Here is a 144179-nt window from a genome sequence, read left to right as displayed (position 1 = left end):
ATTATTTATTTATTTATTAAATATATATTTATTTAAAGAAATAAAAGGCAACCAAATCAGCAAGGAAGAAGTCAAACTTTCACTATTTGCAGATAACGTGATACCCTGTATAGACAACCTAAAAGATTCCACCAAAAAAAAAAATGTTAAAACTGATACACAAATTCAGTAAAGCTGTAGGATACAAAATCAACATTAAAAAATCTGATTCATTTCTATGCAATAATAATGAAGCAGCAGGAAGAGAAATAAAGGAATCAATCCTATTTACAATTACACCAAAAACCATAAGATAGCTAGGAATAAGCCTAGCTAAAGAGGTAGAAGAACTATACTCTGAAAACTATAAAATGTTGATGAAAGAAATTGAAGAAACAAAGAAATAGAAAAACATTCCATGCCCATGGGATGGAAGAACAAATATTGTTAAAATGTCTATACCACCCAAAGCAATCTATGTGTTTAATGCAATCCCTATTAAAATACCACCGGTATTTTTCATAGAGCTAGAACAAACAGTCCTAAAATTTGCATGGAATCACAAAAGACTCTGAGTAGCCAGAGGCTTCTGGAAAAAGCAAAGCATGCTGGAGACCTCACAATTCTGGACTTCAAGTTATATTACAAAGCTGTAGCGATCAAGACACTATGGTACTGGCACAAAAATAGACACATAGATCAATGGAGCAGAATAGAAACCCAGAAATGAACCCACAACTGTATTGTCAGTTAATCATTGACAAAGCAGGAAAGAATATCTACTGGGAAAAAGATAGTCTCTTCAACAAATGGTACTGGGAAAACTAGACAGCAACATGGAAAAGAATGAAACTAGACCACTTTCTCACACCACACACAAAAATAAATTCAAAATGGATTTAAAAAAAAACTAAATGTCAAACAGGAAACCATCAAAATCCTAGAGGAGAACAATGGGAGTAACCTCTTTAACCTTGGCTATAGCAAATTCTTACTAGATATGTCTCCTGAGGCAGGGGAAACAAAAGCAAAAATGAACTACTGGAATTTCATCAAAATGAAAACCTTCTGCACAATGAAGGAAATAATCAACACAACTAAAATGCAACCTGTATAATGGGAGAAGATATTTCCAAAGATATATCTCATAAAGGGTTAGTACCCAAGTTCTGTAAAGAACTTATGAAACTGAACACCCTCCAAAAATAATAATAATAATCCAATTAAAAAATTGGCAGAAGACATGAATAGACATTCTCCCAAAGGACACATACACAAGGCCAACAGACACATGAAAAGATGCTCAACATCACTCATCATCAGGGAAATACATATCAAAACTACAATGAGATATTACCTCACCCCTTTCGGAATGGCTATAATTAACAACACAGAAAATGACAAGTGTTGATGAGAATGCAGAGAATACTCTTACACTGTTGGTGAGAATGCAAATTGGTCCAGCCACTCTGGAAAACGGTAGGAAGTTTCTTCAAAAAGTTTTAGAACTACCCTATGATCCATCAATTGCACTACTAGATATTTAACCAAAGGTACAAAAATACTGATATGAAGGGATACATGCACCTCATTGTTTATAGCAGCATTATCTACAATAGCCAAATTATGGAAAGAGCCCAAATGATGTCCATAGACTAATGAATAAATAAAGAAGATGTGATATATATTATATATATGATATATATATATATATATATATATGGAATACTACTCAGCCATAAAAAAGAATAAAATCTGCCATTGGCAAAAACCCAGATATAGCTAGAAAGTATTATGCTAAGTGAGGTAAGTCAGTCAAAGACAAATACCATATGATTTCACTCATATGTAGAATTTAAGAAACAAAACAGATGAACATATGGGGAAGAGAAGAGAGACAAAGCAGGAAACAGACTCTAACAACAGAGAACAAACTGAGGGTTACTGATGGGAGGTGGGTAGGAGGAATAGGTTAAATGGGTGACAGGCATTAAGGAGGGCACTTGCTGTGATGAGTACTGGGTATTGTATGTAAGTGATGAGTCACTAAATTCTACATCTAAAACTAATATTAAACTGTATGTTAACTGACTGGAATTTAAATAAAAAATGTTAAAAATAAAAAGCATTTAGAGGCCCCCCCCAAGAAAACCTAAAATTATTCCTAGTATCTCCTGAAGCTAGAATTTTCAACATGACCCAGAAGTTATATTAAAAAGTATTTTATATATTTCTAGGTATATTTTTTATTATTTTTTTCATTTTATTGCTTTGGGACAAAAATGTGTCCTGTATGATTTATACATTTACTAAGAAATGTATTTGTGACCTAAAATACCGTTGATTCTTCTAAATGTTCAAAGGTTCTGTTAAAGAGAGTAGATAAAAACTCTTTTTGAGTTGCAGTTTAATTTTTTTTAATGTTTTTATTTATTTTTGAGACAGATGGAGACAGAGCATGAGCAAGAAAGGGGCAGAGAGAGAGGAAGACACAGAATCTGAAACAGGCTCCAGGCTCTGAGCTGTCAGCACAGAGCCCGATGTGGGGCTCGAACTCACAGACTGTGAGATCATGACCTGAGCTGAAGTCGGACATTTAACTGACTGAGCCACCCAGGCGCCCAGATAAAAGCTTTTTAAGAAGCAAAGCTTATCATATCCATACATACAAGTACGTATTTAATTGTAAAATTGATGTGGTTTATTGTATTAATCATATATGCGTTTTCAGAAATATGATATACGAAATGTCCTTTAATATTTTCCCCATTCAGACCAACTAGAAATGATACATAATACCAAGCAAACCCCTGTATATTAATAGCCTAGCCTTCCAGAAAGTAAGGAAAATTCTTCATAAGAGCAACAGAGGTAGAATGTAGGCTGCAAGAATCAGAGTGGTAGCCAAAGCTGAAGCTTCTTGACTGTTTTTTTAAGAGACTTTAGGGGACAGGAAATAGGCCTTGTGCCTGCCCAAGGGAGGTGGAACTGAGAATTCACCCCCCATGCTTGTTAAGAGTTGTAACATTCCCACTGCACATAGAAGTTAAAGGTATGGCGGTAATAATACCAAGGACAGGAAAAAGGAAGTGAAAGCAGTGTTGCGAGATTGGTACGTTCCATATGAAGAGGTGAAGGCAGGCTCTGATAACTTAAAGATACATGGTAAGCCTAGATCAGCCACTAAAAGATAAAGCTAAGCAGGGAAACAAATGGAATTCTAAAAAATACTCATCTGTTCCAAAAAGAAGGCAGGAAAAAAGAATACGCCAAATAGAAAACAAAGAGCAAGATGATAGATTTGAAGTTCACCAAACTGATAATGACACTATATGTGATGTAGGTGGACCTAGAAGACTGAGGGAAACAGACCCAGGCCAAGATTTCATTTATTACTTTCCCCATATGCCTGCACTTGAATGGGGAGATGGGGAGGCTGGGGCAGGGATGACATTATTTTGGGTCCCTGGATATCAGCGTCAACTTGGATCTTATACCCAACAGTTTACAAATGATCTGGGGATTTCCCCTTCCCCAATCTACATTTATCAAAATAAATGGTCATAGTTCTCTTTGTTAAAGGACTAGAGGAATCACGATTTTTTACACCCGTGGAGTTGCAGAGTCCTTCCCCAGGGGAACCAGGCTTCTTTCTCAATTATTGAGTTCAGGGTCTGAAAACTAGCTCTGGTCTAGCCACTAGACAAAGGTTCGTGATTTTCCATTGGGGCACCAGCCTTATCCTCTGCTCGCGCATTCTGTCTTTTTTTTTTTTCTTTACTCCATTCATTAGTTCGAACAGCTTTTGGTGGAGTCTTTAGGATTCTCTTTTTCTTTTTCTTTTTTTTTTTTTTTTTTTGGTTTAAGTATAATTGATAATGTTAGATTAGTTTCCGGTATATAACACAGTGATTGAGCAATTCTATATATTTTGCAGTGCTCACCATGCTATATGTAGTTACCATCGGTCACCATACAAAGTTATTACAATATTATTGACAGTCTGCTCTATGCTGTACTTTTTCTTTCCTATGACTTGTAAGTTTGTACCTCTTAATCCTCTTCATCTATTTTGTCCAACCCCCATTTCCATCCCCCCTGGTAATCACCAGTTTGCTCTCTGTATTTCTGAGTCTGTTTCTGTTTTCTGTTTGCTCCTTTGTTTTGGAAATGAGTGAAATCTTATGGTATTTGTCTTTCTCTGTCTGACTTATTTCACTTAGCATAATACCCTCAGGTACACCCATATTGGTGTGAATGGCAAGATTTCATTCGTTTTTATGGCTGAGTGATAGTTCATAGATTTTTATTATAAAATACCATGTCATCTGCAAACAGAGTCAATTTTACTTCTTCTTTTCTGATTAGGATGGCTTTTTATTTTTCTTGCTTTGGTAAGGATCTCTGCTACTGTGTTGAACAAAAGTGGCAAGAATGGACATTCTTGTCCTGTTCCTGATCTTGGAAGAAACCGTTTTAGCTTTTCACCACTGAATATATTAGCTGTGGTCTTGTCTTACATGGCTTTTATTATGTTGAGGTCCGTTCCCTCTATACTCACTTTAAGAGTTTTAGTCATAAATGAATGTTGAATTTTGCCAAACGCTTTTTCTGCATCTATCAAGACGATCACTCAATTTTTATCCTTCATTTTATTTATGTGGCATATCATGTTGATTGATTTGTGGGTGTTGAACTATCCCCACATTGAAGGGATAAATCCCACTTTATCATGGTGTGTGATTCTTTCGATGTATTGTTACATTTGGTTTGCTAATATTTTATTGAGGAATTTTGCATGTGTGTTCATCAGGGATGTTGGCAGGTAATTTTTTTTTTCTTATAGTGTCCTTGTCTGATTTTGGTATCAGGATAAGGCTGGCCTCATAAAATGAGTTTGGAAGTATTCCATCCTCTTCAATTTTTTGAAATAGTTTGAGAAAGATTGGTGTTAATTCTTTTTTTGATGTTTGGTGCAATTCACCAGTGAATCTATCTGGTCTTAGACTTTTGTCTGTTGGGAGATTTTTATTACTGATGTAATCTCTTTCCTAGTAATTAATCTGTTCAGATTTTCTTTTCTTCATTATTCAGTCTTCATTCTTTATTTCTTTTGAATACCTATATTACAAAATACCTTTCCTGACTACTGTTATGGGCACTGTGATGCGTCACTCAGATCCCCTTCAATGAAGGACTCGATGTCCCTGATGCTGATGCCAGTCACAGTGGAAAATAGTCTTCAGCTGCCTACACTCTCAGGCATCATCTCAGCTGCAGAGACACCCTCAACTAAGGTCAGACACCCTTCTCAGAATGGTCCACATCCAATGACTGCTTAATGCAGGAATATAAAATGCTAACATTTCAACTCAGCTCAGGACAACTCTGTAGGACCATTTGGGTTCCAGAGATCTCAAGTGATCAGCCCAGATTGGTGTTGGGTCTGCAACACAGCTAGGTCTTCCTGTAGCAGCCCAGTGCTCCTTCCTTGCCCTCCCTTCCACAGGTGATGATTCCAAATACAGTTCTAATTAACATCTGGAACCCTAAGCTCTGTCTCAGAGCCTGCTTCCCAAAGAAGCCAACCTGCAATGATTGGTACCAGGAATAGTCTGTGAAAACAGGATATTAGATGGGGTTTTGGAGCTAGGTGTTGTACCTGCCAGCAATGAAGACCACATCACTGGTAGTAACTAGAGTGTAGGTATTCCCCAGAACAATTGTTAAAACTTTCACTGATGATAAACTGGAATGATGTCAGTAGAAGTGAATGCACTAGCTGGTGTTGTGAATCACGCATTTGAGAAATATGGTGGACAGAATAACTACAAAAGTAATGAAAGTGGATGGGGTTAAACTATTAAATGCTAGAAAAGATAACAAAAAACTCAGAGTGGTTAGTAGCCAAATTGAAAGTGAAGTCTGAAATCCAGATGGCTTCCATTATAGTTTCTCAAGTATTGAGAGGGCAGTAAAAGCTGAGGATCATGCCCAGGAATAAATTTTCAGTGTAAATGAACTCTAAAGAAAGTCGAACACTTAGATCAATGGAACAGAATAGAGAACCCAGAAATGGACCCACAAACGTGTGGCCACCTAATCCTTGACAAAGCAGGAAAGAATATTCAATGGAATAAAGACAGTCTCTTCAGCAAGTGGTGCTAGGAAAACTGGACAGCGACATGCAGAAGAATGAACCTGGACCACTTTCTTACACCATACACAAAAATAAACTCAAAATGGATGAAAGACCTCAATGTAAGACAGGAAGCCATCAAAATCCTCAAGAAGAAAGCAGCCAAAATCTCTTTGATTTTGGCCTCAGCAACTTCTTACTCAACACATCTCTGGAGTCAAGGGAAACAAAAGCAAAAATGAACTATTGGGACCTCATCAAAATAAAAAGCTTCTGCACAACAAAGGAAACAATCAGCAAAACTAAAAAGCAACTGACGGAATGGGAGAAGATATTTGCAAATGACATATCAGATAAAGGGTTAGTATCCAAAATCTATAAAGAACTTCTCAAACTCAACACCCAAAAAACAAATAATCCAGTGAAGAAATGGGCAAAAGGCATGAATAGACACTTCTCCAAAGAAGACATCCAAATGGCCAACCGACACATGAAAAAATGCTCCGCATCACTCATCATCAGGGAAATAGAAATCAAAACCACAGTGAGATACCACCTTACTCCAGTCAGGATGGCTAACATTAACAACTCAGGCAACAGCAGTTGTTCGCGAGGGTGCAGAGAAAGAGGATCTCTTTTGCACTGCTGGTGGGAAGGCAAACTGGTGCAGCCACTCTGGAAAACAGTATGGAGGTTCCTCAAAAAATTAAAAATAGAACTACCCTATGACCCAGCAATTGCACTACTTGGTATCTATCCAAGGGATACAGGGATGCTGTTTCAGAGGGGCACATGCACCCCAGTGTTTACAGCAGCACTATCAACAATAGCCAAAGTATGGAAAGAGCCCAAATGTCCATTGATGGTTGAATGGATAAAGAAGATGCGGTACATATATACAATGGAGTATTATTCAGCAACCAAAAAGAATGAAATCTTGCCAATCACAACTATGTGGATGGAACTAGAGGGTATTATGCTAAGTGAAATTAGTCAGAGAAAGACAAATATCATATGATTCACTCATATGAGGACTTTAAGAGACAAAACAGATGAACATAAGGGAAGGGAAGCAAAAATAATTTAAAAAATGGGGGGACAAAAACATAAGATACTCTTAAGTATAGAGAACAAACAGAGGGTTGCTTGAGGGATGGGGGGGGGATGGGCTAATTGGGTAAGGGGAATTAAGGAATCTACTCCTGAAATCATTGTTGCACTATATGCCAACTAATTTGGATGTAAATTTTAAAAATAAATAAAATCTTTACAAAAAATTGAACTCAAAACTGAGGTAGGTTAAGATCAGGGTCTGATTGAGAAACAATGTGTCCTGACACATGAGAAGGATACATCTGACTTAATGGTCCCAAAATCTTGAATCCCAAGATTCCCCTAAACCTTCTGAATCTGCACAAGTATTCAATCCTGATTAAAAGCTAGAATGCTCCATAATATTTAAAGACCTCTCCTTTCCAAGGCAACATGTGCCCTTCTCAAGATCTGCCCCATCTCTTCTCTCGGTGTCTAGGCCTGTAATTAGAATTATGTCACAGTACAACTCGGTCAGGAACATGCTGGGCCTGATAAGAGAAGAAAAAGACTCTACTTTGAAAGACCTACAAGATCAGCCTCTATATTCTAGAAAGAACCAGAAGATTCTCATGGGATTGGATTCTAAGGGAGTATGATGAAAGGGGATAAATGCATATTCCAAAGATGCAGGATTTACTGTCCTGACAAGGACCCCAGAAGATGGTACAACTTACTCCCAGAAACATGGAAAAAGCAATAGACCACACAAAAGAAAATTGAAATGCCAGAATTGCCATAGAAGATTGTAGAAAAAGGTATCCAGAAGCTCACAGAAGTGTTCATGCTAGAGTGAATATATCATATAAGGCCAGAAAACCTATCAAATTATAATGTTCAATTGGAAATCCTTGAAGAGACACCCTTTCCAGGCCATCAGAAATACACTGGTGAGAAATCACCAGTGTCAAGAAAAGCTTCAGTAGTACATCTCCTATGTAGTCTGAGACTGACAGTAAGAGAGTCCTTTAAAGAACTAGTGTCCCTGATAACTATGGTGTTGATAGACACCCATACACTTTAGAGTCTAGGTGAATGCACATAATCGTAGGAAACCAGGTGAATGGAATTATAATGGGTAGCAAAGTTGGAAGGACATATAGGTGGGCTTGATCCAGAGAGAGTTATGGGGATGGTTTAATAGAACATGCTCTCTAAGGAGCAAAAGAGATGGACAGCTAACAGGGTTACTACTCAATTTGTACCATCGAAAAGAAAGAAAGGATTGATATTGAAGACAGTTGCCCCAATTTTTTTAAGTGATACTGTTACACCAGCTTTCAAACCTGAATCAGGTGTTAGACATGGAATTCATTGCCTTAAGAAGAGACTGGGTTCCCAGGGAAAAGGATCTTGTAACAATAAAGCAAGTGTACAAAGTCCCATGATTTTCCTTAGTGCTTCCCCAACAGAACCTACAGGTATTTACTCATGTAACTGTGCACTGGGGAAAGGGAACTATCCAAACATTTCTAGAACTCTGTTAAACATGGAGTCCAAGTTGACAGTGACACCCAGAGGCCCAAATCAATATCATGGCCCCCTATTATTTCATGGGCATATGGGAACAAGACAGTAAAGAAGTCCTGGACAATATGTGGTCCACAATGGGTTCACTGGTGGTCACTTCCTTGAATTCTGAAGGTAAAATTGCGATTGACATTACTTACAGATTAGCACAATCCCCACATTAGATTCTTGGCCTATGGGGTAAGATCTATCATAGTGATAAAGACCAAGTGAAATTCTCTGAATCTGCCCCCCATTCAAGTTAAGCTAGCAAAAAAAATTTTTAAGTCATATCAGTCATGGGTGTAGGGCAGAAATGTGTGCCACTTCAAAAGATTCAGGATGAGGGAGTGATGGATGCCATTATTTAATTCACCAGTCTGGCCCCTGAAAAAAATTAGATAGATCTTATAGAAAAACAGAAGACTACCACAGACTCAAACAAGTACTAGATTTAATTGCAGCTATGTTGCTGGGTGTGGGCGTCATTGCTAGAGAAGATTAAGTTTTTCCTATTCCTATGGAGGATCAGAATCTGTTCACATTCCCATGAAACAGACTACAGTATGTACTACAAATTTTCCCAAGTCCTCTAAGTCTCCCACCTTCTTTTAAAATATTGTCTGAAAAATATGTGGACATCCTTCTGAACATCACATCGATTCACTGTATTGAATGTTGTCATGCAAAACACCAAGTGGCTGGCAGGCTGGAGACCTCCGTAAGACACATATACTCCAGGGATGAGAGAGAAATCCTCAGGGCCCTGCCACATAAATGATTAGGGGTTCAGTTGTCAGGGGCACCCCAGAATATCCCATCCATAATAAAGGACAATTTATTACACCTTGTAGCTTTTACCAAGTAGAAGGAAGCACATGCCTAATAGAAATCTTTGCACAGTAAAAGCAGCATATTCCATACTGGTATATGCTCCAACCCATCCATTGGGCAGCAAAAAGCTATCAATCAGGAAAGAGCTCTATAGCAGATCCGGAGTGTGGTATAAACATCCTTGCTCTTTGGTTTGGACAACCCATTAGACTCTATGGTATTAAAAGCATCAGTATTGGGGAAAATTGCCACGTGAGAATCACAATGCAGAGTCTTAGAGTTCTGGAGAAAGACCATTCCACCTTCAGATATGCTACTGGGACTTGGTAAAGACAGAACATCCAACTGATAAGGCAACAAGATCATTTGGCCACAACTGCCCATCTTGAGATTTTTGTTAGGTGCAACACATTTTAGTGTTAGACAGGCCCACAATAATCCATCATAGGTAGCAATAGTACATCTGGGATCAAACCAGAGCAGGACCAGAGAGTACAAATAAGCTCCATGAGCAGATAACCCAGATCTCCAGTTCATCACCATAGTTATACTAGTACCTGTGTCTAAGTCACACTAAAAAATTCCTTATGTCCAGGTGACAGGGGAGGAAAAAGCTCAAGCTTGACTCATGGATTGGTCTTCTTGGAATGTGTGTGTGCAGGCCGAAAATGGATGGCAGTATAATTCCACTCAAGTACAGCCTTGAAAAATAGGAGAGAAGAAAATATCCTTTGTGGCCAAAGATTTGACCTTGTGCATGCTTAGCCATTTTATGTAGGAAGAGATATTGCTTACGGTTAAAGTATACACAGACAGATTCTTGAGAAATGAAAATGGCTTGGTCAGCTGATCGGGGACGTGTTAAGAGGAAGAAAGACTAGAAGATTAAATACATTGAGGTCTGGCATAAAGGCATGAGAATGGGCATGTGAAAACGAGCATGAAGTATGAAGACACTCATGTTACTGTCCATCAGAGAGCATCCACTAAACAATCAAGTAAACAAAATGATTCAACCAGATGACATCAGCCATCTCCAACATCAGCTGTCCCACTGCTGGCACAACAAACACATGGCCATAATGACAGGAATTGAGGACTTTTGTGTAGTAAACACGGACCCCACTTACCAAATGTACCACATGCCAGCAAAAAACAAAAAAAACAAAAACTAAATCTGAGTCCCTGATATGGTACCATTTCTTGGCCATTCACTGGCAAGATGACCACAGTAGACCTTTTCAACCCTGGAAGAGATAGGAATTTATTTTAGTAGAAATAGATACGGCCAGTACCAAGCTTTATGCTATCCAAGTTCTGCAGCTCCTTTGATGAATAGCCCTCTGATTTCCTTAAGCAAACCCAGAAATTCCTCAACTGGGTTGTGTAAAAGCCATCAGGAAGAGGCACCCACGGACAAAATTGGAGGCAATGGAATAAATAATGGGAGTAATATAATTCCATTTTGGTTTAAATAATTATAAAAGTAAACAAAAGGGAGTGTTTTGGGTGGCTCAGCCAGTTAAGCATCTGACTCTTGATTTCAGTTCAGACCACGATCTCATGGTTTGTGGGATTGAGCCCTGTGTTGTCAGCGCAGAACCTGCTTGGGATTCTCTCTCTCTTACTCTCTGCCCCTTCCACACCCTCAAAATAAATCAATAAACTTTAAAATTAAATAAAATAAATACTGCATAACAAATTAACTAGAAAATTAATTGATTAAAATAGTACTTGATAAGATATGAGACATTTGCATAGTCTAAGATATTAGACATCCCCCTAAAAAACACTTATTAATGACAAAAGAGGAAAAAATAACTTTATGGTAGAGAAGGCTGGATGTCACTCTTTTGATCACTTGAGTGACCAAAGTGAACATCATGAGTAATGGGACAAATTGAAATCACATGCCACTTGACAGGATACAATGAAGAGAACATCACTACCAAAGATGTATAAGCTGAATCCCATCATGAGGAAATATTAAACACACTCAAATTGACTGCTATTTCACAAAATAAGTATCCCATAATTCTGAAAGTGTCAAAGCCATTGTTATGAACTGAGTTGTGTCCCTCACGATTCACATGGATTTTGAATTGAAGCCCTAACCTGAGATGTGACTATACTTAGAGATAGAGTCTTTAAGGAGGTAATTAGGGTTTATGAGGTCATAAGAGTGGTATCCTAATCTGATAGTACTGTTGTCTTTATAAGAAAAGGAAGAGAGAGAGGGAGAGAGAAGGAGTGAAATAGAGAGAGACAGAAAGAGAGAGAACAAGAGATTTCTTGGTGTCCATGCAAAGAGGAAAAGCCATATAAGGACACAATGAGAAAATGGCTGTCTATAACCCTAGAAGTCTTATCAAAAACCAACACTGACATCACCTTGATCTTGAACTTCCAGTCTCCAGAGCTGTGAGAAAACAAATGGCTGCCATTTAAGCCACTCTATGGTATTTTGTATGGCAACCCTAATAGACTAATACAGCACTAAAGTCAAGAAAATTAAGGAACAGGCTTTGATTTTCTAATCTGTACACATGAATCTTTCTTAAGCAAAAGAAGTTTTAAAATTATACCTGCTATATAATTGTCTCAAATGTCTTTATGAATTTTGTAAAGAACATGTAGTTGACTCTTCAAATCCAATTCTACCTTTCTGCCATTATGTAGCAACAATTGAGTGCCTGAGCTCCACAAATGATTTCTGATTAGTATTAAACAATCATTGCAATCACAAAACACTTCTTACAGAGTGGTTTCTAACTTCAAGCTTAAACCAATCACAGCATAGCAATCCCCGGCAACAGAGCTGGATTTCTAAACTATTGGCCAAATTGAGGAAGAACATTCTTTCAAAGGTTGATGAAGAGACGTTCTTTTTATCCCACTAAACATGAATGAGGAAGTAGCCATCATTCTAAAACTCCAAGAGGAATCAGTCTGAAAAGGAAGCTTCTACTCTGTATACCAGAGCGGAGCAATAGTAAGAATACAAATCCTTGAAGACATTGTTGAATTGCTGGATCAACCAGCCTTGACCTTCATTCTACTTCTGGACTTCCTTATGTGAACCGTTTTCATTAATGACTTAAGTCAATTTGACTTGAGTCTTCTATGTCGCAGATGAAAGCATCCTAATTGAAGCAGTAAGCAAGTAATTATCTTTTCAGTAAGTACATAATTAATAGCTACTATGACCCAGGCACCCTCTCATAAGCAGTGAATAAAGCAGAAACCATTGCTTTTTCCTCACAGAGCTTATTCTAGCCACTTATGTTTATTTTGATTCTCCATCCTCTCTGTCTACTTTATCTATCATCACTTTACACATTGCTCTAATCTTCCATATGCATGCTGGAAGACTTATTTCAGTTTGTCTGCTTGAGTACTTAACTGATCTTGTACACCACGAATTATGCTCTTTATCACTCTATGAGAGAAGTTTCCTTTTCTACGGTTTTTAGTTTCTTCACAATTTTCTCGCCATGTGAATCAATTTTGTGTCATCAATCTCCACTTTCTTCCTCATCCATCAAAATTTTATCTCCTATTTTTTATCTTTATGGGTTTTTTGTAATAAAGGGAATTTCTTTTTTATACTACTGATGATGCAAACAATATCTTAACAATGTCTTAAGTTGACTTCCTACAGTGGTTTTCACTGGAAGCATATTGTCTTCCTTGTAACTTCACCTGTTCTCCCTAACTTTCAACAGCAACAAAAAATTAAACGCTCCATTTAACAAAAAATTGAATTCTTTATATAAACTTCATTTGTTATATATATGTTGTATACAATATGAATATATTTTTCCACTTTGCATAAAATTTCTGCAAAAAAAAGATAAGCACCAATTTTTTTTCAACGACTAAAAGTATGCTTTCTATTATCAAGGAAAACAGTCTCAAAGAAGATTAAAAAGTCCAGCCTGGTTAAAAAATCATTATGTACTTCCCTGGCATACAGAAAAAAGGACAAATGTAAACTCTTATGATCTTTTGAAAAATGGTAAGTACCTGCAAACAAACTCTGAAAGAGCATAATGGCAGATAGGAATAGAATATCAACAAAACACACCCAGAATATGCCTTTATTTGGTTTTGTTCCAAGAAAAGTGATATTCCCTACTCCCCACCACTCTAGCTAGAAGAGGAACCAGATCTGAAAATCAGATAATCTGACTTCCTAATTTAATCCCTAATGAAGACAGAATTATAATATGGTAAGACAATTCATGGAGAGCAGAGGATACCTATCATCTATTAATACAATTTAATTGAAATAACATTTGTACTATTCTGTACATGCCTTTGTCTCTAAACTTCTTCACTTGCTGTACTACAGTGACTATAGTCGTAGTTAAAAGTTAATCTTCTCAATCCCCATTTTGTAATGAAAAAGAACATATAATTTAGAGGGCCCTCGCTTAGTCTGGGATTTAACACTTACTTTCAGTGTAACTTTTTAAAATGTATCTGAATTGCAAATTGTGAAATAAAATGGATTGTTACAGAGTTATATAATAAAAATCAGAGAATAAATTTGAAAATATGTATTTAAACCATAGAAATATGTTCATAAATAAGAAATACATATTTAAACTTCCACTAAAGGAAAATAATTTTAAGAACACCTGTTAGCTTATTAATAAAACTAATTGTGTTAACTGTTTGATAATTGCATCATCTCACATATAGCCCCCAACTTGGGTTTTCCCTCCCGAATGGATTATATTTTGTCTACTTTGAACTGAGTTTTCTGTCTGCTGACCTACTCATCTAGTGGATAGAAACGACTGTAAATATGTTTGCTTCCTTTGTTGATATTTATGTTGCCTACATTTTTAGTATTGCAAAGGAACTATCATTTTCAATTGCTTCTTCTCAGATCATCTCTATCAACAACTGCGGGACTAATTATTTTAGAAGCACCAGCCGTTTCTGAAATCACTGAGGAGAATTACAGAAGCTCTGTTGGTGAGTTCCCACTTCTTACGCCCACCTTCTGTGATCATGCCGTGACTTTGACAATCCCCCTTGAGGGACTAGTTTTGTCAGCCTACAGAGTTAATCAAAACGCAGAACTAGGAAAGGGGTAGAGCCCAGTATCTTCCACTAATTGTCATCTTTATTCCGGTACCTACTGGGTTACTCATTCCCAAGTGACCCTGCACAACTTGTTGCAACCTGAGAGGATCCCCACAGTGGTGTTACTTCTGGGAACACTTGAGTTAAAAGCGATCTCTTCACAGAGCTGTGACCAAGGTAATATTTAATAGCATCCATAAAAGAAAAAACATAAATAAGTATTGTCTTGCTCTTCTCGGTATTAAAAAAACACACACGGGGCGCCTGGGTGGCTCAGTCGGTTGAGGGACCGACTTCGGTTCAGGTCATGATCTCGCGGTTCGCGGGTTCGAGCCCCGCATCGAGCTCTGTGCGGACAGCTCAGACCCTGGAACCTGCTTCTGATTCTGTGTCTCCCTCTCTCTCTGCCCCTCCCCCACTCAGGCTCTGTCTCATTCTGTCTCAGAAAGAAATAAACATTAAAAAAATTTTTTTAATATAAAAAATTTAAAAAATGCAACATTTTTATAAATACAAAGGAGTGTTTTGAAAATCATAAAATGAAAATGAGAATTTGTGATGATTTAAAATATTAAAGCATATACTTGTCCTGTAGATATCAGAATATATTGCTAACTGCCACAAATATTTTTGATTATGAATTGCTTTGTAAATAAAACAGCACACAAGTGCTCCCACAATTTCTGAAAGCATAATACACATTAGAGGAATACGGGCAATTTTATTCCACATGATCCTAATATAAAACCTTTTTAAAAAGAAAACCTTAAACCTAAGTTTCTTGGTGCCAAAGCAATGACAGAATCATCTAGAAAAGATGAGATGCTGGCTGATAGGTGCAACTATTCCAAAATGTTCTGTTTTGTTTTCCTTTTGCAATATTCAAACTATAATACAATGGCACCACCTATTGATGGAATGGCAGAATTTAAATCCTAAATTTCCAAACAACACAGGATCAGATATTCATGGGAATTATAAACCAAGGTATAGAACATAGGTCATTAACCACTGATAAGATGACATATATCAGCAATATCACTTGCTTTTTTTTTTTACTTTCTGGCATTCTTTGGAATGGCACAGCAGTTTTTGAAGGGCTAATCCTCGCTGAAACATAAGAAAATATATCATTAATATTAGTTTTCTTACCTATATTTAAAAGTAAATCTTAGAAGAAAAATATTGTAAGAATGATTTATTTCATCTAACACATCGTCACATTGAGTTGAATATTAGGAATCTTCGGAATACATTTTGGAGAATCTAGACTTTGTTTCCTGGAAAGATGTTGGATTGAATAATATCTAGTAAACACATTCAAAAATAAACTTTGTAATATGGGAAACATACTCTCAGGTGCATACCGATACTTGCAAGAAGGTAAGAGATATCCCCAAAGACTGAACCTGAAGAAGACCCCCAAAAGAAAAGCCATAAGCCAGTGAACTAAATATCCCCCAGCTGTCCTAGAGGAATGTGTATCTGTTTTGGAGGAGTGGGGATTGCTTTCGAAGTTCTTGGTTTTGGAGCGCCTGAGTGGCTCAGTTGGTTGAGTGTCTGACTTTGGCCCAGGTCATGATCTTAGTTCATGAGTTCGAGCCCCACATCGGGCTCTCTGCTGACAGCTCAGAGCCTGGAGCCTGCTTGGGATTCTGTGTCTCCCTCTCTCCTCTCTCTCAAAAATAAACATTGAAAGAAAATTAAGAAAAGACTTTCAAAGTTCTTGGGTTTTAAGGCATCAAATCAAAAGACAATAACTTAAACTTCTGTGATAATGTTAGATGCAACTGAATCTTTCAAATGTCACTGTAAGTAAAAGGGCAGAATAGGAAAAAAAATACACCCACCAACTCAGGAAAAAACTAAGTTTGTGTTGACATGAAATCTAGATGGATCAATAAAAAGTTGGACTTGAGAATTTCTGATATTGGAGTTTTCCTCTGACAGGATGAAGTTCTTATTTCTACTATCTATACGATCGAGGAAAGTTTCAGCTGAGAAAGCAAGATAAAATTTGTCTATGGCTGCATTACTGTACAATATCACTGGAATATCTGTATGAATCAAATTCAAACCTTCTTTGAAGGACAAATACTCTAGACTATACAGCCATATAAGGTTCTCACAAATAAAGCTTCACGGAAATATGCTTACAGTCCAAAATCATAAAAGAACAAGGAAACATGTCATCATAAGAGAGTCAGAAAACACGATTCTAAAAGTTCTAGCAAGTTAGCCAGTGAAAAATAATCAGACATCTTGATTTGTATAAATTGAAAACAGACCTTTATATTTAAAAGTAAATAAGTTGGTTAAAAGCTGGTAAGACAAAGCTAAACAGAATTATTAGAAGACTGAATTTCACATATAAAATGTTGCAGAGAATGACAAATGAAAAATATGGAAGACAAGTTGAGACATAGAACCATAGAAATGGTTAAACCTAATGTGTACTTCTTCAGATTTCCAGAGATGGACAATAAATAAGCGGAATGACTGAGAGAAAATACTAGAAGTTAAATGGCTGCCATATTTTCCAGGTTGATGAAAAACATAAATCTTCAGTTTGAAAATGTACAACAAACACCAAGAAGGGTAGATAGAAAAGAACCATGCCTACGTAACGCAATGAAGCACAGAAAGCCAAGGGTGAAGTACCCTCATGTGCAAACAGAGAGACAAGACAGGTTTTCTAAAAGCAATGACAATTACGTCAACTACGGACATCCCCAAAGAAACAATAAGCAGCAGACAATGGTAGAATGTTATCTTTAAGGAATGGGAGAAAATAGCTCTCACATTTTTCATGTATTTTATTTTTTTATTTTTTATGCAAGTAGGGCTGGCACACCATGTTACATTAGTTTCGGTTGTACAACAGAGTGATTCAACAAGTCGATATACTATGCTGTGCTCACGACCACTGTAGCTACCAACGCAATTACAATATCATTGACTATATTCCCTATGCTGTACCTTTTATCCCCTCCATTTATTCATTCCATAACTAGAACTCTGTATCTCCCACTCCCCTTCACCCATTCTACCCATCCCTTTACCCCTCTTCATCTCTAGCAACCTTGAAATTATTCACCATATTTACGAGTCTGTTTCTACTTTCTGTTTGTTTGTTTTGTTTTTTGGATTCCCCACATAAATAAAGTCATATGGTATTTGTCTTTCTCTGTCTGGCTTATTTCACTTAACCTAACATCCTCTAGATCCCCCATGTTATTTCACATGGCAAGATCTCATCCTTTTTTATGGCTGAGTAATATTCTATTGTATGTATACACCATTTCTTTTTTATCCATTCATCTGTAGATGGACACTTGGGTTGCTTTTATATCTTGGCTATTGTAAATAATGCTGCAATAAACAAAAAGGCACATATATCTTTTCAATTTAGTGTATTCATTTTCCTCAGGTGAACATCCAGTAGTGGAATGACTGGATCATAAAGTAATTCTAGTTTTAATTTTTTGAGGAAGCTCGATATTGTTTTCCACAGTGGCTGTTCCAATTTACATTCCCACCGACAGTGCACAAGAGTTCCTTTTTTCCCACATCCTCACCAACGCTTGTTTTTTCTTGTCTCTTTGATTCTAGCCATTCTGACACGCATAAGGTGACAGCTCATTATGGTTTTGATCTGCATTTTCCTGATGATTTGTGATGTTCAGCAGCTTTTCACGTGTCTGCTTGTCATTCGTATGTCTCCTTTGGGAAAATATGTCTCAGGTCCTCTGTCCGTTTTTTAATTGGATTATTTGTTTCTCAGGTGTTGGATTGTATGAGGTCTTTACATATTTTGGATGTTAATCCCTTCCCAAATATATAATTTGCAAATATCTTCTCCCATGTGGTAGGTTGCCTTTCTGTTTTGTTGGTGGTTTCCTTTACTGTGCAAAAGGTTTTGTTTGGTGTCCTCCCAATAATTTACTTTTGCTCTTGCTTTCTTGCCTGAGGAGTTATCTCTGGGAAGATGTTGCCAAAGCTCATGTCAAAGACGTGACTAGCCATGTTTTCTTTTAGAAGCTTTTTTTAAATTATTATTTTTAGTTAACATACAGTGCGATATTGGTTTCAGGAGCAGAATTCAGTGATTCATCTCTTGCATACAACACCCAGTGCTCATCACAACAAGTGCCGTCCTTAATACCTATCACCTACTTCACCCATACCCCCACCTCCCTTCTGTAAACCATCAGTTTGTTCTCTATAGTTAAGAGTCTGTTTCTTGACTATCTCTCTTTTTTCCCTTTGTTCATTTGTTTTGTTTCCTAAATTCCAGATATGAGTGAAACCATATGGTATTTATCTTTCTCTGATTGACTGATAAGAATACTCTCTAGCTCCACATCACTGCAAAAGGCAAGATTTCATTCTCTTTTATGGCTGAATAATATTTCATTGTGTATATGTCTATGTGAATACATACATACATATATGTATATATGTACATACATATATACATATACATACATAAATATATATATGAGTGTCTATCATTCATCAGTCAATGGACATTTGGGATCTTTCCATTTTGTTTATTTTTTCAAAGAGCCACTCTTGATTTTATTGATTTTTTTTTATTGTTGTTTTAGTCTCTGTGTCATTTATTTCTGCTCTGATCTTAATTATTTCCTTCCTTCTTCTAACCTTGGGCTTTGTTTGTTCTTCTTTTTCTAATGCTGTTCAGGTTAAAGTATTTATTTGATATTTTTCTTCTTTTTTGAAGTAGACCTATTTACCGCTATAGATTTCTCCCTTAGAATGGCTTTCTCTGTGTACTAAAGATTATGGACTGTTGTGTTTTCATTTTTATTTGTCTCCATGTATTTTTTAAATTTTGTCTTTGTTTATTGCCCTCTTGAATGTTTAGTAGCATGTTGTTGAGCCTCTACATGTTTGTGCTTTCTCCAGTTTTTTCTTGGGATTGTTTTCTCAGGTTATACTGTTGTGATGGAAAAGATGCATGACATGATTTCAATTTTTTAAATTTATTGTGACTTTTTTTGACCTAATATGGAGATATCCTGGAGAATATTCCATGTGTGCATGAAAGGAATGTCTTTCTGTTTTTGACTGGAATATTCTGTATATATTTGTTAAGTCCATCTGATGTAATATGTCATTCAAAGACACTATTTCCTTGTTAATTTTTGTACCTGGATGTAATTTGTACTGCCCATTGATGTAAGTGGGGTGTTAAAGTCACCTACTATTATTGTACTGCAGTCAATTTCTTCCTTTATGCCCATTGGTATTTGCCTTATATATTTAGGGACTCCAATGTTGGGTACACACGTATTTTCAATTGTTAAAAACTCTTGTTCAACTAACCCCTTTATCATCATGAAATATCCTTTTTTGTCTCTTGTTACAGTCTGTTTTAAAGTCTCTTTTATCTGATATAAGTATTGCTATCCTGGCTTTTTTTTTTCACTTCTAGCTGCATGGTACATCTTTTTCCATCCCTTTACTTTCAGTCTATATGTGTCTTTTGGTCTGAACTGAGTCTCTTGTAGGCAACTATAGCTAGTCTTTTTTTTTTTTTTTTTTTTTTTTTAATTTTTTTTTTTTTTTCAACGTTTATTTATTTTTGGGACAGAGAGAGACAGAGCATGAATGGGGGAGGGGCAGTGAGAGAGGGAGACACAGAATCGGAAACAGGCTCCAGGCTCTGAGCCATCAGCCCAGAGCCCGACGCGGGGCTCGAACTCACAGACCGCGAGATCGTGACCTGGCTGAAGTCGGACGCTTAACCGACTGCGCCACCCAGGCGCCCCATAGCTAGTCTTATTTTTGTCTGTTGCATTTCGGTTTTTTATATGTTCTGCTACTCTATGTCTTTTGATTGTAGCATTTCAAACATTTACATTTAAAGTAATTATTGACAGATATGTACTTATTACTATGGAGACAAAGTATGAGCTAGAAAGTTCCTGAGCACCCCACACCAGGGGTGGCCTAACAAGCAGTCTGGATTTGAAGTGATACAGACCTGGAGCCTTCCCAGTGCAATGGCTAGAGTTGTAGAACCAGGGGTGTTCTAGTGTGTGCCATGTTGGGACCGTATAGGTAGAATGGTGTGGTCGAGGTGCCTGGGACTCACTGAGGCAGTGGGCTGGCTATAGTGTCTAGAATCCTGTTCTTGTCCAGTCTACCAAGGTGGAGGGGGAACATAAACTGTGACATTCACCAGCTCCTCCAACCCAGAGAGAGTTCCAGCAGCTTCCCCAACACTTGGCATAATTCTAGCCCTCGTTCCTTTACATTCTATTGCTCTTTTAAGATACAGATTTTTTTTTTCTGTGCCCCAAGGCATCCAGGGATAGTGTGGGCTAGGGACCAAGTGCTCACCAAGGCAGCAGGTACAGCTATGGCATCCAGAACCCTGCTTCAGTTTGCACTCTGAAGGTGGGAAGGGGAGGAGCATACACCACGGTGTTTGCCAGCCCTTCCAACCTGGAAAGAGTACCAGCAGCTCTCCCACCACGGGGTGGAGTTCTAAGAATGGCTCTTTTAAATACTAGTTCCTCTTTTAAACTATGGCTTTTTTTTTTTTTCTATGCAGAGACAGGGCCAGGGTGGGTGAATCTGCACAAAGTCCCTCAGTACTGTCCCTCCCCACTGCAAATCCAAGTGTTAGAGGTAGGGATTCCCTTCATTACCATGTCTTTGTCTCTCTCCATGTTCTCTATGTGATCTATCTTATGTTGTGCAGAAGCTGTTTGGCCAGCCCTCAGTTCTTCTTTAAGAGGAACTACTCTATAAATAGTGTGGATTTTGTGTGTCTGTAGAGAAGGTGAGTTCAGGGTCTTTCTTTGTTGCCATCTTGGACTGGAAACACACCCTCACACCATTTATTTTATTTTTATTTAGCAACATTTACATGGCACTTACCGTGAGCCAGCATTATTTAGGTGCTTACAAATGTTCATCCATTTAGTTCACAATTTTAAACAACTTTAAACTCTCATTTTACTGATGAGAAAATTGAGAGACAGTGAGGTAAAGTAACAATCTCAAAGTCACATGGCAAGGGCGAACCTAAAACATGGCATTTTATACCTAGCTAAATTAGCACTTACAATTAATGGCAAAATAAAGACATTTTTGCAAATATTAAGTGTCCAAAAAAATCCTCTCTTTGGAAGAATTCAGAAAAGATATGTGGTAGGAAGTAAGAAGTTAAATCCAAAAAGAAATGGTAAACAAAGAAAGTGGTAACCATGCAAGTAAATATAAATAAACTTTAACTAAATAAACTTAAACTTTAACTTATAAGTTTTACTTTAACTTATTTAAGGAAATAAACATAATTTAGAGATTACATAAACAAGTGAGAACTAAATATCATATACTACCACTACTTATATTAACTCAGATCATTACTTATAGCTAAAAGTATAATTTTCCAGATACATATAGCAATTCCAAATGTGTGAACACCTAATATATAATAATACATAAACCATTATCTGTCACAACAAGAAAATATTGACAAATCCTCCTGAACAGTGGGAAATTTAACGTTTTCTCTAAATGTTTGAACAACTAGATTTTTTAAAAAGTTGTTTAGACTATAGATGGATACAACAATTAATTAGTCCCTTAATCTATTACTAACACACAGTATGATATACTAAAAAATCAGGGAGCAGATACTCCTCTCATTCACGGATGAAACTTTTTTAAAAGTTGACCATGAGGGACGCCTGGGTGCCTTGGTCGGTTGGGCATCCGACTTCGGCTCAGGTCATGATCTCACGGTCCGTGAGTTCGAGCCCTGCGTCAGGCTCTGTGCTGACAGCTCAGAGCCTGGAGCCTGTTTCAGATTCTGTGTCTCCCTCTCTCTCTTCCCATCCCCTGTTCATGCTCTGTCTCTCTCTGTCTCAAAAATAAATAAACGTTAAAAAAAAAAGTTTAAAAAAAAAAAAAAAGTTGACCATGGACTGAGCCTAAAAGCAAGTGTTACCAAATGCTACAGTATCAGGATCACAATATGTTGTTCACTAAGAAAAAATATAATTAAACTTGAAATTAATAACAAATAGATTAAGAAGTACTTGAAGATTTAAAATTTACTTAGAAATTGAGGGAGATAAATGAGAATGTTAACATATTTGAATTGAATGACGATTATGAAAATACCAAATATCAAAGCTTGGTTAATTCTTAGGAATTTTGTAGTACTATATACTGTATTAGAATGCATCAGATAGATTAAAAATAATGAAACTAACCATGTAACTCAAAAAAATTAGAGGGGCACCTGGGTGGCTCAGTCAGTTAAGAGTCTGACTTTGACTCATGTCATGATCTCACAGTTCGTGGGTTCGAGCCCTGCATCAGGCTCTGTGCTGAAAGCTCAGAGCCTGGAGCCTGCTTCAGATTCTGTGTCTCCTTCTCTCTCTGCCCCTCCCCCACTCCTCCCTCTCTCTCTCTCTCTCTCTCTCTCAAAAATAAATAAAACATTTAAAAAGTTTAAAATAGAAAAAAAAAAGAACAAAAAATAAACAGAAGATAATCATTTTGCAAGTCCTAATGAAGTAATTGATTCAGGCAAAGATTTTTAGTGGATGCCAAACCATTAGGTAAAAAGTTGACAGAAAATGGAATTGATACAGAGCAAAAGTCGAGCCCACAGATTCCTTGTTGGTGACACCTTCCACCATTAGCCAATGTTAGCAAAATTCAAAATGAGACAGCCTTTTGATGTGATGTAATAAGCAGCACATAGTATTATTCTTAAAATATACTTGCAAAAAAGCATCTTGCCATCTAAATAACATATTCAGATTAAATCAAATAAAATCTTTACACCAAAACTTCCAAGTAATAGGCAATACCAAAACCTACAGTGATACCAAATACCAAATGCCAAAACTATAAGTCAAACAATCCCTGAAGGAAACATGACATACATTTTAAAAATCAAATGTTCTAAAGGAAAATTGATCCATTCTCTTCAAAAAGCTAGTGTCATGAAAAAGAAAAGAGGGGAATGTTCTATATTAAATTCTCCTTTAGAGAAATACCTTATATTACCACTGATTGAATCATGGTCTGAAGAACCTAGGTTTCAAAGGCATTGTATGAACTACTGGAGACGTATGGATAACATTAAATAATATTAAATTATTTTATGGAATTATTAATTATGTTAGGTGTGATAATACTGTCGTGTTTATGTAGAAAAGTATCTTCATTTTAGAGATGCATACTGAAATAATTAGGAGTATATTGTTATGATATCTTTAATTTATATTCAAAATGCACCAAAACAGATGAAACCAGTGATTTAATTGTTAAATCTAGGAGATAGGTGCTTATAATTCCTTCTTTTTGTGTGTGTTTGAAATTTTTTGTCATAACAGATTTCAAAAATAAAAACCAAAGAAAACAGAAGCAGCCTCAGGGATCTGCTTTTCTTTGCTAATGTGAACCAGACCTCCATTCTTCTAGGTCCCAGTCTCACCTAAAGCTGCCTCCCAATGTTGCACAATGTGTGGCACCAAAGGATTTAGGGGCAGAGGTCATTCATCCTTCAGCAAGCATGACATCCTGCTGAACAGGAGCCCCACGAGTGATCACGACACTAATTCAATCTGATCATACACCTCTTCCTGCTCTGGTTTTATAATCAGCATTTCAATATGAACCTTGAGTCAGGCAAATTTGGACAGCTCCTACTTGAGACAACCAAGAAAGATGGGGAGACATTCTGAGATTAAAAGCAGATGGAACCAATTTTCCTATCCAGTTTTACCATTGCTGACTTGGTTTAAAACCTGCAGAACATTTCTTTTCTGGCTGTTCATTCTATCCAGTTTATGAGCTTTACCCAACAGAAATTGCCATTCTTCTTCCAGAATAGGGAAAAAGAATTAGATTATTATGTTGGTGAAAATTAAGCAGCTCAATTTCATATTCATTTACTTGGCCTCAGTCTGTCCAAAAGATATTCAGGAAATGCTGTGAGAGACTCATAGGCAGGTGAGACTTAGATGAAAGTGTAAGTGACTGTAGGAGGGAAAGGTCTTGAGCATTAAAGGCAAACCTTGCTACAGAAATCCAGAAAAAAAATGGCTATCTATAGAATGAAACATGGGACAGGCTATGAATAACAACAACTTTGTTTCTATCTTATTCACCCTCTGATTTCTTTTTTGTGCCTTGCTGACTATGACCTCCTTTACTATGTTGAATAAAAGTGATGACAGAAGGCATCTTTTTCTTGTTGCCAATCTAAAAGGGAAGCTTTTCTAGTTTCTCCACTAAGTAAGATGTTGCCAAAGGCTTTATTATATTTGGTTCCTATAATGGGTGCTATCAGTTTCAACCAAGATTCTTTTCATGGAGCCAGTCAATACAACCATCCTCTCACTATTGGAAATTACAGACAGTTAAAGTTTGCAGCTGCCTTTTTCCACAAAGAATTATCCTTGATCAAATTGGAGCCACTGGGGCAACCAGTGTCTACTGACTGACGTCAGATTACAAAGACTGACCACTTTGTAAGTATCATTGAGACATTGAAGAAACAAAATGACAGGCTCATACTTATTAATTGGCAGTCTAAGACAAAGTATGAGACTCAAAATTCTCCTTGGCAACATTAAAAATAGTTTTGGGAGTAAGAGAGTAAATAAACCTAAAGGCCAAATATAAAATTTATTTGTGAAAGTATCAGAAATTCAGAGGAGGCCAAATTCTCCTTGCCTAGGTTGGGGATCTCATAATAAAGTGGGATCCCAAGAGTTGGAATGGGGATATCCAGCCTCACATCCTCTCTATACACGCCTATTCACAGACAGCTTGGATATCTTCCCATTATGGCAATTGGCTTCCCACAAAGTGGAAGAACGAAGAGATCATGCAAAAACTGTAATACCTTTCATGACCTAGTTTTGGAAAATAGATACCATCACTTCCACAATACTGTGTGGGTCACACAGTTCAGTTCCATTTAGTGTGGGAGGAAACTATTTAAGGGTATGAATATCAAGAGGCATGAATCATGGTTGCCATAATGTAGGCCGAGTCCCACAGACTACCTTTTGGCTTTAATAATTCAAGTCTCTCCCACACATGAATTCTCATAAAGTCTCATACCCTTGCAGCATCAGCTTGAATCCTATGGGTCTCATCATCTAAATTAGGTAAAGTATGTATGCGCTTCCTTGAATGTAATTTCCAAAGACTGGTGAACTAAGAGACAGTTTATCTGGCCTGACACCCATCAGAATTGTGGGGCAGGGATAGGATAACCAGAGTAGACTCTTCCATCAGAAACTGGTAAAGGAGGTCCACAGGAGTTGTGGGTCCATAGCATTTCTAAAATCTAGAATGATGGGGCGCCTGGGTGGCGCAGTCGGTTAAGCGTCCGACTTCAGCCAGGTCACGATCTCGCGGTCCGTGAGTTCGAGCCCCGCGTCAGGCTCTGGGCTGATGGCTCAGAGCCTGGAGCCTGTTTCCGATTCTGTGTCTCCCTCTCTCTCTGCCCATCCCCCGTTCATGCTCTGTCTCTCTCTGTCCCAAAAATAAATAAACGTTGAAAAAAAATTTTTTTTTTAATCTAGAATGACACGTCAGACGCACGTTGATATTTCCTCAATTAGGATTTAAGTCTTGGGAAAGACTCATTGTAGTTCTGAATCTGTTCTCTGACCTTTTGGTTCTACCCTTCCTTGACCATAAAAGATATCTCATGTTTGCAACCCCAGCTGGGTTGTGTTCTCAGCCTTCTTCCTATATAAATTTGGGGAGTCAAAGATCAATTCTTATTTTTTATTGTCTCTTTTCCTTTTAGTTCAAATTGGCACTGTTTCCATAAGTATATTATCTCTTAAATTAGACGTTAGTGTTTTGTGGGGTTTTTTTTTTTAGTTTTTTACTTAAATTCCAGTTAGCTAACACACAGTGTAGTATTAGTTTCAGACGTACACTACAGTCATTCAACACTTCCATACCAGAGATGAGTCCACAACCATATGGTCAATTAATTCTCAACAAAGCAGGAATGAATATCTAATGGGAAAAAGTCTCTTCAATAAATGGTGTCAGAAAACCTGGGTAGCAACATGCAAAAGAATGAAACTAAACCCCTTCTTTACACCATACACAAAAACTCTTCTGCTGTGGTTGGCTCACGTTGCCCCTGGTTTTCTGGATCCAGCGTGTGAAAGGCCACAGTTCTGTTGACTCTGATTTCTTCAGGCTGAACAGTATTGGGATGGGGCTGGGGGGTGGGGTGGGGGAGGGAAGTCAGGTGAATAAAAGAACAGACATATCTGGTCAGCAGGGCATAGGTACAATGGCATCATCCATCCTAGTTCTGTGACTGGGAGTCAGTTTGCCCCCCACTGCCTCTCAAATTTCTCTACAATAAAAGAATGTGCATGAAGTACTCAGCACAATGCCTGGCATGTCCTAAGTGCTAAATTAAACTGGGGTGATCTCAGTATCAATGTCCCAACTGAAGTTCTCCTTCCATGGTGGACTGCTGTTGTTTATGCATTTCCAGAGTACATTCTCCTTTAAGCTGACATTAATGTATACATTTTCCTTTGGAGACAGAGTCTCCTCCGTGGTGTGCTGGTAAATATTTGACATCCTGGTCTCTAGGAATAAAAGATCCTAATTTGTAGCACTGGCAATTTCCATCCTGCGAATATCCCTGCTATGGTAGATTTCAAGCTACCAACATCAGACAGTGCAGAAATTGGAAGTTGTGGAAACACCGGCTCTGGGGAGCTGTGCCATGCATTCTCCAGGACCCTACTAGGGCTTCTTCCCATTGGTGCCACACTGACCCTGGTCCTGACTGGTGGTGTAGGTCCCACTTTCACACTGGCTCACCCATATGGCCCAGAACTGGGTGCTGACTATTGAGAAGAAACCTTAGATCCACATGGATCTCTCTGTAGGGCTACTTGGGTATCCTCATAACACAGCAGGTAACATCCCCTAAGAAAGCAAGGAAGAACTTCCATGACCTTGCCTTGGAAAGATTTCTCTCCTCAATGTGATGGAAGTACAGAAATGCAGGAATAGCAGGGGGGAGAGAATCACTGAGGACAGTCTTAGAATCTGGCTACTACACATGACGTCATGTTAATTGGACCTGATAACTAAGAAATGGCAAGTATAGTTGACCCTTGAACAACACAGGGTTTCAGAGGTGCCGACCTCTCATACAGTTGAAAATTTTCATATAACTTTCAACTCTTCAAAACCCCAACCACTAAGAGCCTACTGTGGGCTGGAAGACTTGCCAATAATATAAGCAGTCAATTACCACATGTTTTGTATGTTCTATGTATTATATACTATATTCTTATGATAAAGCCAGCTAGAGAAAAGAAAACGCTATTAAGAAAACCATAAGGGAAAATGTACAGTACTGTAGTATATCTTAAAAATCCACATATCTAAGTAGACCTGTGTGGTTCAAACCTATGTTGTTCAAGAGCCAACTGTACTCTAGATGCCTGGTAAGACACGTGCTCCAGAGGGTAAGAGAGAAACGCTACAAAGATTCAGGGGCCCAGCAAATCAGTGATACATTTCTGGGTTCAGTGTTTTGAGCATTTCTGGACTTGCCTCCAAAATAAAGGGCAAGTTATGTACCTTGTACCTCTAACCACTAAGAAAGAAGAGCAATGCTTAGTAGCCTTCTTTATGCTTCAGAGGCGGTACATTCCACACTTGAGCACAATATTCTGTCTCGCTTATCACGTGCCGCATGAATTCTTGAGTGGGGTCAAATGCAAAAAGATACCTGACTGCAAGGTCAGGCTGCAATGAAAGCAACTCTTTCTCTTCCTCTATACAATCCTACTGACCTGGGGGCTCCCAAGATACCCTTTGGAGAGAAAGAAGCTGGACAAACCCCTAACAATCCCCAATAAGAAAGTTGCAGCACAGAACAAAGGCTATTTCCTCATTTGTCCTCAATCTCAGTATGCTCCCTGCGGTCTTGCCAACTTCCTGGTTAACTCTCAGTTTGTCTTTGCGGTTGATATTTCCTCTGCCTGAAATATTTTTGCATTGTATATATTGGCTCACTCTTTCATTTCTCTGCTTACAGGCCACTTTATCATGAGTTAGGGAAGGACTATATAAAACTGCAACCCCTACTCTTCACCCAGCCCTCTATCTCCCTTCTCTGCTTTATTTTCTCGGGAGGATTTAATGTATCGTACTATATACTTCCCTTATCTGGCTTTTTTTGTATGTGATCCACATTAGAATGTAAATTTGATGAGGGTAAGAATATTTGTCAATTTTTTAACTGCTGGATCCCCAAAATATAGAGAAAAGAGCCGGTATAGTAGACAGTAAGTAAATACTTATTAGACAGATAAATGGTAGACCCCCCAGTTTTAGTGAACATCTAACGAACAACTTCATTTTAATGCTCGAGAGACACCAAGCATTATCTGTCATTCACTACAATAGGCAGGAGACTACCTCCATCCGAAGATATTCATGTCTTAATCCCTGGAACTTGTGCAGATTACATGGAAATGGGGAATTAGGTTGCAGATGAAATTGAAGTTGCTGAGTAACTGACCTTAAACTAAGGAAATCGTTCCAGAGCAGCCGAGTGGGCTCAGTGTAATCACAAGAGTCCTTAAAACTGGAAGAGGGACAAGAGGAGGAGCTTAGAGTGGTGTGATGTTAGACGCACTCAACTAGCTTTTGCTGGCTTGAAAGATAGAAGAAGGGGGTAACAAGCCATGGAATGTAGGCAGCTTCTAGAACCTGGAAGAGGCAAGGAAAGGAACCCTTCCCAAAGCCTACAGAAAGAACAGCCCTGCTAATGCCTTGGCTTTATCCTGGTGAGACTCTTGTTAGACTTAGGATCTTCAGAAGTAGGATGACACATTTGTGTTGTTTAAGCCAGTAAATTCTCTGGTAACTTGTTACGATTGCAGTGGAAAACTAATACACTTTCTTCCTCTTCTCTTTTGATCTGCTTATTCTCTTACACTCTATTACCAAAAACACAGTTTAATACAGTGGTCATAGCTTCCTTTCAGGAGCAGAGTCAGCATCCTCAACTCCAGTTTCTATACAGCGGCTTCAGGAAACGTCAGCATTCAGAAGACAAACTCTTCCTTCTTTATTCCTGTTTCCATATCTGGAAACAAGCACACCTATAGGTCTGACCCCCCCCCTTTGTGTTTCTGTTCTGTTTCTGATCCCAACAGAGATGCTAATCTTGTATTTAAGCATAGTTAAGTTTCATTACATTTTGAATGTCACCTACCTTCCTTAGTAAATCGCCAAGTTTCATCCATTCTATTTCTAAAACGGCCATGGGATTTACTGCTCAGTGAAATTGCCAATGGCACCATTCCACTTGATGCCCTAAGCATCTCATCATGGATTATTGCAGTAACTTCCTAACTGGTTCAGCCATTTCTCATTTGTAATCATTGTCCTCACTGCATACTGCCAGTTATAATCATAAGATATAAAGATGATGTTAGCACCACACTGTTGAAAAATCTTAACTAGCTCTTGTTATATTTAAAGTTCATAGCATTGAGGACTGAGTAGTATTAAGGCCACAGATCTAGAATCAAATCACCTGTGCTCTGAAATGAGTTTGTGCACAGGTTCTGGGTCAGAAAAATCTGGGTGCCCATGCTAGTTTTTCCATTCACTGCATGATTCAGGGCAAGATTTTTATCCTCCTAAGAGATCATAGTTCTTATTCCAGAGTCGTGAGGGTTCTGTACTGTAACACATGTAAATTGCTTAGTATAGGGACTGCCATAAAATGTGATCAATAAATATTAGCTGCTTAACTATGTAAGACAGTATGTTAAGATTCTGGCCCTTTACATTAGTCTCCTCAGGCTGCCATAACAAAATTCCAGAGATTGGCTGACTTAAATAACAGAAACTAATTTTCTCGCAATTTTTGGAGGCTGCAAGTACAAAGATCAAAGTTCCATCAGGGTTGGTTAATGGTGACACCTCTCTTTCTGGCTTACAGACAGCCACTTTCTTACTGTGCCATCACATAGCCTCTTGCCGGATGCCTGTGGGATCTCTGGTGTCTTTCTGCTTTTATTAGGACGCCAGTTCCATTGGGTTAGGGCCCCATCTTTATGACCTCATTTACCTTATGTCTCCAACATATGGATTTGAAGGGGACGCAATTCAGTCTATGGCACCCTCCTTTATCTGACATTCCTGACTCATCTCTCTCTAGGGATACAAATGCCAGGCTCCTGCCATAATAGCATTTCATGCCAAAAAGGCACATCCTCCCTTTTTTCTCTGGTCAAAATTATACCCAGTTCAAATGCATAAGTAACTCATCTTCCATGTTTGCTCCTATGGTCTTTTGGTCAAACCATTAACAGAGCTAACATAAGAATGGTATTTTTCAATTACATATTTCTTTCACATACAATGTTTTCTGTTAAATCTCATAATCATTGTATGATGTAATTATTATTAATGACCTTCTTTTATGAATGTGGCAACTTAGCCTCAAGGACGTTGTTTATTCATCCTGTAAAATTGAGAACATTAAAAAATGTGCTTGTTTGTAGAGGATGGTACTATTCATTGACCATGAACCACTGAAAGAGGAGCTGATTTTATGGAAAAAGATGTTTTATTTGACACACAGTGAGTTTGAGGTGTCTATGACACATCCAAGTGTGCAAATATTATGTACTCATTTAACATAGCCAGTCTTGGACTGATATATATTTTGGAATTTGATCTTCTCATTGCATAATGTTAGCACAAGTAAGTGGTAAGGGACAAATAACCTCTTTTATTCTATGTGTTAGTGGAGAATAATGCTAAGTCATTTGTTTATTCTATATACATGCTCAACATTCTTTTCCTTCTCACTTTTTCCATATATTTTAATTTCTAAACAGTGTTTTTTCTTAAATCATAGAAGGGGACAGGATCTGAAATAAATGGCATCCTAAGAGATGATCTAAAGTTAGTCCTTTTAATTTATTGATGAAGAAGCACAGTATAGTTTAAATGATTCATCCAAGGCCATAGTTAGTAGTCACATAAGTAACATTCATATATCCTTTTTTAAAGTTTGTACCTCTTAATCATATTCATAATCATAACATTCATATTTTCTCATTCCAATCAGAAGCCCATTCCATCATACCAGTGATTCTCAACCTAAACTATGTGAGAAGATCAGTGAATAAAGTCATTCAAATGTCTTTTAGCCCTGAATACAATCCTCTCTCTTGAAGAGTTGCGGTGAACAACTGTTTTATTTGTCTATTTTTAATTTATTAATGTTTATTTATTTAATTATTTTGAGAGGAGGAGAATCCAGATGGAGAGAGGGAGATAAAGTATCCCAGGCAGGTTCCATCATGTCAGCACAGAGCCCCATGCGGGACTGGAACTCAGGAACCATGAGACCATGACCTGAGCCGAAATCAAGAGTCGGATATTTAACTAACCGAGCCACTCAAGCACCCCATAACTGCCTAACTTTCCTTAACCCAGATTTTAATCATAGAATCCCCTTTCCACCATGCATTAATGCCAGTAGAAAGTGCTTTGGGAAATGATGCAGTATGCCATACTTGGGAATGACAATGGTGGGCTTAAATGCTTGGTAGGAAAATTATCCTGCCGAGATGAGGTCAAGCTAAAGGAAAGGAAAGAATTTCATTTGTTTGATGGATTTATGCTGTTATTGGAAGACATAGGGCCCATAAATAAAATAGCTTTCTTAGTGAATAAGTATGGGATTCTTTGAGCAACTCGCCTGGAATGTATTAACCACATTATAGTGTAGGTTTTTTCAATGATATGATTTCTCTTAGATAACCAGAATGCAAATACACTAAACGACGACTAAGAGGGATTCCAGTTGGAGAAATATTCTTTCCGTGGTGATCGCTAGGAACAAGGTAACGAAGTCATTGTGCTTCGTTTGACAGGGAAATTTGGGGAAAGACAGGAAACTAAGCCCAGAGTTAGGGGTTTGATAGAGTAATTCTGCTGCTGTGAACTAGTAAAGACTGCTAAAGGGAATTAATCATGATGGAAATCTCAGCCTCGTTTTATGGCTGTGCCCTGACTTGAATTTGAACGAAAGAGAAATATTACTAATAAAATTTACATACGAGCAGACTGTTTCTGATTTTTCAGGACTTTCTTTTAGGACTAAAGATCATTCATGCAACCTGTGTACATCTTAACGATACACATCACTTTCACGAAAATCATAGACGGTCCTAAGAAAAAATATGTGTGAAAATATGGAGCAATATAAATACTTCAAAGTAAATGTACATAATTTTCAAGTTATTATAATAAGAGAAACTCATTATTATCCTGTGCCAGCTATAAATGCAACAAACTTGACTGCTTCCAAAATGTATTATGTTTATGTATAATTACTGAATAAGAAAATTTGAAACAAATATTAATTTGCATTTCTATTGCAGTTTAAGTAAGTTCACATTTTAGATGTTATAACTAATGAATTAAGCAACATAAATAATTTAACATCAAATATTCCTTGTTAAAAAGATGTCCTGCTAATTTAAAATTTTTAAACGCTGCAAATGAAGAATATAACCTAAAAGTGGAAAGGACATATCAATGTGCTGAAGATTTTGTCAGCTCGTCGTAGCTGTAAACTTAGAAAAATCACAGATCAAGAAATATTCTGTTTTTAAAATTATGTTTTGAAAGTATAGCCTTTACCCCATATGTATAGAGAGTTAATCAAATGTACAACTACCATCTGTATATTAATGGAAAGAAAACATTTGTGGCCAACACCTCTGAACTTCGAGGTCTGCCACTTACACACTCTATGAACATAGACCCTTCTATGTCTTTCAGGAAGTGAAATCATCCTGTAAATTGTAAACCACCAAGCAAATAACAGATGTTTAACTGGACTTAATACTACTTCTCCTGATCCCTAATGTGCTAAAAGATAACGAATTGTTACATTCCAGTAAAGGCAAATATCATTCCTTCAACGAATACTTACTGATATCCAGCAATGTTCAATGCTCCATACTAGGTGCTATGATGTTCAATGCTCCATACTAGGTGCTATGAGTTAGACAAGTCCTTGACTTCCATAAACTTATATCCCAGGAGAGTAATCGTTTTTTTTTTTTTTGAATTTTTTAAATATGTATTTATGTTTGACAGAGAGACAGAGTGTGGGCAGGGGAGGGGCAGAGAGAGAGGGAGACACAGAAACTGAAGGAGGCTGGAGGCTCTGAGCGGTCAGCACAGAGCCCCACGTGGGGCTCTAACCCATGAAACTGGGAGATCATGACCTGAGCCAAAGTCAGAGGCTTAACCAACTGAGCTACCCAGGTGCCCCTCAGAAGAGTAATAATTTGCAAATACAAGGGTGACAGTAACTGTCATGAGCAAGCTACACATGAGTTACCATGAAATTGCAGAAGCTAAAATTTGTACTTCAGATTTTAATGACTGGAGTCAGCTTTATTACAAAATGGCATTCGTACTGTGTCTTGAAGAATGAGTGAGATTTGGTTTGCAAAAATAGGGTAAAGAGTTCCAAAGGGAATAAAAATTAGGAGGGTTATAGATACGGCTCAGGCACTACAGCAAAGACTGTTGCAGTTCGGAATAAAGGATAAATTAGCAACGCCCTCTTATTTGCAACCTGCAGGGAACCCATCAGATTGGGCCTTTTGTTTTAAATTCAAAGTTTGGTCAATATGTTCTCTCCTTTTTAGGCGTCCTAAATACAAGTTTTACACAAACCAAATTCAACTGCATGTTTGTCAACGATTAGACCTGGACTTCAGTTCAGGTGTTGTCCACTCACCGAACACTCAAAAAACGAGATGAGAATGCTCTACCGTTTACAAACAGGCTGCTTTGAATCTGTTTCCCAATAAATAGCTTTCTAAGTCTGCGTTACACCCAGTAGAGGCATTTCTAACGCACATTACACACCACACCCTTCGCTTATGCATTTAATAGGTGGTTGGACTTTATAGGATTTATCGAGGCACACAGGCCGACAGCCTTCAAATTAGTGGTGGCTCTCTGTGAAGTCATAGATGTTTCCTCACGGAGACTCAACCATCGTCCTAGAGTTGTAGCTCTGTGTAACTAATATTACGTATTTTAAGGGCTAGTCTACGTTCCAGGCCCTAAGGCGTGGGCCGCAGGGCCTGCGGTGCGCCGAGGGAAGAAGGGTTCCTGGATGGCGAAAACAGGCCAACGCCCAGGGAACGCGGCGTCCCCGCCAGTACAAAAGTTACCACCCCACCTAAAGCGGGGGGCGAAGCTCAGGAAAACCGGCGGCCACCAGAGCTTGCCTAAGCGCTTCCTACCCCCCCCACTTCCGCTTCCGGGGAGGTGACTCCCGGGTCCACCGGGCGGGGGCGGGGGCGGTAGCGAAAGGGAAGCCGGAAGTGGCCCGGCACTTCCGGCACGGGAAACTCCTTGCTGCCGCTCCGGCTGGCTTGACAGGCGCGGTCTCGGCTAGTAGCTCTCTCTCCTTTCGCCTTCCGCCCTCCGCCCGTCCACCCTCCCAGCTCTTTTGCCGCTGCCGTCCCACAACTCCTGTCCCTGAAGGCGCCCCTTCCCCATGTTCCGGGGCGGGAGTCCTGAAAGCGAAGACCCGCTCGCCGGTACCCCATCATGTCCGAACTGACTAAAGAGCTGATGGAGCTGGTGTGGGGCACCAAGAGCAGCCCCGGTCTCTCTGACACCATCTTCTGCCGCTGGACACAAGGTACCCTGACGGGGCTCTGACTTCCAGCCGCTTCCTTTGCCCTGCGAGAGTCTAGCTGCGACGCCGCCGGCGCCACAGCCACCCTGGCTTGCCCCGCACTCTGTCCCGATTCCCGTGCTCAGCTCGGACACTGGACTTTCTAGAAACGCCCTGTCTTGGGGTGGGGGGAGGGGGGAGTGGTTGAGTAGGAGAATGGTTGCAGCTGTCCCCTAAGGACCCGAAGCGCCTCTGCCACTCCCTGGGCTGCCCTCCGGCAGGAGGAGAGAAGGATGGTGGTTGGGCTGCAGTGTGTGACACTGAGGGTGTGCCCCGTGCCCCGGTGTCAGTTTCGCAGCCAGTGTTGCGGCTTCCCGAATCCCTACCCACTGTCAAGGCTTCGTGTTATTGGCGTGTGGTTTAATTTTGGCGAGAGGGGAGTCCACAGGAAAGTCAAAGTGGCCAATTCCAGAAGGCAGCTTCGTTGTTTGTGTTTTAACTGTGTGGTCGGACGTAGTCCTCGGCGTAAAAATACCAGTGTTGCTTGCCGTCAGGTGCTCTTTTGACCCAAAGTGTCCCCAGTTTTGAGATGGTTTAGTTATCTGTTACAGTTCAAAGGAATGTGGATCACCGCACTTCCCGTGCTGGTCTAATTATCCAGACAGGATTTTGAGTTATGTAAGAAGTTGTATTATTACGAACCCTAAGGAAATAAAAATGACCATTTATTGTATTCCTCCGCCGTGCCAGGCTCTGCGTTTGGCACTTTGTACTAGTAATTACCTGTAATTCTTAGGTTTAATGATAAAACACAACTTTGCACATTACTTAAGGTGACTTAAGAAAGACTGAAGTTAAGTGAGGTTACAAGCATAGTCTTTGGAGTCAGGATCCGTGGTGTAAGTATGTAAAACATAGGCCAGTAAATGGTAGCTCTTCATTTCTATTGTTAAATCATTTATTTACAGAATCCGTGTTCTCAAAGGACTTGGGGGAATTTTAGCATAGTAAATCTAAGTTCCTAGTTCGTAGTGTGTATTTTGTAAAAAAAATTCAGGGTTGAAGGAAATCGCTTCCTCTCTCTTAGATACGCCTCTTTTAAGAGCTGGTAAAATTAGAATCGTAATGTATTACAGGTTATTACAGGTTATTTAGTCCATCACTCTTATTTCTTTTTTTTAATTTTTTTTTCAACGTTTATTTATTTTTGGGACAGAGAGAGACAGAGCATGAACAGGGGAGGGTCAGAGAGAGAGGGAGACACAGAATCGGAAACAGGCTCCAGGCTCCGAGCCATCAGCCCAGAGCCTGATGCGGGGCCCGAACTCACGGACCGCGAGATCGTGACCTGGCTGAAGTCGGACGCTTAACCGACTGCGCCACCCAGGCGCCCCAACCCATCACTCTTATTTCAAAGATGAGGAAAATGAGTCATGAAGCTAAATGACCAGGCCAGAGTCACACAAATGGATAGAAAGGGAGTGAATTACAAGTCTCCTGATTCCTCACACAGATTTGTTTTCACTGATAAGTTTTCAAACCTTAACATGGAATTGCTTTTGTACTTTTTACACATTTGATTACGTCACTGGAGTAGCATTTTCTGAAATCTTGGACACCTGCATTTGCAGATTTTAAAGCTTGCTTTCTACGTTGACTTCGTTTTATCCTAATAGCGAACAGCCCTGAAGTCTACAAGGCTGTGAAGCATTAAGAAAACTTTTACTTCCCGTGTAGTCAACATTAATTAAGCATGTACAAGGTAGAATAAGATCGTGTCCGGCCTTGTTTATATTAATACTGTGATGAAGTTTCAAGGAGGATTGAAAGGCACTTCTGGTTAAGAGAGGGCTTTGGAACAGGTGTAGTTTGGTTCCAGGTTAAAGTTATTTCACTTCCTCAGGCCTCAGTCTCCTTCTCTGTAAAATGCAGATAATAGTAGTGTCAACCTTACAGGGTTGTTGTGAGGATTAAAGGCATATAAATACATTGAGGCACTTAGCACAATATCTGACATAGAGTGAACGCTCACACAATGGAAGTCCGTTAACACTTGATTTAAAAATTGTTTCATTGTAGGCTAAGCCAAAGATCACTCTCTGGCCGTGAGCTGACAGTTACAAGAAATTATTGTTTATTTGATGAATAATCATTTTGTTTTTACTCTTCTTTCTTTTTTATTGAAGGATAGTTGATACATGATAACCACTATTTAAACTATAACTTTATAATGATACGAGAACGCTCGGCCACCTCGTAGTCCTGTAGGAGCTCCTTAACGAGAATCATTCAGTCAATACCGTTTACATTTTTTTTTCTTTTTAGAGTGTGTTTATATCATGGATAGATAATTCTTCATGGTCTTACACTGATCAAGATTTTCAGGCAGCCAAATATGTATTTGTAAGTTACCACTTCCGAATCAGAGGGAGGTTGTTATTGGTTTTGCTTTGTTAGCTGTTACATTCATTTATTCGTTTGGAGGCAGAAGTCATTGCTGAGGATCGCTTTGGCGGTCATTTGGGATTTGAGCATAGGCACAGGACGCGGCTCTGCTGCACTTGCCTTACAGCATTTGTAACGTGACACCAACTTTGGCTCTAGTTCACAGTCTGTCACTGTGTTTTGACAACTGGAATCGTAAGGAGGTTTTTGGAAGCACGTTAAAAGGGTGAGATGTTTAGGGTAAATATTTGTAAAATTATGTTTAGGGATATTCCATTTATGAGACCATATCGATTGGTCACATTAAACGTTTTTGATGCGTTTAAAACAAGCTGCAGGGGTTGGTGCAGCCCAGAGTTGCTTTTTTTCTCTTCATTGATCTGCCAGTTACAGACTGTACATGACAGCAGTGAGCCACAGAAGTGGCACATGGTCGTTGTTTTATTTCACTTGGCAGTTTTAGATAATTCTCTTCTGCAATTCCTTTTTCTTAAAAAAAAAAAAAAAAGAGGGTTTTGTGGGGTTTTTTTTTTTTTTGCCAGTTTTTCTTTCAAAGACGTACTTTTAAGGTTTGCAATTATTGTCTAACTAGGAAATTGAGTCTCTCCTGCCGCCTTCCTTCCTGCTCTCTTGCCTGTGATAGTTTTTTAAGAAAAGTGTGTATTTTCTACCTCTTATTCCAAAGCACTGTCTGTCCTCCTTGCCCTCTTCCCGAAACACACTACAACAGTGTTCCAGGCAGCAGTGTTGCAGGTTAGACTTGGTGGGATGGGAAGGACAGCAGATAATGCGCATAGCATAAATTGAGCATATGTGATAGTTAGAAGGTAAAGAACTAGGGATTGTGCAGTGGGGTAGTGTGGCTAGGCCTCATTTTAAGATGAGATTTGAGCAAACCTTGAAGCAACTGAGTGAACTGTGCAGTTATCTGAAGAAAGGGTGTTCCAGGCAGGGAGGATAGCCACTATAAAAGACTTAATGCAGAATATTCCTTGCTTTTTTGTTCAAGGAACAGGAAGGAGACTAGTTCGGCTAGAGAAGGAATGAGGGAAGGGGAGAGTAATAAACGATGATGTAAGACCTCATTTTCATCCAGTGGCCTAGAAAGCCTTAGAGGCCATGGTCAGAACTTTGATGTTTCTTCTGAATGAAATGAAAGGCCATTGAGAGGTTCAGAGCAGAGAGAGACGACATGACAAGTTTTTAAAGGACTGATCTAACTGCTGTGTTTGAGGGTAGACTGTAGTGGCTTGAGTGAGACAGCAAGATGAAATGATAGACAAAGGCAGTAATGCAGCGGGGAGGAAGTGGTGACTTGGACCAATGACAGTAGCACTGGAGATGATGGCAGGTGGTCGCAGTGACCAGTTCCCAGCAGAACCAAAGTCATTTAGTCATTAGACTTATTGGGAATATTTGTGGGGTTTTTTTTTTTGTTTTTCAGTATTGATTGTCTAGTTCAGTGTTTGGCAAACTTTTTTCTGTAGAAGAGTCACTGGCATTTATTATTTCTGTCTTAAAACTCATCTCTGTCATTGCAGCAACAGCAGCCCTAGATAATACAGGTGTGGCTGTGTTCCAAAACTGCATTTACAGAAACAGGTCAACCCCTGATCTAGATTATAAACTCTGAGAAACCATTTTTTCTTTTTTTCCCCCCCTTTCCTCTAAGCTTTATTTTATTATTTCATCTATAAGATTAGCCAGAAAGGGAGAAACACAATTGCTGTTTATACCAGTGCCTTGTTTTGGGGGTGAGGTGGGGAATGGAGCTGTGGTTGGTTCAAATTAGAGTTTGGACTTTGGGTATAGGACAATTTTGTTATGTAATATGAAGAAAAAATAGAACTTAACAAATAACTCAGGAAAAGTTATGTATTAGGAAAAGTGAGGGATCGTTTTATTTTAAAGTATTTAAATATAAAGTATTTAAGTATTTATTTGAAGTACTTAAGTATAAAATGTATTTACAAGTTAATACGTTCGTTATAATGTGATTTAACATTTTACCAAAATAATAAAGTGATATGCCAGTATTATTAATTTTTCTTCTAAAGTAAGAATAATAACTGTGAGATCGTATCATTTCAGAGGTTTTTGTTGGTGGAAGCCTTTTATTTCTCTCAAGAATAGATACTCCTTTCTCCAACCTACCTGAATCATGTCATCTACAATCCATTTCTTTCAAATTTAAAATTTGTGAGCTTATATGAAAAAGTTAATTTCTTGGTACTTTGAATACATGTTTTTCAGTTTAAAGTATCTGTCATAATATCTTAAATTGTATTATACTTTACAGTTTTTGGAAGTCTTATTTAATCCTTGCAACAACCCTGAGAGATAGCAAAGGATAATTGTAGTTTCCTGATTTTCATAGATGAGGAAAGTAAGGCCCAGTTTAGTTTTGGCTCAACCATTATCATCGAGTTTGTAATGACAAACCAAGTTTTTTTCCTCCGGGCTTTTGTTTACATGGGGATCCAGAATTATGGGGACAGAAGTTGTAAAACTGGTTTAAATAATGTATATATACATAGTAAGTCACATGAAAGTGAAAGGTTAGAAAATTGCAAAGAAGTTCATGGCTCAGGTTTAAATTAGAAGCTATAAAACAGATTTCATGTCTGTAATACTGTGGAATGTGATACAAAATTATATATTTAGGATTAGATGCTTTAGATGGCTAATTCTGGATCTAATCAGGAAAAACAACCATTTTGTGAAAAGTTAATTCCTTTTAAAAGTAGGAAGTAATTTAAATATGAGAATACAAAAGAGAGAACTCTATATCCTAAAAAATTTGAATTCAAGCACAACCTTATTATGAAAGGAGAAGCCTATTTAGCATAGTCCTGTTTTAGAATAGAATACTTAATTTACTTTTAGTTGACTGTATTTCCTTTTGTGCACTAATGGCCTTTGTTCATTATCTGTTAACACAGTCAAACGCATATACTGTAATTAAACAGAATTTGGTGGGCAGCAGGTCTGCCAAGAATTCTCTCCATGGGGTCTTTATATCTAACATACCAAACAACTCACTGTAATGCATTTCAGCTATAAGCCCCACCCATAGATCTTGACAACTGCATTACATTCTTGGTAATTTTAAGGAAGGTAAGAATTCAGTACTGATTCATGTTTATTACGTACCCTGAAAGTTTGACAGAGCCTGGTTTCACCTTTGCCCTTAGGCCCAAGGCCAGGGTCCCTTCCCCTATTTCCAACCAGTAGGAGCAGAGCTGGGCTGAGTGGGGGCCTCTTGGCTTCAGCTCTTGTTCCTGGGTTGACCTCAGATGTAGTTGTCTTGACGTGATAACCAGCACCCTTAGGTCTCATTGTCCTTACTGAATTTGTCCTGTGCATCGCACCTGTTTCTCCCCTCCATTTAGCCTGTCATCTGTTCTGTTTTTCCCAGGCTGCTGTGTACTGATGGAGAAAATTGTTGTCACCATCAATACAAATGCAGCGATCAAACATTAGCTGAGCCCTCAGTATTTCTCTTAGTTCTTTATCCTGTCAGCTTTTGTTATGTCTGTCAGAATTAACCTGCTTCTCAGTTCTCTCCGATTCCCCTCATTCTTATTCAGTAATTGTGAATAATTAAACTTAAAATTTTAAGTTTTAATAATTTAATTTTTAGTAATTAAAAGTCTCTCTTATTCTCCCTCTTTGCCTGAACAGTTAATTTAGAAGCCTGCCAAGATTCACTTCTTCTCATAGGCCAGCGACTCTCAAGTTTTTGTTTTTTGTTTTTTTAACTCAGGGCCCCATTATAATCTTAAAAGTTATTAAGATTTCAATATGAAAAATAAAATTAATGAGACCTGAGGCATCGTTTTACATTTCTGTAAGTATCTTGAATGTCTGGCTCATTAGAAGACTGCTGGCTCCTTGCATTTGCTTCTCTGTTCAGTCTTTTACAGGGTGTTAGGATGTTGTTAGGAAGTGTATGCAGAAACCCAGCCTCACAAAGACTGCGACTGGTAAGGTAGGAGTTACAGTGGCCTTTCAGACAATCAAGGATATTTTTCTTTAGTACTACACCCAAACTTGGCAAGTGGTAGTTTCTTACAGGTTATTAGTGATCTGGAATCAGAAGCCACATCAATGAATTTTTTGTACTCTCTTAAATTGAAATCCATTGGTTTGCCTTGTACTTTGAATGGATCTTTACCCATGCATTCATTTCTAACAGCATGCATCCGTCATCTGGAAGTTACTGGTCCACTGGTTTATACAGAGATGTTAACACATTTCATTATACAATTATCAGAAGTCATATTTATTACTATGACCTCTGATCTCATTAGAAAAATCTCTAAGAATTGAGATGCTGTCAAGTTCACAGTGGTGCATGCAGGTTTTCCAAAAATTTTAGTTACTGCTTGAAAGCCTGAAAACTTACCACTGGCAAAAATACAGTCTGTTATTTTCCTTGAAGTATTAGGCTTCCTTCACTCACTTCTGAGAAAGGTCTGCCACATACCCAGGTCTGAATAATCATAGTTTGTCGATAGCTCTTCAAAATAAAAACAGTGCTTTACAAAAAAAGCAGTTCCAGCTTGCAATTCAGAAAATTACACAAGTGCTTTTTCTTGAGACAACGGTCATTATCAAGGTATGTAGCAGAGGTGCTTTAGTTTCCATTTTGTCATGCAGAATATTTTTTAAAAGGACATTTTATTCAAGGTCAAGATTTAATAAAATTAGCATCAGTAAGGGCATTCTTTAAGTTTAAACTGGCTTTTTCTGTGTCAAAGAGGGTGGTTTTGTTTACTAGGATGACTGCTAGCACAGCTTAACCACACTGCCTTCATGTGTGCTGAGGCACCAGCGGTAAAACCCACCATTACTTTTGTACCATCACTGTGAATGTCAACACAGCATAAAGGGCAAATGATGTCTTAGTACCACTATGAGAATTATTTTAACCTCTTCTAGATCCCCTGAAAGGGTCTCAGTTTTCCAAAGTTCTGTAGACCACACTTTGAGGACCTCTCTGTATCCAGTCTTGCCACCCCCACACCATAGCTCTTTGAGGACTTGGTGTCTTTAAACTTCCTCTTTCCCATATAATCGCCCCTTTCCTGTTTTTAAACTCCTGTCCTTCAGCCTATATAAATAATAATAAATAATGATTCTTTAAACAGCTGCCCTTCAAGATATCATCCTTTTTCCTTTTCATTTGTTTAACAAATAGTTTGTATTTACTCTTTCTCCTTGTATTCTGAATCATACCTCAACCCTTTAAAATTTGGTTACTCTCTCCAGTGCTCTACATTTCTTTTGTATTCCCAGTGATGCGGTTAATCCATTGTTTGAATGTTATGTGTTTTCTCAGCAGCATTTGTAATAAGTAACTACTCTTTGCTTCCTGGAGGACTTCAATGTGTTTTTCTCTTACCTTTCTAATCTTTTTGTCCATCTTCGCTGACTCAGCCTCTGCTTATTTTTTAATGTTCCCAACTCCATTGTCTTTGTTTACATGTTCTCATTTACTGTGACTGCCGTGTTGAAGATAATTCAAATTGCTGTCTTTAATCCTAACCCCTGCCCTGAGCTCCAAACCCATATTTCCCCCTCTTCTAAATAATGCCAAATGGTTATCTCAAAACCGAACTTGGAATACCTAGAAGCAAATTCCCCCATTTTCTTTCCTTGCAACAGTTCAAAAAGCATTTATGGAACATTAACTATATAACATACTAGGAAAACAGTGGTCAACAGAACACACAAGACACGTGTAAGGCCAATAATAAACAAGTAAACAATAATATCGTAATCACAGATTATGAAAAGTACTGGTTGTTTTGGAGGATGGTAGGAGAGACCTACCATCTTAGATAGTTAGACACACCTACTTAGATAGGTGTATCAGGGAGTATCTCTGAGGAGTCGACACCAACATGAGTCCTTAAGAAGGAGAAGGATTCAGCTTTATGAAGAGAGAAGGGGACATGCATGTAGTAGAAACAGCAAGCACTAGGTCTCAAGTCAAGATGTTGCCATGTTGTAAGATCACTGTGGATGATGAAAATGAGAGTGAACTGAGGGAAGGTGGGTTTAATAGAACATGGTGTCTTATAAGGCCAGGAAAAGGAGTTTGAATTTCATTCTAATTGCCCCTGAAATGTACTGAAGCAGGCTGGGACAAAATCTGATTTCCAAATCTAAAATATTCCTGTGGCAAGTCTGTGGTGAACAAATAAAGATGGAGGCAGGACAGGTGGGGAGGAGTGGAGACATCTAGTTGGAAACTCTTAACAGTCCTCGAGGTGAGAGACAATCATGGCTTGATCTGGTCTACCGAGATGGGATAGAAATGGACAGATAGAAGTCATGTTTTGGGGCCTTGAAACAAGAGAATCTTGCCTTCAAGTGGCAGAGAAAGGGTTAGCAAATGTTTCCAGTGTAGGGAACAGTATGCTCAAAGGGTAAGAAACCGGAGAGAATAGGGATATTTGAGGACCTGGAAGAAGCTCAGCCTGCCTGAAATCTGAGAGGAAGAGTGGCAAAGGATGAGAGAGGAGATTCAGGTGGAAAGCAGATCAGACAGGACCATGGTAAGGAAATGAGACTCTGTTTATGTCTGGAGTTCTAATCCGGGCTCTAATTGAAAATTCCCTGAATACTACCAGTAATGGAAATCTTGGGCGTAGATGAATTACCCAAGGAGGATGTCTGGAATGAAAAAAATAGAGCTCCTAACGCCAAGACATGAGGAACATTACCATTTAAGAGGAACTGACCAAGGAGACTGAGAAGAAACAAAAAAGGAAAATTGGAACAAAATTGGACCAGTAAAGCTAAGGGGCAAAGCTTTTTCAGAAGTTGTTGGTGAGCATTTCAGATGATTCTCTCGGGAGTAAATAAGAAGAGACTCGAGGAACAGCCTGTACCGGTCATTGATGAACTTGGTGAGAATGAATTTGGTGCAGTCATAGGTTGAAAACCAAATTTGTGTGGGTTGAATAAATTGTGAGGTAAAGAGAGTGAGACAGTGCACATAGACAACTGGGTGGGCTTGGAGAGGGTGGTGATTGGAGTTTTTGGTGGATTTGTTTTTTTTTACTGGTCCAATGAATTTTTTAAATTTGGACTTTTTAAAAACTTTTTTTAACGTTTATTTACTTTTGAGAGACAGAGACGGAGCATGAGTCGGGGACGGGCAGAGAGATTGGGACACAGAATCCAAAGCAGGCTTCAACCTTTGAGCTGTCAGCACAGAGCCCGATATGGGGCTCAGACTCAAAACTGTAAGATCATGACCTGAGCGAGGGTCAGATGCTTAACCAACTGAGCCACCCAGGTGCCCCAAGACTTCACTTTTTTAGAGCAGTGTTACAGCAAAATGGGGAAGCTACAGAGATTTTTCATATACCTCCTGCTCCCACAACATGCATAGCCTCCCTATTATCATTACCCCCAACCACAGTAGAATATTTGTTCTAGTTGACAAACCTACACTGGCATATCATTGTCATCCATGGTCCATAGTTTACAGATCACTCTTGATGTTGTACATTCTTTGGGTTTGGACAAACATATAATGACTTTTATCCATTATTATGGTTTCATAGTGTTTTCAGTGCCCTAAATTATAAAATACAACAAATACTTTGTTGTCTGGATGTATCACAGTTCATTTAGCCACCCATTCACTTACTGAAGGACAGCTTGGTTGCTTCCATTAGCAGTTACGAACAAAGGAACCGTAAACATCTGTGTGCCAGTTTTTGTGTCGCTAGAAGTTTTCAACTCGAGTAAATAAGGAGCTTTTGGTGGACTCTTAAGGAGGATTTTTTTGTTTTTAAATATGTGAGATCCAGGTTTAAGTACTGTTTGAAAGAGGGATTGAAAGGTTCGAAGAGAGGAGGTGGATGGAATGGGATCCTCGACAGTATTTCTAATCTCACTTGCTATCACCTCATGTCTCAAGCTAGAAACTTCAGCATCTGTTCTAATGTCTTTGTCACACTTGCACATACACATCAAATCTTAACTTTTACCTTGGAAATACTGTTTAGATATAGTTCCTCCTGTCCATACTAATGTCAGTTTTATTAGGTCAACACCATCTCTGTATGGCTGTTGAAACAGTCTTATCCCCATTCTATTCTTTTTAAAAAGAAACAGAAATCCAGTATGATCATATTTAATCAGTACTTGTCATGGTCTGGCCCTTCCCAGTATTAACCTCTTGTCAGATTTCCCTCCTCCCATTTACCATCTCCCTTACCTACCCCCATACTACCTTTAAGCTACACTAAATTTCCCCCTGACCCATAAACTTGCCCTGCTCTTATCAAACCTTTGTCCTTTAATAAAGGTGTTTTCTTTACCTCAGAGTCATTCTCCACCCTTGTGTCTTGCAAATTCCTATTCAAGATCAGCTTCAAAGTCACCTGTTATAACTTGACTCAGGCATGTAAATCATTCCTCTCTATATCCACAATGCTATCTTCATACTTCTGTTGTAACATTCACTTATTCTTTATTATTTATTTGCTCCTATGTCCGTATTCACCTGTACTGTAGGCTCCTCCAGACCGGGGACTTTGTCATTCATGCATACATCCTAGATGCTTGGTATAGTATCTTAACGTTCATCAAATGTTTGTTGGATGAATGACTGAACTACAGGTGAAACCTTACACATTCTTAGCATGTTGGAATTGGAAACAATCATTTTAAAGATAAGTACACAGAGACCTACAGAGGCAAAATGATTTCCTGAAGGTGATACAAATACAATCCTCCATACTTCAGGCCCTGTGCTCTCTGTAATGAACTTGTACTAGTTGTTCCCAGTCAGTCTTGGTTGGATAGCACTGAAATTGAGATAGACCTAGTGTGGACACATACACTGTCTATGATGCCATTTAATTTTTAGCTTATAGAATGTGATTCAAAGATTGGAATGAAAAAGATTCTGTACAGAAAGGTCCTAAAAATTGTTTGAATTCAGTAGATAGTGTATCTAGTCTTTCTTCAAGTAAATGACTTAATTTAGTGGTCTTTTACTGAGGTCCACACTTTATTCCTTTATTCTACTGAGAGGGTTCCCTGGGGCAAAATGTGTGTGTGCGTGTGTGTGGCACAGGGGTGGGAACATAGGCTCTGTATCTTTTTTCAAAGGATCCCTTGATACCCCAAAAAGTTAAGAACCACTGTGCCTAACTTGGAGATATTTTGCTTTTGTAATAAGTGGTCTTTCTCAAAGCAAAGTACATTAAAAATTCTTTGGGCTGCTGTTTGAATTACATTTTTAATCTTTGCTACTTGCTTTCATTTTTAGGGTTTGTGTTTAGTGAATCAGAGGGATCTGCATTAGAACAGTTTGAAGGTGGCCCCTGTGCTGTTATTGCACCTGTTCAGGTAACATAGACTACTTTACCGACTCCTTAGAGGGACATGTTCAAACGTTTCATACTTAATTTTTTGTTTTCTAATATCTGTGTCACGAGACATGATCAGTTATCTCTTAACTTTTTATTCTTGTGCTATGAATATCCAGAATAAAAATGAGTTCAGAACATCAGCAGGTTATGCAACAATAGCCTTTTGACAATCTTACATCAAAAAAACCAGAATAGGTGTTCCCTGACCTTCAGAAAATTAGGAATTAATGATAGTGACATCTTTCTAATACAATGATCCTGTTGAGTAATAGCATTTTATACTAGGGATAGCTGCATCATAGCAATATATTATTTTCATTTGTTCTTTCTGTAGAAGTGATTTTCCTAAAAAGTTGACGAGTGAATATTTTTATGCTCTAAAACTGTATACATTTTAAAAATAAGTTGTCTTTACAATTTTAGGCTATGGCTTCAGCTTTTAAAATAAAATTAGTAATAACAGACTTCAAACAGAATTTCCAAAATTAAAAAAAAAAGGTTTTTCTTTGCACAAGGTAGTGTTAATCTGAATATATATATACGATTTTGAATCTTGATATGTTCTATTGTTTGAATTTCAAGGGCCAGTTTGCTACAATCATTACATTTTTAAAACCACTAATTGAATTTTTGGTTTACTATAATACTTACAATGTCTGACCAGCAGTGTAACTTCACAACTATTATAAAAGAAACTGGAATTTATTCTGTTTTTTAATCAGCACATTTTGAAAGTACATATTTAATGTGATATTTTTTCATTGGACATAAGGAACACATTCCTGAACTGTTAGCTGTGAAGTAAACTGGTCTCTCAAGCCTTATACTTCATATTATTAAATTAAAAATTTATTTCTCTGAAGGAGGAAAAAATCCTTTCATGACTGATTCCAAATTATACCCTTTATAAGTCATTATTTTATTTCTTTAAGGGCTAAAATTGATTTTGTTTGCATTAGTAAAATTATTTAAAAATTAAGAAAAATTTGAATGTTTGAACATTGTCTGGGAGTTACTGAATATAAAGAATAAAATTTAACTGTGAATTAGTATTGGAGTTATCATGCCGTTATGCTGGGGACAGATTTTGGTTGCTAGCAAAATCTTACCATCTGAATTTGAAGATTGCTTGTCTGTATTTAAATTAGATTATTAACCCAGGGCCTCCTGGGCCATATTAGCACCCAGGGTTTTTACTAAAAGTCTACGAATGTAGTTAAGTGTAAGGTGTACCACAGGAGTTTCCTGTTTTATAAAATTCAGTATATTTCCATAATGATAGCTGTTTCTGCAAGGGATAATTGTAGTGTTCAAATCCTGTATCTTTGAGGTCATAATTTAGTTTCATAGTCACATAAATCTTGTCAATCATGAAGAATTTTGGGTTTTTAAAATACTTTTAGTGTAAAAGTCGAAACTAAACCATTTAGCCTAATGAAGGGAAATGAGCAAGTCTAGATAGTAAAACTTCTTTAAACTATAAAAATTAGAACATGGTCCTGTTGCCAGAATAGGCTTATTGTGGAACCAGATGGCTAATACAGGAGTAGACCATGTTATAGATAGCAGTTTACCAAGAATTTATCACATACCGTGATAAAGAAGGAACTACAAATCACTGGTAGAATAAAATGAAATTTAGTAAATGTCACTGATAAGACTGGTTGCCAGTTTGAGGGGGAAAATAAAGTTAGATCATCTGATTCCATATACTAAATATGTTCTTGACATAATACTGAACCACAGAAAAACTAATGTATTGCCAACACCAAGAGGAAGATGGAAAAGATTTGGACCAAAAAAGATTTGCAACGAATATTAGCAATAAGTGGATATTGTCTTTCTTCTACAAAGAATGTGTACAAATCAGTTAGAAAACCACTCAGGCTCCAGTGGTGAAATGATGTGTGTGCAGGCATAACAGGTAGACTGATGATGGATAACCAAAGAATCAGGACGTTCAACCTCACTAGGAATCCAAAAAAGTACAAAGAAAACTACAACTAGATTCTATTGCTGACTCTTCCTAATTTTTAAATATAAAATAATTACCAGGGCCTAGAAGGGTAGGATGGTGCTGGCACACTCATATTGCTATGTGGTACATTTGTACTTTGATTCAGGGAGGGAAATTTACATTAGAACCAGAAGTATAAGAATGCATATTTTTTGATGAAATCCTTGCACTTCTGTGCATCTTTCTTAAAGAAATAATCCTTAATATGGAAAAGATTGTATTCAATAAGAAGTTTTTATATTTACAGTAGTAAACAATTATAAGGCTAGTGTACAATAATGTTTAAACATGAAGTAATGTTTGAGTAAATTTCGACAGCTCGATAGATATGTAGTGATTAAGAATTATAGTTAGGAATCCTGTTGGAAAACAGAAAAATGGGAAATATCACATACCCATTATGCTTCTCACTTGTAATAAAAATTAAGACAGTTATGAAAGAAAGACTGGAAGGAAGTATATCAAAATACTGACAGTGATCACATCAGTGGTAAAACAGTGGGTATCCCACCTCACTTTTCCCAACTTTTGTAATGTAGTTATAGTCCTCCATTTTATGGTTGTTGCCGTTTTGGGAAAAAGTCAGAAACACTTGATTGTAGTAGTTTTAGATTTTACTTCTTTAAGATACTGCAGAATATTACTTCATTTTTTGTTAAAATACTTTCAAATGATCACTTATTAGGTGCCAGGTACTGTGCTAAGTGTATTACATAGATTATTCTATATAATCCTCACTGCAGCCTTTTAAAGTTTATGCTATTATTATTTTTAGTAAAGTAGTGGAACCAGGATTCAGACCCAGATGTGTCTGACTAAAAGCAGTCCTCTTACCAATACACTACCACTTTCAAACAGTAAGTGAGAAGCGTCCAAGTAACCTTTTTCTTGGATCTGCCCCCTGGAGATTCAGATCCAATAGGTGGAGCCTAAGGGTCTTCATTTTAAGTAAACAGGTCAGGTGACTGGGATGGAAATGGTCCTTGAACTACACTTTGAGAAGGAAACACTACACTGATCTTCTTTCTATCAAGTCATCAGTGTAACAGAGTCAGCTCACTTAAGAAAAGGTCAGAGATCAATTTGTTTTTTTTCTTTTGACTCTTAAAGCTTTTTGAGTTAAACCAGGAAGTTAGGAACTCCTTAAAATGATAAGTCTTGTAGTGATATTCTCATATCACAAATCAGAACTAATAGAGCAGAACCAGTTTTGTGTTGTGACATCTTTCTCCCCAAGGTGTCTAAGAGAAATGTAGACTTGTTCCTGTTTCTGGGGTCTTTACTTTGTGAATGAGCAGTAAGTTTCTTTAATTTTCCAGTTATGTGTCTGTTATTTTGAGTCAGTTGTTCTATTTGCCGGAAAGTACATATTATGAAAGAAGAATTGTAGGGATCTAGAATCAAGTTTATAGTGGTATATTCTGAATAGTATGCTCAATTACTGTTGAATGTGAAGGGAAACTATCTGAAAATTTTATAACACTGTTCAGTAGACCATAAAGGAGATATACATTAGGTTTTTTTTCCCATTAAAAAAAAAGAATAAGGCTTGTTTATAATGGATTCTAATAATTATTGCTTTAATTGTATAAAGGCCTTTCTTTTGAAGAAGCTCCTGTTTTCTTCTGAGAAGTCTTCTTGGAGGGATTGCCCAGGTATGATAGTGGCTTTCTATAAACTTTTCCATCACCTTCTAATTTAGAGATGATCTATGCAGCTTCCATTGGCAGTACTTGAACTGAAACCATTTATCTTAAAAAAACTATAAATGGAGTATTTTTTTCCTGAGTTTTATTTTTTCAGTGTTTCAGAAAATTTCATGAACAGTGACCTCAAATTTTAATGTGTATATTCCCAAATTTGGGTTACCTGAGAGGCATAAGACAGGATAATAGACCTAAGGGAAAATAAACCCTTGGCCTCTCGCTAAAAAGTGGTGCCTTTCTCTCAACTGTTAAATGATAGCACCCTGTAAGGGATAGTCATTTGTGTTTGTTTTATCTCACTTAGCTCTGAGGAGGAACTCAGAGTTATCTTTGCATTCCCGCAGCTTTTAGTATAGTGTCTCACACAATGCAGATACTGCAAAGAACCGAATTAAATCGCAGATGAAGCTGTCATAGCTTCTGCAGTATGATTAGGTCAGAGAGCTGTATGGTGCTAGCTGATAATAATAAAACGTTTGCATTCTGCTTGACGGTTTACCGTCTTCCCTTTAATACGTGAACACTCTTATGTGAACCTCACAGTAACTTCTGAAGAATGTAGGATATATTATATAATCCTAGTTTTGTGTATAAGGGCAGAACAGTTTCATTCCAAACTATACCCATAGAATCTACTGAATTTAAGAGTTAAAGTGCCCCCCCATGTATTTTTTTTTTATTATTTACTAGCTGAAATGCAAAATAAATTGTAGAGAAGAAACCAAGAGATACTATTTAATATTAACATCACTGCTTTACTGGTAAAATTTGAAGTATTTCTTGTACAGAAATATATGCACATTGATAAAATATATAGCATTGTCATAAACGTAAAGATGGTGGTGGTTAGAAAGTGAATGACATAGTTCCTCCTTTAAAGAACTACTAGTCTATTAGAAATAGAAATCTTCCCATAGTATAAAATTTTGCATAGCTCGTATACCCATCTCCCCCTGCTGTTCCTGAAAGTTTCAGGAACAGCACTACTTTTGGGGAGTGATACTGCTTGAAAAGAGGAGGTGGCTAAGGTTCCGGAAGAAATTGAACATTTGTGCTCCTGTCTATAAGAGTCTAATGCTCCAATCACTGCAATATGGCATCGGGAGCCTCTATGTTATACAACATGACCATGATGGCGTCTGCTAATGTAATGAATTTGGTATTGTGTGTGCTGATGGTGTGTTATCTCCTAAGCCTTACCCCTGTGGGACAAGGAGATCAAAGACATTAGACTAATTCAGAAATGAGGAAAAAACTGGAAGTTTCAACAGGCCCTCACATTGTGCCTGGTTCTGCAGTAGAGGGACCCTCACGGCTTCACTGCTCCCTTCACAGCCCAAGGAAGGGGAGCGATCAGTATCGGGTTAGTGCAGGGAACTTCTCTCTCCTAAGGTTTAGTTCTCCCCAGGATTCTTTTTCTAATTAATGGCAATATTTAATAGTAATGACACTTTAGCCCTCAAGCACATTGCTGTTCCAAAATGTAAGACTATTTATGCTGGGGGAGGAATCTTCCATCCACTTAAAATGGTTGGTTTTCATTATTAAATTAAAACATTCTTACTGTTGTTACCCATGACAGGATTTTTTTTCTTCTATTCAAAGAAAACCATCATAACTGGTACTTTGGTTATTTTTAGAGGAAGAGCGGAAGGAACTCCTTTGTCATACCTTATGTGATATTTTAGAAAGTGCCTGTTGTGACAACTCTGGAGCATTCTGCCTGGTTTCCTGGTTAAGAGGAAAGACAACTGAGGAGCAGACTGCGGGCATTTCTGGGAGTCCTGCAGAATCTAGTTGCCAAGTGGAGCATTCTGGTAAGATCTATTTTTTACTTCCCGAACGAGTTTCTTGTACCTTTGTTTTAGTAAAATTGTTGAAGTTTTTGAAGGAAAAAAAAAAGGTGTAAAATCTCCTAACACATCTCGTTTTTAGTCCCTGCTTAATTCAGGAGCCTTAGTATTTTTCATTTCCCTTTCAATTCTTTGAGCTACCAGAGGGCAATGGGGCCTGTTTCCCTTGTTGTCACTTTTGGAGAAAAGAAAGGAAATGCATCTCTTAAACTTTTTAAGAACGTTTTAGTTAATGTCTGCTTGATGAAATTTTGAGCTTTAGAACTGTCATTTAGAAAATTTAAGGAACATAATCCTACATACTTTAGTTTTAGATGCCTTAGCATTGTGGGGTTTTTTTGGTAATGGAAAAAAAAGGGGTTTTAGGGACATCAGAAAATTTCTTAAATACCTTTAGTTGTTTCTTAGAGCAAAGGTGGGGACATTGTTCTTTGTTACATATTGTTTCTTTTCCTCCTGAACTTTTTGGATATTACTCGATATAGTCTATACACATTATTTTATGGTAGTTTTAAGTAAGGGTTTTAATTATTCCTTCATTTAAGTTTTTCATTATTGAAGATTTCTCTTTAAATAATAGCTATTCTTATTCATAAAAATATGTACCCTGTGGATTTTAGCCTTTGAAAATTCTTATTTAATTGACCTTAAAACTGCCAGAATGAACTAGTAAAGTGGAAACTTCTGATAGTACTGAAGCTAAATAAAGAATTGCTTTTCTGTTTTTCTTTTCAGGAATTCTCTTGCTAGTATGTGACTTTTGATAATTGGTAGCTCCACATGTTTATATTGAATAAGTGACTTTTTCTTCCTATGATGCATTCCAATAACTATCATCTCTGCAGAAACTGTTTTTAAAGAAATTATAAACGTGATTTATAGAGAGTAAATTTTGATTACTTGTGATGTACATCTTCATTTCCATGTAGGATGATCCCTCAGGGACTATTGTCTCCATGGGCTGAAATGACTCTGATGTGTCAGCATCTTCTTTCTCCTACTTTTGCAGTCACAGTTGCAAATTCTAACAGTAGGACATTTGCCAGGAACAGTTTTTAAAAATTTGAACCGTTGAATGACTTTTCCTGTTCAGTTCTTTCAAACTTAGCCTTTCAAAAAGAATTCAACATACTTTTTGAATTGATGATGACCGTAGAAGAAAACAAGTAGAAAATGTTCACAAGGACGATAGTAAAAAAATCTTAAGATTGGTTTTAAGCTATTTTCCAGGCTTTACTGGGTTGCATGGAAGCATGTTTAATAGTTGTATTTAGGACATTAAAATTTTGACAGAGGAATAGTTGAACTAATTAAAAGTTGTTTTAGAGAATATCTGCTTAAAGCCAATCTGTATATTAATATGCAAGAAAACAGCTAAGGTCTTTTCTTGTAACGTTTCTTGTTAGTATTTTAGGGGTATGCGATGTGCTTTCTATGGGATATACTGTACATTTCTGTAGTTACAGGTTAAATTGCTCTAGGTTAAATAGCCTCATAACGTATTAACTTTGGTACTTCAGTAACTAGGTGGGCATATTAGATTTAATTCCTCTTCAAAAAACATATTTTAGTAGTTTTCCAATTTCCCTTGCTTCATTTTAAGAGTGGACTTGAAATAAAACCTTGTGTTAAATCTGTTTTTAGTACTGTAAAAATATGACAAGTTTTTTTAACTGAAAATTTGAGAATTTGCCATAGATGTTGACAAATGCAAAAAAACTTAAAGTTTATATTTCATATAACAATCTGTTTTACCTGTTCTTTCCTTTATTCCCAGCTATGTTCTTTTTCTTGTGTTTTATATTTTTCCACCATCCTGCCTGCTAAGCTTTTTATTTTGCTTGCCTCTTTTCTCTAAATTACTATCTTTATGTCTACTTTCATAGTGTATATCCAGTAAAATTATTTAAGTGATCAAGCACTGCAGAACAGTTAGTACAATTTGGAAAAGATTAGGCCGAATTTTTGTTTTATCCTGAGATTTTACATGTGAACTGTTTTCCCTCTTGTCAATATTACATTCTGCACAAACATTAATTTCATTGGCTTGTGTGGTGTGTGTAGTTTTGGCTTTTGGTAACGTACACTTGTTTGCAGTAGTGAATGCTCAGGTTCAATTTCAGTTTGTTTCCCCCACAAATCAAAAAAAAATCACTGAAATTAACCTATTTGGACTTGTGAAGATTTTAAAAAACTGTTGGAAACATTTGAAAATTAAAATGATTTTGAAAGGATGGCCTCATGAGACATTTTAAATTATAAATCAAAAATCCTAATTTTGAACTCCTAATAAATCCATTTCTCTCATTCTCTAGTAAGAATTAATATTTAAAAGTACTAATATTTGCTGTATAAAATTTTTGTGAAATTGTGCATTGTGATAGAGTAGGCGTTTTGATTCATGTAATGAAATTTTTAAAGAGAGTATCTTTGTAGAGGGAGCCAAGACTGGCTTGATTCAGATCTCAGCTCTGTTGTTAGTTACATTTTGCTCCAGGGAGGCTCCTTCTTTGTGCCTCAGTTCCTTTTCTGTGAAATGGGGAAAACAGGGTTGTTAGAGGATTCAATGACGTAACACCCGTAGCGCTTTTGGAGAGGGGCCTGACACTTAAAGTGCTGCAGAGGCATGACCTTGGATTTAAATGCTGTCTTTTATTTGCTTTGGTTTTTTTTTTAATTTATAATTGTGCTGTGTTAATAATAATCATAATCTAAATAAGTTACTGAAAACTTCTCAACAGTTGTACAAGTAAACGAGGAAACAAACTTAAAGTTGTCTTTGAACCTGTGTAGTTTCAAAGTGCTATGCCTTTTTATAACATTTGTTTAACAATTAAACATTTAACCTAAAGATATTATGAAGGAGGAAGATTAGCTCTTTTTCTTGGATCTATGAATTGAATATTTAAAAGTGCAGGACACATTCCAGTGATGTGTGAAGCACTCTGTCAGTAATTTTTCAGATATTATAAACTATATTAGTGTAACTGAATCGAAAGTAAAGGTTTATTATTTAATCCCCCTTCCACATCCTCAGTATCATATCCATTTTAGTTAGAATCATGGTAACTAAGAAGTTGAAATATAAATTTGTGTTACAGTAAAGTTGAAAATAAACTGAGAATTTTAAGGGAGTAAGGAAACAGGGAAATTTTTGATTGCTTGAAAGTATTTACAGCCTGCTGTGTGTATCTTGTGTCATTTATTTGCCATGTGGAGTGCTGAAAAGTGTCTTTTATGTATAGCTGCCTTGGCTGTCGAAGAGCTTGGCTTTGAGCGATTTCATGCATTAATTCAGTAAGTAACATTGGAACATTTAAAATACTTACCTTGTGGACACATTGCCATTTTAAGTCTGTTCATACCATGGAAAGGTACTTAGATTTGTATACTTGAGGATTCGTTTGTTACCAGTGTTTTTGAAATAATAAGTTATAAGAGTTTACTTAAATTACTCTGATTCCTAAATTAGCTAACTACCAAAATATACCTTTTCGTAATGTGAAAATCTTCTCCATCGTTAGAATGAAAAAAAAAAAAATCATTGTAGCTTAATGTTTCTCTGACCTGAATGAATGCAAAGATTTCTAATAGGATGAATATTTGAATTATTATTTCTTATTTGCCAGATTCCTTCTAGGATTTTTGTTAAAAGTGCTCGTATTTTCATTAGAGCATTAAACGTGTTAATGTGAAAGGTAAGGATGGCCGCATTGGTAGAATTACTGGTGGCATTTGCAATATGACATTAATTTCTCTTAAAAGAGGCCACAAATGTTCACCTTATCTTTGGTATTGAGATATTTATTAAATCATCTTCAGCCTTTACAGAGTCAAGTTTTTTTTTTTCTTGAACGCCTTTTAGAGAGGGCCACTCCATTCTTTAAATATGTATAATTATTGTGGAATTTATTGATGCCAGATAGGTCACCCAGGTGATGAAGCGTTTCCTTGCCACATAGGCATTCTTTTTAATGGTATATATTTAGGGACGTTTGTCAGCAATAGCTTTTGCTTTTATGGCTAAATACGTATTTGAAAATTTGAGGCACTTACAGAAATCTCATTTGTATGTTCACAGTTTAATGTATAAGGCGATTTAAAAATTTTCCCGTTTGTGAATGTCCTCGTTCTCATCATAGTACTAATACTTAATTCTTTTTTCCCCCCAGAAAAAGATCATTCAGAAGTTTACCTGAATTAAAGGATGCTGTCCTGGACCAGTATTCAATGTGGGGAAACAAATTTGGAGTATTGCTTTTTTTGTATTCTGTATTACTGACAAAGGTTTGTTTAAGAAGTTACCTCTTCTGGCTTTTATTAGTTTGAGTTTAGGACTGTTTCTCCTGCTGTGATGAGTAATTTTACTCTTGATACTGTTTGTAAATCAATACTTTTTCTAAATCTGAGTAAAAATCTCTTATGCTACTAATTATCAAGTTCTCTGTCTTCACCACTCACTTAGTACCTACGCACTTTGATACTTATTTTTACCCCGATCTTCTTTGGTACAGGGGTAATCAATAATTTTCTAATTATGAAATGGACTCAGTTCTGAATTTTGTTTTCTTTCATCCTAGTATCTGGCATTTGACCCCTTCCTGCCTTCTAGAAGCTCTTTCTGACCCTTAGTCCCTCTCCTAACTTACAGATAAATCACGGTGCTAGTTCTCTTTTTGTACTCTTTCATGAGGCCTACCCCCCTTTTTTTTTTGATAGCTTCATTTTCTTCTTTACCTGTTATCTCCTGCTCTTTTCTCTCCCCCTCTACATTTTTATATTCTAAAAATTTTCGGTCCTTGTCAGTAGACATCCTTTTTCTTTTATGGGCATTTTATTTTCTCAACTTACTTTATGTGGTTAATTCCAGTGTATATACATCCTATCCTGACTTTTTTCCCCAAGTGCCAATCTCCTGTCTCCAGCACCACGTTAGTTGAGTATCCTGCTAGATTTACCATGTCTGATAGCAGATTTCTTTCATTGGACAGATGTTTATTGGGCATTGACTCTATGCTAGGGACTGGAATTATAATAAGAGACACATTTTTTTTAATGGTTCCTCTTCAGTACTGTAAAAATAAATTGACACTTTTAATAATTCCATTATGGCAGTGGTTTTTGGTGTTTATTTGTTACATGTACAAGGCACGGGGGGAAAATAGAAATGTCTCAGACAATGTCTGAGTTTGGGGGTTCTGTTTCAGTAAATTCAAGGACAGATTTTATATGGTAGGGACCATGTGGTGGTTATAGGGTCTTGATGGATAAGGAAAAGTTTTCTAGATGGAAAAGCTGTGGGAAGATTTTCTAAGCCATGGAAACAGCAAGTAAAGGCATATGGGTTCAGGGTATGACACCCAGAGAACTATAAGGAGTTCAGCGTAGCTTGCAGCATATTATACACCAGAAAGGCAACTGTGGACGATGAGACGGCGCATCTATATAAAAAAAGCTCAGAATGTGAAGGCCCTTGTATGTTCCGTGCAAAAAATAATTGTGATTTCATCTGGCCAAAATTAGAACAAAAATTTTGAATACAGGAATAACAGGATCTTTTTGTTGATAAGATTCCTTAACTGGAGCTAAGAGTTGTGTGGAGAGAGTCTGTATATGGCGTAGAAGGCTGGAGTCAGGAAGGTGAGAAAAGTGGGCACTGAATAGCCGAACGTAAGCTAGAGCAGTGACTGTGGAAATGGAAAAGACAAGGAGCATGTTGAGAAGCATGTTCTAAATTTGGAAATTTAAAAACATCTGAGGAGCATGTTTAAGAGAAAGAACCAAAAGTATCTCGTAGTTGGTGAGATGTGCCGAGTGGCCGTGAGGGTGGCACCTAAGATGCCTGGGCTCGTAGGAGTTGAGCTTTGACTGTTCATTATTTCCCCGGTGTTTTATACTCAAAACTTTTGATACCCCCCTCCGTCTCTTGCCCTCTACAGCCAATAATCCATCATGTCTAATTGTCCTTCTTTGTGCTGGTCTTCGAAATGATGTCCCCTCCCTCACCAGTGATGATGTCACTTGTTCATAGTACTCATTTTGGCTTTATCATGGGCTGCTGCATGTTGTTTAAAAGGAAGCAAGTGTAAGACCTCATACTTGTTTGTATTCTCCTACAATATTTAGGCCGTCATTCAGTATTTGGATCGTTGATGAATGTCTTTAATCCTTAGAAATAGCCTGTAATTTGATAGAACCAGTGGTTAGAGTTAGGTGAGTAGCACAATGAAGGGCCGTTTATCTTGGCCTTTTCCAAGTTGATGAGGTTAAAATGCCCAGGTCTTGGACTTATCCAGACCTTTGACGATCTGGATGCCCTTGTGAGGAATCAAAAAATATCAGAAAATTGGTTTTTAAGAAAATAAGAAAATTCCTGCCCTCCTAGTTTTACATTGTATTTTGTCAGTACATTTAAATTACTGATGTTTGTGAGAATGCAAAATCAGAATTCTATTTTCTTTTATGCCAGTTACACCTTTTGTATATTTAAATTTCCTATGTTTTTTAAATGGCCCAAGCAAACACATCAGATGCCTTAGCGGGTGTATTATTTAGCCTGGAATTAAGTGAATATTAACTTTTGGATTAAATAATTTTCTCCTCCTTCCTCCTGAAACTTAAACATTATCTCTCATCATGCTGACATGAGATCTGTTACCCATGAGTCCGTCAGCACTCTTGATATACAGCCCAGGAAAGAAAAGATATTCTTGGAGGAGCTACTTCTTACCATTAGCATCTCAAATGCCCCCCCTCCCCCACCCCACATCAAATCTGAGTAACTTTGGGGGAGAAAAGTTACTTAAATAATTGTGCTTTATTCTTTTATAGTAAAAAAATGATCAGTTTTTAAATTACCGTAATATTCAATTTTAGTTTTTAAAATAAGCCAATGAATTTCTTGATTCCTTTAGGGCATTGAAAACATAAAAAATGAAATTGAAGATTCAAATGAACCTTTGATAGATCCTGTATATGGACATGGCAGGTAATTAACTAAAATCTGTTATCTCCCTACCTACACGGACTTAGGTTTTTAGGAACTTGACTTTAAGATAAAACGCTCCTGAGTCAGATAATTTTGTCTGTCAGTGTTGACAGCATAAAGTATAGAAACTTGAGCAACCTTGTACTTTATGCATTGTTTGCTTTATATATGAAATGTTATTTTCCACTTCAGGTTTATGTATGCATTGCATCTATTATGGCAAAAATTTTCTTTTAAGATGACAACAGGGGTGTTTTAACAAATTCTGCTGTATGTTTCACTTATGAAATTTTTTAATGGATGAAATTTACTTAGAAATAAGTGTATCTTTAACTATTTGTAAATGCTTTTCTGTTTGGGGGAAATATTTTCTCCTTATTTTTCTCTGAAACATCCTCCCCCAACACACACCCGAGTTCTTAATATTTCTACTAAAATCAATGAAACAATGATAGTTAACCCACTGTATTACATAAGTCTTTCTCTTTAGATCTTTGCCTCAGAGGTTAAAATTAAATCAGCCATCAAACAAAAAATAATAATTATATTTATATTTATAGAGTATTATAAATATCAAGCAAATTATTAGTGTCATCTTTTTTTGTCCACTAAAAGGTGACGTGTTGGATAAAGTTAAGTGTAGTTGAATGTATAGCGCAATAGATACCCATGTGGTGATACACGTAGTGATACATTTAGCAAAGCTGTTGTTCAGTTGAGTGTATAAAATAAAAATGTAAGGTTTTCTCTAACTTTGTTTCTTAGCCGACATAATGTAATGTAAGTAGTCATTACTTTATGCCTTACCATAGGGATCATTTGATTTGAAAACTAGTTTATTCATATTTTAATTACTTTTAAATTTTTATTAATAGCCAAAGTTTAATTAACCTCCTACTGACTGGACATGCTGTTTCTAATGTATGGGATGGTGATAGAGAATGCTCAGGAATGAGTAAGTATATTTTTTGCTGTGTTGATCTCTTTTATGACTGCTGTTTCACTAGAGTACAGTTGATTGTTATTCATGTATTTAATGGCTCTGCATTACTTAGAGGTAAGATAAGTGCTTTATATATAAGACTCCTTACCTGTTTTCAAGGCACTGTCACTTAAAGAGTATGGAGTTTGGAGACAGACACACCTGCATTCAAATTCCAAGTGTAAGACTTCAGTCAAATTACTTCTCAAGCCTTTAAGTATTTTCTAGTATAAAATTGGGATTGTAAGACTCACTTCATTAGAAAAGTAATAAATCTCTTATTATCTATAAATCTGGTACATATTTATCCAGTGGTATCTATAAGCCTCAGACACTATTGGATTTTCGTAAAATTGAGGAGAATTACAAGTATTGCAATTTTGTGAGGGTAATGGTTTTTCCTGTATTACATGTAATGTCCATAATTTCCTTTAAAATGCTGGGTAGATGTAATGTTACCTGAGAATTTTAAACCACCGCCGCATCCACCACACCTCCATTTCTGGTCTCACTTTTTCCTCTGCTGTAGCTTTATATGTTCCCAGGGACGTTTAAGTGAAGCCACATTATTGTCCAGTGCATCCAGTTAAGAGCTGATAAATAATTCTGAGTAAAATTCCTTTCAGCTGATTACTGAGTCATTCTAAATTCACTTATTTCCTTTTTCAACTTATATTAACTGCTATGTACCTCTTTTTGGAGTATGTAGCATGGGACAGGAAGCTTCTGTAGTTTCTATACAGGGAATTTTATTTCTTTCTTCTATCGTGGGATCAAACTGTCACCAAATGATAGAAGCAAATATTATGATTGAGAAAAATTTCTTTCTTTTTTCTATAATGAGATGAAACTGTCACCAAATGACAGAAGCAAATATTTTGCTTTTTACTCCCATTTAAATGAACGAACCTTTTTCTTAAATTTGAATTTTTCTTAAGTTTTAGAAATAGGGTATCGTTATTTAACAGAAACACGAAAGGATACAATATTAACATGGGCAATGTTAGTAAAGATTATAGAGTTTCAAGTTTAAAAGCACATTCGCACAATCCATCCCTTCGTTTTACCATTTAAGGAATATAAGAACCACCTTCCCTCCATACATTGTATAAAATATTGCAAAATTAGGATGCCTTGGTGGCCCAGCTGTTACACATATGATTTCGGCTCAGGTCATGATCTCAGTTTGTGAGTTCGAGCCCCACATTGGGTGAGGATGAACCCCGCATCGGGTGAGCCTGAGCCCTCTTTGGGTAAAACACAAACCCCGAGTGAGTCCCGCCTCTCTCTCTCTCTCTCTCTCTTTCTCTCTCTGTCCCTCTCCCTGCCCCTCACTCACTTGCCCCCTCTCTCTTAAAAAAAAAGATTGTGAAATTATTCATTTAATATTTAGTTAGAATGAGAACCTAGTCTTGCTGATTTCTGGTAAAGGACAAAAAATTTATGAACAAACTGCACGGGTTACCTTGCTCTGTTGTTTGTAAGTGAGCCTGTCCTGTTCTTGAACCGGCCCTTCTGATTCAACACTGAAGGCATTTAATCCTGCCAGTTAAAAGTATGTCATTCTTTCTTGAGTAATATGCACTCACCCACATGACTTCTCCACACCCCTCTTTTTCCCTTCCCCCTGCGGTTTCCGGGGCCTGAAGTATCTTCCATCATCTCAGATGATCAGAGAAGGAAGGTTCCTGCTCCCCTTTGGTTGAGGGGTCTCCGCCTCGCAGCCCCTGTCCTCGGTGCCCCTACTGGGCTGGGGCGCATAACTCTGTCGCCTGGACCCGGGTGTGTTCCTCTGGCTCTTGATACTGGTTATCTTGGTCCTCCTCTCTCCTTCTGCAAATTCTCCTGCGCCCCTCCTACTCCCAGAGCCAGACTTTGCTTTCTGTCTCCCTAGGCCTTTCCTCCCCTACCCTCCCATAGGCTTTTTTTCTTGCCGTAAATTCATTACTTTCTTTATAGAATATTAGTCACTTACACAACTTTTGGTTCTTGATGTGTACAAATTCATTGTTTTCTGTTTCTTGAAATAGTAGTTTCCCAAACTATTGTTTTGCTCTGAATTTTTTTCAGTATAGTTTAAGTATCAAAACCAAGCAATGACTTTGAAGTAATTATCTTGGAAAGGAACATAGGTCATATTTTTTTCATTTTCCCTTAATTGTTAGCAGTACTGACTTAATCTGTTTTCAGTGACCAAACTTAAAAATCTATACATTATTCAGCATTTATTGGACGTTTTTCTGATGTGACAACCTGCAAGAAAGTTGCAATATAGGTAATATATGAAGAAAAATTGTAAGTTACTAGTTTTAAAATCCTTAGGCAAGCTACTTTACTTCTAGCTTCTGTTTCCTTGGTTATAAAATATGGAGGTTTAATGCCCTCCTCAAAGAGATGTTGTGACAATTAAGATCAAATTTCTAAAATGCCTTAACTGGCCCACGAGGAGAACTCAGCCTTCCCTCAAAAGCACACACACCTAGTTTGGGGAAACAAGAACGTGCATGTAAATGACTATAATGCGGTGTGAAATGAAGCATGTTGAAAGAAACTGTGGCACAGCTTCAGAGGAGGGAGAGAACTTTTCCTACCATGTTAAACAGGGAGCCTTTAAGTAGGAGGTAACATTTTCATGGTGGCAGCTGGAATGAGCCAGAGGGCATTTTGAGGAAAATAGCAGGTTGTGTTTGGGGCCTGGGAGGCAGACAACACTGAGGAGACCCCGGGTTCTTAATCCTGACCACACATTACCACTTGAGGAACTTAAAAATAAGTCAGTGCCCAGGCCCCCGCCAAGAGTAAATAAATAAATTAGAGATTCTTCATGGTAGAGATGGGACATGGTACTTTTAAAATTACCCCAGAATCATTCTGATGTGCAGCCACATTTGAGGACCACTGGAGGAGAGCACGGCACCTGTGAGAGAGACCAGTATGGGGAATGATCGTAAACGTGGGGCTGAGGAAGACCTCAGGGTTCTTGATACTAAGAAGTTGACATTTTAGTTGGCAAGCGTTAGGAAAAGAGTCATTGAAGGCATTTGGAAGGAAGAAAAAAAGAGCAACTAGTATTTGTGTGCTTTGTGCTAAGCAGTAGGTTTTAGATATGTGTTTTCTTAACTTTGATGGAAAGATACAAAAATTGAACCTTAGATAATTTAGTAACTTGCCCAACGTCAAACAGCAGAGGCATCAAGTGCTTCTGACCACATCCACAGCCTGTGCGCATTCCACCGTATCACCTTCTGCCGTAACCCTGCGCCTCCGTGACAGAGACTATAGGAACGTAGAACCCACAGCATCCAACTGATTAGATGTGTGAGGGTAATGTACAAAGGACCGGTAGGTTTTCAAATAAAGCTTCTTGAAGAAATGAACACATGAAGGAACATCATGGCCAATTGACTTGAAAGTCACTTGGTGTATTTTGGTGTCAGAAAAAATCTCTGGCCTCAAGTATTTGACTTTCTTTGAAGAGCAGGTATAGCTATCGATAATTAAATGCTTATTAAGCAGCAGTGGGGAACGTTTATTTAACCGTGCTTAGTACTTAATGACTTCATTCTTGTAAGCGTTCTATGAAGATCATAGAGTACAGGAAACTATGGCATAGAGTGGTCAAGAATCTTGCTTCGTTTCACACTAGCAGAGCTGAGATTTGAATGACAGTAGTCTGATTCCATGTAACCAGTTTACATAATCATTACGATAAACCACCTCTTAAACTACGTTTAACAGAATCTTCAGTGCGATAATAAGTATATAAGATGATGTGGTAGGAGTTCATCTTGTTACATTCATACCCTGAGAGGTAATTATTTGCCTCATTTATTGAAAGAAACAGATTTTGAGAATTTAATCCAAAGATTTTCTTTTTTTAATAAATGTTTTTAACATTTATTTATTTTGTTTTGACCGAGACAGAACGTGAGTGGGGGAAGGGCAGGGAGAGAGAGAGAGAGGGAGATACAGAATCTGAAGCAGGCTCCACGCTCTGAGCTGTCAGCACAGATCCCAATGTGAGAAACATGAGATCATGACCTGAGCCCAAGTCGGACGCTTAACTGACTGAGCCACCCTGGTGCCCTTAATCCAAAGATTCTTGTCCATGATACAGAGTTAGTGAATGAGCCACATGCTATATTTCTCATTCAAGGAGAATGAGGACTAAGACCAGGCTATGAATTGAGCAATTAGCTAGGTCTTTGCTTTTAAAAGAGCAATTGAGGGGGTGCCTGGGTGGCTCAGTCTTAACTGCGTATGCCTTCGGCTCAGGTCACGATCTCATGGTTTGTAGATTTGAGCCCCGCATCAAGCGCTTTGCTGTCAGTGCAGAGCCTGCTTCGGATCCTCTGTCCCCTTCTCCCTCTGCCCCTCCCCCTCTCATTCTCTCTCTGTCTCTCGCTCTCAAAAAATAAGTAAACATTGAAAAAAAAACTTAAAGAGCTATCGAGCTAGAAACCAGATCATAGGGAGTACATATTTTAGCAGCATAAGCAAGGTAGTTTTGCTGGCGAAAGAGGAAAAGAGAGGAATTGATTCCCATCTGGAGAGATGGTGCATTTAGGTCTTGTTTTAAGGAATGGAAGTCACTTAAGTTGTTCATTGGCCCAGGAAAGGGAACCACCTTTAATCAAAGTAAATGGGGTCAGGGACAACAGTAACATTGGAATGATACACAGTTCTTCTAAAGCAGAAAGAAAGAATGTGCTAAGAAAAGAAGAAGGCATTTGAGGTGTTAAAGATTTAAATTGGGAGAATTTTTGAGATTTTGAAGTCTGCTGAGAATGAGTGGACAGGGTGTAAAGTTAGAGGTATATAAAGGAGAGAAAGGGTTTGAATCCACTGCTTTAAGAAGGAATAAAAAAAACGGATGATGGGAGAAATTTTTAAGTGTGGAGTCAGCAGTAAGAGTAGGGATGAGTTTACATAGAGGGATTTAGAGTGGGTCCAACCAGTAAAGCTGATAGGCTTTTTTCCCCACAGTAATCATCAATCCAGCAGTTGATGAGAAAATGAGTATTCTGTATTATCCAGGAAAGGCCAGGAAGGCTCACTGAAAGATAAATAGGGCAGTTTTTTTGCCTTTATTTATTGAGGATATCAATGCTTGATCTGTCCTATATTATGTAACATATAATAAACATTTTTGCCAGTTTGTCTTTTGCTTTAGTTTATGATCAACGTGTATATTGTTGTCATTTGTGGCTGTTATAAAGAAATACTGCAGTGAACAGTTTTGTATATAAATCTTTCTGTACAATCCTGTTCCTATAGGATTTCTAAAAGTAGAATGTGTGCTAAAAATTAGGCATCTTAATTTTTGTTAGCAATAGCTTTATCAAGATAGAATTCACATACCTGTGGTACTATTTTTTTTTTTTTAATATTTATTTGTTTTGAAAGAGCATGCATGAGCGTGAGCAGGGGAGGGGCAGAGAGAGATTGAGAATTCCAAGCAGGCTCCTCTCTGTCTGCAGAGCCCAATGCAGGGCTCCATCTCAGGAACCAAGGGTTTTGAGCCAAAATCAAGGGTTCGATGCTTAACCAACTGAGCCATCCAGGCGCCCCATGTGATACTGTTTGTCCAGTTCCATGGTTTTTCATATGTTCTTAGAGTTATTCAGCCATCACCACATCAATTTTAGAACATTTTTATCAGCCCAAAAAGAACCCTTTTATCTTTTGCAGTCAGTCCCCATAATCCCTTCGCCACTCAGCTGCAGGCCTCCTTTAATTTATTTTCTGTCCACAAATTTGCTGAAACTGGGGATTTCTTATAAATAGAATAACCTATAGGGGCTCCTGGGTGGCTCATTCTGTTAAATGTCCGACTTTGGCTCAGGTCATGATCTCGCAGTTCATGAGTTCGAGCCCCACATCGACCTCTGTGCTGACAGCTCGGAGCCTGGAGTCTGCTTTGGATTCAGTGTCTCCCTCTCTCTCGGCCCCTACCCCTCTCATGCTCTGTCTCTATTTCAAAAAATAAACATTTAAAAAATTAAAAATAGAATTCTACAGTATCTGATCATCTGTGACTGGCTTCTTTCACTTGGCATGTTTTCAAGTTTCATCCATGTTTTGGCCATATACCAGCTATTCATTCCTTTTTATTGGTGAATAATATTCCATTGTGTGGATAGGCCATATTTTATGTATTCATCTATCGATTGATGGACACCCAGCTTGTTTCCACTTGGCTGTCCTGAATAATGTGGTTAGGAGCATTTATGTACAAGTTTTTGTGTGGCTATACGTTTTTCTTTTTTCTTTGTTATATACCCAGGGTTAAAATCCTAGGTAATATGATAACTCATATACTTAATCTTAGAAGAACACCTGTTAAACTGATAGATAATGCCAAGTTACCTTGTACAGTCTGCTTTACTAACTGCTAATGTGTCCACTTTGCTTCTAATATTGTAGGGGAGTTCCTGTTTTTCTGCATCCTGGCCACCTCTCAGAACCATCCATCTTTAATATTATGTCATCTTACTGATAGTTGATAGCCTCTTTTAATTCACATTTCTCTCATTCCTCCTGAGCCTGTGCTTTATTGTCTTTTTGTGTGTTTGTTCGCTTTTAGTATTTCCTCTTCTGGGAATTGCCTCTTTCTAGCTTTTGGAATTTTGTGGGGAAGGACTTATTTTCTTTTGTTCACAATTTCTAGGAGCTCTATAAATTCTTTGTGTGTTAAAAATGTGTTGTAAATATTTTCTCTCAGCCTTTTCTGTCTTTTAATTTTGTTAGTGGTATCTTTTATCATACCCAAAGTTTTCATTCTTAGGAAGATAAATCATTTCATCTTTTCTGTTATGGCTTCTGTTTTGTTTTTTAATTTTTTTCTTGAATCAGTTTTGTATTTTCCCCATCCCAAGATTAAACTAATATTTCCTAGTATTTTCTTCAACTGCTTTTGTAGGCTTTTTTTTTTGGTTTAATAATGTTTAGCTCTTTTGACTATTTGGATTATTTATTTATGAGTGGTGTGAGAGAGGGATCTGTTTTCTTTTTCCCAAAGAATTGCTTACTGTGCTTGCTAACTGGTCATTTCTCCACAGATGTGAAATACCCACTTGATCAAAGAACAGATTTTTCCATGTGTATGAGACTTTTTTCGTACTCCTCTATTCCACTAATCGGTTTGTGAGTTCTCTTGCCAAAACTACATTATTGCGTAGTTTTATAATGTTTTTGACATTTGTCAGCAAATGTTTCCTGCTGTTAAACTTTTTCAAAATGATTATAGCCATTTTTATATTATCCAGTCCAACTGAACTTTTTTTCAGCTTTGTAAGTTTCAGTTTTTAAGAAATTTGTTAGAATTCGATTCAGGTTATATTAAATTTGTAGATTATTTTGAAGAAGTGACATCTTTACGATAGTAATCTTCCCATTTAGATTGTTATTTTTGTATCTTTAAATGACAGTGTATATTGTTGATCACAGTTCCCAAATGCAAGTACTTTATTCTACCTCATCCATTAAAACTATCTTTTGCTTCTGCAATAGAACACAGTAGAGCTAGTCACCTAATATCACTTTTGCCCACCCCCTTAGTCCTTCCCAGTGGCTGGTGTAGCATTTTACAAGCTAAATCAGATCATGATAGTTTCTCACAACCACTCAGTGACCAGCTTGCCCGTGCACTTAAACTCCTTAATGAAGGCTCTCAAATCCTTTTGTGGTCTGGCCCTTCTTTACCTGCCATCTTTCTTTAGCTTGCACTACTGCTTGTATTTTGAGCCGAGCTTCTCTTTGACTTTATTTGCCTGTATATCAGTTCTCTGGTGGTCTCTTTTCTGTCTTAAAGGCCTTCTGCTGTATTTGTGTACTGTTATTGAATGTATTGTACATTTATTATGTTCATTTGATAATTATTTTAATGTTTTCTTCATTTTATGGAATTGAGGTGGAGTCAGCTCTTATAAATCAGAAACACAGAGCTTACTTGCTTGTTTTTTTTTTTTTTTAATAGAAATCAATATCCCAGTCTATCCAGGCTATATTTAAATAGTTCACTGAAAGTTGATGAACTCATGATACATAATCACTAAGAGAACCTGAAGATTAAGATCATTTTGAAATTTTAGTATTTTTTAAGTAATAAGAATTGTAATTAAGTGACTAGGTGATATACAAATTTGAAGTGTTTGGTTTATCAGAATTTGTGTAAGAAAAGAGCACAAGTGCTTATTTTCTCTAAATTTTTTTACTTGTAAAAATACATGTAATTAGTTGGAGCTAATTGCCAGGTAAAATACAGGACTCCCAGTTAAACTGGAATTTCAGACAAAGAGTAAACCGTTTTTAGTGTAAGTATGTGACATTCAATATTTGGAATATAGGTTTACCAAAGAAATTGTTTTTTTTTAATATGAAATTTAAATTTTAACTGAGCATCTTGTTTCTTGTTTTTTGGGTTTTTTTTTGTTTTTTGGGGTTTTTTTGCTAAATTTGGCAACCCTAGCTACGTATGAACCTTGTAGCAACCTGACTTCTTAGGAATAAAACAAACAGTAACTGGGTTTGAAAAGCTCTTCACTTTCAAAAATAGATTTCACAAAGTTCATAGCTCAAATTGTGTATATGTGTGCAATTTATGTCTCAGTAGATAGCCAAGTCTTTCTCAGTATTTTATCACCTTTTAGTTTAGCTGTTCTAACATCCTTGGAAATAAATCATTTTTAATTTTTCTCACTGCAAACTTTGTTCTTTACTTAAGCACTCTGCATAACTTGATCCAAGCTTATTTTTCAACTGTCATGAACCTGTGCTTGAACAAAATTATGCTACTTGTTTTTTATTTCTCTGTTCATACTATGCCTTTTGCCAAAGACTTATGTCCCTTCCACATGTGCCTGCCTGGTCCTTCACTGCCTACCTCAAGTGCTGTTGTCCCTACAGGGGGAACTTCCTGAGTCTCACAGTCCAGAGTGATCTGTCCTGACCTCTGAGCATTTCGTTTTCATGGCACTTAACGCATTCTACCCTGTCTCACCTACTGTTTTGAGGGAGGGGGCGAGGATTTTTTTTAATTGTAGTAAGAACATTCAGCATGAGATCTACCTTCATAATGAATTTTTAACTTAAGATACCGTTTTAACTGTAAGTGTGAAGTTGCACAGCAGATATCTAGAACCTTCTCATCTTACATGGCTGCAACTTTATCTGGTGGGTAGCAACTCCCCATTCCCTCCTCCTCCCAGCTCCTAGCAGCCGTCATTCCACCCTGCCTCTATGAATCTGATGATTTTATTTTTTTATTTTTTATTTTTTTTTCAATATATGAAGTTTATTGTCAAATTGGTCTCCATACAACACCCAGTGCTCATCCCAAAAGGTGCCCTCCTCAATACCCATCACCCACCCTCCCCTCCCTCTCACCTCCCATCAACCCTCAGTTTGTTCTCAGTTTTTAAGAGTCTCTTATGCTTGAATCTGATGATTTTAGATAGCCATCTAAGTGGAATCATGCAGCATTTCTCCTTCTGTGACTTGTGTATTTCACCGAGCATAGTGTCCTCAAGGGTCGTTCCTGTTGCCACATATGATAGGATTTCCTTCTTTTTTAGGCCTGAGTCATACTCCATTCCATGTATGTACCACAGTATGTTGCTCCATTCATTAGTTGCTGGACTTTGAAGTTGTTTGAACATGTTGGTTGTTGTGAATAGTGCTGCAGTGAGTGAGGGAGCACAGATATCTCTTTGAGATTTTCGAAAGATTATCTCAAAAGATTTTCATTTCTTTTGGATTGAACACCCAGAAGTAGAATTGCTGTATCACATGGTAGTTGTACTTTTAATTTTTTGAGGAACCTCCACACTCTTTTCCATAGCTGCTATACCATTTTACATTGCCACCAGAAGTGTACAAGGGTTCCAATTTCTATATATCCTCACCAACAGCTTTTGATTTGCTTGTTTTTGATAATGACCATGCTGACAGGTGTGAGGTGGTAACTCTTTGTAGTTTTGATTTGCATCTCTCTGATGATTAGTGATGTTGAGCATCTTTTCATGTTGGCCATTTTTATGTATTCTTTGGAGAAATGTCTATTCATGTTCTCTGCCCAATTTTTAATTGGGTGATTTGGATTTTTCCAACTGAGTTGTAGGAGTTCCCTATATATTTTGGTTATTAATCCCTTATCTTTACATGGTTTGCAAAGCAGGTCTTGTCTTCATCTCTGTATTCCTGCTGGTAGCTTTGTATTCCTTCACTATGCAACGTTGTTTCTTTTCACTACTTGGCACTCAGGGTATGTTTCTTAAACAAGTGCAGTGCTGTCATCTGGTTTCCAAGTCAGCATCAAATTTAAAAGGCCCAAACAGGACTTTTGTAGATGGGCTGATGGTGGTGAGAAGTGACACTTGAAGTAGAAGAGAAAAGGGCAGAATGGCAAACCAAGGAATATAAAACTCTGTGTGTGTGTGTGTGTGTGTGTGTGTGTGTGTGTGTGTGTGTGTGTGTATGTATGTGTATGGTCTCACTGACTGAAGCAGATGGGGTTGATAAGGACTCTGATCATGATTAATCTGAAATACGAAGCTAAGAAAACAAAGTTAGAAAATTCTCAAATATAATGACACAATTATTAGGATTTTCTGCAAATGTAAATTGACTTCTTTGAGACTTACTGAGACAAGTCTTATATAAGTAAATTCTATAAGTTGTAATATGTGAGGTGAGTATATCCTCACTATGTTTACAACTTTGTACACTAATAAATATTCTTAAGGATGCACATTAGCTACTACAGATAAAAAATTTAAATGTTTGGTCTAAGGAAATAGGAGTAGTTTTTAAATATTATCATCCAAACTGCATGCCTAAACATGTGATTGCTGACCTAATCTGAATAATTCATTCCCCAACAATTACGAACAGCTGGTTCGCCATAGCTAGTAGCATTAAGTTACAAATATATTCTTTGAGACATTTGTTTAAAATTACAAGGAAATCGATGATGCAATATCTAATCATAACACTAGGTGGTGATATCTGATTTTTAAAAATTAAAGTGTGAAAATGTTTCTCAACATACATATTCTTTGAACTTGAAAATAAATCTAAGAAGGAAGAGGAAGGGAAAATTTGTGAGACCGTAGAGTACCATTTCTGCTTATTTGGGTCACTCACCCCACTCCCTTTTTTTCCTTTGAATGCTATAACTCAGTGATTCAGGTATTTTTTGTTTTCATGCTCTTTATACTTTTAAAAATGATTGAAGATCCCAAAGAGCTTTTTCTTGTATGGGTTATAACCAAATAATGATCAATATTTTTCTTAGAAATTAAGACTTAGAAATTTAAAAGATGTATTAATTCATTTTAAAATGACAATAATACATCCTTTACTTCTCAATATAAATGTTTTCCAAAATAAGAAGAAAATCAGTAAGAAAAGTGACATTATTTTAAAGTTTGCAAGTTCCTTCAATGTTGAGGTGATTAGTAGACATTCTCATATCTGTTTATAGATCTAGTCTCTTGAGATATGACATGTCATTTGGCCTCTGGAAAACTTCACTTTATACTCATGAAAGTTTAAGAGCAAAAAAAAAAAAAAAAAAAAAAAAAAAAACAGGCAATTAATGTCCTTTTATGAAAATCATGTAGTCTCTAAAGGGTCTTGTGGATCCCTAGGAATCATAAATGACAATTTGGGAACTATTGCTATACCCTCCTGGTACCTGTAAGAAACTAGTGAAAAATATAATTATATGTATATTCTCTTAATTTTGAATTTCCAAATCCAGAAGTTTCAACAACCAGTTCTTGGCTTACACTGTCTGAATGTTGTACTTAAGGATACATGGTATGACTAAGAATTGATATTATTACATTAATTAATAAGGAAAACACTATATCTTAACAGAAAAGTGGATAAAACATGACCAGATGGTAAAAAGGAAGCAAAGCTATATTTGTGTGTGTGTGTGTGTGTGTGTGTGTAGTATTTACAGTGGACATAATTTTGAACCAGAAAAAATGCTTTGTAGAAACATTTATGGATCCAAATACTATTATAGTTCCACTTAATATACCTTAACTGAAAGCTATAGTCTGTAAAAGATAAGATCATCACCACAGTTACATCTTTGTTGTGAAATAATCACTTGTCTTCATTTTCTGAGCTTTGTCAGTTCTTTCTTAACCACATCCATGACATCACCTCTCATCTCTATGCTGATGATGCCCAAAGCTCTGTATCCTCCCCTGACCCCTCTTCCTTGTGTTCCTGAGCCTTAGTTGTGTATCCATCTGTAGCTAGAAGTCCTGAGGTTTCCTCCCTTCCAGCTTGTCTAAAACCAAACTCATGTTCTCTCTTGATACCACTTTCAGAACCTGCTTTTTCTTAACTCTATCAGTTAGTCACCATTTGTCAGGTTCCCCAGGCTAGAAACCTTGAAGGAAGGTTTGGCATATTCTTCACCACTTAAATACATTGATTTTCTTTATTGTTGATAATTCTTTCTTGTTTCCTCTGCCTTGAATTTTCTTCGTATCATCTTCTTGGCCTGGAAAAAATTCCTACATATGCTTCGAGATTCACATGTTGTCAGTTCTGTACACCTTCCGTAATACAATAAACAGATGTTCTTTTATCACTTTTAAGATGCATTGTGTGTGTGTGTGTGTGTGTAAACAGTGAAGACACAAGTTTTTTCTTCTATCTCTCTTGATAAATTTAGCCTTTGTAAGGCAGATAACTTGTTCTATTTTTCTTTATTTCTGGAGTCTTAAGCACACTGTGTTTATTTATAGGAGTCAGGAATGGAATCAAATTCCCATGTTTTAAGTATTCTACAAGTAGGTTCACTGATAATGATAAATTTTATGGATTAAGATTAGCATATTCATTTGTTTTTCTAAGTCAAAACAATGGATATTATTGAGTATCTCTTTTTTCTTTTTGTCCGTAACTCCTTGGCTTTCAGAGAGAAAAATGTCCTCATTTTAAACATTAACATTGAAAATAAAGTTCATAAAGACATTTAATGTACATCTGAAGTATCACATCACCCACACAAACATGATCTAATGGCATTTGATAATAATTAGTAATACAATGATTTGATGGAACTCTTAACAGTAAATACATGCTAGGTTTTAAAGTATAGTTTGGGGAATAAAAGTTTTGATGTAAAATATGTATATAGGGTACATCTATATTTACATATAGGTGCTTTTCAGATTTATATATGCTAATGCAGTGCTAACTTCTTTTTTGTAGAACTTCTTGGTATACATGAACAAGCAGCAGTAGGATTCTTAACATTAATGGAAGCTTTAAGATACTGTAAGGTAAGTTGATTCTGAAGGTGTTTTCAATGCTTTTTATTCACGTGTCCAATGTCGTGGATGGTATTTTCTCCTAGATGACATTTAACTTGCTAGTACATACTCTCCACTTCTTTCCTGATCTCCTTTCCTAAACTAACAGGCGTGTGAAGGATAGAGTTAAGCTGGCTGATGATGCCGAGTTTCCTGTTTTCAAGGACAGAGGGCAGAACCCAGTAAAAAAAAAAAAAAAAAAAAAAAAAACAACTTATAAAAATAAATCTATTATTGCGTATACATTTATTTTTTGGTAAACCAAGGGAAAAGGATGTGTTGTTGCTTCCTCATAATGGTACGCTTTGCTGAAACAACTGGCAATACTTATGAGGCAAAGAAAAAGAATTTGCTAGATGCCTGAAGTTTTAAGTTTTGTCTATTCCATCTGAAAAATGATTTCACACTTAAAAACAAAATTCCAAGCATTTCATAGCATTAAATTCTTTAGCACATGGGCTAAGGTTAGGAACTGCCATGAACTTCTCATTTATTGATAAATATTTCATGGCTTTTCTGCATACTCTAAAATAACTATTGGATGTTCTGAAATAACTATTGGATAGTTTTAAATGGGGTTCAAATCATTAATGATTTGCACTTAATGAGGTGTCCTGATTTTGGAAAGGGAGAAGTGGATCTCATTTTCTTTTCCATTTTAGAATTGTGGTTCCATAGCAGTAGCTCTGGTGATAGGGATTCAGGAAAATGGCGGTGTCTTGCCCTCTTGCCTTCTTACTTTCTTTTAAGCAGAAGTGTCCCTCTTTCATGACAACACTTGGAAAGGAGTAGTATGGTATGATAATGAATTAGGTTCCATCCTGCCCGGATCTCTTAGTAGACATCATATTGTTACACAGTAGCAACTGTTTTATTATTTTCGGTGACTTTAACTTACAAGCTAAAGCTATTCTGAAGTAGCCTGGCAACCAGAGCATCAAGCTGCATCCCGTTCTCCCAGGAAACACACACAAACATTCATAGATCCTAAAAAGAGTGTGTGTGCTGGCAAGTGTGCACATGGGTACACACACAAAAATGGTAACTGTATGGAGGTGATGAATATGTTAATTAGCTTGATGGTGGTGATCTTTTCACAGCGTATGCATATATAAAAACATCAAGTTGCACGCTTTTAATGTGTACCATTTTCACATGTCAAAGACACTTCAGTAAAGCCTTTTTTTTTTAAAGCACGTGTGTGGGTTTTGCAGGAGGATAGGGTGTGGAGATGATATACTGTGAAATTGTCACCGTGTGGCCTGTAACGCCCTGATCCAGATCCCGTCTGTCCCCGTGGAGGCGTATACCCTCTCCACGCCCTGAACCAGATCCTGTCTGGCCCTCTGGAGGCGCACTGCCCTCTCTGTTGCTGTGCACTCGTCCTCCTGGTTTCCTGCCAGTTTCTGAACACACCCAAGCCCTTTCCTGCCTAATAGGACTTCGTGCTTGCCATCATTTCTGCCAGGAATTCTCCAGATCTTGAGTGGATGGCTCCCTGTCCCCTGCAGGTCCTACTTAAAATGGTGCCTCCAAGACCCTTTCTTCGGCCATTGCCTCAGTGACCCTTTTTCATAATAGCATAGGAATAATCTCTCTATAATCTTGTCTGTTAACTTATTTATTTTTTTATCTTGAATTTGCTTTTCTCTGTTCATCACCAGTGGACTATAGACCCTTTGAAGCCAGTGATGTTGTATTTCTGGGTACATACTTGGTGGTCAGTAAACATTTGTTGAATGAGTGAATTACCAATTTCAGAATTGTAAGCTTTTCTAAATCATGCTTTTTGCTTTTCTTTAGCTGTCAGGAAGAGCAGGTAGAGCAATGCCTATTTTCCTCCTATGATCTTAGTGTGAAACCAGTAATGGCTATGTGTTCTCCTGATGCATATTGCTCTAGTGTTCTAGCAGTAACTTTTTTTGTTTGTTTTTTGTTTGTTTTCAAGAGAGAGCAAGAGGTAGGGGAAAATGGCATGCGAGCCGGGTGGGGGGAGAGAGAGAGGGAGAGAATGAATCTTAAGCAGACTCCATGCTCAGTGCAGAGCCCAACATGGGGCTCAGTCCCACAACCCTGAGATCGTGATCTGAGCTAAAATCAAGAGTCAGACACCTACCCATATGAGCCGACCAGGCACCCCTAAAGATTATTATAATGGCAGGACACAACACAATGGTACTCAGATAGATGAAAGGCAGAACTCTCTGTTACTTACACCTCCAAACAAGAGAGGGCTCCCAGACAGCGCCACAGACGGCATGACACCTGGGGACAGGGCAACAGCAAGGTGCCACTACAGAGGGCAGCCTGTGTATGGGCGTTGGGGTGGAGTTGGCTAGGTTTCATAGGCTCCCTAGGGGTTGGACAGTTTCAGTCAGCTCTGAGGCTGAGGGCTGTCTCTGCTTGTCTGACAGCTGGCTCCAGGGCACTTAGGACCGTATGAAGTGGCCTGGAGCGTGGGAGACCTGTAAGGGAAGTGGTCGGGATGGTGTGACAAAGTTTTTTGAAGAACTAAATTACACTGTGGTGTACATAACTGTAAATGGCCTTCTGAAAACCTGTATACATTTACTTTTTACCAAACATTTAGAGAAATGGCATTAAGGAAATCATTGTGTTTGTATTAGTTTTGTGCATCTGAACATTTCCCTGTGCTTTACCATCATAGCAAATTGCTCTTTAGAAATAAACATTTTCATGTCATTTTGATCATATGTGTTCATTAACACAGATGAAACCGTGTCAGTACATATGCACACAGTGCAGAGGGTGACTCTGCTTTGGTCTGTGCCCCCCCCTTTTTTTAAAATAAACTCAAATACCATAAAACTCACCATCTTAAAGCGTGCAGTTCAGAAGATCGTGCACCCGTCACCATTTACTGAATTTCAGAATGTTTTTCTTCTTCTGACAAGATCTTCTAACCCCGCTAGGGGTCGCTTCCCCAATCCTCCCCAGCCCCTGGCAGCTCTATTTCTCTGTGGTTTTGCCTGTTCTGGACATTTCATCTCAATGGAATCCTACAATAGGTGGCCTTTAGTGTCTGGCTTCTTTGACTTGGCACAATGTTGAGTGTTGATTCTTGTTTTACCTACTAGCACTTTGTTCCTTTTTATGACCAAATATTCTATTGTATTTATATATCAATTGTGTTTATCTGTTCATCAGCTGGTGGGCGTTTGGGTTGTTCCTGCTTTTGTGCTACTATGAATAACTCTGCTAAGAACATTCCGTATAAGTTTTTTGTGAACGTGTTTTTGTCTCTCTTGGATGTGTACCCAGGAATGAAATTGCTTGTCGTACAGTAATTATATGCTTGTTGAGGAACTGTCAGACTCTTTTTCCAAAGTGGCTGCACTATTTATGCACTCTTTACTTATTTATATTATTATGAAACACTTAATGAGTTCATTTGTTTACCTTTTGATTCTACTGTATATAATCCTCACTTTTTTACTTCTACCTTATTTAAATACACACACACACATACTCAGTTTCTAAAATAGAAATTAAATAATGTCTATACTTTTCACCCCAAGAGGTAGCGTGATGTAAGGGAAAGCTACCATATTAGGAGTCAGAAATCCTGAGTTTTAATTCCAGCTCTGTTAACTGTTTGAATTCAGACGAGGCACGGATCCTGGATACTTCCTGTTTCCTGATGTAAAATTGAAGGACTTGCACCAAGCACCTCTAAAATCCCGTCTGCTCTGAACCTGTGATTAGAGCTTCTCCTTTGTCTTTGTCCTTTGCCCTTATTCTCTTTTACCCCCAAACCATCACCCTTCCTGCTCTCCCGGTTCACCATTGCCATCAGCACATCCAGCCCACCCTGCCCATCATAGGACACACATACCGGTGTTTCTATCCGTGAATACAAAAGAGTCCCTCTCCCCTACTTCCCCATGATGAACATAAATGCCAAAGGACCGTAGTGGTGGTTGAAAGCAGGGCACCCTGTTGACTGATGAGGGAAGAATTGCCCTGACTGCTGCAAGTAGCTGCTCGGAATGTCCCCCATTCCGGGGAGTCTGTGTGAGAAAAGAAAATTCAGCAAATTTGAATGGTAAGGTTGTTTTTAAGTTGTAGTCTCTGTCCTCATAGGGGTATAGAATTGATCGACGTGAACATGATGCGATTTCCCAAGTCTGTTTTTTGTTGAATTTTAAACTTTCTCCATCACCCACAGAAATGATACTCTCAAATTTCAGATACTATGGTTTTTATAGATTAAATATATAACCTAGAAGGTAGGCTATATAACTTTTTGTACACCTTAAGGAGACTTCATATTTTAAAACTTTCAACTTCCAACCATGCAGAGTGACAGGAGTGAACTTCCAACCATAAAGAGTGACAGGGTTCTTTCATATTCTTAAATATTTTGGAGTATATATTTTGCTTTAGAGGGATTATTATATTGCCCTACGTTCTTTGAAGACAGGATGTTCTTAAGGTTTTTCCCCTTTATTTATTCATAAATATATTTATTAATTTACAGTTGTTCCCCTGATAAAGTAATTATCAAGTTTATAGTTGTAGGGTTTGACAATCAAGCTGATATTCTTAAAGTGGTCATTCTGTCTAGCAACTTTAGTAAAACCTGAGAATGATTCTTAGTGCTAGACTATTTTTTTTTTTTTACCTGTGTTAAAAGTGTATTATTGTTATCCTGATGGTAAAGATGCAATATAAACTTAGCCCTGACAGTATTTATAACATTGATTTTTTTACACTCAGCATTTGACCTTTATGGGTAAGGCATTCTGGCACAGCACATTTTTCCATTTGCTTCAAATATTCATAGGCAAATATTCAACAGGCACTGTCAGATTTTCATTTGTTTGTTTATTTTGCTACATTTGTTCTAGGTTGGTTCTTACTTGAAATCTCCAAAATTCCCTATTTGGATTGTTGGCAGTGAAACTCACCTCACCGTATTTTTTGCCAAGGTATGCTTATAGCAGGATTTTTTTTTTTTTTTTAAGTATGACATCAGGCAAACAAGTAATATAAGTCCATATTTAGTTTGGATCTTTGTGCAAACTTCAGTGTATTCCCACTAACAGGGGGATTATTCCAAAATCTAAAAAAATGATACTGAAGAAAATATTGTTACACTGCTCTAGTTTTGCAATTATTTCAGTAAAATCTGTCATGATTTAATTATAATTTATTTACCTTTTGTGACTTGAGAGCTTTGGCTTTTGATATTTTCCAGAAATCACTCTGTTATGGTGAAAATAACTGAATTTAAAAGTTTTAGGTTGCTCTTTTGTAAAGAGGATAAGAATCTAATTTATGTAATATAAAATAATTTTAGTTACAACATCTAGGAAAACATTGTTAAATACATGAATAGTTCAGTGGTATAGAAATTCTCTTTTAAGATGTAATATTTCCTATAATTTTAATGTATACGGGGTTACAATATTGAAATAGATTAAATGTATTTGAATATGTTTATTTTAAAATTCTTAAACCTGTTTCTAAATCTCAGCCTTTAACTATAGTATTTCTATGTCCACAGTGGAGTGGTTAAGAGCTTTGGAGTCAGACAGACTTCATTTGAATCCCAGCCTTGCCACTTCTGAACGTCGTTCAGCCTCTTTTTCCCATGTCTTTAAAATAGTGATTTCTGATAATACCTAACTCTTAGAATTGTCATCAGGCTTAAATATAAGATATTTAGCAGCACCTAGAGCAAGTTATGTGCCCAGGAAATATTGGCGGTTGCCATCATCACTGCCATTTTCATTATTCTGTATTCCTTAAACATGGGGGTGCCTAGATGCAGTTGCTGATGTTGGAAAGGGAGAAAATATATAATTGTGTATTTTGAAGTTTCTTATTTCTAGTGGACTTTCCTGATTACCCCCATATACTTTTTTAGGTTGTACTTGTTAGTGTAATTTTATTTGTGTCTGAAAGAAGACGAATTGTATAAATTGTACCAAAAACTTAGTTTTGTGGATTCTATTTCCTCATTTATTACTGTATTACTTTTTTTAAAAGTTTTTTTATGTTTATTTACTTTTGAGAGAGAGAGAGAGCACAAACGAGGCGGGGAGGGGTAGTGCAGAGAGAGAGGGAGACACAGAATCCAAAGCAGGCTCCAGGCTCTTGAGTTATCAGCACAGAGCCCTGTGCGGGGCTTGAACTCATGAACTGCAAGATCGTGACTTGAGCCAAAGTTGGACGCTCAACCAACTGAGCCGCCCAGGTGCCCCTTATTACAGTATTACTTTTAATGTGCTGCCAAAATCTAGATAATGGATTTAGAGCAAGATCCATACTTAACTTTTCTTAAACAGAAAAAGCTATGAAATACAACTAAAAGTACAGGCTTTTATAGAACTACAGTACTAAAAGTACTGACAGGTTACATTGAGTCTGAGAGCTTTTTCTGTTTATTTCCCTCCTAAAGTAGAGAAGAAGTTACAAGCACAGTGTAAATGACAGAAACTGAACAACTTTTAATTCCAGAGGGAGGATTTCACCATTTGACTAATTTTTGTGTAAAGTGTTCTGAATTTCCAGAATAGAAAATCAGTTCCAATTTACTTGCAAAAATGTATTTTCAAGCCAATTATTATTTTTATCTCTAGCTCTGTTTTTTAGCATAGGAAAAGTAATAAATCCTATGAAACAGTAAAAGTTTCAGATATAAAAGATAATGAGATGAAAATATTTTAAATCTTAAATTTTATGTTTGATATTCAAAAGTGATTTTTGTTGTCAACAGAAGAGACTTTACAGGAGGTAAAATAGAAGCAATAATGTCAACCGAGCTACATAAATATGCAGGCATTTTGTATTTAAGCATCTAAATGTTAGGTCTGTTGAGAAGAGTCCCGAAAGTGAGTGATACCTACATTTCTATGAAACATACACTTCTTACCCATCTGCTTGGTATTTTCTATTATCCCATAGCGTTTGGTCCATTGTGCAATTGCTCGTATCAGGCAGTGCACAGTTCTTGCTTCCCAAGCGTGTTTCTGTGTCTTCCGTGGTCAGCAGTGAGCCCTTGTGGGCAGGGGCTTCCTCAGTCATCTTACTCGTCGGCCTCAGCCACGTGCCACAAAATGTCGAGTTAGAGACTTGAGGATAGAGAGAAACAGAAAGCCCTGCCACATCAGTTGTAGGCCTGGCAAAACAAGCTCCGTGTACACCTCCTGAGTCAGACAAGGTGTTTGAATCTGTCTTCATTTATTTGCATCCCCGGAAGCTACTCATAATCCTGATAGGAGAAGGCACACCCGCATGAAGTGATTGGAGAGAATTTTATAGTAAGATTTCAGGTTCTTCAGCTATAATAGGTCTTAAAAATCACCTATATCAAGCACCTCACTTCTCCTTTAGAAGTCTTGAATTTTATACTAATTCTTTTGATACCTACCTTTGTATCTTTGGATCTGATATATAGTCTGGCACATGGTGCAGGGGATTCATTAGTTCAGTGAATAAAGCCTTTGCATGAATTTTCCACACTTGTTCCAGTGATATTTATATCTTCTAAAAATACTTTTTCATGACTCATTCTGAAGCTTCTTAAAAGTGTGGGTAATTCCTTTTCACTGTGTTTAAGAAAACATTTTTTTAACATTTATTCATTTCTGAGAGAAAGAGAGCGCAAACAGGGGAAGAGCAGAGAGAGGGAGATACAGAATAAAAGCAGGCTCCAGGCTCCGAGCTGTCAGTACAGAGCCTGACCTGGGGCTCAAACCCACGGAACCAGGAGATTATGGCCTAAGCCAGAAGTAGGACGCCGAACCGACTGAGCCACCCAGGCGCCCCTACTTTTCAGTGTATTTTAAAACAACTGAACTTAGGTTGCTTGAACATGTTTTTTTTTTTTTTTTAAAAAGAGTTGCAAGTAAAGAATTTTTCCCTTTGGAATAAAAGCTGGAAGATTACAGAAGTAGGAAATGAGGCCACTAATACTTGATTACACTTATTAGATCCAGTTTAAAAACATTCTTTAGGGCGCCTGGGTGGCTCAGTTGGTTAAGCAGCGACTTCAGCTCAGGTCATGATCTCACGGTTCATGGGTTCAAGCCCCACTGACAGCTGTCAGGCTCAGAGCCTGGTGCCTGCTTCGGATTCCATGTCTCCCTCTCTCTGCCCCTCCCGCTCTCGTGGTCTGTTTCTCTCTGTCTCCTAAAAATAAACGTTACACAAAATTTAAAAAATAAAATAAAATTTTAAGTACAGTAATATTTATATAGAAATAAATATTTCTATATAGTATTTGCCATATAGAAAATACTGTAAATTCTGTTTTTTATAAGATCTATGATTTGATCATTCTTTCTTAGATATTTCTATATTTGAACAGGTAATTTTGGCTTTGTTTTTGTTACTCAAAAAGTAATTCAGGGTTTGTTATTTATTTTTGAGTTTGGGTTTGTTTTGGGGGGGGGGGGTCATTCACTTTATGTTCTATGGCCTATAACAGCAGCTTAATGTAAATGTTGGTGTCTTTTTCTGTAAAACTCATAGGATTGTATGGATGTGTATTTCACATGCTGGCTTCTTTGTGCTGATTATGATTAAGTAAAAAAGTGTGTTTTAAGGTCACAATCTTCAAAGTAATCTGTAATTTAGCATTTGAAAATGCCTTTGAAAAGCAGTATAATTCTTGAGGTGACACACCAGAGGTAGTAAGAGTTGCAACAGTCATCATTCGTGTGTGTACTCATTGGTCAGATATTTACTGGGCATATAGTATGTGCCCAGCATCGCACCAGGTGCTGCAAACAGTGGTGAGCAAAAATAGATGTGCTCCTGTTCTTCCAGAGGTGTACATTCTAATGGGGGGGGGGGGGCATTAATCAAAGAATCACACTTAATAGAATTATAACAGTTACAACTATGATGAGGGCTGACAAAGCACAGGTATATAAACTGTAAGAGTTTATCTTAGTTTTGGAAGTTAGGAACGTTTCCTTGAAGAACTGATGTGTCTCTCAGATGAGCACTCTGAGGCCTTAGTAAGATTAGACTGTGGGAAGAGGAGAAAAGAGCTTTCCCTGGACAGGAGATAGTCGGAGTACAAGACTATGGTGGGAACCAACTGAAGAAGAAGAGCGGGAGCACGGAGAATTTGAGGGGCAAGGGCTACGATGAGGCTGCAAAAGCAGGTCTTTGACTTAGGAAGTCCGTTCAAAGAGTAATGACAACCAATAGACTTGTTAAAAGTAGGTGGTGGGAATAGTTGTGGGGGGGCGGGGTAGGAAGAAAAGAAACAGGATTAAATTTGCATCTTGGAAAGATGACTGTGGCTAATTGTGGAAAAGAGACATAACCTAGGGAGTGGGTAGGGAGGACGTCTGTGGTATTTCCAGTAAGCAGGGAATGTGGTTTGGCCAGGGTCATGACGGTAGACATGGATGGAGGTGCATAAATTTGAGAGAGCCATTCCTGAGTTAAACTGACAGGCTTGGTGGCAGATTGGATTGGATAGACGAAGGGTGGAGAAAGCTAATGAGATGAGTGTTCTTAGTGATTAATCTTAGAGCCTCAGAAAGAGCCCAGCAGCTTTGCATTGTTGAATGCACCCACTCGTGGTTAAAGCAATTTATTTTTTGTTGGGCCAGTTGACCCAGTCAAGAGGAAAGACGGATACTGCAGTTTGCGGTATCTCAGTGAGACAGCCCGGCCAGATAACCCCACAGTGAGGTTTACAAGTCCTGCCCACATGGACAGTGCTTGAAATGCTTACATGGAAAACAGAAATCAGAGCAATAGGGAGAAAGGAACTCAAGATAAATTAAAGAAGAAGAAAAAAAAAATGGATTTGGTGTAGGGCAGTGTAGGGATCAAAAAAAAAATTTCAAAAAACCAAAAACTGTCAAAGAAGTTACTATATCCATGAAACTCTGGAGGCTGTGAGAAAAGAATATTTGAAGGACTAATAAGGAACTGAAAGACAAATTGGAGAAATCTCTCTCCTAGATCGTTGGCAGTAGCTTCCTAACTGATGACTCTGTCGTTGCCCTTCGAGGAGCTGTAGGATCTTCTCAGTTCAGCAACTAAAATGACCCTGTTAAAATGTAAGTTACTTCATGTTACGCTTGTGCTCAAAACCCTACATAGGCTCCCCTGTGCTCAGCGTAAAGGCCAAAGTCCTTAGAATAACTTAGCGGCCCCACCTCACCTCAGCTGATTCCCTGTTGCCCCTCTAATCGCATTTCCTACTGATCCCCTCCTGTCGTGCTTGGCCTCCTCACCGAGCTTTGCCGTGGCTCCGAAATGCAGCGAGCCCTTTGCACTCGCTGTTGCCTTCGCCTCAGCTGCCTGTGTGAAGGATTCTCTTCTTCCTCCAGGTCGGTATTCACATGTCGTCTCCTTAGGAAGGCCTGCCCTGGCTCTCTGCCCCTTGCTCTTCCCCCCTTTTCGTTGACATTCTCTCTCTCACACCTAGATATAGATCCACTTTAATTGAGGTGAAATTCATACAACATAATTAACCCTTCTCACGTGAACAATTTAGTGGCTTTCAGTACGTTCAGAGCGTTGTACAACCACTGCCTATAACTAGGTCCAAAACATTTCCATTGCTCCAAGATAAAATGGCATAGCCATTAAGCATGGACTCCCATTCGTTCTCTCCAGAGCCCCAGGAGCCACCCATTTGCTTTCAGTGGCTGAGAATTTACCTATACGGGATATTTCGTGTGGATGGAATCATACATGTGGCCTTCTGTTGGGGATCCTCCCACTGAGTGTAATGTTTTTGAAATGCAACCTCCTTGTAGACTGTATCCTCACTGCTTCCATCCCGTGGCTAAATGACACTCTGTTCTCTGCAGACAACAGACTTTGACTCTTGTGGATGATGCTGCAGTGAAGGTTCCTCTACAGGAACTTGTTTGAATCCCTGTTTTCAGTTCTGTTTGGTAAATACCTAGAACCGGAATGACTGGATCATATTGTAATTCTCTGGTTAGCATTTTGGGAAACTGCCTGTTTCCACAGCAGCTACACCATTTTGCATCCCAGCCAGCAGCGTACGAGGTTGCAAGTTCTTGTACGTCTTTGCCAACACATGTTATTTTCCTCTTTATTATTATTATTATAACCGTCCTAGTGAGTGTCGAGTAGTCATTGTGACTTTGATTTGCATTTCCCTAATTAGTGACTAATAATGTTGATCTTTTTTTAAATAGACTTTTTGGCCTTTTGTATATATTCTTTGGAGAAATGTCTGTTCAAGTCCTTTGCCTGTTTTTGAATTGGGTTGTTGGTCTTTTCATTGAATTGCAAGAGTTCTTAATATATTCTGGTTTTAGGCACATACTATATATTTTACTTGTTTTATATATTATCTATCTTTCTCACTAGTAAGCTCTCTGAAGGCAGGAATTTTGTCTGTTTTATCTCCTGCTGTTTTCCAGTACCTAGAACAGGGCCAGACACAGTGTTGGTGCTCAGTAAACTTTTGTTGAACAAATGATTGCATGCAGAAAACACTGAAGATCTGTCTCACCAGAAATTGTGATACAGCTGTGTTGGGATTCGAACACGGAAGGAGATGGGGACGTAGGAATGCTAAGTTGTCTTTGATCATAAGAATTCAACATATCCGTAAGCTTGTAAATCCAAGAAATAACGGTTAGTGTGTGCATTAACTATATGGAAACTAAAACAGAAGAACTTGCTTCTGCTCTCCTAGCTGATCAACTTAAATACACACACCTAGGCAGATTCTTTCTCCAGATTAGTGAATAAAAACAGCTTTGATGAGTATTTATAAATAAGCATCGTCACATATCCTCTATCATATTTAAAATTTATGTTCATAGTTTGAGGATGAGTGAGAAAATTGTTCCTGTTCAGTGAGATAACTTCTTAACTGTCTGTTTTGGTTTTGCCTTTTGAGATGAATAGCTTACTTTTAGGACTCTTACATATATTAATTTATTTTAAAAGAGGTGTACAATTTGTCATTATAAATTTGAGTGCCAAACTATTTACTTAATAAAGTTATCCCTTCATATTGGAGATGTCCAGTGGCCCAGAATTTACCTTTTTTAAAATTTTATCGGAGCCCTTTTCCTGACCCATGGAGAGATTCGTTCAACACATTTTGTGGGATTAGAAGAGATTTTTCACAATTCAATTTTATTTAAAAATCAATGGTAAAAATAAATTTAATAATTGACTTTTATGAGCAGGTTGTTAAAACTTCAGATTGATTATAACTATCTTTTTAATATCATTTAAGTTTTTAAATTTATCTCCCACATTTTATAAGTCATCGTACTCTTCCATCTGACATAGAAAAAGTGACCTTTCTTATCTATGTCTGAGAAACAACAAAAATGATCTTGTATTATTTGATGTATCTTAGAGAATGTGGTTGCAAAACATACATGGAAGCAATCCTGTGTAAGTGGGAGTTTTATACTAAGAGGGAAGAGCACATAGCCTGACTGCAGGGATCTTACAGGAACCTAGTCATCAAGCAGCAGGAGTCCCACAGAACCCTGGGAAAAGGGGATGTGGGTGAGCTAACTGCAGTAGGTAAAGGGACTTCTTCAAAGAAGGAAACTTAATTTCCGTTAAGTAGGGTGGAGAATTCTCCAAACAAGTCATCTGAGCCATAACAGAATAAAGTTTTCTGTACATTGTGAGGAAGCAGGCCTTGTAGGTATGGATAATATGTTAAAAATCATCATACCAGTGTACTTTTTTTTTTTTTTTTAAATTCTAGTGCCATGGTACTTTTGATAAGCTTAAAACTTGCAAACTTACTGAACAGGTAAAAGAAAAGACTTTGCACATGCTTCAAGAATTTAGAACCTATATTTAATTTTTTTTAAAAAGAGCTCTTATTATTAAAACAATGCTATGTAACATTTGTTTTGTAATATGTTAAATCGTCTTTTAGGAGTCAGTTCTTTTCATTCTGAAACATATAATTTAAATGCCCAAATACTACCTGACACAGTCAGTATTTGAGCATTTCTCCTCCCATCTTTTCCTTCTCTCCAACCATCATTTTTCCCTTTGATTCTTTTTCTTTTTTATATTTTGGCTTTAAGATTAAAATTTTGGGATCATTTTCATAATTTCCTCTTGAATTGCAATTATGAAGTTAGTTTTCAAAGCAAATTTGAAAGCAAGGGTTTTACATTTGAAAATACGATACTTTTAATTTTATTAAAATTGTGTATAAAATAGTAGACAAAATAAGTTTGTCTCTTTTGTTTTTATTGTGCATTTCAACCTCGGTGTGGGATGATAGCTGCTGGTTCAATATAAAAATAGCTGGAACCTACCTATAACATCTAGTTTCATCTTTGGAAGATCAGTGACTAATTTCCTTGGTAATCCATTTCATACTTTCTTTTGAAGTTGGAGAGATGAGTTTTACATCCCTTTCTGTCCTCTTTTGTGGTTATAAAAAGGTCTCTTTGTATGTGTAGAGTATCACCTTTGACCTTTCCTGTGATAAAGCAGTTTTCCTTTTAGTAAGAACACATGAAAACACATTACTGTTTCAGCTCAGAATATATAAAGAAACTGAATTTAATGCGAAGGAGAAACAAAACATGTAACTGTTCCTCCATGAGCCGACTGCTCTTACTGTAGTATCTGTTACTGGGAGACTGTTTAGAATTCTTTTTATAGAGTTAGCTCCTTTTGTGTGTTTGTTCTTTGGTGTAACATTAGGACAACTACTACAGTTGAGTGTTAGATTTCTTGTTTTAGGTATTTAAAAATTGGACAGCTCTACTTCGCCAATAATACATTTCTCTACATGTAATAAACATAATTTTAAGGGAAAATAGTAAAACAACGCTTTATAGACTTTGCTATAGAGAAATTCACCTCTGTGTATCTTTCATTGTTGAGTCAAAGTCCTGGAACTTGGAATACAGTTAATTCACAGTTGGACATTCTGTAACACATAAAATGTTATAGTTGGGGTTTTGTTATATATATTAAAGCAGTTTCGCCATCCCATCCATGTATCCGTTTTTGTTTTTTTGGTTTTTTTTTTTTTTGCTTTTTAAGATTTTTAAGTAATCTCCACCCAGTGTGGGACTGAAACTCAAAAAAAAACAAAAAACAAAAACCAGAGATCAAGTCACATGCCAGCGAGGCACCCCACCCTATCCATTTATCTTAAGTAACTTTGTGAATTTGTGCTTAGGTTTCAATGCCCTGCCTTCTCTACTGCAGAAAGAAAATGGATTTAAGACCTACTTATTTTTATAGTTAAGGTCATAACTTGTCATGTGACTTTTAACAACTATCTTCAAACATAAGAATAGCATCTGTTATTTCAACAACTTGGAAAGTTTGGGTAGAAGTCTACATGAATTAACAATTTTTAGTTATGTGAATTATTGAAAAACTATGCATCTTTAACCACAAACTGTTTCCTGGCTGCTTAACAAACACCCTTTGAGCTAGCCCTCATCAGCTAATCTGTAGGGTTATGCCAGCGATTGTGCCATCATGATAAAGCTTCTGTTTTGTACCTGACTTTTTTCAGAACTCTTTGAAAATGCATCATAAATATTTTTACCTCCTAAAAGTGACAATTAAATTGCTCTTATGTTCTCTTTCCTACTACTCTGAATGCCCTTATGCAGCTGTTCCTGTGTCTGGTTTTTATAATTTTTAGGAATTTCCTTTTTATCTCAGTCATGTCAACTTGCTGACTGAAAGCAGTCCCTCTTTCCCTTTCAATTAGTTTCTAATAATTTTTTTATTACATTAGAACCCAAATAGTTGTCCAAATAAGATAAAATATCATTGATAGAAAGGCCTAAAGGAGTTTGGTCATCAGTTAAGTCTATGTTTTGTTTTGTTTTGTTTTAATTTTTTTTAATGTTTATTTTTGAGAGAGAGAGAGAGAGAGACAGAGCGTGAGCAGCAGGGGACAGGGGGATAGAGAGAGAGGGAGACACAGAATCCAAAGCAGGCTCCAGGCTCCGAGCTGTCAGCACAGAGCCCGATGCAGGGCTCACACTCACGAACCGGGAGATCATGAACTGAGCCACCCATGTGCCCCAAAGTCTATAGGTTTTAATTAGAATCAGCATTGATACACTTCTAGGTGTTTATTTATAATTCATGAAAATAATTATAATAAATAGACTTGATAGAATGGAGCAAAAGGTCTTATGTATTTATGTATGATGGTGTTAACAAGTTTATGATTTTGTTTATGTTTCTTTTATTTATGTTACCCTCTGCCTAGAATGTGATTAAAATCCTGCTCATTATTCATGGTCCAGGCTTGAAATCTTCAGTGTTGGGACTCCTGTTTCTCTTTCTCCCTTGTTGCTCCTGTATTTTCTTCCAGCTTTCTACCTTCTTGTGATCACTGATACTACCTGAGATTTATCTGTTTTCCCACAGGACCCAATATAGCTACATTACCTATATTGCACTAAGTACTGTTGAAATGCAAAGATTAATAAAGAACGCATTGTAGTAGTTTTCTCTTTACATTTACTGAGCATTGCCTGTGCCAGGTATTACGCTAACCGTCTTACATGCATTCGTGTAATCCTCAGTTCACCCCTGTGAGGTAAGTACCATTTCTCGTCAACATTTTATAGTCTGGGGCCAGTGAAAAATAACAACTCCAAAGTTAAATGCTAGTGAGCACCAAAGCCAGGATTCAAACTCAAATCTTCTGACTCCTTAGCTTTTAACGACTTCTGTCCCTTAGGTATACAAAAAGCAAATAATTATACAAGAGTGGAATAGAGACTGGAAGAGGGGAGAGGTACAGAGGATATGATACATGAATTAAAGGACATAAGTTTTTGACTTAATATGAAATGAGGGCTATGTTCTAGGTTTGGAGAAAAGATTAAGCAGAAACACAAGAGATGAGGGAGGTGACGACAGTCCATGCTATATTTGGGGAATAGTAATGGGTTCAGGATGGCCGAACCAGACTAGTTGCGCTGGAAGATTAAGAAGGAAGTAAAGGCTGGGATCAGATACAGGACCGGCTGGAATAATCATTTATTTCCACACCATCTTTGGTATACTATGTTTGCATGCTTATCTTGATATGAAAGGCTTAACCTGAATACCCAAGGCATGAATGTAAGGCATGTTCGTGGAAGTAGAACAACTTTCATAATGAAGATTAAGAATGTTTCTCTAAAGTTGTGATAAAACTGAAGAATATTAGAACTTTGAGTACTGTGACCCCTTTATACAGTTCATATTATCAAAATTGTTAGTGGGTAAACACGAAGGGAAAGACGAGAGGAAAAGGTAGCCACCTATGAATAGGAAAAGCAAATACACGTGGGGCACAAGCAAAGTGAAACCCTGGGCGGAATATTAGGTTTTAATTCCTCATGCCAGCTCCCTGAAGCAAAGACCCTGCAATTTAAGTGATTTATTCAGTATTCGAGAAGGAGTGCAGTCTACCCCAGGTAGGAGGGATGTCTGCCACTGGAATTGTTCAGATTTGCCTGCATGTGTTGGTGATAAAAAGCATTACGACGGCGTCCGTTTTGTTACATTTAAATCCTCTCCAGACCGTGCACCCTGTATTTGCATATACTGGGTACACCACTCCCACCATACCCCTTCTCCCCAAACACACACAAAAGCTAATTTCTTTCTTACTTTTACATGTTGGCTGCAGGTGCGTTCCATGTGCCTTCTTCATTCTAAGATCTGGACTGAAGGAGCAGCCCATAGGATTGTGCACTTCTCTTGGCAGAGGGAGAACAGAGACACTTGGCAAAAACGCAGGTGGCGCTTAAAGCTTCTTCTGGGAGCTAGCGTGATGTCACTTCTGCTTTCATTTCTCTGGCCAAACCTGATGTCCGTGAGGGTAGGAAGTAGACCCCTACCAGGGAGGTACTTTGTGTCCTCTAGCCACAGGCAGTGATAAATAATCCTCTTACAAGGCCCGGAGGGGCAAGAGTGTGAGAACAACCCCTTCTACCACCATAAATCAGTTACTCTTGTGTCCAGGTGATTTAACAGTTTAAATTGATTCAATTGATATAGAGTCTTTACTTAGAAATCAGGAGGAACTTTTTAACAACGTATTTGATTTTATCCAGCTGATCAGTGAATATTAACTTCAGCCATGTAAATAAGTTAGGGAGTCAGTTTTCTTGAGTTATGGAAGTATCATGTGCCTAGAGAGTAATGGCTTATGTTAGCTGTTTTCTTAATGAAAATCAGTAATTAAAAGGCTAACAGCTCTTCTCTGCACAGTTCTTCACATAAGCAACAGAACACTGAAGATGATTCTGGTTGCATAGAGTAGATGCCTTAGGTCTTAGAGGTGAATTCTCCGGCAGAAACCAATTGAGAAAGGTTGGAAGGATTTTTAAGATGAGTTGTATAGTTACGATGAAAGGGAGAAAAAGAAGCCCCTTGACTAGTGTTAATAATAGTAACGACGATGATCATACCTATTGGAGACTTCCTCCTACTGCCTTATTTCAACTTGCACATTTAAAGTTTGTTTGGTTTTTCTTGGAGAAGGAGCCTTGAAGGGCTTTTCTTATGTTTCCTTCCCTGACTTTGCTGCCAGCGCAGCACAAATCAGTGCTGCACAGCCGTGGGCTGCTGTGGAGATAGCCAAGGGCTTTTGCACATTTGGGGGGAAATAATGGAAGAGTAAAGAAAAAAGACCACTGTCCTAGCTACTTTCAGCTGACGTGGCATTACCTGAATTGTTTCTAACATTGGCACTGAAAACTGTTACATATTTAATAGCATTTGGTAATTGATTTAAAATGTTTCATAGTAACCCCCAAAATATTTTCAGAAGTATAATGAGTTTAAGAGTGCATATGAAACATAAAGTGATTTTAAAGCAAACATTACTTACAGTTTAAAGGTATGTTCTATACCAGTTAACTTTTTTTCTTTTGAAGGGATCTTCATAGCACTATAAAATGCTGTCTGGGAGCTAAATTGTACTTTATATGTGTGATCATTCCTGAAGTTAGGTAAAACTCTCAGAAGTTCTTTGATTACTTAGGACAAGAGATTGCTCTTGATAATGATGAAAGCCATAATGAATAAACTTTAAAGACCTTTTCAGTAATGAGCTACTTACACCTAGCCAATGAACTGAACATAGGCCTGCCTTATATTTCACTGGCTGTTTAGAAGGATAGCTAATGTTACATTTTAAAAGGTTTATGGTGAACACCAAATAATTATAGTAACAGTGTAGGCAGAACTACGTGAAAAGAGATATTTGTTTCATGACTATAGGATATTAGATAGTCCCTTAACAGCTTGCCTTTTTCCCCCTTCTCTTCAATAGCACTTTGCCAATTAAGGCAAGTTGGTTGAGGACAGATCATTTTAAAAGCTATATTGTGTAGCAATCCCAGTTGCCCAGTAAATTGGCTAAATAGAAATTGTTCTAAAATTCCTCTGCTCTGATAAAAGCATCCAATTATATATGACCAATGTGGAGAACTACTTTTAGAGTAAAAATAATTTTGATGGTAAATCAGAGTTTAAATAACTAAAACAATATTTAAATATTTGACTGTTAGGTTTTCTATCTTTTCCCAATGAGGGGCACCTAAAAGAGTTTCAGATGCAGTACAACTCGGTATTTTGTCCTACTTAATGCATTTAGGGGCGAAGGAAAAAATGTCTACAGGTATACTTGCTGATTTGGATAACTTGGAATTACATCATTGGAATCTATTTATAACTCATTGGTTTTCTGGCGGGGGGGGTGTATATTTGAATTTTGTTTTGCAGTGTAATTTTCTTAAGACAGTTTTAATACTGTTCACCAAAATAAGCATATAGTAGCACATTTTTCTCCCTCCCACTAGGTGGTCACCTTAAATGTACAGACTACCTCTTTCTTTACCATTTAACAGGCTGGACAGTGTTCAAAACATTATGGAGGTGTGGATAGTTATATGCAAAGAATATACTAAATATGTAATCTAAAAGCTATTGCTATATTAAGTCTTGAAAATGGAAATCTGAAGGGTAATGTTCTCTTATTATTCCTCATACTTAGACACAGTTATTTATTACATTGGGGTTCCATTTTACTTCATCCTTTATGTTCAGTGAGAAAAACACATCAGTTGTATCTCTTGCTAAAATATTTTGCCTTAAGATGGTAAAGGAGTCTTCCTCAGTTGAATAGAATTCTTCATTTGCCAAACTTGCTATGCAAATATGAAATACATTTGACATTAATATATTACCAAATTTACGACTTGGATCATTCTGTTACAGATGTTTAAACTAGAACCTTGTTCAGATGTATTTAAGTTAAAGAAATTGGTTAAGATTAGTGTTGGAATTTGTCATTTTAAACCAAATTAGAAAGTTAAAGAGAGTTCAGTATGAAACACTTGAATGGGAATAGGTGGTTTTGTAACTTTTCCAGGTTTCATCTATAAACATTTAAACATTCTGTAAATTTAAGCACGTGTTAACTAAGAGATGGCTTTCTATAATAACCTAAAAATCATTGTAAATACTCAAAATAAGCCAGCCAGTAATCAGTTTAGAAGACCATACTGGCTTTGATTTGTGGATGAAAACATTTGGAATGTTTTCATTAGAATTCACTTTTTTTTGCTTTGGCCTTTGTTTTCTTTTCCTTTTTTCTCTTCTCCCTTTGGCATAAACACATCTTAAAATGAGTGGTATGATTAAGAACAATTAATTTCTAAGGAGTTTAGCAAATTAGCTATTAGTGTATCACTATTAGTGTATCACAGCCCGTGCCACTGGGCCGTGTTTTGGGAGGAGAAAAAGAATTTGTGTTTAGGTGGTTGACACATCGGCTGTTTGCTCATATACAGGGTTTTGAGCTACTTGGTTCAACTTAGAAACTTCAAACAATGAACAGTCTAAATTCCTTTTTGGCCATCCTCTCCTGTGACATGTTTGAAGTAACCGCCTGACATCCGTTCCAGTGCCTCATCTCGTAGGCTCTGCAACCCTGTCTCGTCTAGTGCCCGCGTCCGGCTTCCACTGGCCTGTTCGCAACACTAAGTGTTCCATGTGTGCTAAGCATTGTGGGAACGCCATGTGCTCTACCTGGATACGTAACCATCACCTCCTAACTCCTGATGTTCATTCTTCCACCACAGCTGACTTCCCTTGCTGACTACTGCTCTTCTCACAGTTCTAGTCCCCCAGCCATGGCTCTTAATTCCTCCCAGCAAGGGTTCCCTACCCTCTTTTCTCTTTCAGATGAGAGCCAGAATTACCTTCTTTATGAAACCCATTAAGGTACTAAGACTTCTTTATACCCCCAGATGTGTTGGAAAGAAGGCGTATTTAATAAGCGTCAGTGCATTTGAGGAAATAATACATCATGGGTTAGCAAACTGGCCCACAGGGCAAATCAAGCCATGAGCTATTTTGTAAAATATTTACTGGAACATATCCATGCTCATTTGTTTATGTATTAACTGTGCTGTCTTGCTGCTGAGATCACATGGCCTGCAAGACCTGGAATATGTACTCTCTGGCCCATTAGAGAAAAAGTATACCACCAGCCCCTGTTCTAAGTGAACATTTGTTAAACCAGAGGACGCTGGGAGTTGTGCCCAAGCTTCAGATGATCTTCTGTATCAGGCCAGCATATATATAGCCTATTCAAACAAGAATAATACGTTTTCTGAAGCCTACGTGGTTTGTGTGTTCATAACCAAAGGCAAGAGATAAGGCAGCACGCTTTTCATTAAGCCTGTTTTAAATCTTTTTGACATTAGCATAGTATATTTTTCATTTGTAGCGCTTGGAACTTAGAGATAAGGTATCAGGTGGTTCGCTTCTAATTCTTTTATGCTTCTGCATTTTCTGATATCTTGAATGCAGAGGATTGGATGTAAACTTTTGTCTGTGGCTGAAACCAGAATCTTCCTTGTTAGTGTAACTAAACAGTAGTAATTTCCCAAAACTTCACTTATTAAGAGTATTAAAATAATGCTTCAGATGTATTCTCTGCCACCTCTTCTCTAAAAAGTTTACGTATTGACCAAGAAAAAGAGTATTTCCTTTCCCTCTGTTTAGATCATACTTATATTTAGAAAATCCAAAGTCCTGTTTTAACCCTCGTTTTAAGTTTTTCCTCATCACTTACTAGTAACAAAGGTTGAAATGCAGCAGATGGTTAAGAGAAACTTAAGGACTGTATCCTCATCTTGGGCCCGTACAAGTTTATGTTTGGATAAAATCTCATCTGGAGCTGTACTTTCTCCTTAGCCAGAATTTCAGTGAAGAATCCCCGGATTCCAGCAGCCGTTCCAAAGGGAAGAACTGAAAAAGAAAAGAAGGGTTAGAAATAGTTAAGCATGGCACAAAAAGAGACACTCAGATTAATGGAACAGAATAGAGAACCCAGAAGTGGACCTACAAACATGTGGGCAACTAATCTTTGACAAAGCAGGAAAGAATATCCAATGGAATAAAGACAGTCTCTTCAGCAAGTGGTGCTGGGAAAACTGGACGGTGACATGCAGAAGAATGAACGTGGACCACTGTCTTACACCATACACAAAAATAATCTCGAAATGGATGAAAGACCTCAATGTAAGACAGGAAACTATCAAAATCCTCCAGGAGAAAGCAAGGAAAAACCTCTCTGATCTCGGCCGCAGCAACTTCTTACTCAGCACGTCTCCAGAGGCAAGGGAAACAAAAGCAAAAATGAACTAATGGGACCTCGTCAAAATAAAAAGCTTCTGCACAGCAAAGGAAACAGCAAAATTAAAAGGCATCCGACAGAATGGGAGAAGATATTTGCAGATGACATATCAGATAAAGGGTTAGTATCCAAATCTATAAAGAACTTCTCAAACTCAACACCCAGAAAACAAACAATCCAGTGAAAAAATGGGCAAAAGACATGAATAGACATTTCTCCAAAGAAGACATCCAGATGGTTAACAGACACTTGAAAAAATGCTCCACATCACTCATCATCCAGGAAATACAAATCAAAACCACAATGAGATACCACCTCACACCTGTCAGAATGGCTAACATTAACAACTCAGGCAACAACAGATGTTGGTGAGAATGCAGAGAGAGAGATCTCTTTTGCGTTGTTGGTGGGAATTCAAGCTGGTGCAGCCACTCTGGAAAACAGTATGGAGGTTCCTCAAAAAATTAAAAATAGAACTACCCTATGACCCAGCAATTACACTATTAGGTATTTATCCAAGGGATACAGGGATGCTGTTTTGAAGGGACACATGCACCCCAATGTTTATAGCAGCACTATCAACAATAGCCAAAGTATGGAAAAAACCCAAATGTCCATCAATGGATGAATGGATAAAGAAGATGTGGTATATATATACAATGGAGTATTAATCCAAAAGAATGAAATCTTGCCATTTGCAACTATGTGGGTGGAACTCGAGGATATTATGCTAAGCAAAATTAGAGAGAGACAAATAAATATCATGACTTCATTCATATGAGGACTTTAAGACACAGAACAGATGAACACAAGGGAAGGGAAGCAAAAATAAAAACGGGGGACAAAACCTAAGAGACTCTTAAATATGGAGAACAAATAGGGTTACTGGAGGGATTGTGGGAGGGGGGATGGGCTAAGTGGGTAAGGGGCATTAAGGAATCTTAATCCCTGAAATCATTGTTGCACTACATGCTAAAAAATGTGGATGTAAATTAAGAAAATGAAATTTAAAAAAATTTTAAAAAGAAAAAAAATAAAAAAATAGTTAAGGAAACTAAAGCTTACAGTGAAATACATGCAGCGACTTTTACACTTACGGTTTGGATGTGATAAAAGCAGCTAGGGAATAATAATAATAGCCCCAGTGTTAGTAATTGCTCCCTAAATCTGAGAGCTGACACAAGGATCCTAGCTTCAGTACAAAGTTAATTATAGTTCTAAGGCTTTACCGGTGATACATTATAAAAAGGAAAGCGTTTTTAAGAAATAATGTTCTGAATAGGCTAAATAAACATAACACAAGAGTCTGCCAGTATCAACCAGAATTACAAGTGCATTCTTCCTCTGACCCAGCAATCCTACTCCGTGCTGTCTCCAGCAGATAAAACTGCACCTGTGTGAAATTCCATGTGCTGCTTTGTTTGGTAGAGCACTGTTTCTCATAGTGAAAGATTAGACACTATCCAAGCATCCAGCAATGAAGGACTGGATCATGAAATCAGAAAGGATTGAAAGTTAGGCCAGATGAAAACATGCGACTTGACATGCAGATCATCTGCAAAGTAGTATTGAAACTGCAGGCAAAGGGCTAGAAAGTGGGAAAGAACAAATTTGACTGTGTTATAAAATAGCATTTTTTTTACTTTAATACCTGAAAAATGTGTCATTGTTTTAATTCCTATTCCCATTTGACTTATGTTCCCATATAAACTGAGGCACCTAGTCTCATAAGAACTACTCTAATTGATTCTTACACTTTGTTCCTTCATCTTTGGGGTGAAGCGGCAGGGGTGGGGAGTGATTAGGACAAAAGATAATTAGTACATTTCCTACAAAAATGTGTTTACAAAGAGGAACAGCATTTCAAGTTGTATATCCCATAACTTCTTAAAGAGGATTCAAGAAGGTAAATTGAGGTAGTTAGAAACTTGTTCCCTGAGGAGGTTTGGGTCAGTGAACACAATTATAGACAGAGGCTCAGACCAACACTATGAATAGAGGACAACTGGGGCCCAGATTCTACATTTCTGTCAGTCAAATAGAATTTTCTAACAGCTTATATGGAGTAAAGTTTTGTGAAGAGTCCAAGATAACACTCAATTTTGTGGTTATTTTTGATAAATTGTAATATGGCTTACTATGTAAAGAAATTAGATATGATAGAGAATTCGTTTGATGGGAAAAAGAAATCTGCCTTCTAGATGTTTCCTTTGAGTTAAGAAAAATTAAAATCCTGGACATGCAAAACTTGATTGTTGATCTGTGGCCAGGTATTGATGTAAAATGCTTACTAAACTAATAAATTTCAAATGCATTTCTATGTAATTGTTTGCTATCATAGATCTTGATTTAATTTTTAAATATTTGAAAAGTAGAGTATATTTTAAGTTCTGTTTATTTTTATTTGAACAATGATGTATAGATCATTGCTTTTTGCAGATTCTATTTTATAGTAATGACTCATCTCTGTAATACTAAACTTTTCAAGAGCTTTTATATAAAGCTTCAGTGTCACGATCACAACAGTTCCCTTTGGCTGAAGTACTTGTTCTGTTTTTCAAATTTCAAATGTACAGTGAAGGCCCAGAGAGTTTGTGACTTACCTAGTCACACATATCTGATAGAAATATAACTCCAAGTCTTCTGACTCCCGATGTCCTGTGTCCTCACCCTAGCCTTGTATTTGTCCTGTTTATTTTTAAGGTCATGATATTATTGTAGCTGGTTGATAGCGTGCTTTCTATCTTTTCAGGACATGGCTTTAGTTGCTCCTGAGGCACCTTCAGAACAAGCCAGGAGAGTTTTTCAAACCTATGATCCAGAAGGTAACAGATTTTATTATTTTATTAACACTGACTCTGTGTTTTATTTCTTTACATATTTGAAATATATTAATCCCTGAGTTGTATCCAAAAGTGTTTTTAGATTGTTGAAGGAAATGTAGATTGCATTTCTTGAAAATTTTAAAGGGGAAGTGTCAAAATGGGAACAAATAAGGATACTTAAGTGATTGTCAAATCCTCTCATAGCATAATAGAAGGTTTGCAGGTTTCTTGGGGGTAACAAAGTTATGGTTACTTGAATCTTGACCTCTGTCCGTGTTAAACGGGAAAATACCACCTTCTGAACAAGGCTTTTGAAAAGGTATTCCTTTATTATTCAAACTAATATTAAGTAAGTCTTCCAGAGTGTTATTTAAAAATTGAAATAAAATTGACAAATATTCTGTAAATTTAAGGTATACCAAGTATTGCTTTTATAATTTATATATTACAAAATGATTACTACAGTAGCATTAACTGACACCTCTGTCATGTCACATAGTTATAATTTTTCTTTGGTGAGAACAATTAAGATCTAGTCTTGTAGCATAGTATAGAATTTTGCACTATAATCACTATGCTGTGCATTAGCTCTCCCGAACTCATTTATCTACTAGTTGCAAGTAACGTCTTAAACATCTCCCCAATTAATCTACCCTGCCCAGCCCCTGTAACCACCATTCTACTGTTTCGCAAATCGATCTTTGTGCAGCATTTGTCTTTTATCTGTCTCGTTTACTTCACTTAGTATAATGCTGTCAAGGTCCACCCATATTACTTATAGAAGGTAGGATTTCCTACTTGTCATGGCTAATCAATATTCCATTGTTTATGCATATATAAACCACATCTTCTTTATCCATCTATGGACACTTAGGTTGTTTCCATATCTTGGCTGTTGTGAATAATGCTGCAGTGACTTGGGTTGTGCAGATATCTCCTCAAATTACTGATTTTGCTGCCTTCAGAGAATACCTACGAGTAGGATTGCTGGATCATATGGTAGTTCTGTTTTTAATTTTTTGAGGAACTCCATACTATTTTTTAATGGGTTACTGTTTTATATTTTCACCAACAGTGTATAGAGGTGCTGTTCTCTCCACATACTCACCAACATTTATCTCATCTCTTTGATAAAAGCCATCTTAACAAGTGTGAGATGATACCTCATTGTAGTTTTGAATTTCACTGTCCTTATGGTTAGTAATATTGAACATCTTTTCATATGCCTGTTGTCTGTTTGTATGTTGTCTTTAGAACAATGTCTACTCAGACCCATGGCCCATTTTTAGTTGGGTTATTTTCTTTTTTGCTATTAAATTCCTTGAATTCTTAATGTTGTGGGTATTAGCCCCTTATCGGATAGATGGTTTGCAAAGATCTTCTCCTGTTCTATAGGTTGCCTTTTCAATTTATTGCCTTTGCTCTGCAGAGGCTTTTTAATTTAATATAGCCCCACTTGTTTTAGTTTTTATTGCTTGTGTTTTGGTGTCTTACCCAAGAAATCAGTGGCAAGACCAGTGATGAGGATCTTTTTTCCTATGTTTTCTTATAGGAGTTTTACAGTTTCAGATCTTACATTTAAGTCTCTGATCCACTTCAAGTTAATTTTGTGTGGTGTAAGGGATCTGGTTTCATTTCATATCCATTTCATGTGGCTATCCAGTTTTTCCAAAACCATCTATTGAAGAGACTATCCTTTCTTCACTGTATGTTTCTGGCACCCTTGTGAAAAATTAGTCAACCATATATGCATGGGTTCACATCTGGGCTCTCCATTCTGTTAAACTGGTCTATGTGCCTGTTTTTATGCCAGAGCCATACTCCTTTGATTATTGTAGCTGTGTAATGCAGGTTGAAATCGAGTGGCATGATGCCTCCAGCTTTATTTCTCTTTCCCAGGATTGCTTTGGCTACGTGGGGTCTTCTGTGGTTCCAAAATAATTTTTCCATCTGTGAAAAATTCCATTGGAATGTTGATAAGGATTGCATGAAACCTATAGATTGCTTTGGATACTATGGACATTTTCACGATACTCTGCCAATCCAAGTATATGGGGTATCTTTCCATTTGTTAGTCTTCAGTCTCTCATCAGTGTCTCAGTTTTTGGTGTATAAGTCTTACATCTCTGTGGTTAAACTTATTTCTAAGTATTTCATTGTTTTCATTGCTGTTGTAAGTGGGATTGCTTTCTTAATTTTTCTTTCAGATAGTCCATTGATGTATAGAAATGCAACTGATGTTAGTATGTTGATTTTGTATCCTGCAAATTTACTGAAATAATTGATTAGTTCTAGCAGTGGTTTAATGGAGTTTTTAGGGTTTTATATTTATGTTAATATCATATATATATATAATATAAATATGATAATGTCATCTGTCATTCCCACCAACAGTGCATAAATGTTCCCTTTTCTCTACATCCTTGCCAACACTTGTTATTTCTTGTCTCTTTGGTAATAGCCATTCAAAAAGTGTGAAGTGATATCTCATGGTAGTTTTGATTTGCATTTCCCTGATGACTAGTGGTACCTTTCATGTACCTGTTGGCCATCTTTATATCCACTTTATCCACTGTCTATCCAGATCCTCTATATCCACTTTATATCCACTGTCTATCCAGATCCTCTATATCCACTTTATATCCACTGTCTATCCAGATCCTCTACCCATATTTTAAAAATATTGCATGGGTTTTTTGCTGTTGAGTTGTATGAGTTCTTTATGTATTTTGGATAATAACCCCTTATCAGATACATCATTTGCAAATATTTTCTCCTATTTGGTAGGTTGACTTTTCATTTCGTTGATTATTTCATTCACTGTGTAGCTTTTTAGTTTTATGTACATTTGATTTTGTTGCCTTTCCTTTGGGGTTAAATTCAAAAAGTCATAGCCAAGACATGTCTTGAAGCTTACCACTTAGAAAACATAAAACTTTTATTAGAAAACCAGATATTATTGGGGCGCCTGGGTGGCGCAGTCGGTTAAGCGTCCGACTTCAGCCAGGTCACGATCTTGCCGTCCGTGAGTTCGAGCCCCGTGTCAGGCTCTGGGCTGATGGCTCAGAGCCTGGAGCCTGTTTCCCATTCTGTGTCTCCCTCTCTCTCTGCCCCTCCCCCGTTCATGCTCTGTCTCTCTCTGTCCCAAAAATAAATAAATGTTGAAAAAAAAGAAAAAGAAAACCAGATATTATATTCTAGTATTGAATGGGTTAAATTTTTATGTATGGTATAAGATAGTGGTCCAGTTCTGTTCTTTTGCATGTAGCTTTCCACATTTCCCAATACCATTCATAGAAGAGGCTATCCTTTCCTCCTTGTATGTCTTGATTCCTTTGTTATTAATTGCCCGTTTATAGTTTCAGGTCTCTGTTCCATTGAATTATGTGTCTTTTTTTATGCCAGTATCATACTGTTTTGATTACTATAACTTTGTAATGTACTTTACAGTCAGGAAGTGTGATGTGTCCAGCTTTCTTCTTTCTCAAGACTTCTTTGAGTATTTGGGATCTTTGTGTTTCCGCAGAAATTTTAGAATTGTTGATTCTAGTTCTGTGTACTATGCCATTGGTATTTTGATAGGGATTGCATTGAATCTGTAGATTGCTTTGGGTAGTGTAGACATTTTAACAATATTAATTCTTCCAGTCCATAAACACAGAATAGCCTCTTTTTATTTGTGTTTTCAGTTTCATTAATGTGTTCCAGTTTTCAGTTACAGCTCTTTCACCTCCTTATTAAATTTATTCATATTTTATTCTTTTTACATAATAGTACATGGAATTATTTTCTTAATTTCTCTTTCTGATAGTTCATTATAAGCGTACAGACATACAACAGGTTCTTATATTCTGCAACCTCACTGAATTTGTTTAACCACTTTTTTTAGTGGAGTGTTTAGGGGTTTTTTTGTGTTTTTTTTTTTTTAAATATACTGTCATGTCCTCTGTAGACAGTGACAGGTTTAGTTCATCCTTCCCAATTTGGATGCCCTTTTTTTCTCTTGCCTAATTGCTTGGCTAGGACTTCTCATACTGTGTTGAATGAAAGTGGCAAGGGTAGATATCCTTGTCTTGTCTGATCTTAAAGGAAAAGGTTTCAGCTTTTCACTATTAAGTGTGATAATAGCTGTGGGCTAGTCAAACATGGCCTTTATTATGTTGAGGTAGTTCCGTTTATATCCACTATGTGGAGAGTTTTAATCATGAATGGATGTTCATTTTTGTCAGAGGCTTTTTTGGCGTCTCTTGAGATGATCATATGATTTTTTATCTTTCATTCTGTTAATATGGTATGTCATATTGGTTGATTCGTGTATTTTAAATTATCCTTTCATCCTTGGAAAAAAACCCCACTTGATGGTTGTACGTGGTACCTTTTATGTATTGTTTAATATTTGCTAATATTTTGTTGAAGATTTTTGCATCTGTGTTAATCAGGGATATTGGCCTGCAATTTTCCTTTCTTGTGCCATTTTTGTCTAGTTTGGATATCAGGATAATCCTGGCTTCATGAAAGGAGTTAGGGAGTATTCCTGCCTCTTCTACTTCTGGAAGAGTTTGGGAAGAATTGGTATGTATTCTTTCAACATATTTAGAATTCACCAGTGAAGCTATCGGGTCCTGGACTTGTGTCTGTTGACCGGATTTTTGATTACTGATTCAATCTCTTTACTCACCGTTGATCTGTTGTATGTTTGTAGCAATTTATCCATTTTTTCTTGTCCAGTTGTCCAGTTATTTAGTATATAAATGTTAATAGTAGTCTCCTCTGATCATTTGTATTTCTATGATCGTGGTATCAGATGTCACATCTTCTATTCTGATTTTATTCGAGTCTTTTTTTTTTCCTTGATGTGTCTTATTAAAGGTTTCTCAATTCTGTTTTCAAAAAATCAGCTCTTAGTTTCATTCACCTTTTCTGTTTCATTTCTATTTCATTTATTTCCACTCTGATCCTTGTTCTTTTTTCCCTTCCATTAATTTGGGGCTTCATTTATTTTTTTCTTTCTAGTTCCTTGAGGTGTTGGACATAAACAATTCTCTATTACACTTTCAATAGAGGATTTTGAATTGCACTGTATATTCACATTTACCAATGAATTTTATACTTATTTATGTCCTCATGTTACTAATTCAGCACCCTTTCATTTCAGCTTGAAAAAAAACAGTATTTCTTATAGGGCAGGCTCATGGTGATAAATTCCTCGGCTTTTGTTTGTCTGGGAATATGTTTATCTCTGTCTCCTTTGTGAATGACAGTTTTGCTGGGTAAAGTATTCTTTAACAATTTTTTTCTTTTGAGCACTTTGAATGTAGCATCCCAAACTCTCTTGACCTGTAAGGTTTCTGCTGAGAAACCTGCTGATAGGCTTGAGATTCCATTGTGTGAGAGGAGTCTTTTTTTTTTTTTTTTCTGTTGCTGCTTTCAAAATTCTCTGTCTTTGAATTTAGTGAGTTTGATTACAATAATATGTCTTAGTGAAGATGTCTTTGGATCTTAGACCTTCATGTTACCTGAATGGCTATCTCTTTCTCCAGAATTGGGAAGTTTTCATTTCTTTCCCCCTCTCTTCCCTCTGGAACTTCCGTAATGCATATATTGATTTTCTTGTTGATGCCCAACAGTGTAATGCATTTAGGATTTCTCAGTCTTTTTCATTCTAATTTCTTCATTTTCCTTTGACCTGATAATATCCAGAGACCTATCCATCTTTCTTCTGCCTGATTGAGCCTGTTCAAGCTACTTGTTGCTTTTTTCATTGCATTTCTTATATCCTTAAGCTCCAAAATTTCATTTCTTTGATTTATACTTCTTTGTTGAACTTCTTTTTGTTCTCATGTTGTTTTCCTAAATTCATTGAGTTTTCTGAATTCTCTTGAATTCTTTTTCAGGTAACTTGCAGATACTCATTTCTATGGGGTCAGTTACTGGAAAATTACACTGTTTTGGTGGTTTTATCTTTTTTTGCTTCTTCATGTTTCTGATGGCTTTGCATTTATGTCTGTGCACTTGAAGTTGTAAGTCACCTTTTCCCACCTTTTTGGACTGGCTTCATTGGTGGAAGACTTTAACCTGGAGGTGGCTGCTATGGCACCCCCTAGGTGGGATACAGCATCGTGGATTTTTGAGACCGCACAGTGGTACAGACTGTGTACATCTTCATTGGCTGAGTTTGACATTGACCATAGCGTGGGGATCTTCTGTGGCTACGACTGCACAGTTTCCTACAGGTAGCAGTGGCTGGTAGTGCTGTTGTGGTCCTCAGAGGCGAAGGCTGTGGCTGCTGGAATATTTCTGTTCTTCCCTTTTGCCTGTGGGAGGAAGTTCTTGCTGAGGGTATTCTCTGCTCTTTGTCTTGCCTGCTGGCCCTCAGAGCATTATTAACATCAGGGTCCAAGGATCAGGCACGTGTAGAACTATCACAGTGCCTAGATCCTGGGCAAGTGCAAGTGCCTCTGTGGTACTGGTGTCTGGGGTCCATGTGTGTGCAGATATCCCACAGAACTGGGCTTTAGGGGCTCACTCAGGTGACTAGGTAGTGTTGGGTCACACAGTAGTGGCACAGGCCCTGTGATGACATGATGCAGTAGCAGCATAGCCTGCATAGAGTCAGCCAAAGTCCCAACTTGGGCTCCAGGAAGCAGTCACAGGTCAGCAGCACAATGTCAGTGGTGGTCTGTTGAAGCTGCATGTCAGGTCCTGGGGAACTGGGCTCAGAGCAATGGCAGCACAGCCCTGGACGTGATGTTCAAAGCTGTGATCCAGGACATGGGGTATGGCTCAGGGCACTAGTACCCCTTGCCAGCAGTGATGTGTCCATTGGCACCCTGGTAGTGGTGGGATAAAGCCGCAATCTGGGGGGGTGGGGCGGTGGGCAGAGGTGGGACACAGACCTGTGGCACCTCTGATCTCACATATGGTGAAGTGCTCTATTGCCCCCCTCTGAGGGAGTGAGACAGTGGTGCTGAAGGGCTCACTGCAGCAGCAGCTCCAGCCTCTGGAAGTAGACGCAAAGCGAGGGGGGTTGTGGGTAGCTCCTTCAACTGGAATCAACGTTGCTGAAGGCGGGCGAAGCGAAGGCTGCAGATGTCACCATGGTGAGGCGTGCTGGGGTTCTCTTCTTTTCCATTATGCCATGTAGTGAACTTCCTCAGAGGGGATCCTCCCTGGTGGCACTCTGATCTTGACTAGGAGACGAATGACCCAGGGAATATGTTTGCTGTACTTCTGGATGCGGCCATCCTCCATTATTCTGAACCCCACAGGGTTGTTGCTGCTGCTGCTTCTCTGTACTCTAGAGCTTTGCCTGAGGTGTTTTCTTAAGTTTGTGGTTACCTACTTACTGCTTTTGTTGTTTTTTGTGGGGAGTGGAAGGAGATAATGCCTCGGGGCCTCCTCGCACACCATCTTGCTGACATCACTCCACTCCATATAATTGATTGTGCTGGGAAAAGATGCAGAAGGATAAGACAAATTATCCTTATGAGTCTGAGTCTGAGTCTAACATTTCTAGCAAAGAAAGTTTTAAAAGTTCACATATATATCACTAGAGCGTCCACTGTATCACTATAGGTGGGTTAATTTGATCAATTTTGCATTTGTATATAACTAAAACCAAGTCATACCTGAAATGCCATTGTAAATTACGATACAGGAAAATCTACATTGTGGAATCAATAAGTCCTTTTGAACTCCTGAATGGATTCAGTTTTTTTTTCTAGCTTTAGGCTAGTTGCTTTTGGGTCTGATGAGTCTTTTTTCCTATCCATCAAATGAAAATAACCACATCTATTTTTTAGAATCATCATGAAGATTAAATGAGTAATGTTGTGGAAAGAACCTTGTCTAGTACTTAACACACAGTATCCACTTTATAAATGTGAGATCGTTTCTCTCTATACATCGAATGGTGCTTGTAGTAGTGACTTGACTCTGATTTAGCTTCTTCCACTCTGCCTTTTTTCTAACTTAAGAAACATGCTAGTTTATTTTCTCTTGGACTTAATAATCATCACTTTTCAAAAACATATCATTCTAAATCTTCAGATGAAAAGTACAACCTACTGACCTCTGTATATTTACCCACCACTGGATGAAATAAGCTTTACTTGGCTCAGTTTAATGAATAATCTCAAATTCAGAAATGAAAATAAACACCAATAGGTGTGCTCAGACCCAAAAATGAATCAGGTATCAGACCTATATAAAGTGTTACATATGGTCTTTAAAGCAAGTTCATAGTTTTGTGGTTTTTTTGTATCCCTTTTGTGGGGGAAGTGTTTGGATATGTGCACTGTATTCAGGTTCATGTTTTATACAAGTTTTAAAAATAACAAAACTTTAAAAAGTAGATGTTTTGGAGGTTAATTGATGTGACCAAAGATATGGGATAAAAGAAAAATCTCGGAGTACCTCGAGGTATCAGAAAATGACTTTCTCTCTCAGTTGCTTGCACAGGGAACAAGATCTGCACACCAGGGTGCCCACAGGATTTGCTGCTCAGCCATAACATTAGGGCACTTGCAATCCACATAGGGGTCACCCCAGGAACTCCTGGTTCTCCTGAACAGGAGGGCACTACACCACAGGACCACTCCTTTCAAGACCTGGAATTTTAAGTGACCTACCAACTACACAGAAACAGAGACTCAGACAAAATGAGGAGACAGCGGACTGCGTTCCAAATGAAAGAACAGACAAAACTACAGAAAAAGAGCTAAACAAAATGGAGGTAAGCAATCTACCTGATAAAGAGTTCAAAGTAACGGTCATAAAGATACTAACAGGACTTTAGAGAAGAGTGGATGAAATCCATGAGAACTTCCTCAAAGAGGAAGTAAATATTTAAAGGAGTAAATATTTAGTGCTTCTAGAATGTATCTGAACTTAAACAATCATCAACTTAATATAGACTGCCACACACATAGGATGTTGTATATGAACCCTCTGATAATCCAAAGATACCCAAAGGGAAAGCAGTTCAAACATAACACTAAAGAGAACCATCAGACCACCAGAAAAGAAAGGAACAGAAAACTACAGAAACAACCAAAGAACAATTAACAAAATGGCAACATACCTGTAAAAATTACATTAACATAAATGGACTAAATGCTCCAACCAAAAGCTATAGGGTGACTGAATGGATAAAGGACAATATGCATCTATATGCTGCCTACAAGAAACTCCTTCAGAAAACACATACAGACTGAAAGTGAAGAATTGGAAAAGTATTTCATACAAATGAAGTTAAAAAAAAACTAAACTAGGTACCAATACTTACAGCAGACAAAACAGACTTTAAAACAAAGGCCATAACAAGACAAAGGACATTACATAATGATAAAGCGATCGATCCATCCAAGAAGAAGACATGGGATTTGTAAATATCTGTGCACCCAATATAACAAAACCTAATTATATAAAGCAAATATTAACAGACATCAAGGGCAAAATTGACAATATAATAATAATAGGAGGAGACTTTAATACCCCACTTACATCAGTGGCTAGATCATCCACACAGAAAATCAAGGAAATAGTGACATTGAATAACATGTTCAACCAGGTGGACTTAACAGATATGTGTAGAACACTCTACCCCAAAACAGCAGAACACACATTCTTTTCAAGTGCACATGGAACATTCTCCAAGATAGATCATATGATAGGCCACGGAACAAGTCTCAATAAATTTAAGAACACTGAAGTCGAATGAACCATCATTTCCTACCACAGCAAGTAATTAGAAATCAGTTACAAGAAAAAAACAAATAGGAGAAACCCAAACACCTAGAGGCTAAAATGAAATCCAAGAGGAAATCAAGAAATACTTGTCGACAAACGAAAACACAATGGTCCACAATCTTTGGAATGAAGGAAAAGCAATTCTAAGAAGGAAGTATATCTCAGTACAGGCCTACTTGAAGAAACAAGAAATATCTTGAATAAATAATCTAAACTTATACTTAAAGGAACTAAAAAAGAGGAATAAATTAAGGCTTAAGTTAGTAGAAGGAAGGATATTATGAAGATCAGAGCAGAAATAAACGGAACAGAGAACAAACAACAGTGGAACAGATCAATGAAAGCAAGACTGAGTTGTTGGAAAAGATAAAACTCATAAACCTTTACTGAAGCTAATAAAGAGAAAGGGCCCAAGCAAAACCAGAAATGAGAAGTTATGAGAACACAGAAATACAAATAATTACAAGTGATTATTATTTAAAAATTGGCAAATTAACCTAGAAGAAACAAATTCCTAAAAATGTACAACCTTCTTCTGAGAACGGTCCCATTACTATAAACAACATTGAGTCACTAATCAAGACACTTGGAACAAGGGGCGCCTGCCTGGGTGGGTCAGTTGGTTGAGTGTCTGACTCTTGATTTCAGCTCAGGTCATGATCCTAGGGTTGTGGGGTTAGGCCCCGTGTCAGGCTCCACAGCCTGCTTGGGATTTTCTCTCTCTCTCTGTCCCTCCCCCACTTGCACACACTTTCTCCCTCTCTCAAAAAATAAAAATAAATTTTAAAAAAAATTTTTTTTAAAAACAAAAGAACTTGTGAGAAGCATAAATGCAGGACAGTGGCTTCGCTGGTGAATTCTACCAAACATTTAAAGAAGACTTAATACTTACCATTCTCATACTATTCCAAAATGAAAAAGAGGAAGGAATGCTTTTAAATTAATTTATGGGACTAGTATTACTCTGATACTAAACAACTCAAAAAAAATAAAAACAAAAATGAGAATTTAAGATGCAAAAATCCTCAACAAAATATTAGCAACCAAATTGAAAAATACATTAAAAGGATCATTTACCACAATCAAGTGGGATTTGTTGCAAGCACGGTTTAATACACACAACAGAATACATGATTGTCTCAATAGATGGCAGAAAAAGCATTTGGCAAAATTCGACATCCATTCATGATAAAATTCTCAACAAAGTGGATATAGAAGGAACATACCTTGACATAATAAAGGCCATATGTGACAGACCCAATGCTGACCTACTCAGTGGTGAGAAGCTGAAAGGTTTTCCCTAGGATCAGGAACAAGACAAGGATGCCCACTCTTGCCACTTTTATTCAACATAGTACTGGAAGTCAAAGTTGCAGCAGTTGGACAAGAAAAAGATAACAGGCATCCAAATTAGTAGAGAAGAAGTATAACATTCACTGTTTTCAGATGACATACTACTTTATGGAGAAAATCATGACGACTCCACCAAAAAACTAAATCTAATTAATAAATTCAGGAAAGTTACAGTATATGAAATCAATACACAGAAATCTGTTGTGTCTCTATACACTAATAATGAAATCACAAGAAGGAAAGGGAACCAGCCCATTTACAAGTACGTCAAATAGAATAACATACCTCGATATAGTTTTAACCAAGGAGACGAAAGACCTGTACTCTGAAAACTGCAAGACACTGATGAAAGAAATTGAAGACAACACAAACAAATGGAAAGATGTACCATGCTCTTTGATTGGAAGAATACTGTTAAAATTGTTCGTATTACCAAAGTGATCTACAGATTCAATGAAATTCCCATCAGAATACCAACAGTGGCTTTGACAGAACTTGAACAGAAATCCTAAAATGGGTGTGGAACCCCAAAAGGCCCCAAATAGCCAATGCAAGCTTGAAAATGATGAACAGAGTTGGAGGTATCACAATTCCAGGTCTCAAGATGTACTACAAAGCTATGATAATCAAAATGATTATGGTATGGCACACAGATCAATATAACAGGACAGAGAGCCCAGAAATAAACCCATGGTATATGGTCATTTGATCTATGACAGAAGAGGCAAGAATATACAAGGAAAAGACAGTCTCTCCAATAAATGGTGCTAGAAAAACTGGACCAGTTTCTTACACCCTACACAAAAACAAACTCAAAATAGATTAAAGGCTTAATGTCAGAGCTGAAACTATAAACTCCTAAAAAAAATTTTTTTAATTAGAAATTTAATAAAAAACACACATAGGCAGTAATTTGGAGATCAACCTCAGCAATCTTTTTTCTGGATTTGTCTCCTCAAGGGAAACAAATTAAAATCTGTTGGGACTACCATCAAACTAGAAAATTTTTACACAGCAAAGGAAACCAACAAAACAAAGAGGCAAGCACCAAATGAGAGAAGATATTTGCAAGTCATATATCTAGTAAGGGGTTGTTATCTAAAATATTAAAAGAACTCCTACAACTCAACACCCCCCCCCCAAAATCCCAATTTTAAAATGAGCAGAACACCTCTATACACATCTTCCCAAAGAAGACCTATAGGGGGCCAACAGACAACATGAAAATATGCTCAATGTCACATTAGTTGAAATGTATATGTGGTAAATGCAAATCAAAATCATGATAAGATATCCCCTCTAGTATCAAAAACACAAGAAAAAAGCGTTGGCAAGGATGTGGAGAAAAATGGAAAAAAAGGAATCCTCATACACTGTTGGTGGCGCATATAGGCTCATACAGGCTGGCACATCGTGGACAACAGTAGTGAGTTTCCTCAAAATATTAAAAATACAAGTACCACACGATCCAGTAATTCCATTCCTGGATATTTACCAGAAGGTAAGGAAAACATTGAATTGGAAAGATATATGCCCCCGTATGTTTACTGAAGCATTATTTATAGTAGCCAAGATATGGAGACAACCTAAGTGTCTATAGAAGAACAGATAAAAATGTGGTATATACACATAGGAATATCAGCCGTAAAAAAGAATGAAATCTTGTCATTAACAACATGGATGGACCACAGGGCATAAGGCTAAGGGAAATAAGCCAGAGAGAGAAAAACACCATATGATTTTACTTATGTGTAGAATCTAAAAAACAAATGAACAAGCCAACAATATAACAATGATGACAAAGACAAGAGAAACAGACTCAGGGGGAACAAATTGATGATTGCCAAAGAAGAGGAGGTTGGGGGGATGGGAAGAGGGTCATGAGGTAGTAACTTCAGTTCTAAAATTTAAGCCACAGGGAATTCAGTCAATAAATATTGTAATACACTTCTCATGGTAAACATTTTGTATCCTATAGAATTATTGAATCATTGTTTAATGCCTGAAACTAATTTGATAGTATATATCAACTACAATTAAAAGTAAAATGTCTTTCCAAACTGCTAAAGACACTTCTGTTGGTATCAGACAGCCTGGATTCAAATCCTACCTCTGTTACTCAGCTGTGTGATTTTGGGAAAGTTCCTAACCTCAGTTTTCTCCTCCCTAAAATGGACTTATATCTAGTTTACATGGTTATTCAGTTACTCTGTAAATTGACCATGTTGTTAAAAAAAAAAAAAAAAAGTGGCATAGAGCTTATTCAGTTTCCTTCAAAGCACTGAATTCTACATAAATGGTATTTGAAATGACAGACACAAGTTTGTGCATTACACACCATGGGATTTGTTTTATTTTCTCTTACTCTCTTTCTTTTCCCTTGTATAATTAATTTTTTTTTACATTTTATTTTTTTGAGTGAGTGAGAAAGAGTACGAGTGGGGGAAGCACAGAGAGAGAGGGAGACACAGAATCTGAAGCAGGCTCCAGGCTCAGAGCTGTCAGCACAGAGCCCAATGTGGGGCTCAAACTCAAATGATGAGATCATGACCTGAACCAAAGTCGAATGCTTCACCGACTGAGCCACCCAGGCGCCCCTCCCTGGTATAATTATATTTCAGGAGGCAACCTTGTTTGGGCCAGGGCTCTATTTTTTGATATAAAAAGAGCCCTTTAAATGCTATTTTTTTAAATTGATGAGATATATTGACTGCCATCTTTTGTCTGATTTTAGTGTGCTGCATTTGTGTACCTTTGAGAATAATTTTACTTGGAGATTGTTTACTATTCATCAGTCCTTAGACATTCTCCAGAAATTGCCTTTTGTTCAGTCTTCTCTATTCCTCTGAAATGATACCATTTTGTTCTCTGTTCCTTTGTTGCTTCCCCTTTTCCCCCTTTTGTCACTGCAACGCTTTACCTTGTGGTTGCACAGTTATCACTCTGTTTTAGGCGCCCAGCCATAGTTTTTCCATTTCCCACCACCATGTTTGTTTTGTAGCTTTTCTATCATTTGTAATAAAAGTGGTTCTGCAGGAGAAGCCGTAAAGTACTCCCTTCTTTCTGAACTTAATATGTTTACAAAGCATTTCTGGTTGAACCCAGGTGCCTGGATGGAGTACTTTGTTGAAACATGAAGTTAGGACTAGGTTGAATAATTAAATGTAACAAATGTTCTTGAGCGCAAGTTGTGTCAAGCACTGTGCTAGCTCTGGGGTTAGGGAATCGCTGCAGTGCAGGAGCTCCTATCTATCAGGGAGCCAGATGAACAAACCAGTAGTAACACTAAAGTGAAGAGGCCAAGGAACACTGACACAGGAAAATGTCGTAACTTAGCCTAATGACAAAAGTACTTTTTTCTATGTGTTATATTAAATTGCAGCTATGTGTTAGTAAATTTTTTTTTTAATTTATGCTCAAGTTCGTTAGCCTACAGTGTAGTCTTGGCTTCATTAGTAGAATCCAGTGATTCATCTCTTACGTATAACACCCAGTGCTCATCCCAACAAGTTCCCTCCTTATTGTCCGTGGCACATTTAGCCCATCCCTCACCCAACACCCTCCAGCAACCCTGTTTGTTCTCTGTATTTAAGCGTCTCTTATGGTTTCCCTCCCTCTCTGTTTTTAGCTTATTTTTCCTACCCTTCGCCTATTTCATCTGTTGAGTTTCTCAAATTCCACATATGAGTGAAGTCATAAGATGTCTTTCTCTAATTTCACTTAGCATAATACCCTCCGGTTCCATCCATGTTGTTGCAAGATTTCATTGTTTTTATCACCGAGTAATACTCCATTGTATATATATACCACATCTTCTTTATCCATTCATCCATCGATGGACATTTGGGCTCTTTCCTTACTCTGGCTATTGTTGATAGTGCTGCTATAAACATTGGGGTGCATGTGCCCCTTTAATCAGCACTCCTGTAACCTTTGGATAAATTCCTAGTAGTGCAATCGCTGGGTCATAGGGTAATTCTATTTTTAATTTTTTTGAGGAACCTCCATACTGTTTTCCAGAGTGGCTGCACCAGCTTGCATTCCCACCAACAGTGCAAAAGAGATCCCCTTTCTCCACATCCTCGCCAGCATCTGTTGTTTCCTGATTTGTTAACTTTAACTGTTCTAACAATGTGAGGTGGTATCTCAATGTGCTTTTGATTTGTATTTCCCTGATGATGAGCGACGTTGAGCATCTTTTTGTGTGTCTGCCATCTGCATGTCTTTTTTGGAAAAGTGTCTCTGCATGTTTTCTGCCCATTTCTTCACTGGATCATTTGTTTCTTGGGTGTCAAGTTTGGTAAGTTCTTTACAGATTTTGGATACTAACCCTTTATCCAGTATGTCATTTGCATACATCTTTTCCCATTCTGTCACTTGCTTTTTAGTTTTGTTGATTGCTTCCTTTGCTATACAGAAGCTTTTTATCTTGATGAGGTCCCTATAGTTCATTTTTGCTTTTGTTTCCCTTGCCTCTGAAGACATGTCAAGTAAGAAGTTGCTGCAGTCAAGGTCCAAAAGGTTACCTGTTTTCTCCTGTAGGATTTTGATGGTTTCCTGTCTCACATTTAGGTCTTTCATCCATTTTGAGTTTATTTTTGTGAATGTGTAAGAAAGAGGTCCAGGTTCATTCTTCTGCATGTGGCTGTCCAGTTCTCCCAGAACCATTTGCTTAAAAAGATGGTCTTTTTTTTCCCTTGGATACTCTTTCCTGCTTTGTTGAAGATTAGTTGGCCATACGTTTGTGGGTCCATTTCTGGGTTCTCTCTTCTATTCCATTGGTCTGTGTGTCTGTTGTTGTGCCAATACCATACTGTCTTGATTACAGCTATGTAATACAGGCTGAAGTATGAGATTGTGTTGCCTCCAGCTTTGGTTTTCTTTTTCAACATTACTTTGGCTATTGGGGATCTTTTGTGGTTCCATACAAATGTTAGGATTATTTGTTATAGCTCTGTGAAGAATGCTGGTGCTATTTTGATTGGGATTGCATTGAACGTATAGATTGCTTTGGGTAGTATTGACATTTTAACAATATGTGTTCTTCCTATCCATGAGCATGGAATGTTTTTCCATCTCTTTGTGTCTTCTTCCATTTATTTCATAAGCTTTCTGTAGTTTTCAGTGTACAAATCTTTTACCTCTTTGGTTAGGTAAAAGGTATTTTATGGTTTTTGATGCAATTGTAAATGGGATCAATTCCCTGATATCTCTTTCTGTTGTTTCATTATTGTTGTACAGAAATGCAACCGATTTCTGTACGTTGATTTTATATCCTGCGACTTTGCTGAATTCCTGTATCAGCTCTAGTTTTTTGGTGGAGTCTTTTCGGGTTTTCTACATAGAGTATCATGCCATCTGCAAAGAGCGAAAGTTTGACTTCTTTGTTGATTTGGATGCCTTTTATTTCATTTTGTTGTCTGATTGCTGAGGCTAGGATTTCCAACACTATTAAACAGTGGTAAGAGTGGACATCCCTGTCATGTTCCTGATCCCGGGGAAAGCTTTCAGTTTTTCCCCATGGAGGATGATATTAGCTGTGGACCTTCCATATGTGGCTTTTATGATGTTAAGGTATGTTCCTTCTATCCTGACTTTGAGAATTTTTATTAAGAAAGATGCTGTTGGGGCGCCTGGGTGGCTCAGTTGGTTGAGCGTCCGACTTCGGCTCAGGTTATGATCTCACAGTCTGTGATTTCAATCCCTGCATCGGGCTCTGTGCTGATGGCTCAGAGCTGGAGCCTGCTTCAGATTCTGTGTCTCCCCCTCTCTCTGCCCCTTCCCTGCTCATGCTCTGTCTCTGTCTCAAAAATAAATAAAAAACATGAAGAAAAAAAAAAAGGATGCTGTATTTTGTTAAGTGCTTTTTCTGCATCTGTTAACAGGATCACATGGTTCTTCTCATTTCTTCTATTGTGATGTATCACATTGATTGATTTGCAAATATTGAACCAGCTCTGCAGCCCAGAAATGAATCCCACTTAATTTATGGTGAATAATTCTTTTAATATACTGTTGAATTTGATTTTCTAGTATCTTGTTGAGAATTTTTGCATCCCTGTTCATCAGGGATATTGGCCTGTAATATCTGTAGTTTGGGATATTAGTTTGGGGTCTTTAGCTTGGGAATCAAGGTAATGCTGCCTTCATAGAATGAGTCTGGGAGCTTTTCCCTTTTTGCAACAGTTTGAGAAGAATAGGTATTAACTCTGCTTCCAGTACAATTCCCCTGGGAAGCCATCTGGCGCAGGACTCTTACTCATTGGGAGATTTTTGATCACCGATTTGATTTCTTGGCTTGTCGTGAGTCTGGTAAAATTTTCTATTTCGTCCCGTTTGAGTTTGATAGTATGTGAATGTCTAGGAATTTGTCCATTTCTTCCAGATTATCCACTTTGTTGGCATATAATTTTTCATAGTATTCTTTAATAATTGTATTTTTGTGGTGTTGGTTGTGATCTCTTTCATTTGTGATTTTGTCTATTTGGGTTCTCTTTTTCTTCTTGAGAAGTCTGGCTAAGGGGGTTTTATCAATTTTGTTTACTCTTTTAAAAAAACAGCTCTTAGATTCATTAATCTGTTCTACTGGTTCTTTTGGGTTCTGTATGGTTTATTTCAACTCTAATCTTTATTATTTCTCTTCTTCTGCCAGCTTTGGTCTTTCTTTGCTACTGCCTTTCTAGCTCCTTTAGGTGTAAAGTTAGGTTGTGTATTGGGGACCTTTGTTGCTTCTTGAGATAGGTGTGAATTGCAATGTATTTTCCTCTTAGAACTGCCTTTGCTGCATACCAAAGGGTTTAGACTGTCAAAATGTTTTTGTCTTCATTTGCCTCTATATATTTTTTTAATTTCTTCTTTAATTTCCTGGTTGACCCGTTCATTCTTTATTAGAATGTTCTTTTTTTTTTTAAGTTTTTATTTATTTATCCTCAGAGAGACAGAGACAGCATGAGCAGGGGAGAGAGAGAGAGAGAGAGAGAGAGAGAGAGAGAGAGAGAGAGAGAGAATCCTAAGCAGGCCTCATGCTTCCAGCACAGAGCCCAATATAGGGCTTGAACTCATGAACCATGAGATCATGACATGAGCCAAAATCAAGAGTTGAACGTTTAATCAGCTGAGCCACCCAGATGCCCCTAGTAGGATGTTCTTTAACCTCCGTGCATTTGAGGGCTTTACATTTTTCTGTAGTTGATTTCAAGTTTCATAGTGTTGTGACCTGAAAATAGGCATGGTATAATAATCTCAGTCTTTTCATTCTTTTTGAGGGATGTTTTGTGATCCAGCATGTCATCTATTTTGGAGAATGTTCCATGTGCACTCAAGAGGAATGTGTATTCTGCTTTTGGATGAAAAGTTCTGAATATATCTGTTAAGTCCATCTGGTCCAATGGTCATTCAGTGCTGTTGTTTCCTTATTGATTTTCTGCCTAGATGATTGTTGTAAGTGGAGTATTAAAATCCCCTATAATTATGGTATTATTATCTGTACATTTGTTTACATTTGTAATTAATTGATTTATATATTGGGTACTTTCACGTTTACAATTGTTAGCTCTTCTTGATGGATAGACCCTTTAAGTATGATATAATGTTTCATCTCTTGTTACATTATAGTCTTTGTTTGAAAATCTAGTTTGTCTGATATAAGTATGGCTACTCTGGCTTTCTTTTGCCATCCATTAGCATGATAGATGGTTCTCCATCCCCTCACTTTCAATCTGCAGGTGTCCTCAGGTCTAAAATGAGGCTCTTGTAGGCGGAATATAGATGGATCTTTTTTTTTTTTTTTTTTTAATTTTAATCCAGTCTGATACCCTATGTCTTCTGACACTGTTTCAGTGGACAGGACTGGTACTAACCTTATGAATCTACCCTAGTAGGTTAAGGCCCTTTGGTCCCTATCTGCTTTCAGAATTCTCTTTTCATCTTTGTATTTTGCCAGTTTCTCTATGTCATGGTGTTGACCTGTTTTTGTTGATTTTGAAGGGAGTTCTGTGTGACTCTTGGATGCCTGTTCTCTTCCTCAGATTGGGGAAGTTCTCAGCTATAATATGTTCAAATAAACCTTCTGCCCCTTTCTCTTGCTCTTCTTCTTCTGGAACTCCTATGATATGGATATTATTTTGTTTCCCGGAATCACTTAGCTCTCTAATTTTCCTCTTGTGATCTAGTAATTTCCTTTCCCTCTTTTTTTCAGCTTCATCCTTTTCCATAATTTTATCTTATTTCACCTATTCTCTCCTCTGCTTCTTCCATCCTTGCTGTCAATGTGGCTAGTTTATTTTGCATCTAATTTATAGCATTTCTTAATTAATCATAACTAGTTATGTCTTTGATCTCTGCAGCAGATTGCCTGCTGTCTTCTATGTTTTTTTCCCAACCCCAGCTGATAGCCTTAAGACTGCTATTCTCAATTCTTGTTCAGATATATTGTTTATATCTGTTTTGAGCAATTCTCTGGCTATCATTTCTTCCCGGATTTTCTTTTAATGAGAATTCTTCCATTTTGGGATTTGGGCCAGGTTTTTGTCTTTTACATGTGTTAAAAGCTTGTTATGTGTCCTGCACCTGTGAGTACTACTATATTAAAAAGGGGCAATACATTGTCCAGGGCCTGGCTTTTCAGGAAGTGTTTTTCAAGTGTGTTGCACATATTCTGTTGTATTTTGGCTGCTCTATCACACTGCTCAGTCCTCTGCAATGCTGTCCCTTGCTTATAGTGGTGGAGTGCTTGGACCTTCTGCCAGGTGTGCTTTGATTTGTTCGTTGAAGTAACCCTGGAAAAAAGGAAAGGGAGGGGGAGCCTGATCCAAACAAGGAGAAAAATGAAAGTGGGGGGAAAAAAGACCAAGCTGAGAAGCTAAAAAAAAAAAAAAAAGTGCCTGGCTTAATCCATAGAGAGTGAAAAGAAAATAAAGGAGATATATAAAAGGTGTAAAAAGAATAGAGTGAAAACGCCTGATTAAACAAACATAAATATAAATATAAAACAAAAATAATAATAGTTGTCTGTTGGTGCCAGGGATCAGTGGCTGTGCTGGTTTGGAGGAGAGGCCGTCTGGTTTCTGTCAGTGTCAGTAGATAAGCAGTTACCAGGCACGGCGGGGCAGGATTTGGTGTAAGCAGATCCTGCCACCACTAGGGGCCGCTGTCCTTTCTGGCCGATTCCCTGAAGCCCCACCGTGTTGGTGATGGGGAGAAAAACTGGTCTCCCACCGCAGCCTCCCTTCCCCGGACCAAGTGTGTCAAACCACACTGTAGTGGCGGCCCTCACAGAGCGGGCACTCGGCCTGTCCTGCTCCACTGTCTCCCCAGCCTCCTAGGCCTCAGCCGGGATACAAAACCTGATGTCTGAAAGGATCCCGCACCCCTGGTTCCAGGTAGCACTACTCCGCCCTGCTGATGAAAGGCCTGTGGCTGGCGCCTGCAGGGTCTTTTGCCCTTAGAGAGGCAATAAACTCTCCTCCCACATTCCTGGAGGAAGGAGACTATTCTTTCCCGTGTGCCCCTGAGATCCCTACTGCACCCCCCCCCCCCCCCCCCCCCCCCCCCCCCCCCCCCCCCCCCCCCCCCCCGGCTGGCTCCCCTCCCCACAGGCATGCACACGGGGGCAGCTCCTGTCTGGAGAAAGCCGCCCACTTTTGAAACCTCCATTCTTCAGCTCCTAAGTCTGTTTGCAAAATAGAAACTGTCACTCTCCGTGTTTCTTGTTCCCCAGTCTGTGGTCCGGAGAGGTTTTCCTCTTGTACTAACTCAATACTGCAGTTTCACAATCTGTCTTTCCCTTTTGTGTCTCCACAGAAGGGGTTCCCTCCTCTCCATACCTACATCCTTTTATCTCCCCCAGTTCACATACAGGCACCTCCTCCTGCCAAGCTGTCTCCCTCCCAATGTCGAGTTCCTTCTGCCACTCCACAGATTGATGTCCTGAGTGTGCCCAGTGATCTGACCTCATCCCCCCACTCCTCCCCTTACATTTTTAATAAGATTAGGTAAAGTATAATACAACACAACATTTAGTAAAAATAATTATTTGACTAAATAAATGGCGTTAAACATCTTTAAATCTCAGTTTTATTTTCTATTCCCAAGAAACTTGACTCTCTTACACCTACAGTGGTTTGAATGTGTACGGTCCTAAGGGCCGTCGTGTTCTGCCCAACCCTAACCCCCATCTCCTCACAAGCAATCTGCTGTCTTCTCTGTTAATTCCTGATATTTGCTTTCCTTCTGCAGCATCAGATGGGCAAGTCTGTTGTCTTTCAGAACAGAAATCATGATTGGTGCAAATGTTTTTTAGCTTAGGAAATTACTCACTGAACTATCGTTCTTCTGCATCACTGATTTTTTACATTGAGTTATTCCTCCGCTCAGCCTTTAGGAACTTGATGCTTTTTACAAGCTTTTGATAAAAATAATTTATTTTTTATTGACTTACTAGATAGATAGCATGAGTGAGGCAGAGAAAGAATTCCAAGCAGGCTCCGGGCTGTTAGTGCAGAGCCCTACATGGGACTTGAACTCACGAACTGTGAGATCATGACCTGAGCTGAGATCAAGAGTCTGACGCTTGACAGACAGAACCACCCAGGCACCCCCCCCCACAAATTCTAATTTTTAAACACACAGCTTTTCCCCCTTCAAGTCCTTTCAAACACAGTTTAATCATATTCAAATATTTACATGGTAACTGCTTAGGATCACAACTGGTACACTCTCTTGTGTTCTCCCACCTCCTGGTCCCCCTTCTTCTGAGCTTTAAAACCAATGGAAGTCCAGGGGCACCTGGGTGGCGCAGTCAGTTAAGCGTCCGACTTCAGCCAGGTCACGATCTCTCGGTCCGGGAGTTCGAGCCCCGCGTCAGGCTCTGGCTTATGGCTCAGAGCCTGGAGCCTGTTTCCGATTCTGTGTCTCCCTCTCTCTCTGCCCCTCCCCCGTTCATGCTCTGTCTCTCTCTGTCCCAAAAATAAACGTAGAAAAAAAATTTAAAAAACCCAATGGAAGTCCATTTTATGTTTATCTGCTTAATTTAGCGATGCATTCAAGCTCTAGGGTGTTTCTTAGGTTTGTTCAGTCAGCAAATGGTACTCACATTCCCTCTGCTGTCTTGAGATCTTATCAGTGTCTCTATTTCCATATTCTTCAAGGAATTTGTTGCCTAAATACTAGATGATTTAAGTTTCATTTGCTTTCAGACTTAAGAATTTCTTAAAGAATTTGTCTGATTTTTTATTTGGTATGATTAAAGAATAAAGTAACATCAAAATTAAGGTTTTAAAAAGGTAAGCAATTTCCAAATCGCCTCTTCTCATCCTGAGTATAGTAAAAGTCTTTGAAAATTACATTACCATCTAGCTTTAAAGTACTGTATGTACCAAATGTAGAACACTGGCTTGCTGGTGACTGTTATTCTCCAGAATGTCTGTGTTTAAGATACTCGTAGGTATCTTAAAAATATGTCGGAATGTTTATGCTTGAGGTTAATCACAGTTGAGCCAAAAAGGTTGTTTGTTTTCCTGGTTGTTCTTTGCATAGATTATACAGTCAGTTAGCCAAGGTTCTAGTTATGGCAAGAAGAGAGAAAACTGCCCACCATTCAGTGCTCATGGAGAACACTGTAATACAGAGGGTTTCTCTCAAGTGGATATACACGATAGCTGGAAAACAGGGAAACCGATACAGAGAAACGTTCCTGTCAGCGAGTGGCCAGAGAAAGCCTATTTTACATTTCGAGTGCTGGTTTTAGCTCTGACTTAGCTAAGCAGATTGCTTTTCAAACTCATCAGTGTTAGGCTTACAGAGCTCAAGTCCTTTCACAAGTACCTTGAAACGAGTTTACTCTGTATACCTCAAATGATTGATAACTTGACAATTTGGAATTAAACCTTCACTTTTTATAACTGTACTTTTTAAATTATCCTAAATGATTCTTTGCCTTGAGTCCAGGCCAGTTTTGCTTCAAATGGGTAAGCATCTACTTGAGACGTTTAAGACTCTAAAGTCTTCATTTCCTTTCTGATAGAGACAGAGTATATGCCACATCGTGAAAAAACAGCTACATTTTATTCTGTAGAATTACGGAAGCATGGCTTTTGTACATCTTGTTCTCCATGAAAAGACTTTGTTTTTAACTTATCTAATTCCTGAAAAGGATATTGTGTTGGAAGTTGATTTAAAGCTGAAACAGTCTTCAAGAAGGAGTAAATGGGTAGAGAAACTCAGGCACTGCACATTTAAGGCAATGAACTTGCTTGTTAAAACTGTGATTTCAAATTGACCTACACGCTTTCTTTGTGTGTCATGTTCCATTGCCTCATCTGAATTTGGGCCATTTCCCAATGCTGTTTCCTCAACAAGCCCAAGAAAAGGAATATTTTCCACAAACGAGTCTTCATCAACCATTTGATTCTATTCTGAATTTCAACTTTTGAATTTTTCCCATTAAATCTATGGCTTTTATTTACATCAAGTCTGTTACAGGGATAGCTCTCGGTCTTATATTGTCAAATACCTAAATAACAGCTCATAATTAACATTCTTTCAAAAAGCTAAATGACGTTATAACTAAAGGAATTTGTTGGTAAAGACTGATTTTCATTGGATTTCTTAAAGGGAATATAAAAGTTCACATTGTTTTATTCAAAGACATACCTAATTATTAAATAATTACCGTAACTTTAAATAGAGAAAGAAACTTCTTTTCATTGAAATTTGTAAGCCTGTTTAAGAAGTCATTTGGCTTTAAAGTCTCCTTGGAATTCTCAGGTAGAAGGCATGTGGAATTTTTTTTATTAGAAGCTCACCTTAAAATGAATCTTTGCCTCTGTGCTCAAGAAAACTAAAAGAAGAGAGTGTCTGGTAACAATAGCCACAATTGCCTCTTCCATGGTTTTTCTCATAGCAGGTCTTGGCAAAACTCTTATTCCAAAATGTTTTTGCTAATTTTTTCCCCAGATAATGGATTCATACCTGAATCACTTCTAGAAGATGTGATGAAAGCATTGGACCTCGTTTCAGATCCTGAATAGTAAGCTAAATAGGAAGTGTTATTTAAGTGACTCAGACTCTATTGCCTTTAAAACATTAGAAGTTGAAGTAGGTAAACTAGTCCAATAAATGGTATAATCCTAATTACTCTGTGTGTGCTGAACTGATTTCCAAGTGGAGACCATCTTGTTTATATCACTGTAATTTGCAAAAGAAAACTGAATTCAGGCAATTTTGGTTACTGACAATTCTTAGGGAAAGGAGGGAAAAGGTTTTGTGGTGTTTTTTTTCCCGTATTCTTACATAGGTGGCTGTATATCATCTACCTAATTTTCCTTTTTTCATCAGAATACATAACATACCTTGAATTGTGAAGTTAGTACACTTGAGTTAGATTGTTTTTCTAGAAGTAGCTGACAGATTGGACTGAGTTCTTCATTCTGTATATTGGTCCAGTCACATTTATAATATGTGATGGCCTATAAACTAACAGGACCCTATTCAGGATTAATGAATTAAACATATTAAATATGACCTTGCCTATTTGTTTCATGTCCTAACCTGCTGCCCTTACTCAGACATTCAAATGTCTTACCCTTTGCATAGTATATATAATGAGGTATAATTAACCTGGCATTTATAACTTGGGAGAGAAGGTGGAAAATGAAAATTTTCTAAAAAGACCATTTTCACTTTTAAAACTTTGCCTTCTTTCTGGTTACATATAACACCTTTCACCAGCCTTGGCTACACCTGCATGTTAAGGGCCAAGCAAAGCAGCCTTCAATCCAGGCTGCTCCTGGAACAATATGGTCCTTGCCCCTGCTCTAAGTCACTGCACTTGAGCTCTTTGAGAATTATCCTACCTCTTTACCCTTCAGCTTACATTGACTAAGAATTTCAAGGTTCCCTCTCATTTAGTTCTTAAAGGTAAGATTTTTAGAGATGTTTCTGATTATCTGATGTAGCACTGCCTTTCGATGTTGTTCTTTTTTCTCTTTGGGCTTAAAATAAACATTTTTTAAGGTTAAGTGCTTCATTTGATTGTTAAATGCAGACATACCTATGAAGCAAAGAGAATTTGCCTTTGGGAGGTTATAAGCCTGAGTTTATAAGCCGAGGTTTTTAAATTACTTTACCTAATAAGGAACAATATTCCAAAGTCATCATCGTAATTTAAATTCTAAATAGTAACAGATCACTCTGGTTTAAAAATAACCAAGTTTTGGCAAATTAGATGTCATTCCTGTGTATTTGTCATTAAGGGTCTAAAAAGAACAGTTCTTAAGATTTTTGGCAGTCAGATGTGTTACAGTGCTAGTAATTGAATCATGAAAGAAGAAAAGTGAGCTTTTTTTCCTTTGGTATCCACTGTTTTCCTTTTTTTTCTTCTTCTTCTTCCTATAGTATAAATCTCATGAAGAATAAATTAGATCCAGAAGGATTAGGAATCATATTATTGGGTCCATTCCTCCAAGAATTTTTTCCTGATCAGGTAACATGGTTGAAGAAATTCACTTACGGTTTTGTTCCATTGGGATGAGCGTTTTGATTGTCTGTTTCAGTACAGTAATGCAACACTTGCGGGGTGGGGGTAGTGGAAAAGTGTACGCACATCAGTATATACATACCATGATACTGTTCTTCTAGAGGAAGCATAACATTCAGAAGTATGTGGAGTAAAAAGACAAAGATGCTCTTTATCCACTTGCACCCCTATTTTCTTCTCTCAGGTCACTGTTGTTCATAGATGGTCTGCATCGTTTTAGAATTTTTAAATACGTTTAAATAAAGATAAAGAGGTTCATATGTAGTGGAAACTGCTGAGGTCCAGGAGAATTTTAGTTGAGTGAAAGAAGAACCTTTGAGTGGAGCCGTTTCCTGTTAGGACAGGTGTTCCGTCCGCATCGTTGACAAAGCCAGTTGTACAGCCTCTGCCTGTGTTTTCTTCATGCTTCCAATCCCAGTGAAGGATTTTACTGCTAAACCAAATACTTGAGTCAGGTGTATGGGGATCATTTCATCAGATACCAGCCTGGCTTAAGTTAAAGATTATTGTTTCAACAGAAATGCCAGTTTCTCTTTCACCTGTCTTACAAAGGAGACATACTGTCAAGAAGCAAAATTAGAACAAAATAATGGAGGGAAAATGTCAAGATAGAATTGTTAATTTGATATTTCAGATTTAAATTATCTTTAACAGAGTAGACGATATTACTGACATTCACCCTCGGTAATTGAAAAAGGAACCCACATTTTCTAAATCTGGATCGCTTACCATGAGTAAAGAAAGTAGGGTGAATTTCAAAAAGTAACTTTATCACAAGATAAAGTATCACAAGATCTCTATTAGACTTCTCAAAATTTGGGTAAATGCTTCATGAAAAACATTTTTTCTTTTTCCGGACATGACTAGAATGTCCACTGGGTTGTGATGGCCAATCTGTTCACACTCCCAACTACCAGCGTTTTCTGAAAGTCCTTTTCTGGAACCTAATACTCTGTTTTAGACAGCTTAATAAATGTTCAGTAAGTTATAGCACTTTATAGCATTAAATTAAAAATTGCACTAAATTTAGGGCAGGATTTTGAAAAGTGCTGGCGAAATGTAAATGAAGGGGGATAGTTACCATGTCTTTTGGAAATATACATCTTAGATGTAATTAATTACATGATAGGACTTACAAGTATTCTAAGAACTCATTAGTTGAAGAACATTTTTTAATTGTAGTATTCCTTGACCTAATTAAAGATAAATTTAGTCCCCTTGCCTTTCAAAATGTAGTCTTCCAGAGCTTGTCAGAAATGCAGATTCTTGGGTTCATCCCCAGCCCTAGGGAATCAGAAGCCCTCCAGAGGATTCTAATGGTGCCATTGTTGGAGACCTGCTGCTTCAGAGGAAGACTTGTCACATCCCCACCTAGTCACATTCATTTATACTGCTTTGTACCCAACACATCAATATGGTAACACTCAGTAAAGTTGTAAAACTGGGCTCAGAAGGACAGCCAGGAAAACATTTCTCTAACTTCTGTAATCTCTACAAATGCTTAAAGTAGGCAGTAGGGAAGAGCCTTTCTTTGCCTCAAGGAGAGGCAGATTGGAAGGGAGGGCGGGTGGAATACAGGTAAGCATTTCAAGGCAATTTGTTAATAATAATAGCAGAAGCAGCTACCATTTTTTGAGCTCACAACTGTGCATGAGGTACTGTCTTAGAAATTAGGTGCTATTTCACCCATTTTGGCCATGAGGAAGTTGAGGATTAGAGAATTTCAGAAAAATGCTTGAGGTCATACAGTTAGACCGTGGCTGATTGAGGAGTCCAGAGTAGGTACTTTGCCACCATGTCACCCTACCTTCTGCTGGTATTTCAGTATTTTCTCCCAATTGTTAGGTGGAACTAAAGAATATAGATTGTGTAGCCAGGACAGTGAAATACTTTCTGAGTTAAAGTACATTAACTCTGAAAAATAAGCAGCCAAATTATCTAAGTAACTAATTATATTGACTGATGTAAACAATTAAGAAAATGATCAAGTTATTTTTCTATTTCTTGTAAAGCATTTTGAGTGGGATAGAATTTTTGGTAGAAAACAGATTTATTAGACCTTGAAAAATGAGAAGAAAGGAGTTTTTAAAAAATGAATGTGCAAAGAGCTGAGCACACCAGGTCTTTTCATGGGAAATGACTAGTATGTCTGTCCTAACAGAGAATTCAGAAACGTGAATAGCCGGAGATTCAGCTGAAAAGATAGACTAGGTCCTGTATTTTAGGATGCTTCATTGCAAAGCACAGCCTGAAGTCAGGGGAAAGGTCAGAGCTGCGGGGAGTAGCTTAGACAAACTCAAGAACTGAAGCAGCGAGCCTCCAGGAAGGCAGTCGGGCCCTCTCCCATCCTTGCCAGCATTCCTAGCATCTCTCTTCTCTACATTCCAAAACGAACAAATTCTAAGGCAGACTGCAGGACCAGCTTCTGTCCCATGTGCATCCTTGTATCCAATACGGCAAGGAAAACAAGGCCACAAGCCCTGTGGGAAATCACTGGAGCCAGGTGCGCTTGGTGGGGCCAGGCCACTGATGGCCTTGAATGCCCCAGTTCAGAAAATTGATCTTTAGCTGAGAACCCAGGATAAGGCAGCTGAGCTAACATCATCAGACATTCCTGAAAGTTTAGTATAATAGCAAGTTAGAGGATTTCCTTTCTTTATTGGATGCTGTTATAGGCTCTGAACGCTATAGTTTTGCTTTTCATTTCCCACAAGGCTCTTTTCGCTATTTAAAAATTGACAGTATTTAGATGAAGTGGGTGGTGTGGAAACCCCTAATTTGATATTGTGAGCCAAATGAGAAGTACTGATGTCTAGCTGTTGATTGCAGGTTGACAAAAAGTAACGTTACTGTTCTTAGTTATTGAGAGGAACAAATTATTTACAACCAGAAAAAAAAAAAGGCAGAGATAATATTTTACGAAACATATGGGTGTTTTGGAGTCTTATCCTTTAAGAAAATATATACTAGTGCATGGCACACAGTTAAAAATATAAACTAGTATAGAAGAGCTTATAATAAAAATAAATACTTTCCCACTTTGCAACCTCTTCCCCAGAAGCAACTAGTTCAGCTCTTAGGTTTTCTGGTAGATGACGTCTAGTAAGTTTCTTGCTTTATCAAACAATTCGCCAAAGAGTAGGGATTTAAGCAACTTGTGTTTTCGTTTCAACTGCTAATTAGAAATTGCCGAATATCAAAGTATAATTTAAAGTTTTAATAGTCTTTTATTTATAATAGGGTTCCAGTGGTCCAGAGTCGTTTACTGTCTATCACTACAATGGATTGAAGCAGTCAAATTATAATGAAAAGGTATGATAATTCACATAGTAATTTGTCTTCACCTGAGTTGGTAAATATATCAGTATATGTTAGTCATCGAGATCCTCCTTGGAGTTTTGGAACAATAGTTTCACTGTGACAAAACAGCTAACTTGATCTGCATATGTTTTATTGCTCTCTGCTGTAGAGATATTACCAAACCAAGTTTCACCCAATGATAGTTACTGATCTGTTTAAGAAAGGGGTAAGGGTAAGATTTTTGATTGAGGAAAATATTTTTAAGTATTTAATAACATCATAGCTACCATTTATTGAGCATTTACCTGGAATTCTATTAAATACTTTGTTTTATCTGAAGTTTCCCACCCTCCCTGTGGAGTAAGTATTGTTTGTGTATCCATCCCCATGTTACAGAGGAGGAAGTGGAAGCCCAGAGAGGTAAGCAGCTTGTCAAGGTCCAGCAGCCAGGAAATGGCAGAGCTAGGATTGCGCTTGAGGTAGTCTACCCCGGAGCCTGCATTTGCACGTGCTCCACTGTGCTGCTTTCCTTTGTAAATCATTGACAACTGCACACAGGTGATTCACTTCCACATGTACTCTGGTTCTACCTGGTTTAAGTCAAAAGTTTGGGTAATTAGCTTTGTTTACACATAAAATATACAGGGAATATTTGCATTTATTCAATTAGCTACTATTAGAAGGAATAAGGCCTAACATACCTTTTTAATTTGAAATACCCATGCTGGTTTCATAAATAAATTGAGGATGGCTATACACAATCGTAGTGTACATCAAATCTAAAACTGAGACTGAAAGTTACTTTTTCATAACGAAATATGAGTGCAAAGATTTTTTTCACAAGATAAATTAGAACAGAGCATTCAAGTTTTTTTTTTTTTGCTATAGATGTTGATGAGTGCTTCCTCTAGATTTTGAAGTTTTACATAACCTTGTAATAGGAGGTATTGTATGGTCATTAATTAGTTATTTGCCTATACAGTCCCTGCAAGGTAAGTCAAGTATTATTCATATTTTACAGATGAGGCATCAATGACAGGGAAATTAAGTGACTCACCAAGTCATTGGCAGAGCAGGGATTGGAACTGAGTTCCTGATTCCCAATAATGTCCTTGGTCTACTCGGCCATGCTACCTGTATATAGTAAGTTCTCAAATCATGCTCATGACAAGCATCTCACTAACACACAGATCCGAAATCAAGTATTAATGGGACAACAGGATGTAAGTACTAGAAAGCAAAGCATGTATGTTGTTAAGTTGTACACATATATGAAACAGAAATACGATGAGCAGTACTACTTCCCACAGGGTAGGGTCCTACCAAAAATATCTGAGGCAATAAACAAACATTAGAATGCTGGCACTGTAGGAGGGAGTATGATCCAGCCACCACAGGCTGGCTGAGGCCACAGAGGTAGGTCCTAGTACTTTGCCCAAGAAGGTCTGCTCCAATGCCAGAAGCAAGTGAAGTTCCTTATGAAAAATAGGTCCTATTTTATCCGATAATTATAGTAAAACTACAATTCACACTTTTCAAGTTTCTTTCATCAAAAGTAGAAATAGATTAACCAAAATAAAGATGCAAATGTGTTTTCACAGGACTTGTTTCTTTGGGCTCCTTAGTCCACCAGCTTTTACATTGGACGAACATAATTACAATCATGTGTATCCAACACTGAATATATAAAAATACTTATACATACTTTGGAAGAAGGCGGTCTGTACCTGTTCCTTTTATAATTTGAGTTTCTCTTCACGAAATGAAATTGACTAACTCATTTAATGTACACGGTGAGCCCATTTAATGAATTCGGGTATTAGTATATTATTTCGTAGAGAGTTCTAAAAGTTCATTGTAAATTAAAGTTTCTTCCAGTAGCCAACTGCCCATGTATATTTTATATGATCATTACCACTGTATATAAAATACCTGGTTAGTTTTATCTGTCAAGCATTTTTACTAAGCAAATTGCATTGACACACATTCAAGTTGCCTCCAGTTCTGGAAACCTAACACTTTTAAATTCAGAATATATACCTTTGTTTCTGTTACAGTGCCTTCGTTATATAAATAAACATTTCTTCCAAGTGGTGTATGTTAATTAAAGGATGATTATCGTAAACAACCCGCATGTGCTTCAGGATTCACACAGACTTTTTGTTTCCTTTAAATCATGAGCTAAAAATCAACTGATAAGCTCTCAGTTACAATGCCTATCACCCTCGTTTCCAAATATATTTTCCCATTAGTCAGCAGGCATTCTTGCTCATAATTTCTATCAAAGTAAAATTCAAGTTCCAGATGAAACAATATGCAATACCTTGTTTGTCAGCATATCCCTCATAAGAATTTGCTAAGAATAGTGATTGACCTTTGTGGCTTGATTTTGTTCAACAGGTCATGTATGTTGAAGGGACTGCAGTGGTTATGGGTTTTGAAGATCCCATGCTACAGACAGATGACACTCCTATTAAACGCTGTCTCCAAACCAAATGGCCATACATTGAGTTACTGTGGACCACAGATCGCTCTCCTTCACTGAACTAACTTGCCTACGGATGTAGAAGAAAGTTCGTAATAGCAGATGTTGAAAGAGGGATGCAAGACAGGCAGTTGGCTACATTAAGCTATACACTGGTATCATCAACTGTAAATAACAATTAAAAACACATTTTCAGTGTTTAAGATAGTTTAAATTATTTGTTTTAAAGCTTTATGTGAAAGGTTACCCTATTTTAACTCTTTATGTGAAATTTACTAGCAAAATTAAGCTTTAATCAAAGTTCATCACTTTTACAGTCGGATAATTGGTCATTTATCAAATTAAAAACATCCTAATACTATATAGTATTTGTATATTGGGCAGAGTTACTCTTTATAAACTTCTACTTTGGGTTTTTATTTCATTCAGACACAGTTTATTATTTCAGTGATCCTGGCTTGCACTCTTTCAGCCTCCACATGGAAAGGCAGAAGAGTTCAATCTTATTTCTTTTCTAAAATCTGGTTTCCATTAAAATACTGATAAATAACAAATTATCAACCTGGATTCTTTGCCAATTGGCTTAGCTCTGGCATGTTTATAAAAAGTAGAAACTGTAAGGAAACATTACCATTTATTCACTGATATATAGAGAACATATTTCAAAAAAATGATAGGTAAGAGAATCTGTTTGATAGTCTTAACACTGTTAACTGTATTGCCAAATACACTTTTCCAAATTTGTCCCAGCAGCCTGTAAGCCAGCTTTCTTGTATATTTATGTGATAAATGCATGAGAACATCTGTTATTACATTAGTATATTGCATTATTTATTATCCTGGTGGATGGTCTAAATAAACACTTTTTTTAACTGTAGCTTTGCATTTCTTACATTAGCTACTCAGAAGAAACTAATACTTCACAGTGTTTCTGCCCAGCAGAAAGTTCTTGAGCTTTCTATGATGTACTCAACAACAAAGGCCTTGAAAAGTGAGACCAAACCATATGCTGACCTAAGAGCTCTATAACTTAGCCAGCCCGGAGTGCTAGAACCTGAGTAGACAAAGCTTCAGAAGACCTATCCTGTCTAGAGAAATTTACTTCAGGTTTGTTGCCTAGCAATTTGAAATGTGAATAGCCAGAAATTGTTTCTTTCCTTCGCTTGGGAAGTATTTGTCAAGAGAACTAAATTTTATCTTCACTGTTTAGCTGAAGGTGTATTTCCTCTGTGAATTTACTTGGGGTTTTATTTAATTATCATAGATGTTAACTATTCTAATATAAGTAGACTTTAGCATAAGAAAAAAGTGGCACACGATTTTATGTATGACTTTTGGTGATATTATGTTCAGGACTGATTCTAGCTACTAAAATTACAGCTGTACAATGTCTTTTTGGCTGTTGTTAATCTTGGCTACTTCTAAATGTATATAAAACAAACTCGGGTCCTAAATTCCATAGGATTATGAAAAAGCACAGATTTTCTCAGAAACATTGAGCCTCCAAAATAGCGTATACTTTTTACTATTGCTACCTAACCAACCATCCCCAAACTTCATGTCATTAAACAATCATTTTACAAATTCTGGGTCTGAACAGTTTAAACAGAGCACAGAGGAGAGAGCTTGTCTCCTTCTCAATCTACAGGTGCAGCTGGGAGACTGGAAGGGTCTTTCCTCACATGACTGGAAAAAAAAACTGTGGATCCGTTTTCTTTATACATGCCTGTGGGACGCTTATGCTGACCATAAAGCAGTCAAGAAAAATCTCTAAAACTTTAGAAATTAAGCAGTACACTTCTGAATAACCCAAGGGTCAAACTTATAGATGTAACTAAAGCAATGCTTGGACACGAACAGCTTTAAATACATTAGAAAAGTAGAACGCTTGGAAATTGGAAAGGTAAACTTTCATCTCAAACCCAAAGTACACCAAAGAAAGTAAACAAGATTTTTTGAAAAGGGTATTCGCATGCAAAGGAAAGAATTTGTACTCCTACCACCTCACACTATGTGCAAAAAATAAAATCATCAGAAGTCTAATTGTAAAGCTAAAAACTATAAAATTCCCAGAAGGAACAGGAATAAGTCTTGGTGACCTTGAACTCAAAGCAATGGTTTCTTAAAATACCAAATAAAAAACAGGTATTTTTAAATGGGCAAATGATTTGAAGAGACATATCTCCAAAGATGATACACAGATGCCCATACAGCCATACTGTAAACACATTAAAAGATTCTCAACGTAATTAGTCATAAGGAAAATCAAAACCACAAATTACCATTTCACACGCAGAATATGTAAAATCAAAGAGATAATAAAAAGTCTTGGCAAAGATGTAGAGAAAGTGGGTCCCTTGTGGGTGGGGATATGAATGATGAAATCACTTTAAAAAAATAAGTTGTACAGTTTCTCAAAAAGCTAAATACAGAGTTAGCATATGATTTGGCAGTTCAATCCTAGCTACATATATTTACACAGAAACTTTTACGTAGGTATTCATAGTGATGTTATTCATACTAGCCAAAATGTCCTTCAAATAATGGAAGGATAAATAAATAAATGTATTATGTACATACAATTATTATTTGACACTACAAAAGAATTACTGACACATGCTACAACATAGATGAACCTTGAAAATATTAAAATAAGTTAAAGAAGACTGTCACAAATGACCACATATATGATTCCATTTATGTGAAATGTCCAGAATGGGCAAGCCATGGAGAGAGCAAGGGGATTACCAGTCACCAGCGGTTGAGGATAAATGGAGTAGGGAAACAAGTGGAGAAAAACTGCTAATGGAGTTTCTTTTGGGGATGATAAGTGGGATAGATAGTGGTAAGGTTATGTAATTGTGAATATACTAAAAAATACTGAACTGTGATAAAGACGAAAGGAGAAAATTGAAATAGCACATCTAGAACAAGAAAAAAACAAATCTAGACGTTGGCTCACTAACAAAAACTGATAAAATTGTAAACCTAGCAAGACTGATGAAGAAAAAATGAAAAATAAGATTAGATGAAAAAGCAAACATAACTATAAATTCTCTAGGTGGTAAACTGAAGGGTATTATGAAGCACCTTACACCAATAATTTCAAAAATTTAGATGAAATGGGCTAATTTGAAAAAGCAGAACTGACATGAGAAGAAAACTTCACATCCATGAAAGGAGTTTAATCAGTATGTTAAAGCTGTCTCTCAAAGCAAACTATTGGCCTAGAGGACTTCACTAGCAATGCTTCCAAACATTGAGAAAAAGAACAATACAGATTGTAGACAAGTACTCCTGGGCAATAGACAAAAGAGTAACTATTGGTTTTATGAAGCCAAAATGACCCTGAGAGGACCCCAGAACCTGAAAAAGACATCACAAGAAAGACTACAACCAAATATTTTCCATGATCATGGACACAAAAGTCCTATACAAATATGAAGCCCAGGAGTAAATTCACAGGTGTATGTGTATACGTGCTTATATGCAATACACAGTATTGCAGAAGTATTAAGTTCACTTCAGATTTTAAAAAATCAGTATTTTTTCTAATGTTAACAGACATAAAAGAGAAACCCATATGATTATCTCAAAAGAGAAAAAGCATTTGATACAAAAAACTATTTGTGATTTTAAAATAATCTCAGGAGAGGGAAGATGGCAGAGGACAAGGCCTGAGCTCACCACTTCCCACTGACACAGTGAAGAAACGACTACATGTATTGCAACACACTGCAAATGACCTGAAGACTGGCAGAACAGATCTTCCACAACTAAAGTCATCAAGAGAAAGCCGTGTGGAAAAGAAAATGAAGAGCAGAGACATGGTAAGGAACCAAACCATCAGGGTGGCTACCCACCACTGGAGAGATACCATAAGCATGACGAAACAAGGGGGTCAAGCTCCACACTGGGAATCCTCATCCCTGGAGACCTGCACCACAAAGATTAGCCCCTATAATGTCTGACTTTGAAAATCAGCAGGACTTAGCTCCAAGAGAGCTAGAGGGCAATAGGAACCCAGTTCTCTAAAGAGCCAGCATGCTGTGTAACACCACAAGACCCAATGCAAGCAAAGTTTGAAAACTGCCTAGGTTAAAAGTAAAGGAGATTTACTGACTAGTGTTAGGATGTATGCTATAGGGGCAAGTATTTGCAGGAGCTTTCTCCAGGAACAGCAGTGCTGGCACATGCCATTTTCTGGGCCCCCCTTCGGCCTAGGTAGCCAGATGCCTGTGAGGCCACTTCTGACACTTCCCATCTACCTTACTAGCACAGCTTGCCCCACCACAACATTCCCCTGTGGACCAGCCCCATGCAACCCACCTGCCTGCCCCTGCAGGCCCTTTTGAAATCACCTTCTGCGTTGGGGACTGGACCGAGCTAACCCCAAAATCACTGCACCTGCTGTACCTGCAACCAGGCCCTCAGCAAGATGCACTGTAGGTAAATTCTGCCTAGCAGAATTTCACCCACAGCAGCTGTAGCAGAGCTTCTCAACCAGCCATGCAGGGGACAAACACTACCTACCAATGAGTGCATAGCACTCATGGCTCAGTCACAACAGAGGGGCCCACACAGCCCACAGGAGACCCCTGGGAGTGCCTGGTTTTGGTGACCAGGGAGGATTGCACTATAGGGAACCAGAGGATACCTTCTCCATAAGAACAATACTTTGAAGATGAAAAGACATAGCCGACCTACCTAATAAATGCAAACCAACAGAGTCAGACAAAATGAGGAAACAGAGGCCTATCTCCCAAATGAAACAACAAGATAAAACCATAGAGAAAGAACTAAATAAAATGGAGATCAACAATCTACCTGATGAAGAGTTCAAAGTAATGGTCATAAAGATTACTCACTGGACTTGAGAGAACAGTACATAAACTCAGAACTTCAACCGAGATAAAAAAATACAAAAGAACCAGTCAGAACTGAAGAATACAGAAGCTGAAATGAAAAATACACTAGAGGTAATCAACAGCAGATTAGAGGATGCAGAAGAATGGGTCAGCTAGCTGAAAGACACTAATGGAAAGCAATCAAGTTCAATAGTTAAAAGCACCTAAATAAAATAATGAAGATAGGTTAAGGGACCTCTGGGACAACATCAAGCATTGCAACATTTTATTATAGAGATCCCAGAAAAGGAGAGAGACAAGGGGGCAGAAAACTTATTTGAAGAAATAATATCTAAAAACTTCTACAATTTGGAGAAACAGACAAGATCCAGTACACACAGAGATCCCCAAATAAGATAAACCCAATTATTATGTGTCCTCACCAAGACACATAATAATCAAAATGGCAAAAATTAAAGATAAATCTTTAAAGTAACAAAAGGAACATATAAAGGAAATCCCACAGGGCTATCAGTTAATCTATCAGCAGAAACTTTTCAGGCCAGAATGGAGTGGCAGGATCTATTCAAAATGTTGGGGGGAAAAAACATAAAATCAAGAATACTTTACCTGGCAAGGTCATCATCCACAATTGAAGGAGACATCAAGAGCTTCTCAGACAAGCAAAAGATAAAGGGGTTTATCAATACTAAACCAGTCTTGCAAGAAATATTAAAGGGACTCCTTTTTTTTTTTAAGTTTATTTATTTATTTTGAGAGAGAGAAAGAGCACATGAGCAAGTGGGGAAGGGACAGAGAGAGAGGGAGAGAGAGAGAATCCCAAGTAGGCTCCACGCTGTCAGCACAGAACTCAATGTGAGGCTTGATCTCACAACTATGAGATCATGACCTGAGCCAAAATAGTCAGACACTTAACCAAATGAGTTACCCAGGTGCCCCAAAGGGACTTCTTTAAGTAGAAAAAGAACAGGCTGTAACTGGAAGAAAATTATAAAGGGAAAAAATTTCACTGGTAAAAGCAAAGACACAGGAAAAGTAGTAGATCAGCTACTTATAAAGCTAACATAAAGGTTAAAACACCAGAGTATTATACACAAAAAGATGTGAAATGTGACATTATACACATAAAACACAGAGGTGGGAAAACAGTGCTTTCAGAATGGGTTCAAACTTAAGCAACCATCGACTTAATACAGACTACTGTGTACATAAGACGCTACATATGAATCTCATGGCAACTACAAACCAAAAACTTATAATCCATATAGAAAAAAATGAAGAGAAAGCAATCCAAACTAACACCAGAGAAAGTCATCAAATAACAATGGAAGACAGCTACAGAAGAAGAGAGGAACAGAGAAGAACTACAAAAACAACCAGAAAGCAATAAACATAAAATGGCAATAAGTACATACCTATCAATAATTACTTTAAAATGAACTAAATGCTCCCATTAAAAGACATAGGATGACTGAGTGGGTCAAAGAACAAAGACCCATCTATATGCTGCCTCCAGTAGACTCAGTTCAGACCTAAAGACACATACAGACTGAAAGTGAAGGTATGGAAAAAAAATATTGCATACAAATGAAGAGTGAGGGCAGGGGGAGAAACAACCTGGGTAGCAATACTTACACCAGACAAAATAGACTTTAAAACAAAAAGTGTAACAAGATTTTTAAAAATGCAGTGCATAATGATAAAAGGATTAATCCAACAATAGGACATAACAATTGTGAATATCTATGCATCCAACATAGGAGCACCTAATTATATAAAGCAAATGTTAACAGACATAAAGGGGAAAATTGACATTAATACAATAATAGTAAGGAACTTTAATATCTCACATCAATGGATAGATCATCCACACTGAAAGTAAGGAACCAGTAGTTTTGAATGATAAATTAGGTCAGACGGACTTAACAGATATATACAGAACATTCTATCCAAAACAGCAGAAAAATATTCTTTTCAAGAGCACATGGAACATTCTCCAGGAAAGATCACACATTATGCCACAAACATGTCTCAATGAATTTAATAAGACTGAAACTATATCAAGCATCTTTTCTAACCACAATGGTATGAAACTAGAAATCAATTTCAAGAACTAAAACAAATGCAAACAAATGGAGGCTAAACAATATGCTACTAAATAACCAACAGTTCAAATAAGAAATCAAAGAAAAAATCAAAAAATATCTAGAGAGAAATTAAAATGTAAACACTACAGGTCAAAATGTTTGGTATGCAGCAAAAGCAGTTCTAAGAGAGAAGTATATACCAATACAGGACTGTGTCTAAAGAAAACAAAAATCTCAAAAAAAGCAAGTCTAAAAAAAAAACAGTTTAGTCTTATATTGAAAGGAACTAGAAAAAGAATGAAAGAATAAATCCCTAAATTAGGAGAAGGAAGGAAATAATAAAGATCAGAGCAGAAATAGAAACTAAAAAAATAATAGAAAATATCAATGAAACTGTGATCAGATTCTTAGAAAAGACAAAAAAAGTCATAAACCTTTAATCATACTACTCAAGATAAATAGAGAAATCAAATAAAATCAGAAGTAAAAGAAAAGTTACAACTGACATGAAAGAATACAAAATATTATAAGAGACTATTATGAAAAATTACCCTCCAACAAATTGGACAACCTAGGAGAAGTGGAAAAATTCGTACAAATGTACAAACTTCTAAGACTGAATCAAGAAAAAACAGAAAATCTAAATAGACTACTAGTAACGAAGTTAAATCAGAAAGAAAGGAAAGGAGAAAGGAAAGGAAAGAAAGAAAGAAGGGAGGGAGGGAGGAAGGAAGGGAGAAAGAAAGAAGTAAGGAAGGAAGGAAGGAAGGAAGGAAGGAAGGAAGGAAAGAAAGAAAGAAAGAAAGAAAGAAAGAAAGAAAGAAAGAAAAGAAAGAAAAGAAAAGAAAAGAAAAGAAAAGAAAAGAAAAGAAAAGAAAAGAAAAGAAAAGAAAAGAAAAGAAAAAGAAAAGAAAAAGAAAAGGAAGGAAGAGAGGGAGGGAGGGAGGGAGGGAGGGAGGAAGGAAGGAAGGAAGGAAGGAAGGAAGGAAGGAAGAGAAATTTCCCCGCAATCAAAGTGCAGGACCAGATGACTTCACTGGTGAGTTCTACCATACATTTACAGAAGATTTAATACCTGTGCTTCTCAAACTATTCCAAAAAGAGTTAATTCCTGTGCTTTTCAAAACTATTCCAAAAAAAAATGCCAGAGTAAGAAATGCTTCCAATCAATCTGTGAAGCCAGCATTATCCTGATACCAAAACCAGACAAAGACATTACAAAAGAAGAAAATTACAGACCAATATTCCTGATGAACATGGATGCAAAAGTCCTCAGCAAAATATTGCAAATCAAATTCAAAAATACATTAAAAGGATCATTCATCACAACCAAATGAAATTGATTCCAGTGATTCAGTATTTGCAAATTAAACAAGATAAGTCATGTTGAGAAAATGAAGGATAAAAATCATAGGATCATCTCAATAGATGCAGAAAAAGCTTTTGATAAATTTCAACATCTATTCATTATAGAAATTTTCAACAAAGTAGGCACAGGAGAAACATACCCCAATATAATAAAGGCCATATATGACAAGCCCAAAGCTTATGTTATACTCAATGGTGAAAAGCTAAATGCTTTTCCTCTAAGATTAGCCGCAAGACAAGGATGTCCACTCTCTCCACTTTTATTCAACATAGTACTGGAAGTTCTAGCCACAGCAATCAGACAAGAAAAAGAAACAAAAGGCATCCAAACTGGCAGGGAAGAAGTAAAACTCACTATTTGCAGATGACATGATACTTTAAGTAGAAAACCCTAAAGACTCTACCAAAAACTATTAGAACTGATAAAAAGAAAATCACAGCCCCAAAATGGTATGACTTAGATTAAGACCCAAGTCAATAAACTGGAGCTTAATGCCTAATCTAACTGCAGTTTTTACCCCCTCCAGAAACGTTCTCTTAACTGGTAAGTGAGGACTTTTCTGATCATTATCAATGTGTTGATAGGTCACATGGGCCCTCTCCATCCCCAAAGGAAGATGAAATGGTATGCATAATAAGATCTCCTGACTTACCCCTTATGGGAAGTTGATCTTGCCTGAAACAATCCTTCCTTTTATTTTACTAATAACTTTCTTGGCTCACCCTCCTTCCTATAAAAACCTTCCAATTTATACAACTCCTCAGTCCCCCTCTGTGTACTAGATGGGATGCTGCCTGATTCATAAGTCATTTAATAAAGACAATTAGATATTTAAAATTTACTTGGTTGAATTTTTGTTCTTTAACAGATTTGGTGGCAGCAACGGGATCTGAAGTGAACTCCAGCAGCATTCAGGGACTACAAGAAACACAGACATGATACCTGAGAAGCTTTTCAGTTCACTTTCTTGCCATTTTTGAGGGCTGTGGGAAAGCACCTCTCAATTGCGAGCTCCAGTCACTTTTGCATTTTGACCTCCCAAAGGAGTTGGATTTCCTTTACAGGACAGGTCAGCTTGAGAGGGCAGATGGTAATGCCTGGAGCCCACATGAACTGGCAGTTTTGCACAGAGCCCAACTGAACCATCAGAAGGGTCTGCTAGAGCTAAGCCTCTAGCCTTTCGGACCACAATCCTCAGGTGGAAAACCTCAGTAAGTTTCGATGGGAACTGGTGGGTACACAAAGGGCCTTGTGTCCTGGACACAGTAGTATCTCTCGATTACTTTTGACACATTAAGGTGCCCACATTCATTTGCCTTGTTTCATGTAGATAACAGCTATGGCTAACAGGGATCTTGGAGACCAAAAAGCTGCAAAACTTGGTGGGCACAGGTCAAATATCTAAAGGACAGGAGGAGGGTGCTCACGACCTCAAGAAGACTCCCATAATGGAAAAATTTGGCAACAGCATGAGTTAGATTGACACTCTGTCTCCCACCAACTTCAAGAAACTTCTGTGTAATGAAGTACACTGTAAATCATGCACAGTCTCCACCCCTAAGGCACATCCCTTCTTCTAGGTATTAGTTTGGTTCTGAGAAACTCAAAGTCTTAGTTAATGGGATCCTTAAATTCTCAAGAGTCAAAAGCACCGCTTTCCAGTACACCTAAGAACTTCAGTCCCGGAAATTGCAGATACCTAGCAAAAATGGCAGTATCTTACTACGCTTATTTCATGTCCTGAGGAACTTAGCTTGGTGACCATCAGGAGGGGGGCCCAAAATTAGGCCAGACAGAAATGTGGGTTAACTCCATTTGAAGCTAGGGTCCTACCAAACTGCAGCTAGCCCTCAGGGGAATTACAACCTAGAAATACAATGGCCATTATGAGAATCGTTCTAATTAGATAATATCACTTAAGAAGTGCACTTGAAAACAAGGGTTCCCTAGTGGAATGGGATACCTATTCAATTGGCATGCAGAAGCCTCCTGAAGGTTTCAAATTTCCCAAGTAGTTTCACTGAAATTCATTCCAAAAAAGCTGATGAAAAAGAGTTGAAAAGATACCTACACCAAAGGACTACAAGACTGATGTAACTCCTACTGTTTCCCTCTGTCATTTAGTTGAGTACTCATCCTAGTAATCCTCTGTCTGAATGGCCTTTCCCCTCTGAAGAGACTAGTAAACAGTTACTTTTTAAAAATAAATTTATAAAATAAATGGGAAAAAAATAAAAAATAAAAATGAATAAAAAATAAAAATGAATAAAAATTTAAAAAAATTTACCCAAGGCTATAGGTGATCCTGTATCTTTCAGGTATCTTTTACTCCTTAGTCAAAGGCTAAAGCTAAAAGCCACAGTGAAAGTATTTTTTAAACACAGGGAGAATTCTTAAGAGTTTTTGTAAATAGGTTACCTGCTAAGCCCAGCAAAGGGGGGCGGGGAATAAAATTTCACATCGTCTCTTCCTTTCCAAATCCAGACCTATTGGTTATTGATCCTTTCTCCCTGCCAAAAATATATTGCCTTCTTGCTTGTCTTGTTTTACATCCTAAGAACATGGCTTGGCTTTCTGCCTGCCTGATACATGAAGGTTGTTGGCTCATTCACCACCATCAAGTGGGATTTATTCCCAAGATCCAAGTGTAGTTCAATATTTGCAAATCAATCAATGTGATATATCACATCAATAAGAGAAAGGACAAAAACCACACGATTATTTCAATAGATGCAGAAAAAGCATTTGACCCAAAGTGTAACATTTATTCATGATAAAAGCCCTCAAAAAAAGGAGATTAAGAGGAATCATACCTCAACATTAAAAAGGCCATATAGGGGCGCCTGGGTGGCTCAGTCGGTTGAGCACCGACTTCAGCTCAGGTTACAATCTCACGGTCCGTGAGTTTGAGCCCCACGTCGGGCTCTGTGCTGACAGCTCACAGCCTGGAGCCTGTTTCGGATTCTGTGTCTCCCTCTCTCTCTGACCCTCCCCCATTCATGCTCTGTCTCTCTCTGTCTCAAAAATAAATAAACATTAAAAAAAAAATTTAAAAACGCCATATATACAAAGAACTCATAGTAAACATCATACTCAATGAGGAAAAACTGAGAGCTTTCCCCCTAAGTTCAAGAAAAAGACAAGGATGTCCACTCGCAGCACTTTTATTCAACATAGTACTGAAAGTCCTAGGCACAGCAATTAGACAGTAAAAAGAAATAAAAGGCATCCAAATTGGTAAGGAAGAAGTAAAATTTTCACTATTCGCAGATGACATCATACTAAATAGAAAATCCTAAAGATGCCATGAAAAAACTACTAGACTGATAAATTCCGTACAGGTGCAGGACATAAAATCAGTGTACAGAAACCTGTTGTATTTCTATACACTAATAATGAAGCTGCAGAAAGAGAAATTAGTTAATCTCATTTGCAACTGCACCAAAAATAGTAAGATATCTAGGAATAAACCTAGTAGCCAGAGAGTTGAAAGACCTGTGCCCTGATAACTATAAAGCATTGATGAAAGAATGTGACGATGACACAAAGAAATGGAAAGACATGCTCATGGAGTGGCAGAAAAATACTGTTAAAATGTCTATGCTACCCAAAGCAATATACATATTTAATGCAATCCCTATCAAAACACCAACAGCACTTTTCACAGAACTAGAACAAAAAAATCCTAAAATTTTTATGGAACCACAAAAGATCCCAAATAGCCAAAGCAATTTTGGAAAAGCAAAGCAAAGCTGGAGGTATCATAATTCCAGACTTCCAAGTTATATTACAAAGCTGTAGTGACTAAAACATTATGGTACTGGCACAAAAATAGACACATAAATCAACAGGACAGAATAGAAGATGCAGAAATAAACCCACAATTATATGGACAATTAACCTTTGATAAAGAAGGAAAGAACATCCAATGGGAAACAGCACAGTCACTTCAACAAATGATGTTGGGAAAACTGGTCAGCTACATGCAAATGAAAGAAATTGGACCACTTTCTTTCACCATACACAAAAACAAATTCAAAATGGATTAAAGACCTACATGTGAGACCTGAATCCATAAAATTTCTAGAGGAGAGAACAGGGAATAACTTTTCTGACATCAGACATGGCAACAGTTTCCTAGACATTTGTCCTGAGTCAAAGAAATAAAAACAAAAATAAACTAATGAGATTACATCAAAATAAAAAGCTTCTGCACAGCAAAGAAAATAATCAATAAAACTAAATTGCAAAAAGCAATCTACTGAATGGGGAAACATATTTGCAAATAACATTTATGATGTAGGATTAGTATCCAAAATATACAGAGAACTTATACAACCCAATACCCAAAACACAAATAATCCAATTTAAAATAGGCAGAAGACCCGAACAGACATTTCTCCAAATAAAGACATCTAGATGGCCAATAGACACATGAAAAGATGCTCATAATCACTCATAATCAGGGAAATGCAAATCAAAATTACAATGAGATACCACCTCACAGCTGTCAAATGGCTAAAAACAAAAACACAAAAAACAAGTGGTGGTGACTATAAAGGACACGATTGGTGGTAAAGCAAATTGGTGCAGTCACCAGTGGAAAACAGTATGGAGGTTCCTTAAAAGTTAAAAATAGGACTACCCTTTGATCCAGTAACCATACTACTGGGTATTTACCCCCAAAATACAGAAACACTAATTCAAAGGGATACGTGTATCTCTAAGTTTATTGCAGTATTATTTACAATAGCCAAATTATGAAAGCAGCCCATGTGTCCATTGATAGATGAATGGATAAAGAAAATGTGGCATATATATGCAATGGAGTATTATTCAACCATAAAAGAATAAAACCTTGCCATTTGCAACAACATGGATGGAACAAGAGAGTATAATGGTTAGCAAAATATGTCAGAGACAGAAATATATATGATCTCACTCATGTGGAATTTAAGAAACAAAACAAATGAGCAAAGGAAAAAAAGAGAGAGAGACAACAAGAAAAAGACTCATAATTATACAGAAAACAACTGATGGTTACCAGAGTAGAGGTGGGGGAGGGGAATTGAGGGAAACTGGGGATGGGGTTTAAGGAGCTCATTTGTTATGATGAGTACTGGGTGATGTACAGACTTGTTGAATCGCTTTATTGTACACCTGGAACTACATAACACTATGTCAACTATACTGAAATTAAAATAAAATGAAGTTTCAAAAGATTATAAAAATGAAGACACAGCCTACTAAAAGGAAATTATTTGCAAATGATACATCCAATAAGGGGCTAATAGCTAAAATACATAAATACAACCCAACACCAAAAACCATAAATAATCTGATTTAGAAATGAACAATGATCTCAAGAGACATTTTTCCAAAGAAGACGTACAGATGGCCAATAGACACATGAAAAACTGCCCAACATCACCAATTAGGGAAATGCAAATCAAAACCACAATGAGATATCACCTCCCACCAGTCAGAAGAGTATCAAAATGCCAAGAAATAACAAGTGTTGACAACACTTGTTGTTGTGCACTCTAGTGCACTGTTAGTGGAAATGTAAATTGGTGCAGCTGCTGTGGAAAACAGCACGGAGCTTCCTCAAAAATACTAAACACACAAGTACCATATGACCCAGTTACTCTACTTCTGGGACCCCAAAACATGGAAAACATTGACTTGGAAAGATATATGCACCCCTATGTTTATTACAACATTATTTACAATAGCCAACATATGGAAGCAACCTAAGAGTCCATCAGTAGAAGAATGGATAAAGAAGGTGTAGTATACACACAC

The 144179-nt window shown here is 37.5% G+C and overlaps 1 protein-coding gene across 4 annotated transcripts; it reads left to right on the top strand.

Annotated features, from left to right (window-relative positions):
• Positions 1-35090: 35090 nt before the first annotated feature.
• On the top strand, positions 35091-130927 carry MINDY3 (MINDY lysine 48 deubiquitinase 3). 4 transcript variants are annotated; one of them, XM_043563434.1, is made up of 15 exons: positions 35091-35426; positions 47149-47228; positions 50863-50923; positions 52615-52791; positions 56073-56124; positions 57000-57114; positions 59742-59815; positions 60691-60770; positions 74040-74110; positions 79012-79092; positions 98554-98626; positions 122684-122756; positions 124124-124211; positions 127506-127577; positions 129966-130927. In XM_043563434.1, exons 1-15 carry the CDS (start codon positions 35333-35335, stop codon positions 130113-130115), a joined length of 1341 nt encoding a protein of 446 aa, XP_043419369.1. In that variant the 5' UTR covers positions 35091-35332; the 3' UTR covers positions 130116-130927. The 4 variants fall into 4 exon arrangements, with proteins under 4 accessions (XP_043419369.1, XP_043419370.1, XP_043419371.1 ...); XM_043563435.1 differs by lacking the exon at positions 79012-79092; XM_043563436.1 differs by lacking the exon at positions 47149-47228 and having other exon boundaries at positions 35092-35426.
• Positions 130928-144179: the final 13252 nt, after the last annotated feature.

This window comes from Prionailurus bengalensis, chromosome B4, assembly GCF_016509475.1.
Source record: "Prionailurus bengalensis isolate Pbe53 chromosome B4, Fcat_Pben_1.1_paternal_pri, whole genome shotgun sequence".
NCBI classification, from domain to species: domain Eukaryota; kingdom Metazoa; phylum Chordata; class Mammalia; order Carnivora; family Felidae; genus Prionailurus; species Prionailurus bengalensis.
The sequence above is the reverse complement of the archived record's forward strand: the minus strand, read 5'-3'. Positions and strand labels throughout refer to the sequence as shown.

Bases quoted from the DNA above. Each gene is read 5' to 3' on its own strand.
- MINDY3 (XM_043563434.1), top strand. From the start codon at position 35,333: ATGTCCGAACTGACTAAAGAGCTGATGGAGCTGGTGTGGGGCACCAAG. The intron at 124,212-127,505 runs GTAACATGGTTG...TATTTATAATAG, and splicing joins AAGAATTTTTTCCTGATCAG to GGTTCCAGTGGTCCAGAGTC. The intron at 127,578-129,965 runs GTATGATAATTC...TTTGTTCAACAG, and splicing joins AGTCAAATTATAATGAAAAG to GTCATGTATGTTGAAGGGAC.